The 144,179-nt window shown below is 36.8% G+C and overlaps 1 protein-coding gene across 1 annotated transcript; it reads right to left on the reverse strand.

Moving 5' to 3' along the window:
- Positions 1-5,859: 5,859 nt before the first annotated feature.
- On the reverse strand, positions 5,860-121,065 carry LOC149796135 (F-box DNA helicase 1-like). Its single transcript, XM_089966051.1, has 18 exons — positions 119,588-121,065; positions 118,380-118,507; positions 115,917-116,040; positions 97,126-97,319; positions 93,483-93,700; positions 87,511-87,589; positions 84,703-84,792; positions 83,830-84,055; positions 74,504-74,669; positions 66,958-67,094; positions 65,521-65,620; positions 53,933-54,057; positions 45,570-45,645; positions 41,674-41,862; positions 26,637-26,777; positions 19,339-19,445; positions 14,266-14,391; positions 5,860-7,462 (listed from the first exon to the last, which is right to left on the reverse strand). The coding sequence occupies exons 1-18, from the start codon at positions 120,812-120,814 to the stop codon at positions 7,322-7,324; spliced, it is 3,594 nt and encodes a 1,197-aa protein (XP_089822177.1). The 5' UTR covers positions 120,815-121,065; the 3' UTR covers positions 5,860-7,321.
- Between the last annotated feature and the right edge of the window lie 23,114 nt (positions 121,066-144,179).

Here is a 144,179-nt window from a genome sequence, read left to right on the forward strand (position 1 = left end):
GTTTTGAACTTTTTGAAGTTTCTGGAGTAGATATTGAGATGAACCAGACACAATTGAGTTACAATAGTCCAGTCTTGAAAGTACTAATGAACACACAAGTGTTTTAGTGGCATCAACTGAAAGATATTTGTGAATTGAGCTGATGCGTCTCAGCTCAAGATATGCAGCCTTGCATATGTTCATGACATGTTGGTGCAATGTGAGAGTACTGTCCAGAGTAACACCTACGTTTCGTACTGATTGTGTGAATTTAATGTTGGTGTTGCTGATATTTATTGTTTATGGTAAAGGATGTGAATGAGAAAGTCTTTGTGTTGTGATCAGAATGGCCTCAGTTTTATCATCATTCATCTGCAGCTTGTTACATGTCATCCATGATTTCACATCAGAAATGCACCTCTCTACACCTTGGATGGTAGCATCAACTTCAGTTGGGTGGCTAGATTTGTATATTTGGGTGTCATCAGCATACAATTGGTGAGACACTGGATGATGATCTATGACACTTGAGAGCGACTGAGTGTACAGAATAAAGAGAACAGGTCCAAGAACAGACCCCTGTGGAACACCACAACATAGATCAACTGGGCTGGAGTGTATTCCATTTGCAGATACAATTTGTGTCCTGTTGACCAAGTAGGACTTGAACCACAGTAAGGCTGTATCATGAATGCCAAATACATGCTGGAGACGGTGAAGTAATATATCATGGTCTATTGTGTCAAATGCTGCAGGCAAATCAAGGAGGGTGAGGACTGTAATCTTTCCGCTATCCAACGCAGAGAGAATGTCATTAACTACTTTTAGAAGAGTAGTTTCAGTACTGTGGCAAGGGCGATATGCAGATTGTACACTGCTAAAAAGACTGTTTGAATTTAGATGAGATACAAGCTGGGATAGAACAACCTTTTCTAAGATTTTTGATATGAATGGGAGATTAGAAACTGGGCGGTAGTTCTTTAAATCGTTATGGTCTAGTGTTGGTTTCTTCAGAAGAGGCTTTACAATGGCAGTTTTGAAAAATGATTGGAATTCCCCTGATGAGAGAGAGGTATTAATAACATCAGTTAGTGAAGGCAATACTGGATCTAAGCACTCAAGCAGCAGTGATGTTGGAATTGGATCAAGTTCACATGACTTTGGTGCACTCTTAATCACGATTGTACGTACGAAATCCATAGAGGCAGGTTCAAATGTTGCTAATGGTTGCTGCTCAAATTCTGTATTCCAACTGTATGGTGAAGACGAGTCAACTGAAATTGCGGTGTCAAGCTTATCTCTAATGGTTTGTACTTTGTCACGGAAGAAATTTGCAAACATGTCCGGAAGGTCGACTGGAGAGAAGGTAGTTGGAAGTGGTGTTGATTTGTTCCTTGACATTAGCTTGTTAGTAATCTCGAAGAGCTCTTTGCAGCTGGAACTTTCCATGATCTTAATAGTGTAGTGGGCTGATTTCGCTGCATGGACTATATTTGTGACATTCTTCTTAGCAACTTCATAGATTTGCTTATGAATAGTGAGTCTGGTGGAAAGCCAGAGCCTCTCAGCTTTACGGCAGTCTCTTTTAGCAGTGCGAAGCTGGTCCCTAACACTGCTATACCATGGAGAACACTTTTGAATTGATACTCTGCACTTGGTAGCTGGGGCGTGTTTGTCAAGCAATGAACGCAGATAGTTATCGAGTTGTTCTGCGGTAGGAGGTAAGCAAGTTGTTAGGTTTGCTTGGATGTCGTGCATTAGTTTGGTTCTATTTATCATATGGAGGTTTCTCTTAGTAGCAGATAAAGGTGGAGGGTTTGGGACTGATACATCAAGATGGCATATAATGCAGAGGTGATCTGATGCAAGGCCATGGGATACCAGGGAGGACCGTAGAATGATAGATCAGGTCTATGAAGAATCCAGTCTAAAATGTGACCATGTTTATGGGTGGGTTGGTTAACTGACTGTTTGAGGTTGAAAACATTAATGGAATCTAGGAGTTTTGATGTATTTGAGTTTCCGAGACAGTCAAAGTGAAAGTTGAAACCTCCAAGAATAATCAGGTTGCCACCTACCGAATTTCCATAGTCCAGGAGATTTGGAAACTGCTCCAAAAAGAGAGAGTCAGACAGCTTGTTTTCTCTACTAGGAGGAGGGCGGTATAGGCTGAAAAAATGGACTGACCTTTGCTCCAGTGTGCGTGTGGTTTGGACTAGTTCAAACGATGTGTGGTCGAAATTGATTGTTGTGGTGTAGTTAAGACGTTTTATCATGGAGTTCTTTGTGATGACAGCAATTCCACCTCTGTGAGAATTACGGGGGAACAACTTGATGGTGTAACCAGTGGGTGTTAGATCTGCACACTTGGGCTCATCGCCTGATGTTTTTAGCCATGTTTCTGTCAGGAAAAATATGTCAACATTTTGGTCGTTGATAAAATTAACTATTTCTGTGCACTTTTTCGGTGGTCCTACTGACTGGGCATTGAATAATGCAATGCGTAGAGGTATTTCTTGGATAGTTGACACAAAGGTTGACGAATTAATAGGGATTTGAATTAGGTTATCTAAATTAACGGTCGATTTTTTTTAAATGGTTGTGCCCAAATAAAAGAGATAACGAAAAAAGGGAGATGCAGTCGTGGCATGGCTCCCAAAATTTTGTATATTCTTTCGCACATGAAAAAATATTTTTTGTTCATAGTACGTGAAATAGTGTATAAAAAAGTTATTATTATTTTGTGGAAGAGATCGCCTATGAATTCGAATATAATACGATTGTGGCATGGTTCCTGAAATTTTAAATACATGTAGGTGTATTTTTCTCGTACCGGGAAAACATTTGTTTTTTTAAGTACGAGAAATAGTGTGTAAAATGCTTATTATCATTTTGGGGAAGAGTCTGCATATGAATTTGAATATAATATAATAGTGGTGAAGCTTCTGAAATTAAACAATTTCACCAGGTTTCTTTAAGTATGCCAAAATAAACATTATCAGAAATGTTACTTATTACTGATCCATGAGTAAAGCATGTAAGTTGTCTTTGTGATTGTCTTCAATTAATTCTGTATAACACTGTTGCTCAAACAACAGCCAACATGTGTTTCTTCTCTAACTGCATACACAACCAAGCAGCTGACAATGCGGCGGTTGAAAGATTCTCACAATTTAATAAACATCAAAAAACGAAAGCTGCCAACATGTTTGCTGGGCTTGCTGGTGTTATTAGATGCAATCAGTGGACCAGTAAATAATGTCTGCTTTATTAGCTGGAAATTGAAAGAGTATGAAATTGTACATGCTTTCAGCTTAATTTCTTTTATAAAAGTGACTCATGATCATTGCAGGCCTATTGCACTGAATTCTCAGGTTTTATGGTATTTGCTTATGAAGTCGTTATTAATTTCCTATTTTTTATAAAAAAAGCAAGTTCACAAATGCAAGTCGTTCTCTGCACTTGGCACAATGATTAGTATAGTAGTTTTCACAAGTTTCTTTTGATATTCACAAAGTCTGAAGTAACAGTTATATGCACACTGAAAGCATGTGTTGATTGTTAATTACTGCTGTAGTTGTTCAAACGAATAGACATAGAAGCGTTGATTAGTGGAAATTTACAATGGATAAATGTACACAGAAATGCATGAGAAAATTTTAGCCTGGAACGTAATGAACTGTATATACGTGCTTCGTCTTTCTTAAAACAATTTTGCTGTTAATTTTTCCCATTGAATTCAGACACATAATGATTTGTGAGAAAATTATTGAATAGTTTAAATATGTATGCCATTTTTGCAATGGAATTACATGTACACCACTCCCTCGATAACTCGCACCCTGATAACTCGCAAACCTGCTTATAACGTGGTGTCAGCGTGAATGCCATTTTTTAAACCCTAAAATACCCCCCCAAATTTCCCTATTTGTTGAACTTGAAGAAAATCTTGATCAAAATTGGTAATGGAAACTCTGATGTATCGCTCGTTTTATCATTGAAAACGGTAGATATGACCTGGAAATTGTTGTTGTTGTTGTGGGGTTTAATGCCATATTTCAGCACACGATAGGCTATGCATGGCGGCCAGTATTAATGGTGGAGGAAGAACCCGGGAAAACCCCAGGAAGAACCACCGACCCACAAGAAGCTACTGGCAAGCTTTCTCACATACCCACGTTAGCCGAATCCTAGACTCGAACCCACGCAGACAGAGGTGAGATGGCAGTGATCCGTAATGGATAGCGCTTTAGACCACTCGGGGCCCCCCTGGAAATTGTAATCAACACTATGAAATATCAAATTTAGAAATAACTCATACAATTTTTTTAATTTTCTTTCCAAACGACATTCCTAGTACACCGCAATCAATGATATGTAAGGAAATTTCGATCAATGAAAATGTTACGCTGAGTGGAGGCAGTACTTTAATAAATAAATACAAATTAAATAATTTTTTTATCAATTGAAATTTGGGTTCTAGTTCCATCTTTTAGTTCCTTTTAAGTGTAATCATCATAAGTGCAATGTGTCCTCTTGTAATTAAACGTGAAATAGGTCAATCTACCGTAACAGCCATGTCTGCAAGCATTTCTCTAAGAACCTAAGTGCCGACCGTGTTTTGATAACTGACTTGCGGTAGTATTTGTTGTATTGCTGCACTGAATTAAAAGCTGGCCTCCTTTATATTATCACATTAATTACGTCTTTTGAATGAAAAATAGGAGGTGGAACAAAAGAAAAGTTAAAAGGCACAAAAATTGGACTAACTTAAAATCTAGCAGCCTCAGCCGTATGTCGGGTGAACTCACTTCATTTGATCAATCGAACACTGTAATAAACGTTATTGTGTATGTAACAGAAACTACCTTAAATTAAGCGACTCTTTTATAACTGTGATCAAAGATAACAAGGCAGCAAAGCGAAAAGAATACTTTCGTAAAATAAAGAGCTTGATTTCACAGATACGTACCACTGTGGGCAAGCGAGTTTCAGAGAATTCTTGAACTGGCATTTAGAGATATCCTCAGGGATGATAAGAAATTTCATTATTACTTCCAATGAAATCACGACATTATTATTGTACTAACTGAACAATAAAAAATTGAGTTTCGACGTAGCCGTATCGTGAAACGTCGCGTGTTTTTGAAAAAAAAGAAATCTTGTTTGGTGGTGTATCAACACTTAGTCTAGTTCCCAAATTGTGGACTATTGATTTGGCAAGATACTATTAAATACCACTACGGGAACCACACTCATCAAGAAAACAAAAAGCAGTGACGTCATACACAGATTTTTCGAGTACACGTGATGGTTGTTCAAACCAGTTGGAACAATCTTTCATATGTTGGATATTTTGAGAGAAAAAAAAATGTTATTTAAACAGAATAATGAACAACTTCATTAGAAAAAGTACATTATTAAAAATTATTATCGACATGATTGTAAAAATGAGGATTCAGTCATTAAACAGCACAGTTCGAAATGCCGCCAGATATAACAAGATCATGGTGTGGCTCCCAAAATTTCATACACATGTATTTTTCTCGTACCCCAAAATTTTGTTCTTTCTCAACAGTATGAAAAGCAGCAAGTAAAACATTTATTATCATTCTTGGGAAGAGACCTAATATAAGACGTTTGTGGCATACTGTATTTTTCTCAAACATGAAGAAAGATTTTTCTTCTTAAAATTACAAAAAATAATGTATAAAATGTTTATTCAGGAATCACACAGAGCTTTGCCTATGTCACAAATTGTGATTTATTTTCCTTATTGGCAACAAAATATACCATCTGGTGATTTTTTTTTTATGGGAAATTGTTGGCTGTTTAAACCTGTATATACAATCTTGAGTAAAGAAATTCAGAAGCACCATCAAAGGAAGTCGCAAATTTTATATAAAATGCACTGGAATGTATCTATTGTTACATAAACAAATTGTTTGTCCATATTGACAAACCATCTAAACATTACATTGTTATATTATAATCTGCTTATTCTGACATCTGGCCTGAGTACTGTATGTGGTGAGATCTCCACATTTTTGTTGTTGTTTGGTTTTTGACATTTCTGGTAGTACACGTATGACAGGTAAATTGTAACCAACAGCACGAGTCCCTTTGAACCAGATCAGGCACTATCTCATAATGGATCTTTTGGACTAAAAAGTGTCGGGCTATCAGTGACTTGCTTGTAATTAATATATTTATTTAGACTGATCTTTGTCTGTGGATGGTATATAAAATTCCTCTTCTTTTTACTCAGAATTAAATCCTTGAGAATGTCACATTTTCTGTAGCAATCCCTGTCAGAATTGAACATCTGCATAGTCATCATCTGTTTGCCTTTCTTTAAATTTATGATGGACACATGGAAGGCAGCATCACTCTGTTACCAGAAATGTCACCCCCCAACAAAAAAAACAACAACAGAGAACTACTTGTTGGTCTATCCAACAGTCATGCTACTGGGACTAGCTACAATCGACCAACCTTTCAAGGCAGAAACGATAACTGCTACAATCAACCACATGATGGTTAATTCCTTTTGTTTTTAAAATGTACCCAGAAAAAAAAGTTTACCTGAAACTTCAAAACTGGTTACCTCTGAAGCACCAATCATTCTGTATAAATACTAAGCAAATCAAAATAAATTCAGTTTCATTCAATGTTCTACAACTATTTGATTTTGCTGCCGCAAATAAGAATTGGACATTTGTTTGGTCCTCCAAATCTGTCCTTTAGTGGCAACTTCAATAACACATGCATCCTTCATCAATGAAAGCTGACTACAATTTTAAATAAAAACAAAGACATCAAAGGAAGTCAGCACCAAACTTAAATAAAAGCAATGGAATCTGATGAATTGTTGCATTTTCCAAAGTGACTGGAACACATTTATTGTGCTGTAAAAGTTTCATTTTTGCAGAAAAAAATGTATACTTACGGTTGCTAACAATAGCAGCATAAAACTCAAATTAAATTTCCAATATTTTGAAACCGTAGATATTTGGCCATCAAATTAACTGAAGATGGGTATCTAGCAAAGATGTTAAACTTTTTAATTTATTTACATGTTTTCATTTCCCTATGAATAGCCTTAGTTATAACATGGTTTGTTCTATAACATGGTTGGGTTCTATATTATAGCAGGGTCACACTGTGTGTGTGTCTGTGTGTGTGTGTGTTTGTGTGTGTATTAATTATAAGCCTTATTTATACATATGATCTGTTAACTATTAACTGGGTGTGTCCTTAAGAAGAACACTGCATGACGTCTTACAATTTTTCTCTTAACAACGTATTTTGTTTCATACATGTACTGATACATGCATCTCTGTCATATAGACGGACAAGAATACAGCTCTTTCTTTTCATGATCATGGGTCTGCAGGACACCGAGAAGTTCTGAGAAACTACCACCATCTTCAGACAGGAGCTCAGGGCTAAATACTCCACTTTCCATTTTTGTCAAATCACCCTGAAAGAAAAAAAAAAACATTCATTTTCATATTAAACCAGATTTGTGTCTGTTTAAGATGTATACTCTCACTGCATTCAAATGCAAATGTCCCATGTCCAAAAGGTTATAAAAAAAACTTTACAAAGAGGAAAATAAACTGCTCTGTGACAAGAGAATACAGGGTATATGATCCATCATATTAACAAGGTCCCCAACCCCTGCCAAAAAAAATGTCCACACCAAAACAAAATGATAAAAATGAAAAGATGATTTAGTGGCATGGAAATCTAAACAAATCATCTAAATATGTATGAGAACATGCTTGTCAAATTTCAACTATGTCTAGTTAACTGCTACGTTAAAAATCCTAATCACACACACACAATTGTCTATGTCTAGTTAATTTTGTGCAGTAATGCTACTGTGACATGGATTTCATCAACTAAACAAAGTGCAAATCCAAAGTCCCAATGTCAATTAGTAACTGCTTTAGTGTCATAAAAATCTAATCTGGTTAACTCTAAGTACATATATATAAGACCACCAAAGTTCATGTGTCAACATTAAGTTATTTTTTTTGTGCACTGTGTAAAAGTGGTTGTCAGAATAGAATGACATAAGCATACATGCCAACCATTACAATTTGGCATAAACATTATGACTCTTTCCACCTAATTACATCTTATGCTCACCTGTATATTAAAAAATAAAATGAAATAAAAATAAAGCAATAAAATTTGTGTTTGTCATATTTATTATCCTCATATAAATTTGGGAATATTCTAAAAAGAAAGATAGCTGTGTAAGAATATCATAAGAATCAGTTTGTCCATCCAAGACCTACATGTAATCTCCTAAGTTTATATTTACAGCAACTGTATATAACCCACTTCAAACAAAAGAGTCAGGTTTCTTTCATGGGGAAACTTTGCCTTTGCAGATTCATTATACTGACAATGAAGCTAGTTAACACAAGGCACGAGATGTTAAGCAAAATGGGCCTTTATGGTTTGAATTGTGGATGAAAATTCTTAGAGCAGGTGGGTCTTTTTAAACTTCAAAACATGTCCGATCTGCAAATGGACAAATCAACACCACCTTACAAATCCAAAAAGAATATGAGAATGATGTAATACAGCACTTTGGATGGAGCAAACTGTCATGCTCACGGCAGAATTTGTGGACTTCACAATCATTTGGTTAATGTTAGACATGTTGACTAGTTAAAAATAGTGTTGAAATACACATAATTTATCAGCAAGTTTTGTGTCTATCTTCTGGTTCTAATCCACGTGGATTTTGCCAATTTTTGCCAAGAATTTTGAAGTACATTTTTTATACAGTTTACTGTAATTATAGCATGAAATATATAGATTCCATTTTCATGCTCAAAACAGCACTTTTTTGCCACTTATATTAACAAAATCCTCTGTTGTTGTTGGCACATATGCATATGAATATGGTGGAGGATTGATGGACAGGAAAAAATCAATATGCCTGTGCTGTAAAAAGTGGAACAAAATAAACTACAAACAGAAAAGTAATATACTAACCCAACATGAAACACTGAGCATACAAAATTCTAGACAGAACATACCCAAATCGTAGACTGAGCACATAAAGTCCTTGAATGAACATATAAAATCTTAGATTGAACACACAAAGTCCTTGAATGAACATATAAAATCTTAGACTGAACACAATAATATTTAAAATCTTGTAACAGATTCTTATCAATCGTTTTTTAAATCAACAGTTAGATAAACCATGAGGTCTTAAAGATAGCATAACTTGTTTCTACTAATGCCAATGGATAATATTTGACCAAAATTAAAATTTCTAGAAAATCCATGCATGATACGTGAATATTTGTTTAATTTATTTTCTCTAAAAAGAAAAATGTTTCACATTATAAAAGCATGTTAACAGCACACTTGGCTTGAATGAAGTATTATAAACAAAATACTCATTAATTTAGAATTTACCTGCTTAATGAACAAACACGTACCTATAGAGTATGCATACATGCCAAGTCTCCAGAATTGTTCGGGAGTCTTTTGATTTTCGAATCCATCCTTTGATCTACCAATTTGCTGACAAGATCTCCCAGAAATAAAAAACTGCCAAGCATAGGTATTTCCAGCTACAGTAAAACTACATTCAATACACTGTTCACAACTACCATGATAAGTCAATCAAGTTATTACAATCAGAATGTTCTCTGCCTTTTCCGTCAATTCGAGAAATAAACCTCAGATGTAATTCATGCCCATTGAAAATTATATTCTGAACTACTTTTGTTCACATGGAGCAATATGGGAGAGGAAGGAGACACATCACAATCGGAATATCATCGAACTTTCCTGTTGTACAGTACGTCATGTGCTCTGCCAGAGGTGAATCACCAAACACATCAAAACTGACATATATTCCTACAACTACTTCCAGGGTTATTTAAAATATTCTGGTGCCATGTCGAAACATCCACTAACAGATTCTATGAAAAATATGCCTTCAAAAAAAAAAAAGAAATATGTTTGCAAGTTCAACCGTGCATGGATAGGCACATTTAAATGTGGAAAGCATAGTGAAAAGTGAGAAAGCTTTGCATACTGCACAGCTTGCAACACATACTGAAACATTTCTAGTGGGGGAAAAAATGATCTTACAAGGCACTTGAAAAGTATGCAGCACAATACAAATGAGAAATCGTCACATAATGTGCCTAAAGTAATGCAAATGTTTGCAAAAACATCAGTAGAAAGTGTCACTAAAACAGAGGTTCTGTTTGCTAACTTTGTGGCAGAGCATAATTTACCTGCAAAAGGTAACAAACATTGTTAATAATGAACTGGGTCCAATGTATGACAATCAAGTAACTTTACTATGCAAGGAAAAACCTTTCTCAGTGATGACGGATGAGTCTAATGACAGTGGTGATGAATAGTGTGAAGCAATTATTGTAAGGGTGTTTGACAATGACATTCACAGAGTGACAACCAAATTCCTGGCTCTGCCCATTTGCAATATTAGAACTGGTGAAAACCTTTTCAACTGTCTTCAAGAAGTCTTAGTTGAGAAGAAAAATTCCGTCCTCTCCAGTGTTCATAAACAGCAACCAAATGTAATGGACTTCAGGTGTATCTGCCATTTGGCGAGTACCTGCACACAGTATGGTTTGAAGAAATTGGCTGTCCCAGTTGAAGAACTTCTGGTCAACACTTACTATCACTTCACTTACAGTTCCAAGCATAGAGAGGTGTATAAAGAATGTGTATAAAGAATTTGTAAAGTTTACCAACACTGAGGAGTACAAACAAGACAAGCATTGTAGCACAAGGTGGCTGTCACTCAAGAAATGCATTCCTTCAACAGTGGCCAACTCTTCAGTCATATTTCCAGAGCCATGAAGATGTTGTGAAGACAGGGAGTAGAGTGAACAGATCAGTGGAGAACCTTAAAATCCCCGAGATGAAACTGACATATAACTTTCTTCTATTCATCATGGAACCACTGAATGACTTTAACACCATGTTCCAGGCTGTCACAGTGGGATAGAACAAATTCTACAGAAATTCAGGAGAAATTTTGTGAAGACGAGTGTTATCAGCCAGCAATATGAAGGTCAACTTTATGTCACCAGAAAACCAGCATGACAACTCTTTGTTTGCAGTGGGTATGGAAGCCAGACGTTTCATTCACAACAACCAACATGACATTTCTCCAACCCAGCTGAGCTCCTTCTTTAGGAGTGTGAGGTCCTTCTATTAGGAAGTTAAATCAAAGATGCTAGCCAAGTTTCCATTTAATGACATGACCCTGAGGGCCCTTGTTTACTGGAATCCTGAGAGAAGACTGGAGATTTCAGTAAAAGCTGTGCTTCAGCTGAGTTTCAGACTGGTTACAGCAACTGACACTGTCAACTTGAAGTTGAGTTCAGGGACTTCCAGCTTTCCCCGGTCTCAGACCTGCCCAGTTTCACTCAGGAAGAAATACCATTGGATGTCTTCTGGGTAGACATGAGCAGAGTTTCCACACCCTTGAAGAAACCCATATTCCCAAATCTAGTGAAGCTCTCTATGGCAGCACTCAGCCTGCCACACAGTAATGCAGACCTTGAGCACTCTTTCAGCATGTTGAGGAAGATTCAGACAGACCACTGTGGAAATTTATGTGGAAAACCTGTCATCACTAATATCGTGTAAGATGAATGCAAAGTGTGACTGTTTTGAACTCAGACCTTGAAATAATTTGTGTATCACTGCAAAATTAGCTTCCTGACAAGACTGAAAGACAACCAACACATGTTGAAAAAAACTAAGTTTGTTTGAGTGTCTGAGGTTCCAGTGGGTCATTATTTTTTTAACCACAGTGATTCTTGTGAAGATTCTTAAATTATTTTGTGTGAGATTAAGAAAAAACATAGTTATTTTACTTAGTTGTGGTATGATCTGCACTTTCACACTTAAACTTATGAGAAAAATAGTCATTACTCTAATCTCCCTGATTTGGACCTAATCTCCCTGATTTCGAACACAAATCTCCCTTATTTGGCTCCAAAAAACTCGGCATGTATGAGTATGTAGTGCAAATGATGCACTGATCCCAAACAACCAACTTGGACTTAAGACAATGCCACTTCAAATATTGGTCACAGTGACCTAATGACCTAATTTTTGAATGATAATGCTATACATACCAAAGAGTATTCATATAAAGGTACATTGTAATAAAAAGAACATTGTTTTTAGAAAATGACTTGAATGCATAAATCAACAGTCACTGATGCATGCAATGTAGATCATCATGACCTATTCTTGATTTGTTGATGTAGTACTAAAAATAATGGATCTGCAGGAAAATCCACATGACTGTACACTCAGAATTCATACCCTAACCAATTGTCCAAGGTAAATGAAGTCACTTAGGTGTAAATAAAGGTCAATGTTACCTACTTTTTAGCATTTTGGTTCAGTTCTCTCTATTTGGATTGACACAATATATTACAAGACCCTATAACAAAGAGTGCAGAAAAATAACTAACCTAAAGTAATAGAAAACTGAACCAAGGTATAATGAAAAGATGGACAATGGGTATGCAGAAAAAGTTGAACTACATGAACACAGATAACTAATTCAACTTCCATCAACTACAATGTTATTGTTTTGCAAAATTATCATAACATCACCATAAGCCACCAAATTACTGTCACCTATGCATCATCTATCAAAGAGCAAATTTAGGTTCAAGCCTACTACAAAGCTTCTTCTGAAAAATTATATAACTTTTTTTCAGGTAAATATTTTTTGTGACTTTCATTTTTAACACACACTATTTAATACTGGTTTTATTGCTCATAAAAAAAGTACTTGTCTGTGACCTAAGTCAAATTTTACCTCATAATTATTCATGACCACTCTTTTACCTCATAATTATTCATGACCACTCTTTTACCTCATAATTATTCATGACCACTCTTTTACCTCATAATTATTCATGACCAGCAGCACTCTTCTTTGAAACTACCTGTAAAAGCCTAGTTATCTCACATTAATCACTTTGGAGATAACTATAAAAGAAGTACTTTGCTTCCTATTTGGGCAAGTAGTGTATATCCCAAGCTAAATGAATTATGATACACAGTACAATAACACTATCATTTGTGTAACCCTCTGACAAAGTGAGGCATCAGCTAATCAACATAGAGGTAAAATTTAAATGTACAGTTCCTACCTTAAAGTCATAAACAAATTCCAAAACACAATATCAGGGCTCTTCAATTTAATTATACATGGTACCCAGGGATGGCATTTTACAACAACTATAAGCCAGGGTATTCTGATAACTCAAAGAGTTTATAAGCCAGGGTATTCTGATACTTCAACAAGTTTATAAGCCAGGGTATTCTGATACCTCAAAGAGTTCATAAGCCAGAATATTCTGACAACTCAGAGAGTTCATAAGCCAGGTATTCTGATAACTCAAAGAATTCATAAGCCAGGGTATTCTGATACCTCAAAGAGTTTATAAACCAGAATATTCTGACAACTTAAAGAGTTCATAAGCCAGGGTATTCTGATAACTCAAAGAGTTTATAAGCCAGGGTATTCTGATAACACAAAGAGTTTATAAGCCAGGGTACTCTGATAACTCAAAGAGTTTATAAGCCAAGGTATTCTGATACTTCAACAAGTTTATAAGCCAGGGTACTCTGATACCTCAATGAGTTCATAAGCCAGAATATTCTGACAACTCAAAGAGTTCATAAGCCAGGGTACTCTGACAACTCAAAGAGTTCACATGAAGCTGATTTAAAATTCTAAATTGCATTATTGGGTGATTACTCCACATTATAAGAGCCCTCCTTGGATCCCAATTAATGTCAAATGGAACAGCCTTTGGTGATATTGGGATAAAGGTATTAAACATGGTCAGACAGATGCTATTTAACACAAGGTTGTGAAATTTAAATGCATAATTCCTTCATATGAACCATAATCCAATCCTTTAACACAAACTTCAACCAGTGACCTACAAATATTTAGCCAACACCATCAATGAAAATATCCAAAGTTAAGACATAAGCTGTCCTGTACTTTGCAACTTAATGAAACAATACTGTATATGATAAAATAATAAAACAATAAAGCCAACTGCAAATAAAATTAAACTTTGGAACAGACTGTAAGAAATTAATTCTAATATCATCTACTGAACTTTAGAGACATTTTAATATTTAACATTATGATAATTTTCTACATTTGTGAATGGATTCAAAATTTAAGACAAATGTTTGATTTAAGACTTGTACACATTGTACCATAATAATTTCCTTTCGTTGCAGTGTAAGTGCTGTTGGCTTGAAGTTTGCATCTGTTTCCCTGCATTTAAATGTGATTCCATCCTTCTCAAGCTTCTTACTTAATACTGGGAAGTCAAATCTTTCCTAAATAAATAAATAAATAAATAAATGGAAACATAAGTAAATTACTTATTTACACTAATAGGAAAAGATGATAAATGTAGCAAATGAAACAATATGACCTATGAGCAATTTTACATGAATGGCTAAAATTATTTTTTAAAAATAGTGATCAGAGTGACTTTGGGCAATAATGGCTCCACTTACAAATTTTTTTGCAAGTAAAGTTTTTTCTATTATTGTTACAATACTACTACCAGTCAGTACACACCAGGGCAAGATCAGCAGATAGCATTAACAAAGTACACACCAGGGCAAGATTAGCAGATAGCATTAACAAAGTACACACCAGGGCAAGATCAGCATATAGCATTAACACAGTCAGTACACACCAGGGCAAGATCAGCATATAGCATTAACACAGTCAATACACACCAGGGCAAGATCAGCAGATAGCATTAACACAGTACACACCAGGGCAAGATTAGCAGATAGCATTAACACAGTCAATACACACCAGGGCAAGATCAGCAGATAGCATTAACACAGTCAGTACACACCAGGGCAAGATCAGCAGATAGCATTAACACAGTACACACCAGGGCAAGATCAGCAGATAGCATTAACACAGTCAATACACACCAGGGCAAGATCAGCAGATAACATTAACACAGTACACACCAGGGCAAGATTAGCAGATAGCATTAACAAAGTACACACCAGGGCAAGATCAGCAGATAACATTAACACAGTCAATACACACCAGGGCAAGATCAGCAGATAGCATTAACAAAGTACACACCAGGGCAAGATCAGCAGATAACATTAACACAGTACACACCAGGGCAAGATTAGCAGATAGCATTAACAAAGTACACACCAGGGCAAGATCAGCAGATAGCATTAACAAAGTACACACCAGGGCAAGATCAGCAGATAGCATTAACAAAGTACACACCAGGGCAAGATTAGCAGACAGCATTAACACAGTCAATACACACCAGGGCAAGATCAGCAGATAGCATTAACAAAGTACACACCAGGGCAAGATTAGCAGATAGCATTAACACAGTCAATACACACCAGGGCAAGATCAGCAGATAGCATTAACAAAGTACACACCAGGGCAAGATTAGCAGATAGCATTAACACAGTCAATACACACCAGGGCAAGATCAGCAGATAGCATTAACACAGTCAATACACACCAGGGCAAGATCAGCAGATAGCATTAACAAAGTACAGACCAGGGCAAGATTAGCAGATAGCATTAACAAAGTACACACCAGGGCAAGATCAGCAGATAGCATTAACAAAGTACACACCAGGGCAAGATCAGCAGATAGCATTAACAAAGTACACACCAGGGCAAGATTAGCAGATAGCATTAACACAGTCAATACACACCAGGGCAAGATCAGCAGATAACATTAACACAGTACACACCAGGGCAAGATCAGCAGATAGCATTAACACAGTCAGTACACACAAGGGCAATCAGCAGATAGCATTAACACAGTCAGTACACACCAGGGCAAGATCAGCAGAAAGTATTACCACAGTACACACCAGGGCAAGATCAGCAGATAGCATTAACACAGTACAACCAGGGCAAGATTGGCAGATAGCATTAACACAGTACACACCAGGGCAAGATCAGCATATAGCATTAACACAGTCAGTACACACCAGGCCAAGATCAGCAGATAGCTTTAACACAGTACATACCAGGGCAAGATCAGCAGATAGTATTACCACAGTCAGTATGTACCAGGGTAAGATCAGAAGATGCTAAACAGTCTTGCTTCATATGCCATACAGCTTCTTGAACTTGACAGTTTCAAGAACTAGACGTGACTCTATGCTGATTAGCTTTCAGTCAACCAATTACAGTTTCAAGAAGTAGACTTGACTCTATGCTGATTAGCTTTCAGTCAATCAATTAAAGTTTTCAAGAACTAGACTTGACTCTATGCTGATTAGCTTTCAGTCAATCAATTACAGTTTTAAGAACTAGACTTGACTCTATGCTGATTAGCTTTCAGTCAATCAGTTACAGCTTCAAGAACTAGACTTGACTCTATGCTGATTAGCTTTCAGTCAATCAATTACAGTTTCAAGAACTAGACTTGACTCTATGCTGATTAGCTTTCAGTCAATCAATTACAGTTTCAAGAACTAGACTTGACTCTATGCTGATTAGCTTTCAGTCAATCAATTAGTTTCAAGAACTAGACTTGACTCTATGCTGATTAGCTTTTAGTCAATCAATTACAGCTTCAAGAACTAGACTTGACTCTATGCTGATTAGCTTTCAGTCAATCAATTACAGTTTCAAGAACTAGACTTGACTCTATGCTGATTAGCTTTCAGTCAATAAATTACAGTTTCAAGAACTAGACTTGACTCCATGCTGATTATCTTTCAGTCAATCAATTACAGCTTCTTGAATTAGACTTGAGCCAGTTTATGCTCATTAGCTTTCAGCCAATCATTTCATTTATAATTTGTTTCAAATCTTCAACTCATGCATTTTTTACATGAATGCCTGAGAAAATCTCAGACAGCAAAGGAAAATAGTAAATAATAGGTCAATGAGGTGGATTACATAAATCAAATATTCTTTTTAAGAGCAATGTGAACTGTCAATTGAACACCAACCTAGTGCTTAACATTCCTGTATGCAGACACTGACTTGGCACAGTTCACTCTGCAGATTATTCACCAACAAATTTCAAAGACAGAGATTTGCTTAATATTCTTATCTTATGTGTAGACATTAGTAGGACATAGTACACTCTGAAGATTAATCACCAAAAGATCTCAATGACATTGATATTTGCTCAAAGGTCAAGTAATGCACCCTTAAAAAAAAACTTACTGTGCAAAACCATTATTTATTTTTTAGACTTACCATGGTCTTTATCTTTCGATTCAAAATCTATAGGTTTCTTTCTTAGCCTAAGTGCAAGCCATACACAAAATTTGACCCAGGAACTTACTCTAGAACAAACGTAACTGGAAAATCCATTTTGTTTTAAGTCACAACGACCATGACCTTTTTAACACTAAAATCAATTGACCTTGTCCATATGTTCAAGCCCTCCACAAACTTTGGTTGAGGTAGTATGGTCTGGTGTTATGTATATTTGATTTAACTATATGTGATTTAATTGTTTGTAAGTTTTTAAATCTTTTTATTTATTTTTTAAATTTTATTATATATCAAAATAGTGAAAAGTTCTGTTAGCTAGGAACTCATAATTATTTCCCGAAAATAGTTTGACCTTGACTGTTCATTTTAGTAAAAACATAAGGCTGACCTGGTCTCTGAACTTAATTCAAAATTAGTAGCAGCCACGTAAATAAGTTCTATTTTTATTTTAAAATGATTGGTTGTTGTAAAGGTCATAATGGGACTATGTGATTTAAGATGTAAACAATTTTTTATTTTATTTCTTAGAGTAAAATGATTGGTTTTTGTCAGGGTCATGTTAGGCGTACGTGACATAAACATGATCATTTTTGATTTCGCAACCTGGGAATTTTCAAAACTGCATTTTAGAATCTGATATAACCTTTGTTTTAGAGAAATAATCTCAGCTGGGCTCTTTACATTGGAAAGTGTGTCATTTGAAGTTATTTCAAATTATTTGGATTCAAAAGGAATAAATCTTTTCTCATGGAGATATATGTGTGCTCATACAAAATTCTTGAAAAAAGACAGCTCTTATAAAAATTTATTCGGATTTCCAAAACCAGAGGGATATTTCTTGTTTCTACAATGAACTGCAGACTTCAACACATTACAAATGACAGCATGATGCGTCAACGTCTACTACTCTTGGATTCTTCATCGGGACTCGAACTTGAAATCATGTGAACATTTTATTATTAGGACTTCTAAAATTTTAATTGTGGATTATTCTTTGATTATTTTTGAATTTGATTCTTAAAACTGTAAGTTCTTGTTTTTTTTCATTTTTACAGTATTTTTCCAGGGAAATAAATAATTTGTTATATTTTCCAAAGTTTGTTGTTTTCAATCTTTCTTGTGTTACTATTTATTCGAGCCTAAACATGTAACACTGGAACTAAATTATTAGCAAAAACATTTTTCTGCTCACAGTCACACACACCTAGACCTTTAAGAATAAAAGCAATAGGCTTCTATCTTAACCAAAGTATAAGCTGTCTGTAAACTTTAATGAAGGTACAAGATAAAGAACTTACATGTTTGTCAGAAACAATTTCTAGTCCATGAACTTGACCAATAGCACTACTTTTACCATTTATTTATAAACCTTTTATACATATTTAACATCTCTGCGTTTTATATTCTAACATGTATTTCATCTTTTTATTTACAAAGGTTTATCTTCCTATGATTCATAGTTACATGTTTTCTTTTAGTTGGCACCATATAGCAACTTCCTTGTGACCTTGTTCTTTGCCTTTATTGATAAGTAGGAAATGTCAAGATTTCCAGCTTAACTACAGGGTCTTATTACAGGCCAAGGGTGGAAGCAGAAGTAAACATTCTAAAGAGAATGTACACAATGACACCTCATAATGCAAACATTCTTATAAACATTTGCGAGACACAGAGATGAAATAAGCAGATACAAGTGACAAAGGTAATATCTAAAATTTCAGTTCACTAGTAGTGCTGAAGTTTGTGGCAAATTTTTTATCATGGAACTTTACTGTTTATTATGGACTTTCTGGTAAACCAATGTGTTCTACATATATGCATTCTGTCCTCTGTCTTGGTATAAAAAGATTATTGGTGATTAAACTAAAAACAATGCAAATCCAAATTTAAGTTTCATCATTATTTCTAATCAGGATGGATATCAATTTTCAGTCCTTGTATCAAATACTTTCTGCTATTAAAAAAGAAATATAACTTCCAAATCAAGGACAAAAAAGGAACAACAAATTGCAGTTTATCTAATTTATATAACTTACTCCAGCTAATGCCAGCACTTTGGCCAAGGTAGGGGTCATCTGTAAGGCATGTTTAGCTCTGGTGACAGCCACATAAAGCAGGTTACTCTCATCTGAGTTGGGATCTCCTGAAGAAAAAAAGCAAATTTTAAAACATGTCTTCTCTGGGAGCAAGAAAAGAACACAAACTTCATGTGGACTGATGGTTCATCCACCACCAAATATACTGGCCACCATGTGTAGCCTATCACGTGCTGAAAATGGCATTAAACCCAACCAAACCAATCCAATCATTTCATATCATCATATAGCTTTTTGTTCTGTGAATCGACTAGAAATACATACACCTGGTAAATTCTGTCACATCTGCATTAAAGCTGTGCAAAGTACTGCATTGGTACAGAAGAATTATAATTACTGTACCTGAGAAAGTTCAATATTCAATAATTATTGATCTAATCAATTGTTTCTTTATTTATTTATTTATTTCTTTATTCATGGTTGAATTGAATATAATATTTAGGATTTAAGCAGTGTTAATATTCACATCAGAGTCACACTGTTGGGACATCTTTTTTATGACTTTGGATTGTCTGTAACACTGACATAAAAAATTTAAGTTAATAAATGAATTTCACTTTGGAATAAAAAATTGGTTCTTAGTTTTATTTATCATAATAAATCATAGTATTTTATATTTCTTTGTGGCTATTCTGTGATCAAAGCTTCATTGCCTCAGTGTGGTCCAAGATTCCAAGGTAATCAATACCAGCTAAAGCTTTTCTGTGCTAAACATAATAAAAATTATTTGTTATGGTAAAGTTGCAATATATTACTTTCCTTTTGAAAATAAACTTTGGATCTTTAGTTTTATTTCTCATTTCAATTCGCAGTATTTGCTACTTCATTGTGACAATAAAGTGATCAATGTTTAACTGATCTGACTTGGTGTTTTTAAAGGTAATCAGTGCTGACTAAAGCTTTCATGTACCAAACCTAATTATGATGCACCAACTTGGTAAATTCTAGCTTGTAAACCAAGACACATTTCATGTCTAGCACTCGGGCATCATGCCGTAGACATGTAGGATGATGTCCCACCAAGTCACATTATTCTGACACTAAACCAACCAATCCAAACTCTAAACTCTTAATGCCGAGTGCCTAGTGAGGTAGCTGTTAGTACTATTTTTATAAGTCTTTGGTATGACTCCGCCAGTGTTTGAACCCACGATCTCTCGCATCCAAGGTGGACACTCTAACCACTTGGCCACCAGAGCGGTGACAAGTTAACTATCACTGGCTATGCAGAAACACGTGATCACAGAGTCGCCTTGAGGCAATTCAATTTATAATAGTTGTTAGAGAATGGAGAAGAATGAAAGAAAGACTGAAGAATACGCTCATGATGAAACAAGCTGACTGAGAGAAAGGTAATAAGTATCCAGAAATAGAGTGAAGTCCTTGAAAGGATGATGGATAGAAGTAGACAACAAATCACATTCAGGCATTACTCATTGCAAATCAGAAGAAAACAGATGACTACAAGGAGTCTGTGGCCTGGACATAAGCATTTCTACAAACACACTGTTTACGAATATGGCAACACAAACAAACTGCTTGAAGATTATGAAGACAAGCTGACTGCATTCCAGCGATTCATCATTAAACAGGCATAAATTTTACTGAAGAATGTGATGAAAAACTCTTTGATGTCCAGTGATTCATCATTAAACAGGCACAAAATACAGTGTAACCCCTCTATAACACAATAGCTGGGAGCCAAAGAACCTAACCATGTTATAGACCAAATCATGTTATAAGCAACCAGGTCAGTTAGCTGAAGAAAATGATGCATGTACTCCCAAAAATGTTCGGGAGGGGGGTGTGTAAGTAATAAATGCGGGCTCTAAAATACGTACTTCATAGGCACAGTTACCATCTTAAATTGACGCATATTAAATGAGAAATACACTGTAGTGAAAACAGAGGAGGCATATATAATACATTACTTTATTCAGAGAACCATGCATTGGTACATATACTTTTATACTGTTTATATATACACATCTAATGTATAACATGAATAAAATCAAGACCATGTCCTCACCTGTTAATCTTGTCACATATATTAAATCCACAATACAAGCAATTCCATCAAAAATATGCACACAAACACACATTTAAAATATTCAATAATTTTGTCACAGGTCATATAGGTCTGAATTCAGCTGAAAATAGCATAATCACGTAACGAATGATGAAGCACATTTCCATTTCAGTATGTCTCAAGTTGGTAAAAGTTAGTTCGAGTTTTAAGCTGCCATTGGTAGCATTTGTAAACATAAATTTTTTTCTTGCAAAAATGAAATTTTTATGGCACAGCAAACATGTTCCAATCACATTGGAAAATGAAACTATCCATCCAATTCCATTGCTTTTATTTAAGTTTGGTACTGACTTCCTTTGAAGAAAGGATCTTTGTTTTTACTGAAGATTGTAGTTGGTTTTCTTTGATGCATTATTGAAGTCACTGCTAAAGGACAGCTTTGGTGAACCAAACAAATGCCTGTGCCTTATTGTGGCGGCAACATCAAATAATTGTATTGTGTAATTGAGACTGATTTTCTTTCCATTTGCTTAGTATGTTTTTATAACAATCAGCGCTTCAAAGGTAATCTGTTTTCTTTGAAATTTCAGCAAACTCTTTTATCTGGGTACATTTTTAAAAAAGAAAATGGCCATCATTTAGTCAAATGAAGTTTCCTCCCTGCCTGCTGAAAAGACCAACAAGTAAGAACTTTGGGGGGTTTAAGTTTGTGGTAGCAAAGTGATGTTGCCTTCCATGCATGCATCAGAAATTAAAAAAGGGTCAATGGACAATAGAGACGCATGTGTTCTGGTCTGATGACAGGGATTACTGCAGAAAATGTGAGTGTTCTGAAGGATTTAATTATGAGTGAAAGGAAGCATAATTTTATTTACCATCCAAATACAAATGTCAGTCTATGTAAAAATATTAATTACTAGTGAGTGGATGAAAATGTGATGAAAGACAGATTATGAGATAATGCCTCGTCTGGTTGATCTCCACTACCAGAAATGTAAAAAAAAGGTGGAAATCTCACAACATACAGTACTCATGCTAAGTGTCAACATAAGCAGATTATAATATAACTATTCACTGTTAAGATGGTTTGTCAATATGGACAAAGAATTTGTTTATGTAACAACAGATAAATTTCATTGCATTTTACCCAAAGAGTGAGAATGAAGACAAAGACGATCGCTGCTTGATGACATAAAGAAACAAGGACTTTTCAAGAGGGACAATGATGACAAGGAATATGAGGGATTTGATTAAACAGATTGAGCTGTGTCAACAAGGTGAACAACAAAAATTGCCCTTTTAAAGGCCAACCATAAAGATATATAGAGGATATTTGCTTGAAACAAGTGAATAATGGATATATTTCATTGAGTGGATGATAACTCCACGAGTGAAAATACTAGAGTTTTTCACCCATGAGATGAAATGTATCCATTATTCACTCATTTCAAGCAAATATTCTTTTTATTTTATGCTCACATACGTTGGCTACCTAAAGTTTGTGACACAGTGAATTAGCAGATTTCTTACGGTAATGTCAGCTGTTTACCATACATGTTCTGCTGTGCTATGTGTACCTGCGCACAAAATTAGTTCCACATCAGACTGATAAAAATTAACTGATATTTCCAGAATAACAAACTACAAGTTTCAAGGATAACAGACAGAGATTATTAGTAGGAAAAGAACCACAAGTAATTCATCAATGTATAATACATAAGGAAAAAGTAGTTCACTGACAGAAAATAAAAGGGAGATAAGTATGTTCTGATCCAAAAAAGTAGTTCCTGTAGTGAAAAAATATTGTTATTTTTTCACTACAGTGAAATGTCAATATTATTTTAAATAGAAAATCAAGTAATTCACTGTTTAGCATAAAATAAACTTTAACTATTGCCTCTTTTTTCTTTATTTCATACTGACAGAAAAGACCAGAGAAACAGTGAAGCAGTAGTGTACTGTATACCAACCAAATGTCACATAACAAATGACAAGAACTATCCAAAATGGCAGACTATTGTCAAACAATCAAACAATGAAATCAGAACAAAATTATAAAAAATCTGATATGTATTATGTCACATGCATGCTATATGGCAGAATTAAGTTTTTAGCTCATTCTGGGTCAAAAATGGGAATGTGCATTATATATTAGTGTGTGTTATACACATCAAAATTAGGTAATGATCCTTTTTATCCCCATAACCTTTTAAAATGTGGACTTTGTGGTGATGCTTCTTAATCCTGTACTTTTGGTACTTTTGGGATACAATCAAATCTGGTCAAGCAACCACCTGTATATAACAACTACCTGCTTATGGAGACCACTATTTTCCAGTTCCTCTAAAATTTACAAACAAATCTGTATGCATGAAGTGATCAACACATCTAGCTACTGTTATTATTCAATTCTGTAATCTTCAGGTATAGCAGCTGTTAATCGTGAAAGGTGAATGCCCCTTTATCTAAACTAATCACCTGCACTTTAAATGACATAATCACCTGGTCAAAAGATTTATATTCTGCTCTTTTTCAAATGCAAAATCTTTTTACTAATCTACACTTAACATTCTTTGTATTTTAAAATAAAATGTACAAGTTGTATGAGATGCTGAACGTGAAAGTTGGTTGCATCTAGGATTTAATAAATTTGGGTACTGCCTCCCCCACCCACCCCCATAAAGTTGCAAAAATGGGAGCAGGGGCAATCTGTCAAAAGATGGACCTATCCACAGTGCACCAAAATAATAACTAAAAATGAAAGCATAATGAGAATGAGAGCTATAATGTATCCATTTTTTTCACTAAAATTATAATATAAAATACGAAAATCTATATTCTCTTCTGCAGCTTGTGTTTCAAAGCATTGTTTTTATTTTACACCTGCCAATTCTGAAACAGTATAGAATGTCTGAAATTTAATATCATATGAAAGAACAAGTGAAATGAAGAATCTTCATTAACATATCCAGTACAGACATGTTCTATGAATTTGAAGTATATCTCACATAGTTGAAGTATATCTCACATAGTTGAAGTATATCTCTAACAGCTCTGAGTTTAGTTGCTTTATTCATACTACAAATACATTGATGCTTACTTCCTCATCAAAGTCAAACCTAGCAAAAATCAAAAGCAGTTGTGATTACCAAATTCTGTCACCTCCTATTCAGCTGTTTGAAGAGTTTTGTAGCTGAGAAATGATGAAGATACTTGAACCAGTGGTGCATTTTCTTTAACAAAACAAATATATCCATCACATTTAGCTAAAGAATCTCAACAATTTGTGTAACCAAATTTAGCATTACTTGGCTACCATCACTTTTTTACCAAATGAAATAGCAACAACATACAATAGCAAAATGGGTAATTTCTACATTATTGGAAACAAAGCACACATGATTCAAGAAAATATTTGCAGCAACCTATTTTCAATTTTTTGCATGATTTTCAAAATCAGGTATCCCATTTACATCTCTGAAACAACAACTATTTCTTTCCCTCTAAACATTTTTTGCCAAATTTTTACTGTCAATGCTTATGTTGGGTACAACAACAAAAAATAACCTTCCACAAAGGAAAAGAAGAAAAACCAAATCAATCTATATGACAAAGCCATGGAGAAACATAAATTGTTCTCACATCGTAAAGCCCAAAACCAAAAGTTGAATTCATGGAACACAAATGCCTCATCAGTGTGCCTGAAAACTGACTTTTACCCAAAACTTAACAGACAGAGGGACATTATTTATGGCAAGGCATATATAATCTATGTTGGGGTTTGGACTATGACAAGGAAATCCCAGTCAAGGGGTTACATTATTTGTCTCCCCATGAGGTTTGCCAAGTGGGGAGACATATAATGTAACCCCATGACTGGGATTTCCTTGTCATAATCCAAACACCAACATAGATTATTTTCTCACCCAATATTTTCCTTTAAAGTAAAAAGAACTCTTCACTAGTGTAATATAGTTCATGTCCAGATGTTTACATGTGGCTCATTAATACAAATATGTTAATGAGGGCTGTGGTGTGACCAATGCATCCGAAGTACACAGTTTATACTTGTGAGCAAAGAAAAATAACATAAAACATCACACAGTAATGAGATATTATCACATTTAATATATGGATGTTATATGAAATTAACAATAAATAATTATTATTTATTACAAGAAAATGTTTCATTTTCATAAGTTCCAATTTTGAAAAGTTATATTGTAAATAATGAAATGATACTGGGTACACATCTCTACTGTAGTTATACTTAGTACAAGCTGTAACGAAGAGTAACAGGTTGCATTAGATTATTCATGGTTAATTAGAGATCTGTGTCACTACTGTATATAACTCTCCTTTTCTTTGGAGGAGGTGAAACTGTTTTGTGACATACTTGTGTTGTAACTAATACTGTTTGTAAAATTACACCCATCAATGAAGGACCCTCCAAATATGGGCCCTAGCATATAACAATGTGCTGAACTTTCAAGTTCACAGTTTCTTTGAAAATTACTTCTTCTGTCCTGGAAATATGGCAAGTGCCACTGTGAAATTTGCTAATGAATTAATGTGGGATGGATAAATGAAACTGGCAAAATACCAAATAGTTCAACATCATGTGCATGTGTCTCTCTCAAAATTTTTTGTATGGTGCCTTCTCAAAGATGGATTGACCATATGTTACTATGTTTTTCGTTACATATTTGTTGTTACTGTTGTTGCCTTTTTGGGGAACTACTATGTCAGGCACAGCAAAAGACAACAAGGTTTTCTTTTTTTAAAGTAGTTTTGAGCACATGGACACCTTGACTGAGATGACTGGTCTGAGATGACTAGACTGAGATAAGAAAAGTAAGGTTAGCAAAACAGCTAGATTTCTCTGTCACATGGGTGATAAATACAAATCATAATCCATTGACAAAATCAGAGAAGCATATTTGTGGACAGTGGCAGTACAACTGCTGAAATCTGTGGATAATGCCATAAGGTCTCTTTATCATTATAAAATTCAGGCTGCAGATGAAGAGATACCTTTCAGTAAATTTCGAGGAGATATGATGTACATTGTTTTGTAGTTTTTAACAAGGCATTTAACGAGGTTGATGAGTTTGTCTCCAGTTGGATAGTCTCACATAATCCTTTATCAATAGGTTCATGACCACACTGTTGATTTAACATAATCAAAATGGCTATGCCATAGACTTACTTAACGTAACCATCAAAGGTAGCTGCACCATACCATCTATACTGATGGCAGCTGCATGCTGTCCCAGACTAAAGTCATCCCCAAGTCGAACTGTGCTGAATTCCAGGCCTTTTGCCTTGTGAGCTGTGCTGAAGATGATATCTGCAAATGAATCCAAAATGAAACATTTTAAACATATTGGCAAATGCATACAATGACTTCAAAACATACAGTTATTAGTCAGTTTAATACTAAAATGATGTCCATGACATAAGATGACATGAGAAAGGACAAGATGCAAAGTTAATCACAGAATAGTAGAGAGATCAAGTATAATACAGTCAAACCTGTCCTAATGGCCACGTGAGTTCTACAGTCACCTTATCATAATGGCCATTCCAATTTCCCACCAGCAAATTTCCTATACAAAATGTCATGTAATCAGTAGTCTTCTGTGGTCAGCAGTCATGTGTTTCTTAACCAAGCTGTGATATCATCATGCTTTATGTGGACAGTGGCCATGTGTTTCTTAACCAAGCAGTGATTTCACCCTATGGCCATGTGTTTATTAACCAGGCAGAGGTTTTGCTCTGCCTTTTCTACAGTCTCTGGAGCATATCATCAGTGATTGCTCCAAGAATACATATTAAACTTCTTTTGTTTGATGAGCAAGGCATGGTATATATAAAGGTACAGTGCATGAATCAATCGCTGCAGGAAGCTTCTTTTCATTCCCACAACATCAATGTCCTCATAAAAATTCAGTGTCTTTTGATCTCAGTGAGTTTGAGCAATTACTTAATCCATCAATTGTTTTAAGTGTAGACACCTGTTTTCATGCCTGATTACACCAGCTGGCCTAACAAAAAGTCAATTCTGTGTTTCCCAACCATAGGTAAAGCTTGGATGCAATTAAAGGAAATGCTGAAAACTGATAAAAACTTCAACACATATGACAATGATAGGAGAATCAGTGATGATGCAATGTAAAGGAGGGATTAGAATGAGGATACAATAATCTTGTGTGGAACTCTTGTTATTTTTTTCTTTGCTACAGTAAATAGCTCCACTAAATACATGTATCTTGAAAGCATACTACTACTGCTAATAATACATGCAAATTAATAATAATGATACTACAACTACTAATAATGATAATGCTTTTCAGTGCATAGTTAATACAGCTGTCATGAACCTAGTTTGATAGCTGAATCTGCCTTCAGAGGTCACTTGTCTAAAAAGATCACTTTTATCTTTTCCCATAAGTGGCCACTGTAGGCAGGTTTGACTGTATAATACATTTAGATTTAAACAAATAGTTGCTCTGCACTACAGATTTTAAACATGTGAATTTAATTTTGACCTAACATCAACCCTCTAAATTGAATCTTACATGCATTATGCAAAGCATCTTCTCTTATCTCCCTTATCAGTGATTTTGACCTAACATCAACCTTCTAAATTGAATCTTACATGTATTAAGAATGTGGAATTCTGTCATCACAAAGAACTCCATGATCAAATGTCTTAACCACACCACAACATTCAATTTTGACCACACATCGTTTGAACTAGTCCAAACCACACTCCCACTAGAGCAAAGGTCAGTCAATTTTTTCTGCCTATACTGCCCTCCTCCTAGTAGAAAAAACAAGCTGACTGAATCTCTCTTTTTGGAGCAGATTCCAAATCTCCTGAAGTATGGAAATTCGATAGGTGGCAACCTGATTATTCTTGGAGATTTCAACTTTCACTTTGACTGTCCCGGAAACCCAAACACATCAAAACTCCTTGATTCCATTAATGTTTTCAACCTCAAACAGTTAGTTAACCAACCCACCCATAAACATGGACACATTTTAGACTGGATTCTTCATAGACCTGATGATAACATTCTACGGTCCTCCCTGGTATCCCATGAACTTGCATCAGATCACCTCTGCATTATATGCCATCTTGACGTATCAGTCCCTAACCCTCCACCGATATCTGCTACTTAGAGAAACCTCTGTATGATAAATAGAACCAAACTAATGCATGACATCCAAGCAAACCTAACAACTTGCTTACCTCCTACAGCAGAAAAACTTGATAACTGCCTGCATTCATTGCTCGATTCAAAAGTGTTCTCCATGGTATAGCAGTGTTAGGGACCAGCTTCGCACTGCTAAAAGAGACTGCCGTAAAGCTGAGAGGCTCTGGCTTTCCACCAGACTCGCTATTCATAAGCAAATCTATGAAGCCGCCAAAAAGAATGTCACACATATAGTCAATGCAGCGAAATCAGCCCACTACACTACTAAGACCATGGAAAGTTCCAGCTGCAAAGACCTCTTTGAGATTATTAACAAGCTAATGTCAAGGAACAAGTCTACACCACTTCCAACTAACTTCTCTCCAATCGACCTTCCGGACATCTGTACAAATTTCTTCCATGACAAAGTACAAACCATTAGAGATAAGCTTGACACCACAATTTCAATTGACTCGTCATCATCATACAGTTGGGATACAGAATTTGAGCGGCAACCAATAGCAGCATTGGAACCTGTTTCTATGGATTTCGTACGTACAATCCTGATGAAGAGTGCACCAAAGTCATGTGAACTTGATCCAATTCCAACATCACTGCTGCATGAGTGCTTTGATCCAGTATTGCCTTCACTAACTGATGTTATTAATACCTCTCTCTCATCCAGGGAATTCCCATCATTTTTCAAAACTGCCATTGTAAAGCCTCTGCTGGAGAAACCAACACTAGACCATAACAATTTAAAGCACTACCGCCCAGTTTCTAATCTCCCATTCATATCAAAAGTCTTAGAAAAGGTTGTTCTATCCCAGCTTGTATCTCATCTAAATTCAAACAGTCTTTTTAGCAGTGTACAATCTGCATATCGCCCTTGCCACAGGACTGAAACTACTCTTCTAAAAGTAGTTAATGACATTCTCTCTGCGTTGGATAGCGGAAAGATTACAGTCCTCACCCTCCTTGATTTGCCTGCAGCATTTGACACAATAGACCATGATATATTACTTCACCGTCTCCAGCATGTATTTGGCATTCATGATACAACCTTACTGTGGTTCAAGTCCTACTTGGTCAACAGGACACAAATTGTGTCTGCAAATGGAATACACTCCAGCCCAGTTGATCTATGCTGTGGTGTTCCACAGGGGTTGTGTTCCACAGAGGTCTGTTCTTGGACCTGTTGTCTTCATTCTATACACTCAGCCGCTCTCAAGTGTCATAGATCATCATCCAGTGTCTCACCAAGTGTACACTGATGACACCCAAATCCAGTGTGACCCCGCTATAACACAGTAGTTGGGAGCCATAAAACCCGACCGCGCTATATACTGAACCGTGTTATATGCAACCAACTCAATTAGCTGAAGAAAATGCCCCCCCCCCAAAAAAAAAATTGTGGGGAAAGGTGTGGGTAATAAATGCGGGCAGTAAAATACGTGCTTCGTCAGCACAGTTACCATCTTGAATTGATGCATATTAAATGAGAAATACACCTGTAGCGAAAACAGAGAAGACATACTCTAATAGTTTACTTTATTTAGAGAACCATGAATTGGTACATATACATGAATCCTATTTATATATAAATGTCTAATGTATAGCATGAATAGAGTATCAACACCGTGTACTCACCTGCGCACCTCATCATATACATTGAATCCTTAATACAAGTGATTCCATCAAAAATATGCACACACAGCTTTAAAATATTCATTATATTTGTAACAGGTCATATTGGTCTGAAATCAGTGGAAAAACGTAGCACAATCACGTAACAAATGACGAAGCACATTTACTTTAAAGTATGTTCCAAGTCAGTAAAAGTTAGTTTGCGTTTTAAGCTGCCGTTAAACTTTTTCCCTACAAAAAGGAAACTTTCACAGCACAGTTAACGTGTTCCAGTCATGTTGGAAAATGCAAAAATCCATCAGATTCCATCACTTTTATTTAAGTTTGGTACTGACTTCTTTGAAGAAAAGTTCTTTGCTGTTATTGAAAGATTGTAGTCAGCTTTGTTTGATGAAGGGTGCATGCACTATTGAAGTCACTGCTAATGGACAGCTTTGGAGAACCAAACTAATGCCCATTTCTTATTGTCACGGCAACATCAAATAATTGTACTGCATGATTGAGACTGTTTTTCCATTTGCTGAGTACGTCTTCATAACAGCCGGTGCTTCAAAAGTAATCTGTTTCCTTTGAAATATCAGAAACTATTTTGTCTGGGTACATTTTTAAAATGGAATTGGCCGTCGTTTAGACTATTCTAGTTACTGTCCCTCCACGCCTACTGAATAAACCAATAAGTAAGATGTATTTTTTTAAAAAATTTTTTTTTACATTTGTGGTAGCAGCGTGATGCTGCTTTCCATGCATGCATCTGAAAATTAAAAACAGGGTCAACGGATGATAGAGATGCAGGTGTTCTGATGACAGGGATTATTACAGAAAATGTGAGCATTCTGAAGGATTTAATTCTGAGTGAAATGAAGAGGAATTTTACTTACCATCCACATATGAATGTCAGTCTTTGTAAATATATTAATTACTAGCGAGCAGCTGAAAATCCAATGAAAGATAGATTACGAGACAATGCCTCATCTGATTGATCTCCAATACCAGAAATGTCAAGAACAAAAAGCGGATATTTCACAACATAAAGAACTCATGCTAGATGTCAGGATAAGCAGATTATGATATAAAAATACACTGTTTAGATGGCTTGTCAGTATGGACAAAGAATTTATTTATGTAACAATAGATAAATTTCAGTGTATTTTATATCCAGGTTGCGGCTTCCTTTCATGGGGAATCTGAATTTCTGCACTCCAAACCACTGGTTGTATATAAAAGTTTACACAGCCAACAATGTCGCCAACAAATAAAAAAAGCCACATGGAATGTTTTGTAGCCAATAAGGAAAAATAATCCAAGTTTGCGACATTGGTGAAGACCTACGTGATCCCAGAATAAACTTTTTATGTGCTTTTCTTCTTCTTACTTTTAAGAAGGAAAAAAATACTTTTTCGTGTACGAGAAAAATACATATAAAATTTCAGAAGCCAAGCCACGATCGTCTTGTATTATTCATATGTGATCTCTTCCCCAAAATGATAAGAAACTTGTAACGTTTTTTTCGTACTTTTTAAGAATTTTTTCTTGTGCATGAGAAAAATAAATGTATATGAAATTTCAGGAGCCACACCACGACCACGTTATATCCGAATTCGCGTTATAACGAAGAGCACTAAAGCGGGTTCACAATGTATACAAACCTAGCCACCCAACTGAAGTTGATGCTACCATCCAAGGTGTAGAGAGGCGTATTTCTGATGTAAAATCATGCATGACATGTAACAAGCTGCAGATGAATGACGATAAAACTGAGGACATTCTGATCACAACATAAAGACTTTCTCATTCACATCCTTTACCTCAAACAATAAATATCAGCAACACCAACATTAAATTTACACAATCAGTGCGAAACCTAAGTGTTACTCTGGGCAGTACTGTCACACTGCACCAACATGTCATGAACATATGCAAGGCTGCATATCTTGAGCTGAGACGCATCAGCTCCATTCGCAAATATCTTTCAGTTGATGACACTAAAACACTTGTGTGTTCATTAGTACTTTCAAGACTGACTATTGTACCTCAATTCTGTCTGGTTCATCTCAATATCTACTCCAGAAACTTCAAAAAGTTCAAAACACAGCTGCTCGGATCATACTCAGAGTACCACAATCAGAGCACACCTCAAGCTGTTCTGTACCCTACACTGGCTATCCATTCGATCCAGAATCAAACAAAATTTGTTCTCTGTGCTACGTTTCACTGAGGGGGGCCCCAAGTGGCCGAGTGGTCTAAAGCGCTCTCCGTTACGGATCACTGCCATCTCATCTCTGTCTGCGTGGGTTCAAGTCTTGGATTCAGCCAATGTGGGTACGTGAGAAAGCTTGCCAGTAGCTTCTCGTGGGTCGGTGGTTCTTTCCAGGTTCTTCCTCCACCATTAATACTGGCCGCCATGCATAGCCTATCGTGTGCTGAATAATGGTGTTAAACCCTACAGCAACAACAACAACAACGTTTCACTGACGGACTCTAGTCCAACATACCTATCCGAACTCACCCATGTTACACACCAGCAAGATATTTACGCTCCTCTTCTGACAATCGTATACTCATTATTCCCATTATGAAAACAAAGTCATATGGACAGCATTCTTTTGCATACCAGGGCCCAGCAACGTGGAATGAATTGCCCACTGAACTTAGGCACAAAGACACAGTGATCACATTCAAGAGTGCTCTCAAAACTTACTTATTTCGACTGCAAGAACAAACTTAAAGACCTAATAATGTTTCCTACCTTAAATATTCTCAGCATGCTTTTTATGTTTTATAATTTCATGGTGTTTGTTTTTGTAATCATATCATTATGTTTTTTATCTTAGAGGTGTTGTCTAATGTTGTAAAGTGCTTAAAGCTTCTAAAGATTAGGCGCTATACAAAGTCCTCATTATTATTACTAGTATCATTAAGCAAAGCATCTTCTCTTATCTCCCTTATTAGTGATTCTGACCTAACATCAACCCTCTAAGCTGAATCTTACATGCATTAAGCTCCTCAAAGTGGCTATATGCATTGCAAATATTGATATTTATTACGTCTTCAAGTGTGTTATAAAATGTGTGGAAATGCCAATATACACAGAAGACTGATATATGACTGACTCTATAATTAACAATCTGTTTATATTTTTGGGGCAAGAGAACCAGATTATAATGTATCTCTAAGTTTTAGACCTTAAAGTAGTAAAGATAACTCATTTATCAATTAGGCCATCTTTCAAAAGTAGGAGCATCAGATTTGCACAGGACCAGTTCTAGTTACTGATCTTCTGAATTAAATTGCTCAGCAGCATTGGACATTCAGCGTAGAAAGTGTTAACAATTTTCATATGGTACAATTGTAATCTTTATAGGTACTTTATGGGTTTTACCATCCTCAATCATAATCAAATTTAATTTTATATATTCCACTGAATCCCTCAAATCATGTTTGTAATTGGATTTGACAAAGTTTCTCAAATAAATATAGCTTAAAAGAAATGTAAGACTTGATATCACTGGCCTTCTTAAAGTTAAAACATTAAATGCTATAAACTCATTAAACCTAGCCGGAGGGGGGGGCTCACAAAATATGGTGTAAAAAATCTTCAATATATGCAAAAAGAGCAAAGTCAAGTACAGTGTATAAATGTATTAAATGCACATTATGTGTCCCATATATTACATAATAACACTAAATACATATTATGTGTCCCATATATTACATTATAACACTAAATACATGTGTCCCATTTATTACATTATAACACTAAATACATATTATGTGTCCCATATATTACATTATAACACTAAATATGTGTCCCATATATTACATTATAACACTAAATACATATTATGTGTCCCTTATATTACATTATAATACTAAATGCATATTATGTGTCCCATATATTACATTATAACACTAAATTCATATTATGTGTCCCATATATTACATTATAACACTAAATACATGTTCTGAATATTACAGTATAGCACTTAATGCATAATGTGTTCTATATTTTAAAGTACAGCACTTAATGAATATCACATGTTCTGTATATTACATTATAACACTATATACATATCATGTGTTCTGTATATTACATTATAACACTATATACATATCATGTGTTCTGTATATTACAGTATTGCACATAATGCATATCGTGGGCACATTTTAGATTGGATTCTTCAAAGACCTGATGGTAATATTCTACAGTCTTCATTGGTATCCATAAACTTGCATCATAAAACCTTTGTATCATATGTCATCTCAACACATCAGTTCTTAAAAACTCATCTGTGTTTGCTACTAAGAGAAACTTTTGCATGATAAATAGAACCCAACAAATACATTACATCCAAGCAAACATAACAACTTCATTACCTCCTACAGCAGTACAACTTGACAAATGCTTGAGTTTACTGCTTGACAAATATGCACTAGCTCTTCAAGATTATAAACAAGCTAAAGTCAAGGAATATATGTACACTAATTCCAATTTCCTTCTCTCTGACTGATCTTCCGAAACTGTTTTTAAATTTCTTCCATGAAAAAGTTCAATCCATTAGAGAAAAGCTTGACAACAAAATTTCAACTGACTCATCATCACCATACGGTTGTGATAAAAAATATACACTGCAACCTTTTACAGCATTTGAACCTGTCTCTATGAACAAAGAAAAACTACTGACAACACCAAATTGCCTTCTACAAATTAGCAAACACAAGGTGACTAACTGCTTTGTCTTGAAATCTTCCCCCACCCCACCTATTCTATGCGCATTATTTTATCCTGCCAGCATGCTCAGCCACTGGAAAAATATATCAATAAAACGAGGACATTTCAGATTTGTCACCTGTGTATGATTTAAGTACTTTACCAATTTTGTAATCTGGTAATAAAATGTTACCTTGTACACATATCTGAATTCTTTGAAGAAAGAATTTTAAAGAATTTTATATTGTTGCTATGCACACATAGCAATAAGAGACCTGTAATTTCCCCTTGCTGCCTTAAATAAACATTTTAGACAAGGATAGAGAGAAACAAGAAAACTATTTAGGTGTTCAAACACTAGTAATACTGAAAATGAAAGAAAGAATTATAAAAAAATATTAGTATTTAAAAATTAAATATAACACTTATTCAAAACGATCCTTCATTCGAGTACAACTGTTGCTGAAAAATTTAAATCCTCCTTAAACTACATTTCATTTTATCCATGCATTTTTAATCCAAAAGAACACACCTGTAAAATTCTATAACTAATTTCTTGAATCACTATTACACTATTATTAATGAATATGTATATACACACATACATACATATATATAATCACACACACACTGATTACAGCAGGGTATTAAAGCTCACACTTCAATGATTTTAGGACATAGCCACTGCATCAACGTTATACTAAATTAGGTCTCATGGTACCCACAAATGATCATCAGGTATATAATCCCCAAATTGCTGAATTAAATAACATCCGGCTTCTAAAAGCCACTAATAATTTGGTCTGAATTTTCACTCATTGCATGAGTTGCTACTATCCATTCCAGATGAATTGGCTTGGCTAATGAGGCTGCAAGGTTCACTAATACAGTGCACTGATCATCACCAGTAACATCTTCCTTCTCCATGATGGCCTGATTGACCTATTTAAAATATCAACTGTGAAAGTGTGATTTTAATTCTTATTTGTCCTCTTTATTTATTGTCAAGTCCAGTGGATGAAGTTAGTCTTTACATGAGGCAGACACAAACAATGAAGTGATTACATTATCTTTTAATTTAGTTAGCATCTTTGCACTTTGGTGGCATCAGCTTCCTTTAATGTTCATCACTGCGTATGTGATTGATCTTTATGTGTGTTTTCTTTGTACTCACAGAGGCAATAGTATTGTGTTAGCTGCTTCAGCTTCCACTAATGTTATTCACTTGGACAAAAACATAGTGTCAGGTCTTTGCACTGAGCTTATATGTTTTGCCATATATGTACAGAGGCTAAAAAAAAGACATGACCAAATGTGCAAAAAAACAACTTTCAGAACAATACAATGGCAAGGCATGCTGTGTTGCCAGAACACAAACTGCTGATTGAAGGTCCACAACACCAGGAAGATTTGAATGCAGGTTTACAAAAACATTCTCCCAAACAAGACATATCAGTGAAAGTGCTACTTAAGCGTGTACATTGGCTGAGAGTAGAAGACATCCCTTTTTTAAAATAAAAATCTCTTCTTAATTTAATACATGACTTAACAGCTGAAGAAACTGATGCCATTGGCATTTTGAAGAATTCTGCCAATCAGTATAACTCGGCTACTACCTGTTCAGAGGTACTGGAGAGCCAATCAAACATTGTTGAGGATAGTCTTATATGTCAACTGCAAAATTCGTCATTTGTGACAGCAGTGGCAGATGAAAGCACTGACAGTGAACAATAAATGCCTTTCATATATGCTCAGATTATTTCTGATGACATAAAACCATCAACAAGATTTTTAACAAATACAGAATGCTCAGATGCTTCAGGCAAAGATGTGCTTTATTGGCTTTAGTCACATTATATAACTAATATTTTTTTATTGTGTATATAAACAATATAATTATTTTTAAAAACTACTGAAAAAACTGATCATTGGCTTGAATAAGACTCATAGGTTTGGATTTGGCAAACTTAACTGTTTTTTGCCTTGATGAGTCAAATGACTCACATGAAGCCATTTGTAGATAAGAGTCTGTATATATATTTATTATATGCTCATTTTTTTCCCAGTTAACTTTACATTGTCAGAATTGTTCATTATTACCCGATACTGAACTTGCGCGACAAAACACATATAGCATTCACGTGCATAAAGGAACTACTTTCTATTGTAAACAAACAATGGACGCAGACACCAGCAATTTTGATTTGTATACAAATCATGTACACTCACATAAGAGGCTCTTTACGTTGTGGTTGTTTAAATTTGTTTCTGAATGAACTAAAACAGATGTTTCGTGGACTGCCACATACCAGCTGCTTTGGCACATTCTGCGTTGATACAATGTTACGGATTTAGGCTAGCTACATTATATAACGGACGCAAGATAAGGTCCTTACAAATAAATACAAGTGACAAGTCATACACTCATTTCTTTAGCTGGTGATAAGAATGGCAAAATAAAATATACTTACAGTTTTACATCCTGAATTTCCTCAAAATGTATTTTCTTAATTCTGCAAATCCGAATTACATAAGCCATGTCATAGGTTTTCAATCTAGATTACACATTTCGAAACTGTGCTGTAATTTCAATGATAAGTGCAATTGCATCCTCCTTACTGCACTTAAAATGAAATAAGCATTAAATTCCATAGCGTCTTTTTGATAATGGCAATTGAAAGACTTCATATTTTTCCCACATTATGATTTCAAACATTCAATGACAGAAACAGAAACACATTTGCAGGTGTCAACAGGCTTCTCCCTATCTTATTAAATCTCATGTATTTCATGTGGAATAGTCACATTCAAATCCAGTCCATAATCATGAAATTTCATAGAATCGAGAAAAATACCAAAATCTATTCATTCCAGATCAAATGGAAAAGTTGTTGCAATGCACATTCATTCACAATATGACTCCAAATTTCAATTTTAACTAGACATGCCATTTTCTTTCGAAAGTTATGTTGAGCACGCGACCAAGTTCAAATTTATCTGGGCAGAGTTATGTGCGCAGTAATAATGTTGATTTGTGTAATGATGAATATGCGCTTGTGCATTCAGTTTGGAATGTGGCATACATTCATTTATGTTGTTTCTTGTAGTGTATTGTGTTTATATAATTAAACCTTAGGTAGAATAAAAAAATGAGCATATAATAAAAAGGTTACTGCATTTGTATGGGAAAATATGAACTCGTGTTGTCGGAAGGATATCCTGCACTCCCAAAGTTGTGCAGTATTCCATCCCAAAACTCGTTCATATTTTCCCATACAAATGCAGTAACCTATAAATATAAAGTCTTTAATGATTATGTCATGTTTCCTCCATAATCTTGTTTTACCATCATCAACACACAACAAAATCCAGTGATAGCCAAATTTTAGAAAAATAATATTCTCCTTTGCTAAGTGACAGTCAACTGAGAGAGCACTAGTTCTGTATTTGCCGGCCTATATGCCAAATGCAGAGTATAAATTGAATTTGCAAATTCTGCATCCATCATCTCCATATATAAGTCTATGCTGATTATAAGACGAGGCCTTAAAAATACCTTGGCTTGGTCTTTTTCACTTTTGTTCCACACAGTATCGTGAATTTTATCAGTAAATTATCAGTCAGCATCATTAAATGTAGTTAAGGTATCTAATTCATTTCACACTAAGTATTATAAATCAATTATGTACATTTATCCACATTTATTGATGCTGAACTGAAAACATACTGAGTTACAGATAGGATAAAATTGCTGTGCGGAATGAAACTACATTAACTTAAGTTTCATGAATGTTGATAGTATTACTGTATGCTATTTCTGATTACCAGCCGAAAGGAAATTGCATCACTGATACCAAAATGTTTGTTCCAGTTTGTTTTGGAGAGAGATAGAGAGAGGCATATATATTCCGTTACAATTTGCTTCCTGCACCTTATGATCAATATTAAATATGAGAGAGATTTCAGTCCTTCTTCATGCTGTTTTTTACTGTACTGTCCCAGCTTAGCTTAAGGTTTGTGAAAGAGAGAAACAGTAATAAATTAAATAGTAAATGGAAACAATTAAAATACATGCCTTACTCCTTCAGTTTCAGAGTTTCAATATTCACAGTATTTATATCCACATAGACTCCATTTGGGTTAAATCCCAAAAATGACCATTTATTACCACACTGTGTCATTTTCTTTGCAAGTTAAATGACATCTTCAACAAATGAGATTATTTGTTATCAGTAAGTGCATGTACACTTCCTATAGTAAGGCAGCAATTAGTTATGATCTTTGCATATGCTAGTTGTAACTTTAAATTGCTGACAGTTCTGTTGGCAAATAAAAAAGGTGTGAATGGTTGAGAAACTTACAAGAGAATCACCTGGCATTTCCTTTCATTAAAAGGTACCATATTCACAATACCTATGGGTAGCTTCATTTCCATACTGGCAGCCTCACTAATTTGATCTGGCCTGCTGAATCTTGTCCTTGAATAGGTGTTAGCTTGGATGACCTGACTACGGCTGTACCATATTTAACTAGCATGTAAACAACAATGCAAAGCCATGTGGTTCTTGGGATGACAGATCACAACAAAACAGATTACAGTCATCCTGAAACCTCTCTCTCACATACTGGGGCATATTTTATCTGATCATATAAAGAAAAATGCGATGGAATACCTGCCTTTTTTATTGTTATTCATTTTAATCAATTTCTATTTAGCACATGCTGCCTTAGCGCAATTACATTTGCAAATATGGTAAGTGATTCATATCTCTTGCCAACAGCTGTTATGCATGAACCTTCAAGACTTTTGCTTAGTTTCAAATCCTGAATTGAACTATTGTGTGAGCTGGTAATTCAACATGTCCTTCAAGGGCTGATGTACAGAAATTATGATTTCCATGTCTGAATGAGTTTTCTTTGCAAGCATCTCATTTTTGTAATTTGTTTCCAGCATGGTTGATTTTTTCTAGTCTAAATTGGAAGAGTATTTTTTCATCTTGGTATTGGATGAACCCTCAGTTTGAACACTCCCAACTTTAGGCACATCATCTTGGTATTGGATGAACCCTCAGTTTCAACATTCCCCACTTAGGAACATCATCTTGGTATTGGATGAACCCTCAGTTTCAACACTCAACTTCAGGCACATCATCTTGGTATTGGATGAACCCTCAGTTTCAAAACTCTCAACTTTAGGCACATCATCTTGGTATTGGATGAACCTTCAGTTTCAACACTCCCAACTTTAGGCATATCATCTTGGTATTGGATGAACCCTCAGTTTCAACACTCCCATCTTTTGGCACATCATCTTGGTATTGGATAAACCCTCAGTTTCAACACTCCCAACTTTAGGCACATCATCTTGGTATTGAATGAACCCTCAGTTTCAACACTCCCAACTTTAGGCACATCATCTTGGTATTGGATGAACCCTCAGTTTCAACACTCTCAACTTTAGGCACATCATCTTGGTATTGAATGAACCCTCAGTTTCAACACTCCCAACTTTAGGCACATCATCTTGGTATTGGATGAACCCTCAGTTTCAACATTCCCCACTTAGGAACATCATCTTGGTATTGGATGAACCCTCAGTTTCAACACTCAACTTTAGGCACATCATCTTGGTATTGGATGAACCCTCAGTTTCAACACTCTCAACTTTAGGCACATCATCTTGGTATTGGATGAACCTTCAGTTTCAACACTCCCAACTTTAGGCATATCATCTTGGTATTGGATGAACCCTCAGTTTCAACACTCCCAACTTTTGGCACATCATCTTGGTACTGGATGAACCCTCAGTTTCAACACTCCCAACGTTAGGCACATCATCTTGGTATTGAATGAACCCTCAGTTTCAACACTCCCAACTTTAGGCACATCATCTTGGTATTGGATGAACCCTCAGTTTCAACACTCTCAACTTTAGGCACATCATCTTGGTACTGAATGAACCCTCAGTTTCAACACTCCCAACTTTAGGCACATCATCATGGTATTGAATGAACCCTCAGTTTCAACACTCCCAACTTTAGGCACATCATCTTGGTATTGAATGAACCCTCAGTTTCAACACTCCCAACTTTAGGCACATCTTCTGATACATTATTAGTTTGTTTATTGTCATTTGGGTCAGTTTTCATGATCACGCATCCAAGATGTAATCATATGCATACAGAATGGACACTTGCACTTGCCAAATCATTTTGGAGATAAACATTTCCAGCTGTGAAATTATTTAAATAAAATTAAAAACATATTTAGGGGCTTGTGCTGTTGTCTGATGAATATTTGTTTTAAAGTGACTAACATCAGTGCCATTTATTTTCATGGTTGTATAAATGATGCAATGGACAGAACAAAGGAAGATGCATATATGCATGAATTAGCAATAAATAAAAGTTTTATTAGTCTGAAAAGAATATTTTCAGAAAAATCATAAGAAAATACTATATAATAATAATATACAATGGTTACGGCTCTTTTCTGGTAAGCAAGATAAACATGTTAGCATTGTTATGGACAAATTTGGTGGCTACTTGGGAATTCTCATGCTTACCTGGAGTATATGCCTAGATTTTGTTGCAAACACAAGGAATGTGGCTGATTCTGGACTGTGTTATAAACAGGAACATATGATGTATGAAGTAATAAAAAAGAATTAAACTTGTGAATATGCATACCAGCTTGAGTCAAGTCATCAATGGTTTTGTTGAGAATCTTGTTGGCTACGCTGGGAAAATTCATGTGATAAGTTTTCACTATTTTGATCTTGCCAAGAAGTTCATTGTCAAATGTTTTGTTGGCAAACTGTTCCAATGCAGAAAAAGACTGGAAAGACTTGATAAAACTGTGGGAAATGTATCTTCTTTCTGAAAAATAAAGCATACACACCTTATTACAAGAAGAAGATCACAGAATGCAAAGTTATAACAACCAACTTCTGTGTAACAATTGATTGACAAATGTTGTGTCTAGTTTTATGCATCTATCTACAACGTAGTTGTCGACCTAACCTGCCTACCCACCTATCATCCATGTACTTTAATTCTGTAGTTACTTATTGTCTTGTATGTCATGGCTGCTACAAACAAAGAAGTTAAAGACCCAATGCTATATTAAACATCTTTAAAAATTAAACATCAGTAAATTTATTGTCTTAGCTGCAATAATGTCACTTAAGCATGTGATGTATATTTAATTTAAACTGTACGTTGCCTTTTCTCCATGATTCTATGTCATGAATATTGTGTGATTGACCCTGATTAGGAATAGAGTTCAAGGCCTATCTGTCTCTTTATTTAGTAAACATGACAAAGATAATATTTCTCTATGATTTAGATGATATATTAAAATCATTATTAACTGGAGGTAAACATGCTTTTAGATACTGAGTTCAAGGTCTAGTTTTTTTATATAGAAAATTAAGAATGTCCTACAAGTAAGATGTTTACAAATCTGATGGGAAAATGACTCTCATTCTGGCTCTGTTATTGTGTCTTAGCTTTTTATATGAATGTTGTTTACTTCAAAATTACTCATTCCTATCTTAACATCCAAAGTAGAATCAGCTTTATTGTTGTTTTCAGTTTTTGTTTGAGAGTATTTATTTATTTAAATTATTCAGTGGAATTACAAAGTGCTCAATATTTTTGGACAAATCACTATTATTGGGATTATTGTGAATTAGTTCATGGACATTTTGGTTATATCCTTATGATACATAAAGACTGTTGGCACCTTAGCACATTCAAGACTACTGGCAAATCAGCACATTCAAAATTTGAATTAATACCACTGGAATTCATTTGGAACTATATACATCTGGACTTAAGATAGAGCTTTAGGACTAATTGGATTTAATTCAACTTTTTGGACTATCTAGGATTTAATTCACAACACTGTTAGTTCTTTGTAAATTTTCACTTTGTATTCTAGGAAAAAAATTGTTGGATTTTACAAAATTTGCTGGTTTTCACTCTTTTCTGTTGTTGTTGTTGTTGTTGTTGTTGTTGTGGGGTTTAACGCCATTTTTCAGCACGACAGGCTATACATGGCGGCCAGTATTAATGGTGGAGGAAGAACCCGGAAAACCCCGGAAAGAACCACCGACCCACGAGAAGCTACTGGCAAGCTTTCTCACATGCCCAATTGGCTGAATCTTAGACTCGAACCGCCGCAGACAGAGACTCTTTTCTGTTACTTAGTTTAAAACCATAGAGTCATAATAAGCGCTAGTAACACATGACTGAACAACCCCTAGTACCCTGACCAGTGATCATTTCACATCATCATTCCTCTGCTAATATGTCACAGGAGGTGTAAGGAAACCAAAGTTGACAGTAGAATTTCCAAGTAAATGCCAAAATTTGCCCAGAAAAATACCAACATTTTTAATTATCTCTTGTCCCCAAAAAAGGGCTTACTGTGGAATTATCCACTCTAGATCTGGCTCATGTTTTTTTTTATTCAGGCCTTACCTGCTAGTATCTGTTCACATAATTCCTCTTTTTCTCTGAAATTTTTCTTAGTTTTATTTATTATGCTGATCTGCATGTTTCTTTCTTAACAAGAATACCATGAACAGAATTATATAGGCACTCTATTTTTAATAATCCTTTATGTAGATAATATATTTCTGCATATAAAACATTTTTCTTCTTTCAGTCTCAGTAATCTTGAGATCTGTTCTTTTGATCCAAAAATCAGCTGTGTTCTTAATTAGCCTAAGTGCAAGCCATTCACTAAGATTGGGTCAGGTTTGTGGTTTAGAACTGCTATCATTTTGTGGAGAAACCATTTTTTTCTGACAGTCAGTAGGGGTCCCATGTGCCAGAGTAGTCTAAGGTATTTGCGTTTACTTATCACTCACACACTTCACCTTGTCTCTGGAGGTTTTTGTCTTGGCTCGATCAATGTGGTTATGTTTGAAAATGTGTCAGTAGCTTCTCCTGAGTCAGTGACTCTTCCCCCACCAAAGTCAATAATTTTGGCATTTGATCTTTTGACACCCAAATCAACAGCCAAGTTCAAGCCAATCTGCAAAGTGTATCATGTAGAACTGTTATTGTGCAGAGACCAGTGACCATGACCTTTAACCATCTGACTTCAAAATCAAGCTCCTCTTACAGCAATTTGAAATCATCCACAAAGTCTGTAAACCAAAGATGATGTGGATAATGGCAAACTCCAGTTGTTGTGTGAAAACCATTTTTCTTCAGTCAGCGACCTTGACCTTTGAACTTTCCAACCAGAATTTGATAGGGTTCTTCCTTACACCCATGTGCAAGTGATCCACATAATTTGGTAACTGTAGTTATTATTCTAAAACCATTACTTTCTAACAGTCACAGTGATTATGACCACTGATCTTTTGACCCTGAAATCAATAGGATTCTTCCTTTAACCAAGTGTAAGTTAACCAGCTAGTTTTGGTAATAGTAGACCATGTAGAACTCAAGTTATTATGTGGCACCATTTTCATTATTTCAGTCATAGTGACCATGAGCTTTTGGACTGAAATCAATGGGTTCATTCTTGCACCAAGTGAAAACCATTTTGGTAAATCTAGATGGTGTACAACTGAACTGTGTAGAAAAAACAGACAGATGGTTGGATGAACATACATCATCATAAGATATAAGTCTCCTACTTCCCCAAAACTAACCACTATGACCTTGACCCCTGACCTCTACACTAGTAGAGATCTTAATAACCCATTGCAAACATCTTTACTTTCTTTGATGTCAATTTTGTCATGGTAATAATATATGGTATTGCTCCATGTGACCTTGATCTTCAAGCTCTAGGCCATGAATCTATAGGGGTATTCCCCTCTCTCCCCCCCCACCTGCATTTTTGGGCAAAGTCCAAAGATGATATCCTCATGAAAACAGGAGATACTGCCCTTTAAAAAAAAATTTAACCAAGAGTTCACCAGAAAGACAGACACTGTGATCACCTATATCATTGCAGGAGAGAGGCTCCTTAACCACACATAAATATAAGTACCAATGAAAATAAATTTTGGAGACAAACACCACAAGTGATACCCATGAAAATAAATGCATGCATTGTAATGATCTATACATTTACAGTATATTACTTAAAATGTGTGTTTTCTGTTCTCTGACACGTCATCCACTGGCAGGATAAATTAATCAAAATCATAAAGTTAGCATCAAGGTCCTCCAGACCTCAGTACAGCCAATTGCAAACTCCTTTGCAAGTTAAACCATTGTGCATCAATTTCTTGTCATGAGCTTCGTACCTATTAGATGACTAACTGGTGTTAAACTGGATATCAACAAATGAAAGGTTACGTTGTGCAATGACCACTAAAGTGCTTTACCAAGAGACCTTCTATAGTGGTGAACCTCATCTGGTCTGGGAAGGATTTGAACCCACATATTTCTGTTCAAGAGTTCAGAACACTAACCACTAAGCTAACATTGCTCACAGTTGAATGTTAGCTGTTGTCCAAGTCAAGAAGACATGTCAGCCTATCTAACCTATGTACATATTACAAGAGATTAATTTATATTCCGGTAGAAAGAATTAAATCTAATTCTACTCTTACCTTTCTGTCTCTGCTCAGGTGGTAGAAGAAGTGTGTAGAGGTCTTGCAACATTGGGAAGCCAAAGCCACTTGTTCCCTACATTGAAAATATATGTGAAATCATGATCCAGCACACATGTACTTTATACAACATATATCCGGGGCTGAAAATTCACTTGCCCAACTACAACTGGTAAGTGAAAATTTCATGACTGTCAAGCATTTTCCTTTTAATAGAAAGGATCTTCTGTCAGTAATATTACTGACTTCATTCTCAAAAGTTCATACTTTTGATTGGAAGTTTGTTTTCATTTGTTTTGATCAAGCTCTTGCAACAGCGTTACTCTCACTCTTCAACATTAACAAATGCTTACAAAAGGGAGCGCAGACTGATCTCACTTCATAATTACTTACAACTGATATTAGAAGGGTCAAAGTCTCAGAAAACATCTTTTAAACACAATTCAAGTTAGGTTGCAAGCATCATCAACTATTATATTTACATGGTTAAATAAGAGTTTATTCTAGGCAAGGAAAAATGTGTGGTATCTTGATGAACAAATGGTTTTGTTTCCCATTTTAGATTTTTCAATTATTTACAATTATCATACACTCCAGTGTAGACTGATCTACATTACCTGTAACTCAACAAATATCAAATGGAAACAAAGAACAAAAAAAGCCTTTGTATTCTCTATATATACAGACCAGTAATAATGGTAACAAAAGAAATTTTCACAGAGAAAATACATCCTGTGTTAATGAAAAGATGAAAACTTATGGAAAAGCTATATATTTTGTAATCTATACATTTTAAAATACAAAGAATAAATAAATTTCTCCCTTTGTGAGTAACTTTCAAACCCCAAAAAAGTGAGAAAATATGACAGAAAAGTTTGGAGGGTGAGATGGTGGAGGCATGTGTGTGTGTGTGTGTGTGTGTGTGTGATTTAGATTTTTAATGTAGCTTTAACAATTTTCCAGTCATACTGCTATGATGTCTGCAGTGTGGCAGTTTAAAGTGATGTCTAGCACTGGGGCATCATGCCGCAAACATGTAGCACGAGGTCCCATCCAGTCACATTATCCTGACACAAGGCCAACCAGTCCTAACACTAACCTTTTTAAATGCTGAGCGCCTGGCGAGGCAGCTGTTAATACCATTTTTAGAAGCTTTTGGTTTGACTCGGACGCGATTCGAACCCACGACCTCCTGCATCTGGAGCGGACACTCTAGCCAGTAGGCCACAGGAGCAATGAGATGGTGGAGGCATCTGGGGTTGAATGTATCCACTGCACAAGTCATGACAACCCATGAGCATGTTTGTTTGGGAGGGTTTCAGGATTCCTAAAATCAATATTTTGGAACCTGGCAGAGCATCCAAAATGCATGACACGTCCAGTACAAGACATACTGCATCTATCTAGAAGCCAATACCTACCTGTACAGTGTCAGTATTAATTAAAGTCCATTTAGCATAAATGGTGTAACCATTCCTCCAATTCCTGACCCATGAATCCCTTTAACAGTTTTGGCCAAAATGATAATCATAAGCACTAGTTTTACCTCATTATTTGTGTATTCTCCTTTACCATTCATCACCATTTTTCACCCATCATAATTTAACCAACTGGTCAAGAATCCACTACTTGCCATTAACTGAGAAAGAAAGACGACTAACTAAAAGTGTGACATCTCTACCACTAAGTTATCCGACAAAGTTTTGAGAATCCCCAATAAGTGAGAAACTATGAAAACTAATCATAAATAAAAGATATCCTGTCTACTTTCTAGTCCCTATAATGAAAATTCATAAATAAAAGAGATCCAGTATACTGACATACCCCTACAAAGGCCACCTTCCAGTCCCTATAGTGACAGATCATAAATAAAAGAGATCCAGTCTACTGATGCACCCCTACAAAGGCCACCTTCCAGTCCCAATAATCACTAATCATAAATACAAGAGATCCAGTCTACTGACATACCCCTATAAAGGCCACTTTCCAGTCCCTATAATGACTAATCATAAATAAAAGAGATCCAGCCTACTGATGCACCACTACAAAGGCCACCTTCCAGTCCCTATCATGACTAATCATAAATACAAGAGAATCCAGTCCACTGACTTACCCCTACAAAGGCCACCTTTCAGTCACTATAATGACTAATCATAAATAAAAGAGATCCAATCTACTGACATACCCCTAAAAAGGCCACTTTCTAGTCCCTATAATGACTAATCATAAATAAAAGATATCCAGTCTACTGACATCCCTACAAAGCCCACCTTCCAGTCCCTACGATGTCTAATCATAAATACAATAGATCCAGTCTACTGACATACCCTTACAAAGGTCACCTTCCAGTCCCTATAATGACTAGTCATAAACACAAGCGATCCAGTCTACTGACATACCCCTATAAAGGCCACTTTCCAGTCCTTATAATGACTAATCATAAATACAAGAGATACAGTCTACTGACATACCCCAACAAAGGCCATCCTCCCGTCCCTATAATGACTAATCATAAATACAAGAGGCTGATCCAGTCTACTGAAATACCCCTACAAAGGCCACTTTCAAGTCCTTATGATGACTAATCAAAAATACAAGAGATCCAGTCTACTGACATACCCTTACAAAGGCCATCTTCCAGTCCCTATAATGACTAATCATAAATACAAGAGATCCAGTCGACTGATACACCCCTACAAAGGCCACCTTCCAGTCCTTATAATGACTGGTCATAAATACAAGAGAACCAGTCTACTGACATACCCCTACAAAGGCCACTTTTGAGTCCCTATGATGACTAATCAAAAATACAAGAGATCCAGTCTACTGACATACCCCTACAAGGCCATCTTCCAGTCCCTTTAATGACTAACCATAAATACAAGAGATCCAGTCTACTGACATACCCCTACAAAGGCCACTTTCCCGTCACTATAATGACTAATCATAAATAAATGAGATCCAGTCTAATAACATACCCCTACAAAGCCCATCTTCCAGTCCCTATAATGACAAATCATAAATACAAGAGATCCAGCCTACTGACATAGCCCTACAAAGGCTTCTTTCCAGTCTCTATAATGACTAATCATAAATAAAAGAGATCCAGTCTATTGACATACCCTTACAAAGGCCATCTTCCAGTCCCTATAATGACTAATCATAAATACAAGAGATCCAGTCTACTGACATACCCCTATAAATGCCACTTTCCAGTCCTTATAATGACTAATCATAAATACAAGAGATCCAGTCTACTAATATACCCCTACAAAGGCCATCTTCCAGTCCCTATAATGACTAATCATAAATACAAGAGATCCAGCCTACTGACATACCCCGACAAAGGCCATCTTGCAGTCCCTATAATGACTATTCATAAATACAAGAGATCCAGTCTACTGACATACCCCTATAAAGGCCACTTTCCAGTCCTTATAATGACTTATCATAAATACAAGAGATCCAGTCTACTAATATACCCCTAAAAAGGCCATCTTCCAGTCCCTATAATGACTAATCATAAATACAAGAGATCCAGTCTACTGACATACTCCTACAAAGGCCACTTTTGAGTCCCTATGATGATTAATAAAAAATACAACAGATCCAGTCTACTGACATACCCCTATAAAGGCCATCTTCCAGTCCCTATAATGACTATTCATAAATACAAGAGATCCAGTCTAATGACATACTATTACAAAGGCTTCTTTCCAGTCCCTATAATGACTACTCATAAATACAAGAGATCCAGTCTACTAATATACCCCTACAAAGGCCATCTTCCAGTCCCTATAATGACTAATCATAAATACAAGAGATCCAGCCTACTGACATACCCCGACAAAGGCCATCTTGCAGTCCCTATAATGACTATTCATAAATACAAGAGATCCAGTCTACTGACATACCCCTATAAAGGCCACTTTCCAGTCCTTATAATGACTTATCATAAATACAAGAGATCCAGTCTACTAATATACCCCTAAAAAAGCCATCTTCCAGTCCCTATAATGACTAATCATAAATACAAGAGATCCAGTCTACTGACATACTCCTACAAAGACCACTTTTGAGTCCCTATGATGACTAATAAAAAATACAAGAGATCCTGTCTACTGACATACCCCTATAAAGGCCATCTTCCAGTCCCTATAATGACTAATCATAAATACAAGAGATCCAGTCTAATGACATACTATTACAAAGGCTTCTTTCCAGTCCCTATAATGACTACTCATAAATAAAAGAGATCCAGTCTACTGACATACCCCTACAAAGGCCACCTTACAGTCCCTATAATGACTAATCATAAATAAAAGAGATCCAGTCTACTGACATACCCTTATAAAGGCCATCGTCCAGTCCTTATAATGACTAATCATAAATACAAGAGATCCAGTCTACTGGCATACTCCAACACAGGCAACTTTCCAGTCCTTATAATAATTAATCATAAATACAAGAGATCCAATCTAATGACATACCCTTACAAAGGCTACCTTCCAGTCACTATAATGACTAATCATAAATAAAAGAGACTGATCCAGTCTACTGACATACCCCTATACAGGCCACTTTCCAGTCCTTATAATGACTAATCATAAATACAATAGATCCAGTCTACTGACATACCCCTACAAAGGCCATCTTCCAGTCCCTATAATGACTAATCATAATCTAATGACATACCCCTACAAAGGATTCTTTCCAGACTGTATAATGACTAATCATAAATAAAAGAGATCCAGTCTACTGACATACCCGTACAAAGTCCATCTTCCAGTCCTTATAATTTCTAATTATAAATACAAGAGATCCAGTCTACTGACATACACAGGTCCTACAAAGGCCAACGTCCAGTCCCTATAATGACTAATCATAAACAGAAGAGATCCAGTCTACTGACATACCCTTATAAAGGCCACTTTCTAGTCCTTATAATGACTAATCATAAATAAAAGAGATCCAGTCTACTGACATACCCCTACAAAGGCCACCTTCTAGTCCCTATAATGACTAATCAAAATACAAGAGATCCAGTCTACTGACATACCCCTACAAAGGCCACCTTCCAGTCCCTATAATGACTAATCATAAATAAAAGAGATCCAGTCTACTGACATACCCCTACAAAGGCCACCTTCTAGTCCCTATAATGACTAATCATAAATATAAGAGATCCAGTCTACTGACATACCCCTACAAAGGCCACTTTCCTGTCCCTATAATGATTAATCATAAATACAAGAGATCCAGTCTACTGACATACCCCTACAAAGGCCATCTTCCAGTCCTTATAATCACTAATCATAAATAAAAGAGATCCAGTCTACTGACATACCCCTACAAAGGCCACCTTCTAGTCCCTATAATGACTAATCATAAATATAAGAGATCCAGTCTACTGACATACCCCTACAAAGGCCACTTTCCTGTCCCTATAATGATTAATCATAAATACAAGAGATCCAGTCTACTGACATACCCCTACAAAGGCCATCTTCCAGTCCCTATAATGACTAATCATAATAAAAGAGTCTGATCCAGTCTACTGGCATACTCCAACACAGGCAATTTTCCAGTCCTTATAATGATTAATCATAAATACAAGAGATCCAGTCTACTGACATACCCCTATAAATGCCACTTTCCAGTCCTTATAATGACTAATCATAAATAAAAGTGACTGATCCAGTCTACTGACATACTCCTATACAGGCCACTTTCCAGTCCCAATAACGACTAATCATAAATACAAGAGATCCAGTCTACTGACATACCCTTACAAAGGCCATACCCTTACAAAGGCCACTTTCCAGTCCTTATAATGACTAATCATAAATAAAAGAGATCCAGTCTACGGACATAACCCTACAAAGGCCACTTTATAGTCTCTATAATGACTAATTATAAATACAATAGATCCAGTCTACTGACATACCCCTACAAAGGCCACCTTCCAGTCCCTATAATGACTAATCATAAATACAAGAGATCCAGTCTACTGACATACCCCTATAAAGGCCACTTTCCAGTCCTTATAATAACTAATCATAAATAAAAGAGATCCAGTCTACTGACATACCCCTATAAAGGCCATCTTCCAGTCCCTATAATCACTAATCATAAATACAAGAGGCTGATCCAGCCTACTGACATAGCCCTACAACAGCCACTTTTGAGTCCCTATGATGACTAATCAAAAATACAAGATATCCAGTCAACTGAAATCCCCCTACAAAGGCCATCTTCCAGTCCCTATAATGACTAATCATAAATACAAGAGATCCAGTCTATTGACATACCCCTACAAAGGCCATCTTCCAGTCCCTATAATGACTAATCATAAATACAAGAGATCCAGTCTACTGACATCCCCCTACAAAGGATTCTTTCCAGTCTGTATAATGACTAATCATAAATAAAAGAGATCCAGTCTACTGACATACCCCTACAAAGTCCTTCTTCCAGTCCTTATAATTTCTAATTATAAATACAAGAGATCCAGTCTACTGACATACACAGGCCCTACAAAGGCCATCATCCAGTCCCTATAATGACTAATCATAAACAGAAGAGATCCAGTCTACTGACATACCCCTATAAAGGCCACTTTCTAGTCCTTATAATCACTAATCATAAATAAAAGAGATCCAGTCTACTGACATACCCCTACAAATGCCATCTTCCAGTCCCTATAATGACTAATCATAAATAGGAGAGATCCAGCCTATTGACATACCCCTATAAATGCCACTTTCTAGTCCTTATAATGACTAATCATAAATACAAGAGATCCAGTCTAGTGACAAACCCCTACAAAGGCCACTTTCCCATCTGACTAATCATAAATACAAGAGATCCAGTCTACAGACATACCCCTACAAAGGCCACTTTCCCATCTGACTAATCATAAATACAAGAGATCCAGTCTACTGACATACCCCTACAAAGGCCACCTTCTAGTCCCCATAATGACTAATCATAAATATAAGAGATCCAGTCTACTGACATACCCCTACAAAGGCCACTTTCCAGTCCTTATAATGACTAATCATAAATACAAGAGATCCAGTCTACAGACATACCCCTACAAAGGCCATCTTCCAGTCCCTATAATGACTAATCATAAATAGAAGAGATCCAGTCTATTGACATACCCCTATAAATGCCACTTTCTAGTCCTTATAATGACTAATCATAAATACAAGAGATCCAGTCTAGTGACAAACCCCTACAAAGGCCACTTTCCCATCTGACTAATCATAAATACAAGAGATCCAGTCTACAGACATACCCTTACAAAGGCCACCTTCCAGTCCCTATAAGGACTAATCAGGTCCAGTCTACTGACATACCCCTACAAAGGCCACCTTCTAGTCCCTATAATGACTAATCATAAATACAAGAGATCCAGTCTACTGATGCACCCCTACAAAGGTCACTTTCCAGTCCTAATAGTGACTAATCATAAATACAAGAGATCCAGTCTACAGACATACCCCTACACAGGCCATCTTCCAGTCCCTATAATGACTAATCATAAATACAAGAGATCCAGTCTACTGACATACCCCTATAAATGTCACTTTCTAGTCCTTATAATGACTAATCATAAATACAAGAGATCCAGCCTACTGACATACCCCTACAAAGGCCACATTCCAGTCCCTTTAATGACTTATCATAAATACAAGAGATCCAGTCTATTGACATACCCCTACAAAGGCCACCTTCTAGTCCGTATAATGACTAATCATAAATACAAGAGATCCAGTCTACTGACATACCCCTATAAAGGCCACTTTCCAGTCCCTATAATGACAAATCATAAATACAAGAGATCCAGTCTACAGACATACCCCTACAAAGGCCATCTTCCAGTCGCTATAATGACTAATCATAAATAAAAGAGATCCAGTCTACTGACATACCCCTACAAAGACCATCTTCCAGTCCCATAATGCCTAATCATAAATTAAAGAGATCCAGTCTACTGACATACCCTATAAAGGCCATCTTCCAGTCCCATAATGACTAATCATAAATAAAAGAGATCCAGTCTACTGACATACCCTATAAAGGCCATCTTCCAGTCCCATAATGACTAATCATAAATAAAAGAGATCCAGTCTACTGACATACCCCTATAAAGGCCATCTTCCAGTCCCATAATGACTAATCATAAATAAAAGAGATCCAGTCTACTTACATACCCTATAAAGGCCATCTTCCAGTCCCATAATAACTAATCATAAATAAAAGAGATCCAGTCTATTGACGTACCCCTATAAAGGCCATCTTCCAGTCCCATAATGACTAATCATAAATAAAAGAGATCCAGTCTACTGACATACCCCTACAAAGGCCACCTTCCAGTCCCTATCAGCATAACAGCACTTCTTAACAGCTTCATTAAACAGGGTGTAATTACAACGGGTGATGATTGCCAACTGTCCGACTTGCTCTCCAAGTACTGTGCCTGTCAATGAGAAAGAAAACCAAACATTTTTACTTCCACATAAATGACAGAAAATATAGAGAGATCACTAATTATTACAAACTTCAATTAATCTATACAGCATGTATAATGAACACTCAAATTAGACCCAAAAGCACATTCTTCAAATCATTAATTTTAATGGGGATCTATTTTTCAAATATTTTATCTAGAAAAGAAATTAACATTTTAATGGACATTTATATCCATGGATATGATTTCAACAGAAATGATATTAATGGGCAAGATATTCTGTGTTGTGTACTTCAATGTCAAATATGGAGAAATTTTCAATCAGCAAATTTGTATTTCTTTATGAAGACAAAATGTTCAAGTTAAAAAGCTGCATTACTTCCCTGAATTGGACTTGGTTTGGTGTTTTCATTCAGAAACAAGGTCAACATGCATTATTGCTATAAACATGTACATAACCAAGTATCAATTCCTAGTGAAAATAATGGGGTTCTTTTTGTTTGAATTTGTGATAAAACAAAAAGTTACTTGAAGGAATTGATGAAAAAAATTCTAAGAATCAAAGTCAATACCATATCTTCCTTTAAATTGCAGAGTGTCGAAACCATCACATGGCTATATTTGATTTAAAATTAGCACGATTTCATTAAGGCTCAAGAATACATCATAAGTACATGATATCACAATCCATTCAGGAGTAGTGTTAACAAGATCTGAAGCTGGCAATTATGGTGGCCATGTTGCATTCAAGACCGGCACCATTTCCACTCAGGATCAACTAAATATCTTAAGAACTCTTTTGGTAATAATCTCATGTCAATATAATCATCTATTAAGGAGTAGAAATAATAGTATTCTTAAGATGGCTACAACCATATTGGATGTAAGATTGGTATCACTTTCATTAGCATGGACCAGGCAACACAGTAAGTCTTCTGGTGAATACCTCATGTCAATTAAGAAGGACCTGTTATGAACAACCTTTACTATGAGCGACCACCTGTCATTTCCGACCACAACTGTAATGCATGGATCGATTTTATTATATAAATGCTCTGTCGTGAGCGACCACCTGATGAACACAACCAACAACCACAATGTCTTGGCAAAATATGCAATTCAACACTGCTTTGAACAACTGCATCAAAAAAACGGAGATAAACTCCACCAACCTTTATTTAATTCCTTAACAATGACAGCTTATACCGTTCTATAAAACAAAATAAATAAGCTGGCTACCAATATCTGAAATCGTAAACCAGACTAAACTACATGTAAATTTATTCCAGTGCTTAGCCCGGTTCCCGTCCTTATCAAAGCAACTTGCCATATGCATGAGTAGGACCCAGTATCAAGATCTATAAACAACCGTATCATGAGAACTGAGAAAGACACCACTGACCTTTATGTAATCATTTGTAACAATGATCGCGTGAACTGTAAAGATTGTTTTGATCAAAACAAACATAAAAATAACCAACAAAAGAAATATAAAAAAATAAGTCTGGCTACCGATTTGTATATAGTGACAGATGGTACAGTCCATAAACTAGGCCAATGTACATGTCACAGATTGCCACTGTAGTGCCGAAATTAAGGTAGTGGTCATGTATATTGCTTTGTCATTAGAGTTAATCAATATCGCCTGGAGGTGAATAAGGTCTTTGTTTATTAAACCAGCGAATGAGAATCATTTGAGGGATTCAATTGATAGTGTTAAAGGCTTGTGATGTTGTTTTTTTTCTTCTGTTTGTTTACCTTAATGTTACAGTGATAACATCCTAATCACCAAGCTGTCGTCTATTCAAGCTGGTGTGACTGGGTTACACCCATTGTTTATAGAGTTAAACCCTGTATGTCTTCTTTGAATAAAAACGTTGACATTTGTCTCTGAGTAAATGATTCTGTTTCTGGATGAGATAACTGTTTCTTTTTATTTCACTAAATGTTAGATATGCAATGCACATGTCTAGATTTTTGATATTTTCCCACAGTCCAGTCAAGACCGTCTATACAGTCAATATTAAAAATGAGCACTAATAATGTTAACCCCTGGTATCTTAATAACAATGGAAGAACCTCCAACTAAAAAGAGACAAAATTTAACACTGGAGAAAATAATTATTGTAACTGAAAGAAGTAAAAACGAGAAGACCACTCACAAAATAGCAGTTTAAATGTTGGTAAAACAAATTTTGTGTGTGATAAAGGAAAAGGTGTAAATCTGAAATGATTTCATATGCAAATACATGTACATGTGATTTACAAATGTAAATGTGATTTCATATTTAATGATAGAAGTATATCTTTATTACTATATAATTTTGTTTTCAGATGAATGCATACAATATTTTGGCAATAACTATTAACAAAGAATATAATATATGAACAGTGATTGTGGTTATTTTTCTTTCAATTGTTCTGAAAATGATCTTTTTGTACAAACCTGTTATGAGAGACTATTTTTTGTTGGCAGAAGGGCGGTCCCTCATTACAGGTTTTACTGGTGACCCAACATAAGTGCAGTCAAAAGCATGCAGCAACAAATGCCCACAGACATAAGCGTGCCTAAGAACATGTGAACAAATGTTCTTACAATATAATGCATTAAATAAATAAAAAATAAATTTGCTTTAAAAAATGTTGGTTTATTTACTAAAATGTTTATTACTCTATACATGGCAGGCGCCCTATACACACTTGTTGTAAAATGTTAACAAACCTATTACTGACTTATTAAAATATTGAGAAAAAAAGGAGAATATTGTGCCAAACTAGCCTGATTTATGCATAAATTGTAAGTAGAAATGTTAGATCTTAATGTTATGAGCTATTTCTCGCAAGTAATCTTCTAACGGTACTGTTGAGACAAAAGCCTGGAGACAGCGATTAAGACGAATGTTCTTTGATTTAGATGCTTCTGATTGTCTGATGCCCGAATGAAATCACTCAAATTTCAATTTGTAGTGATCTTTTCTTTATGAAAGTGTTTGATCAGCTTGAATACTGATGGATGATGACAATCTACCATCTGTTGAAATGAATGATATATTCTCAACCTCATCTTTGTAATCATGCGCACTTTTGTCTTGCACGTATTTGTCAGGTTGTTTATCATTGCATGCAGTTGTCAGTATGCTTATGTCGGTGCGATTTTGTCTTGTGCGCTTTTGGTATGGCAAACTTTCTCTTCAGGAGTAGTTTTAACAAGAGTTTCAAGTTGGCTGTAACAAGATAACCAGGTGGGATTTTCAGATTCACAACAGAACACTTTTGACGATGATATAAATACAATGTTTAATAATGGATGACTTGCATGAGCAATTAATTATGAATGTGTGTGTATATATAATCCAAATATTGGATTTAATTAACATAAGAACATACAGACTTAATAATGAAAAATACAAATAAATTAATTTAGCAAATACAAAGACAAGGGGTGAATGGTTCACAACAATTTGACAATGAAACAATGTATATAGTTTACTCAGGTAGTAAACAATGTAAAATTTTACTCATGTGGTAAAATGCAATCATTCAGGTAGCGAGATTATGGTGATAAAAAAAAGAGGGACAGATATACAACTTATGTTTACAGCCTCGAAAGATACACTGGGTTTTACGAACCCAAAAGTTAGCCTATGGCTAACAAATTACATGTATGGAGATACACTTCGTCATCAGTACAATGTTTCAGCTCCACAGCTGCTACAGACTCTGGACACTCGGAACACTTCGAAACACTCCGAACATTAGACCCTCAGGACACTCTGGACATTAGACACTCTAGACACAGGACATTATACCATCCGGACACCCCGGACATTAGACACTCCAGACACTGGACATTAGACAGTTGTAAATATATCCAATACCATGTACTATATATGACACGGGCATAATAACAAAATGACGTTATACACCATAAGTTTTATAGATTCCATTATCAGCATAAAAAACACAAAATGACAGGTTCAAAAATAAACCTAACCCTGCTCAGTAAGAATCCTACTATGTTAAACAGTTCTTAAAAAAATGTAGCTTTACATTACTAATATAAATCCCTTGCTAAATCGCAAACAAGAATAGAAATACATGCATTATACTGCGTAAACCAAAGCTACATAGCAAACATACAAAAATAAACATGGAAATACAGTAGTTATAACTTATATACTAGAAATTAATAAACTTACATACCTATACAGCTGAAGATGTGCAAGTCCTTGAAGCAGACTGCCGGCTGACAAGACTTATCCGTATTGTAAAGAAATGTACATATGGTGAGGTATTTATACACAGTCTGTGCATTGTAGGCATTCAGTTCGTCCCATTGAGAGCACTTCGCACATGCGGCATGGGATGAACTGAACTCACTATTTCGAAATATGACACAATATGCATAAATCACCCTCGGGTATCGTTGTACACAAAATGCAAAACCCGAGTACATGTATTCATTAAATAAAACAGTTTAATTCCATGACATTGACTACCATGATAGAAACACTAGATGTGATAGAGACATTATTTTCATTTATGACCAACTTAACATCATGATTAGTCTTTGGTGAAAACACCATTTATATGTAATCATCCACTGAAGGAAAAGCAAAATTAAATTTTGTAAGATATCAGCAAAACTTTCATTTAGGACCAAATATACATCATAAAAATATGAGTGAAAACCACAAGTCAATATGATCATTATTTCTGGAGGATTAGTAATAACAAGAGTTTCAAAAGAGCAGCCTTGATAGCAATATTGGATGTCAAATCGGCACCATTATCCTTTAGAACCAACACGGCATCATGAGTCTTCTGATGAAAACCCCAAGCAAATATGACCATCTGTTTAAAGTAGCAATAAAAAGAATTTCAGATTACCACCATGGCAACCAAATTGGAAGTGAGATTGGCACATTTTTCATTTAACAACTAAAAGGACATCACAAGTCTTTAATGAAAACCCCATGTGGGCCATAATGGACATCTGAGGAACACCACCTTCATTCAGGACCAACCAGACCTTTTGACAAATGCATCTGTAAACTCAGGAGTAGCAGTGATAACTAACTGTATAAATAGGTGCAGAAACCAGATAGTGGATACCAGACGCTGGATAAAAGTTCATTGCATAAGCTCTACTGGTTGGTGACCAGTAGATTTTTAAAAAATAAAAGAAGACAACTGCTTTCTTTCCTGAAAAATATTTTAGGAAGAAAGGTATGGTCAAATTATGACAGCGAGATTTAGAAAACAATTTTTTCTAGGAAAATATGTCTTCAAGAATACTTACCGAATCATAATGCCTTTGAAGAACTACTATTACCTCTCAAATCCAGCCCTCCCAAATAACATATTAAGCTAAAATAAGCTAAAAGTTAATTGCCAATTTAGGTGGCGGTCGGGCAGAGTGATCTCCCTTCAATAAAGGGATTTTGACCAAATCCCATGAATATCTCAGTTACTACTGGAGTGTAAGGCACACCCTCTACATGGATGTAACTGCTAGCAGGCTGGGAGGGTGTATGTGTATTATGATGGGTAAGTATTCACAAAGAAACATATTTTACCATTAAATATGTTATTCAATCATAATACCTTAGTAGAATAATTGCAGGAGAGAGATACATCCCCTTACCCTAGAGAGATCATCTGCAGTCACCTAAGGTATGTGAGATAATTTCTAGATAAACCAACTGGAAAAGACTCCCATCTTTTAAGAAGCAAATTCAAAAGGGAAAAATTTCCATCCCACAAATCCAACAGAAGTGATGAAGCCATGTCTGTATGAAGATGACAATTGATCTGGAAGGGTAACCTTTGTGCCATGGGTAAAGGTTCCCCCAGATCACCTTTTATGAAGAGAGATCTCTGATAAGAACTGGAGAAGTGAACTTGGATCTTCATGACATAGCATAGATAAAGATAGAGAACAGTTTCACTCAAGCAACGATTGTCTGACTGTCCTAACTTCATAAGCCAATATGTGAAGCAAAGTCATGGTGTGGGTTGAGTCTGATATGCAAGACAGATAGTCCACTTTATTCAGGATAGATCATCCTTCCCTCTTTGAAGGTAAAATGAGGTGTGATCTCCATCTGTGCAATGGCTCAATATTCCTGAAATACCACTTCAGAGCTCACACTGGGTTCTGTCAATGACCTTGAGATGAAGTGTCCAGATTAGAACGAAATTATTAGCAATATCTAAAGCTCATGAATGGAAGCCTGTTCTTGGTAATGAAAGCAGGGGGCTTCATGAGCAATACTGATCATGGCAGAACTGCAAGGAGATGGATCCACCATAAGAAATGCTGATTTTGCCTGCCGACTGCCAAAGAAGCAGAACTAATAAGAAGCTCTTGACAGAATTTCAAATGGTATCTTGTTCCAACAGGTTAATACCCATGATAACTTCCACTTGGGCAGGGGCCCAATGTCACTGGCCAGGTGGAATCCAAAATAGAAAATCAGACAGGTCTTTGGTTTGTCTGAAAGCACACTATGCTAACTGTTTCTCATCAAAGAGCCATTGGAAGTTAGCTATTGATGTACAGATGCCTACATTTGTATAAAGTGTTCTTGTACATTCTGCTCAGATCATATTCCTTCATACACCTCTAAGGTGGATGGCCAGCTCACTTGAGGGATTCTCCACCAGTTGTGAGAACTGTTGGTTCTTAAGAGCATTTTTAATAAGATCCAGATGTTCAGGTTCAGTAATTCTGGGGTAGGGTGAAACACCTGCTATTATGGTTTCCTAATTCTAATGAGGGAATATCCCAATTCTGCTGATTCTTGTGCGATTGATGAAGTTGCTCCAATATTTCCCATTTGAGTTTTGCAATCAGGATGAGGAGACACTCAGATTGCCAATTCCTTTATCTCCTTCTGGATTAGAGGTGTTGAAGGAATGTATACATTCTACCATTCAAATCTACAGGAACAGCATTGATTACTCTGGCCTTTCATGTCCAGGACTGGTGGTGAGAAAAAGGTTAAGGTTTTGGCATTCCACCTTGTCACAAATAGGTCCATCATAAGTCGATGATATAGAGTGTCTATCGAGTGAAAACTGAGGGATGAAGAGACCATTCCATTTGTATTAGTCCCTTCTTGCAGAACCATGAGTCTGCCAATACACTGGCCAGCTAGGTAATGTCCAATTTATGCATGGGTTGTTGATGAGGACACCACTTTAAAACATGTCAAACAAAAATTAAAACGTCTGAGTACTTGTTCCACTTTTTAAGTGAAGATTGTTTATGAGGACACCACTTTAGAACATCCTAAACAAGAATACAAAGGTTGGAGTACTTGTTCTGCTTTGCTGTTTGAGATGAGCCACCATGGAGAAGTGATCAGACAGGAAGAGAACTCCATTTCTATCTAGGTTCTCCAGCCACCATGGAAAAACTCTCAAAATGGTTTCCATCTCAATGATATTTAAATAATTATTCTGAGAGGGCCACACTCCTATGGTGGCTTGAAATGGTAGGATATTTGCTCCCCCAGCCTTCTGTGTTCACACTGAGAGCTATTGTGACTGCTGGAGGTTGTGCTTGCAGAGGTATTGCTGACCCAAATCCAAATTGGTTTTCCTGATGCAACCTCATATTATTGTGGATTGTGAGCACTGGCCCAATGGTCACAGGATAGGCCCCCCTTGAACTATGTGATCATTATTGTGGGAGCCCAACAAGGTGACCAAAGGACAAAGACATCCGCTATCACAATGAGCAAAACTTGCATGAATTCAATTCTTGTTCCTTGTGAACACATTCTTTTTACTTGAACACTGATTCCAGACCTAGTCAACCAAATCCTGAAAGGACATGGGGTCAGAGATGTTCCTGCTGACAAGGAGATTACATAGTCTCTGCAATGAATGGCGTTAGTACCCACTGTTGCATTCCATTACAAACCCAAGAGCTTAACACAACTTATTAAATGCACTTAGATTAAGGACCAACTGACGGGTGCTGCATTGTAGCTGAAGAGCTCTGGCCAAAAGCTTAGCAGGGGCACTGAATGTGATACTGAGACCCCAGGAAACCAGTTGGATCTCCATGATGTCTTTCCCACTCAGCCAAGAAAGATCAGGATCTGTGATAAGGGTGGGAAGTGAGACTGAGATAAGGTGGTCACATTGAATGCTGGTGTTTACAATCAACCTCTTTCTGACTATACCACTTAGCTGTAGGAATGTTTCCCAGTGACATTCATACTAGGGACATCCCTGTGGCCTTGTTGGCTGCCTTGCAATCCCTCCACTATAACACAGACTAAAATGGATGGTGACATGTTGCAAATTCTGTCAACCTGATAATTAAAGAGAATAGATGATGAAGGCTATGAGCAGATCTTGGACCATGAATGGCCTGTAAGGTGGATGATGAGAGTATTGCATCTTTTTTCCACCTGCTTTAAGTTCATAGCTGCTATTATGACTATAGTATGTTGTGTTAGTGGACCACCCTATGAATATGTCCCCACTTATTCTGTTGACTAAACTCGTGGCGTGCCCTGAATTGATACTATGACTTATCTTAATTATATTGTGCTTATGTACCCTATGATCCTTTTTACATGGCATAATCCAGTCAAAATGGAAATTGGTCATCTGTGTGATGTTTGATCCCTGTCACTGGACTGAACATATGTGTGGGAGGATACTTTTGGCTGTTTGCTTAGCCCTTTCACTGACTGTTTATCAATAAATATGGAGGTGAACCTGAGGTGGTAAGGTATATAAGAATCACCAGTTAAGATGAGTTCTATGGTGGTAACCTATAAAGATTATGATTGCTGAAGCAAATGAAAGTAAAATCTTCTGCAGTTTATTTTCACCTGAAGTCAGAACTGTAGACCCAGTAGGTAATGTAGAGAAACGAGGACAGAAGTCTGAAAAGATTGGGAAGGAAACTTCAGTTCAAACCTGCAACACGGAGTTCACTCATCCAAGCAGGATCTAGTAGTGGCAAAGTAATTTGAATGCCAGTATCATCATTTATTGATTAAGGTAGTGAAGTCGACATCTCCTGTGCTACCTGTGAAGTAGTTGGAGAAGAATGTTGATGATGGTGGACCACTACACTTGCAGTACTTACAAGTCAGATCCCATTACTTTTAACATGTCACTAAGTAGAGTCTCTTGGGTGGAGGTTCCAGGGCAAGCAAAGAGACATCTCTTGAAAACTAAGGCATCAAGATGGACATCGTACATTGGAAGTATTTTCGTACTAGATGGGTAAAATAGATCCATGAGGTTGTCTATATAAACTGGGCATCATCTAAAGGAAGTGCCTAGCAGCACTATGCTAGATGGTCTGGTCCATGCATAACTGGTTTCATGATGTGCATTCTTGGGTATTATGGCACTAAAATGGGCATCATGTGTAAGTCATGGAACTGGATAAATTTGTTTTCTGATGACTGAAATTGTATGTTGTATGATCAATTTTATTCATGGCCCATTATGATCAGAGTTATATGGCCAAGTCCAGTTGTGAAGGAACATGGCTATTTTGGCTGGTTTGACATTATCCAGTTCTTGAGGTTGGGATATGGTATTTATCCACATATCTGGTCCATAATTCTGATATGCGAAACTGCAACTGATGCTTGTTGATGCTCTCCATCTTGTTGACCAGAAAAGATATGGTTTGAAGCCTTCCATGCAAACTTATGTCTTGTCCCCCAAGCTATGATTGACTTCTGTCCATAACATTCAAGTCCGACATGTATCCAATGGGTCACAACTATAGAACTATGCATGTTGAGTGGTTGTCAGACTGGTCTCACCCATGGTTTAAATTTTTATGACAAAAAAAAGCAGTTTAGTGTAGTGAGTGTTCTATTTTATGAACTTGTTAGAATCCATGCAGGGTTACCCACTATGATAAATACCTGTAGAGCAGTGCACTTAACCTGTACAGGTAGAGAATTATAGCCTCAGTATTAATATATAGAAAGAGGATGCTAAACAATCCATTCTAGTCACAAATAACCTGTAGGCTTGTGAATTTGGATGCCTGTACAGGTAGAATCACTGAAATGTTACTTATAGGACTTATATATACTAACTGAAGGCAAATAATCAATTCTAGTAACTGTTTTCCTGTAGGAAGGCCAACGGTTGATTGCCTATAACAATAAAAATCACTCAAACATCGCTTCTAGTAACATGCATGAGATGGAAGCCAATGAGTAAACCACATATAATAAACTTACCTGTATGACCAGAGCAGAAGCTATACAGTACTATAAACAAGTTTTCTATATTACACTCAAAAACCTGCACATAAAAAAGAACTGAATCACCATCATGATACTTAGAATATCAGTTATGAGACAATTTTACTTGTGGGAAAAGGCCAAAGGATGTTCTATACAGCTAAAATCAATAATGTGTCACATAAACAACCACAAGAAGATTTCCATGTATTGTATCATTGCACCAGTAATAGTACTTCCCATATTTGCAAGAAAGAAATATTAATTTCCAAGTATAACATGAATCAGAAATTATCTTCATCACTACACTTAGAAGTGTATGGTAGTCTGTACCCAGTATTGTAATGTATTGCACTATTGCCTACCATAGAACATTTTCCAAATTCGAACTAATAAAAGTTAAAAGTTAACCATATAAAAAGATATTTAATTACTTCTTGTTATTTTCATACGACACCCATTGATTAAATCTGATAATACAGTAATAATATCAAATGGTTTTTCTTTCTATTTTCTCATGCATAGAACTTGTTTACTTAGGGTCAACAGGTCGCCCCATTGTCCTCATTAACATATTCACATATATGTGCAGTACTGTATTTTGAACAACAATAGCATGTGGCTCAAGATGCTTGTTGTACAATACTTACAACATCTAAGAATTATTAATTTTTTCCTTAATTTTTTTCCCTGTTTCTAGATTTTACTTAGACAATCAAATTTTCATAAGAGTACAAAACCTGATGACCTTTATACAGAGTGAGAGAAATCATAGTACCTGATGAATAATAATGAATCTGTTAGATAAATGCAAAAGTGCCAGGGCATTTAAATTTAAGTACTGAGACAAGGAAATCCCAGTCAAGTGGTTACATTATTTGTCTCCCCATGAGGCTATATCTCTATATCTTTGTCTGAATACAGTTATATATAAAAAATTCATCAATGATTTCATCAGATATTTTGGGGCAAAATTTGCTGCACTGTTAGATAATCATTTTCAAGGTAAATGAAATAGAAAAGTTTTCAAAGACAACTAGAAGATTTTGTTGGACAACCTGATTTTACAGTCTAGATGTCCTGTAGTCAACCATGTTTTTTGAAAGTTGTTTTCCTCACTCCTGATCTGTCACTGGCTCAGGATTTTATGCAGATTACTATATTGCATTTCTCTATTTTTATGCAATGAGATGGTGCTATCCATATTCTTATTAGAAAGCTCATGTACCTGGTGTGCCGTGTCCAACCAAAGTCTTCTGCTTGACCTGTTTACATATTTCTAGGCAACAGGCTGCAACATGAGCGATTTCTGGCCCAAAACGGAAGGACTACAATAACAGAATACTAAATCATAATATCTTTCACCTAAATATACAAAAATGCACAATACTTAATAAAGTGAAAGCAAAACTGCACTTACTCAAAAGTAACAAGAAACCTAAGATCATATCAAAGATTATAAAAATATAAAATCAAGATTAATAGAAGACAAAGTAAATCTTAAAAATACAAGGGAAAATAATCAGACTCCATTAAGTGTATATTTGCAATTTCAAAAGAGCAAAAAAGGATTAATTTTTTGAAATAATTCGTAATGATTTAATCATTTTAAGAGCTGCACTGCTTGAGTTAAATTATAGTTTGAATGTTTTCTATCCAGCCTTAGGTATTCTTGACATTTTCAATAAATATGGTAAAGAAAACATGAATACATTTTTATAAATGAATTGATAAGACAAGGTTTTTTTGGCAATGGTCAGGAATTTTGAATTATAAGTTTCTTCCTTATCATATTTGGCTCACCAACATCAGAAGATAAAAAAACATTGTCTACAGAAGATGGATGCCTGCACCAACACAATGAAATTGAAGAAACCTTGGCACAATATGCAACGTTAAAGTACTAGCTGCTGGCATATCTCAATTAAATAGATGAAAATCAACTTCAGTCTTATTAATATTAAACCTTAGGCAAAATTTGCTTTCCATAAAAAGAAGTTCTCCAAAAATATTAAACAGAAACCTAGGTCATAACACAATGTAAAAGTATCCAGGCAAACAGGGTCCTGGCCAATATAAAGCAAATAAAGGGTCAAATGCAAAGTCAAACAGGGGCCATAACTCACTACATATACTTAACCTAGGTGTTCTTAATATAAAGCCTCTTATCAAGTTTGGTTTCAATCAGTGAAGTGTTCCAGCTACTCAGTGAAAACTGAAGAACAAAGATCCATGTCAAACAGAAGGCCATAATTCTGTAAACTTTAAAACATAAAAACTTAAGTTGACTCAGAGCTAGAGGGTTCTTCATGTAAAGCCTCGTACCAAATTTAATTTTAATCCATTAAATCCTGCAAAAGTTATTTTGTGGAAATTAAATTTGTGATGGATGCAAAAGGATGGGAAGGTGATGTGAAAAGTGAAACAGACATGGGCAACATGTCCATTAAACAGATATATTGTGGATACATAGGGGTTGACCTAAGTTTTCACATTCAATCTATATATTGAGCAGGAACAAAATCTGTGCTGGGACAGATGAACAGACATGATGGACAGACAGACATGTAATATCTGACTGAATCATGCCAAAGGCATGTATGACCTTTACATAATGCTACCTGATTAAATTAGATAGCTAAACCATGCCAGTGACAAGTCTTACTTGTGTCAGGTAGAAAATGGTATCTGCCTGTACTTTTTCCATAGCATTAACTGCACCACGGAAAGAATAGATCTGCTGGTGAGGATCTCCTACCAAGATTTTACCCTGGGGCTGGGACAAGAGTATGTCAGTGATTGCTGAAATATGACAAAAGTCAAATTCAATTAAAGACTCAGTTATATCCTACATTAAGTAGAGATGTTAATAGAGTGTGAAACGTTTCAAAAATCATGCAAGCCCAGAGGACCAAGAATCTGGAAATGTGGTCCTGTCAATAACAAACTTTTCCTACAGTTCATCATACAAGACAAATGGTAGTCAATGACTCAATGGTAAATGCAAGCAGACATTAACATCGGACCGTAACATTTAGAAAATGAAAGATGGAAAAAAATAAACAAAGATATTTATATCACATAGTCAAATTTATTAAATTAATTCAATTCTGCTAAAACATGGTCATTGTCGACTGATCAGGACAATGATGATTTTTGTCCAGCTGAACCAGATCAATACATAACTCATTCAGAGGCTGGGCATTAGAGTCTACTGCTGCTGTTGACGACTAATCACAATAAGAATTAAGATCATCATCCTTTAACTTATGATCAAAGACAGAACTAGACCCAATCTCCAAAGATAAGGCTCTGGTATTCAAGCTAAAGCTTTCCATGCAATGATGTCTGTGGAAAAATGAGTTCCAGAAGCAGACTGAAGCTGGGTCAAATGCAACCACATCAGCATAATGCGACTGAACAGTTAACATGGCCTTAACATGCATCCTGTTTACATATTCCAAGAAAATTTTGTAACCCAACTAATTTTACAACATTGCTTTCATTTGACAGTATTGCATTCCTTTTCAATAGTTCTGTCTTCATTGACATTAATTGCTTTTAGCTTCTGACGTCATTAAGGCTCTAAATACCTCTGTCAACTCACATTGAGATTGAGTTTTTAACTGAAATTACAGCATATATCAGCAATGCTGCCAGGATTTTATCTTGTTGCCAAACTAAGGAGGCAGTTTTTTTAAAAAAGAGGGTGAGGAGGGAACAGCTAATGTTCAATATTTATCTAACACTTAAATATCAATCTTTCTTTCCTCCTGTTTCACTATTTTAGAATTTGACAGATATCAAAATCCTTACAAAATTCTGGCTCTAGTTGTATAAGCATTCATCTTTTGACTGTTTCTGAGCTTAATCTGTTCCTTCTCTTAATACTGTTCTGTGCTGCGAATCCAATTTCAGTCTGCAGTCTGAAGTGGCATATGCACAGCTAGCTAAGCCAACTGGAACAAGTTGGGAAACTGTTCTTCATAGTTGTATGTACAATTTTCTACAGCTTATAGGTTCTGTCTCTTGGATATCTCTGCTCCAACTAAGAGTTTTCACCAACATATGCCCTGCCAAAGCTTCACCTTCTTGAATCATTATTTTCCTGACCACTATCGTCATGCCAGATTTCTTATCTGATCTGTAATGCTGTATTAGGGTTTTCAGTAAATTAATGTCATAATCTGCTTGTTCAGACAGAGGTATTTTTTTAGATTCTTATTTAGTCAATTTATCTTAATCCTTAGCAGACTATACAGTTTTTTAGCACAAGAGATCCCTCCAAGCTAAATTGTTTGTGAAAGAAAATAAAAATTGCACTCTACTTTTAAACTGCTAGTATTTTAATTAGGCTTGGCATTCTATATTAAATTCTGAAATACTACTACAGTTGCACTACATGCTGTCTGTATTTGTCTAACCAACATATACACTGGATTCATTTTCAAAATCATTTTCAGGTTCAAAATCACTCACTGGTGTTTTGAATAACACTTTTCCAGCTCCAGTACTCTAAAATACTTAAAAACAACAACAATCAGTCACTGTCATCATCGCTATGATCAGCCAATATTTGCCAAACAAAGTTTTCATTTGAATGTGAATCATGTTAAAGTTTGGAAAACTTGATGCAAGGTTTAAATTAAGACAAAATGCTTGTTTGAGGGCCCAAAGTACCAATTAAATTATGTTTAACAACAATTCATGTCATTCTCAAGTATCCATATGTGTAAATACCAGCAGCTTTAATTATGTCACGTTAATCACTTTAAAGGTTAACAGCTAAATAAAAATCTGATACTGCACAGAGCACATTTTATATATCCTACTTTCAACTAATATGTGGAAGTTCATGCACATATTGAATGCAGACTACACACAACCCAAGTTATTTATCCTCTCATCTCACCCAGATCAGAAAGAGACCATCAAAAATAATTCCCATTATTTATTTGTCACTTGATTTCTATTATTTCTTTTAATATCATAAAATATAAAATTGGTCAGATGGACTGGCTACGTATTTTCCATCCCAGTCTTCCATGAAATTAGCTGTCAATGGCCCAGCAGTCTGAAGGCAATTTCACACATGGGATGCTACAACCAATGACCTAAAGTGGCATCTGGATAACAACTTTTACAACATTGCTACAATAATTTCAGAATGTTATCATGAAACTCTTTTATTAAAATCAATAAAAACTGTCAAACAAGCATGCCTTGAATAATTATCAAAATATTGTTTTTTATTTTAGAGGGTATCAGTTATTGTTTTGCAAAGAATGACAGTTTTTTGGGTATAGCTCTCCCTCTTTTTATTTCACTTCATTATAATATGATTCCAGATATAATATGGTACCGCTACTGACCCTTGACCAAAATTTAACCAATGTATGACAATTATAGGATGAAAGAAAGCAAGCTTTTATGTTGTATCTTTATTTCCAGCTAAAAACACCATCATTTGACAACATTTTATCAATCCCATGAAAACTGGTTCAGCAGATTAAGCTTACTGTAATGCAGTTCAAAATAATAACATGGTTGTAATTTATGGACTCCAACTATCATGTTATAACATGGGACAGCTATACTTAAATCACTGACTGGTGGTGGGGTCTATAGTTCCACTGGTTTAGTCACTGATTGGTGGTAGGGTCTAATAGTTCCACTGGTTTAATCATTGTGTGTGGGACATGGTTTCTCTGAATCAACATTGTGTGTTATTTCTTTCAGTCATCATTTCTCTGGATGGGTCATTTTGTTTGGGGTCTTTCAGTCATTGTTTATAACGCACATGAAATCCATACAAAGTTACTCCACAAACAAAAATGAATTTAAAGTATAGTAAACTAACCCTCAAAAATGCAAGAGAATACAGTGGTAATGATTAAATTCAACATCTTTACCCTATATTTGGCACAGTATCTCAAATATATTTCTTCAACTGTGGCACATGTTTTGTGATTTGCTATAGTATGTCCAACTGAAGTAAAATCTGACAGATCAATACAAAGTGAATGGAAGATAAATTTAAAGAAGTATGGTTGAGACTCTGGAGTCAATAAGGGGCGAGACTCTATAGAGTCAGCAGTGAGGCTCTAGAGTCAGTTAGCAATGAGGCTCTAGGTTCAGTTAGCAGTGAGGCTCTAGAGACAGTAGTGAGGCTCTAGAGTCAGTTAGCAGTAAGGCTCTACACTCAATTAGGAGCAAGACTAGAGTCACTTAGCAGTGAGGCTCTAGGGTCAGCAGTGAGGCTCTAGAATCAGTTATTCAGTGAGGCTCTAGAGTCAGTTAGCAGTGAGGCTCTAGAGTGAGTATTATATAGGTGATCTATATTTCTTTACCCACAATTTTATCATCTCTTGAAAACCATTGGCAAAGTGCTATGATGTTAAGAGTGAAACACTTTGCCAGCAAATTAAAAATCTGCCAAAAATTTCTCTAAACATGTCATTATCTTTGGATTTTTTCATTTCATACGGCAACAGCAATCATCTCTTCCAGCATGAGATATCTCAAATCAACAAGACATTGTGTCCAGTAACCGCAAATGTTGTCCTTCCTGCCTTTTTCCTCCAAGAATCTGAATATTCCTACTTGTACTTCTATGCTGATTGTCCAACTTTTCAATAGGCTTATTTTCCCTTTCATTCTCAATGTGCTTTCATTTGTTGGACACCATTTCCAGAAAATGCTGTAAGCAACAGCTTGAACATGGTGGTGGTATGAAAGAAACATATGTGCAGGTTAAAGCATCTGAGGTACTCCTGTAAAGTTAGTCTGATTACCAACTCCACTATGTCTAATGTGAAACATGGATCCAGGTTAAATGTGTCCAAAGTATCTTCATTTGACATCAACAATCAGCCAGTATCCTGATTTAACAACAATAATTGTGTTGTTGTCATGTTTGCTATTACTATTCTATAAGTTCATAATTTAGGGTCATTTCATTAAGACTCAGAGTTAGATTTTAAGGCCTGGAAGATCCAACTAGGATTAAAGTAATCTACTTTCAGAGTAACCAAAGGTTATGTGATAAGAATGAGAATGTGTTATAGATTCACTGTCAATTCATTTATTTTCATCCATATCAACAGTTATGGTTTTCAGATTATATCTGTCCCATAACATTTCTGTATGAGACTGTGATAAATTATCTAAATATATGTACGTGCTAAGGAATTACTATGATGCTGAAAGATAAAACAATCAGTTTGTATTATTATATATTAGGTGGACTGACTTTGAGTTTACCTCAAACATCCAAATTGCTGTTGTATTTTACTTACATTAAGATTCTTTTAAAAGGCATTTAAAATTCTTTCTCTTTATTTAAGCTATGGACATGCTTTGTGTGAAAAGTTAAGTTGGTACTTGTAAATATATCACTTAAATTTTGGCATATAAGAGTATTAGTTGTAACCTGCAGGTTAATTTCTGTAATGTCCAACTTGATGAATAATGCCCAAACATTTTATGTACATTCTTTTGCTGTTAACTATTGTATAAGAAGCATCTAACTTTATAATAGTTCACTCGACATTTTTTAAAAATAAAAAAAATTTAAAGTTCTTAGTGGAGATGCCACTGTTGATCATTGCCTTATTTGCAGGCTAAAGAAATTTTAAATTTCTCAAGCTAATGACCTTGTTTCCTAAATTATATACTTTAAAAAGGTTTAAAATATCAAAATGGATCAAAAACCACACAAGGGCAATATTTGCTCAAAATGAAAGATTTTCATGATTTGAATAAATCTGATTCTCAAGATTGCTTTCAGTATCTGTAGCATCACTTCAAGGATTCACATGTATATATTTCTCTAGCTACAAGGTCATTTGATGCAGAGTGCCTCAGATGTGGCCAAGTGCCTGGATCACTGGATCCATCAATGTTGATGAGGACACAGGATAACTAAAGGAATGGTGAGCAATTTATCATTGGATCCATCAATGTTGATGAGGACACAGGATAACTAAAGGAATGGTGAGCAATTTAATCAGATAAATACACCCCACCTCTTCCCCTTTCCATATGCATACTTGATGATCATGACCATATGTAGTAAGTTTCACAACAATCCACTGAAAATTCAAAAAATTGTATTATATACTGCATGTACATGCAAGTCAAAAAGAGCAATAAATCTTACAAAAATCAAGAAAGCATAATGACTTATCCATATATACATCTTCAGTGCTGACCATAACATGTACCAAATTTTATAGTGATCCATAAAAGTTGCATTTACAAGATTCTCTTTTACACTGTGTTCATTTACAAGAAAAAAAATGACAATAAACCAGGAGTAAAGTACTTTGTTCATATGTGCTTTTTCTAATGATGAATATAATGTATACATGGTTCCAAGGTAATAGGTAATATTCTGAAAACTGAAACCAGCTGCATTCACGATTCCACCATATAAAATGTCAGACTCTAAGTAAAAAGGGCAATAACTATAACAAAAGAAACCCAGTGATATGTCCATGTCTGTATCTTCAAATGATTACTATGACATTGTGCAAGTTTATTGGTGATTCATTAAAACCTAAAAAGGCTAGTGGTGTTCACAATATTCTGTCAAACATTACATCCAGCTTCAAGATAGTAGAGTATAACTCCAATAAAAATAGCAGCAGTGTCTTGTCGCAATCCACATCCGGTGACAACCATAACCAAGATCCACTGTGATCCAAACAAAAAAGTCTTGAGACCAGTTGACTGTCAGATTGACACCAATTTCATTTAGATCATCTAGACATTATAAAAAATCATTTAGTGAAAATCCAATGTAGATGTGACCATCTCTTCAGGTGTAGCAGTAACACAACTTTTTTGACCAGTAGAGCTAAACTTTGTGTGAGCAAAGTGATTTTGTTAATATGTACTTATTCTGGGAAGGAAGCTTTAAAATATAGCACATGGTACTTGGATTACTCAATGAGTTCACATGAAAATAATACATAATTCTAAACTATGGGTGACTAATCCATGTTAAGAACGCACTGGGTCCCATGTATGTTTTAATGGAACTGCCATGATGACCATTTGCCAAGTTGTATAGTGATCCACTTAAAACTGTGAGACAAGTTGCATTTACATGATTCTGTTATATACTGCATCCAGCTGCATGTCAAAAAGAGAAATAACTATTGTAACAAGAGCACCATAAACAGTACATTATATACCTGCCATGCTGTAAATATTAGTATCCTTCTTTCATGTCTTTGGGTGAAATCATAATAATGATATGACCACCCATCTAGGAGATGTTGATGGAACAAAACTTTTAAGATGGCTATTTGACCATACCCCCCCACCACAGATGGTGTCTTTTTGTCTTCCTTCTTTAAGTCCCCATGACCTTGATCTTTCACCTTTTAAGCCTAAAATGAACAGTTTCCTTTCTTGTTTCAAATGAAAATTTATCAAAGTTTAATAATGGTAAGTTTTTGTATTGAAATGAATAGAAAGCAAACAAATGGCTGGACAGACAGACAGACAGACATAATATCAAGGTATGCTTTGCAAGAACATTTGTTGACACATGCATCTTCAGGTGATGACCACAATACTTACCATGTTTACCACAATACTTACCATTTTTCTTGGCAATCAATCAGACTGCAAGACTTATTGCATTCAAAAAATCATGTGACTGAATGAACAGATGGATAGACATGAGGATTCCTATATACCTCACCCCCTTCTATTGCAGGTCTGGAGGCAAAATGTTTTACAAGCATTACAAAGCAGAAACAGTTCTATATAAGTTAATCAAGTAAATAAAAACAGATTTACATATAGGAATTGCTACATTTCACCAGTAAACCCAGATGGTATTTAAAGAACCCCTGACTACATTTCACCAGTAAACCCAGATGGTATTTAAAGGACCCCTGACTACATTTCACCAGTAAACCCAGACGGTGTTTAAAGAACCCCTGACTACATTTCACCAGTAAACCCAGACGGTATTTAAAGAACCCCTGACTACATTTCACCAGTAAACCCAGATGGTATTTAAAGAACCCCTGACTACATTTCACCAGTAAACCCAGACGGCATTTAAAGAACCCCTGACTACATTTCACCAGTAAACCCAGATGGTATTTAAAGAACCCCTGACTACATTTCACCAGTAAACCCAGACGGTATTTAAAGAACCCCTGACTACATTTACACAGAGTTCTAAATACCTGGTGTGAGGTCTTGTGCCTCATCTATCAGGATGCAGTCATAGTGATGGAGCTTGGGTTTTGAGAGCTGGTACAACTTAAGGTAACCATCATGGGACATGCCTACTTGTTTGTTCCGTGGGTCTTTCATCTTTTCCCAAATGTCCTCAGCATCTTCAGCATATCGCTAAAAGAAAAGTTGAACTATCTTGCAATCCTTAAACCCAAAGTAAAATCCAGGGAAAACACATCAATGAAGTATGGAAATTACCTGACACAGTGAAATCACTTCATTTCAAAATACAGTGTATATCAATGAAAGTTTTACAGGTTTGGTATAATTTCTCTGTGATAAAACTTACACAGAACCTTGACTTATCCATTAGTATAATGTCTTTGTGATATGTATACAAATTTTACACAGTATGTTTGTCCCACCTATTGGTATAATGTCTCTGTGTTATGTATAGAAACATTTACACAGTACCTTGGTACCATCCATTTGTATAATGTCTCTGTGTTATGTATAGAAACATTTACACAGTACCTTGGTACCATCCACTGGTATAATGTCTCTGTGTTATGTATAGAAACATTTACACAGTACCTTGGTACCATCCATTTGTATAATGTCTCTGTGTTATGTATAGAAACATTTACACAGTACCTTGGTACCATCCACTGGTATAATGTCTCTGTGTTATGTATAGAAACATTTACACAGTACCTTGGTACCATCCATTTGTATAATGTCTCTGTGTTATGTATAGAAACATTTACACAGTACCTTGGTACCATCCACTGGTATAATGTCTCTGTGTTATGTATAGAAACATTTACACAGTACCTTGGTACCATCCATTTGTATAATGTCTCTGTGTTATGTATAGAAACATTTACACAGTACCTTGGTACCATCCATTTGTATAATGTCTCTGTGTTATGTATAGAAACATTTACACAGTACCTTGGTACCATCCATTTGTATAATGTCTCTGTGTTATGTATAGAAACATTTACACAGTACCTTGGTACCATCCACTGGTATAATGTCTCTGTGTTATGTATAGAAACATTTACTCAGTACCTTGGTACCATCCATTGGTATAATGTCTCCGTGATATGTATACAAAAACTTACACAGAAGCTTGGCACCTTCCATATTACAATGTATATGTGATATGTATAAAAAAAAATTTGCACCAAAGTATGGTACCATCCATCTGGATACATTTGCTGTTATTTTCTTAGCTAGTGCCCATTCCACACAACAATTGCAAACATTTTCATGTTTTCATTCACCACACACATACCCAGAGTTACGGATGGACTTTAATAAAAATAAACAATCAGCATATAAAAATATAAATAAATTCATAGACTCAGCAGGACTTAGGAACAAAATATAATTACTATCCCCACAAAACCAAAAGACCCAGTAACTAGCTAAATAAATTTAGAAGCCACCACATAAAAACCCATAACATATCATTCAATTTTATAAAAACATTAATAAATAATTCACTTATGAAGCACCTATCAAAAACTAAGGAAACCGCAAAATCGGATGTCCTAGATGTCCTTAATGAACCGAGTAATCATCTAGGACTCCGGTCCTAGATGTCCTTTACGAACCGTGTAATTGGCTAGGACTCCGGTCTCTTGCTAAATAAAGTATAAATAACATTCAATCTCTAAAAACATTAATTAATAAATACCCTAAAGAGGCAATATCTAAAAACTTAAAAATAACATAACGTAGGAGGCACATCCTAAACACCTCGACTAGTAATACCATAAAAACCTTGAAAATCTCTCTTCATACATGATTTCTACTAACAACCTCTATAAACAGCATAGAACACCCTCCCCTTTTTAGAACATTTTGAAAAAGAAAAAAAAAATTACAAAAAAATATATAAAAAAATCTCAAGAAACACCAGGCAAATGCAACAAGAAACCAGCCATGTAAAGCAACCAGGACCGTTCCCGAGCTCTCCTTCCCACTAATGACAGCCAACCATTCAACTATAAGGGACCTTTATGGACATACAGATTGAGGCCAAACTATCAGGGTTCCTTGAACCCATAAAAGTCTGAGGGAGTTGGCACCATTCCCTTCCCCCGGAACAACTAGCAGGCTGAGGTGCAGTCAGAAAAAAGTGGCACATGCACAATTGTGCGCACGCCACTATAATTAAACTCAACAACAACAAAAATGTTCATGCCTTTTTAGACAGCAGACTGTGAAAGGGGTTCCTCAAGACAACAACATTCATACTAAAGTAAGGAGCAGATTAAGATCAGAAACAATCAGTAGATTAATGTTGATACAGCTATGAACAACATCTTTTAAAGATTTTGATTTAATTATGCCTCTGTTAAAGTTGAGCAGGAAGAAAGAGAGAAGGATATTAAAGTGCTGGGTTAATGTATAACTATGCTGTTTCTTCCTCCCCTTCCTGTTTGTTCTACTCTCCCCTTATTTTTTCTGACAAGGTGGGAGTTCCCCCTTTAGAAGAAATCATGGCAGCATCTCTGTGGTTATCACTGCTACTGAATGAATTGTCTTATTACTTATAAATGATGCCAGGTCAGTTGTAAATGAAACTAGTGCCGATCTCACTTCCAATATGATTGCACAATATCCAATTTTGTTATAGCTGCGTCCTAGATGGCTTATCATATGAGTATTGTGTTTTCACCCAAAGTCTTTGCATGTGCGTGTGCCACTTTTTTCTGACTGCACTGCAGCTTGCTAGCTGTTCCTGGGGAAGGGAATGGTGCCAACTCCCCCCAGGCTTTTATGGGTTCAAGAAACCCTGATAGTTTGGCCTCAATCTGTGGGTCCATAAAGGTCCCTTATAGTTGAATGGTTGGCTGTCATTAGTGGGAAGGAGAGCTCGGGAACGGTCCTGGTTGCTTTACATGGCTGGTTTCTTGTTGCATTTGCCTGGTGTTTCTTGAGATTTTTTTTATATATTTTTTTGTAATTTTTTTTTTCTTTTTCAAAATGTTCTAAAAAGGGGAGGGTGTTCTATGCTGTTTATAGAGGTTGTTAGTAGAAATCATGTATGAAGAGAGATTTTCAAGGTTTTTATGGTATTACTAGTCGAGGTGTTTAGGGTGTGCTTCCTATGTTATGTTATTTATAAGTTTTTAGATATTGCCTCTTTAAGTTATTTATTTATTAATGTTTTTAGAGACTGAATGTTATTTATACTTTATTTAGCAAGAGACCGGAGTCCTAGCCAATTACATGGTTCGTAAAGGACATCTAGGACCGGAGTCCTAGATGATTACTTGGTTCGTTAAGGACATCTAGGACATCCGATTTTGCGGTTTCCTTAGTTTTTGATAGGTGCTTCGTAAGCGAATTATTTATTAATATTTTTATAAAATTGAATGATATGTTATGCGTTTTTATGTGGTGGCTTCTAAATTTATTTAGCTAGTTACTGGGTCTTTTGGTTTTGTGGGGATAGTAATTATATTTTGTTTCTAAGTCCTGCTGAGTCTATGAATTTATTTATATTTTTATATGCTGATTGTTTATTTTTATTAGAGTCCATAAGTAACTCTGGGTATGTGTGTGGTGATCCAATCTCTTTTTGGTTTTTGATAAATATTTTCCGAGCGGGTTGATATTTTGGACATATATTGAATACGTGGTGTAGATCTTTGGTGGCGTGGCAGTTAAAGCAGTTAATGGTTGCTGGTTTGGGTCCTATAAACCTTCCAAAACTGCTTGCCAGTTTAGTTTTTCCAGTTATTATCCTGTTTATGGTTTTCTGTTCTAAATAGGTACCCTTGGGTAGCTGTATGTTCCTATCTACGGTTTCTTGGGTTTCATGGTGCTTTTTACCTTTTCTAGAGGAGTTCCAAACATCTTGCCATGTTTGGTCTATATATGTTTGTGCGAAGCTTAGTGCTTCTGTAGAGCTATAGTTAAGCTTGATAGAGTTTTGATCTCCTAGTTTGGTTTGTGCAACTTTGTCTGCTGTTTCGTTGCCAGAGATTCCATTGTGCAACGGTATCCACATGAGCTCGACTAATTGATGTGCTGTGGTGATATCGTCGATTAATTGGCATGCTCTGTCGAGGAATTGTTCCCTAGAGTGTGTATTGCAATTTTGGATTGATTTGATAACGCTTAGGGAATCGCTTATAATGACTGTTTTAGGTATTTGGTTGTCTTTGATCCACTGTAGTGATTCAAGTAAAGCCCAGAATTCAGTGGTGTAAATGGAGCAATAGTCAGGTAATCTGGATCCCGTTTGTATATTGAATTCAGGGATGACTATTGCTGCTGCTGTTCTTGGTGGGTTGTTTGTTTTTGATCCATTGGTATATATTTTAACATAATCCGGGTATTATTGGTTGATTTTGTTTACCAGTACAGGTTTTTGTAAGTTTTCTTGTCCTTCTTTATTGTCTAATTTGGTAGCTTCAGTGTTAATCCTTGGTAGTTTTTGTAACCATGGTGATTTGTTCTGGTCTGTATTGTTTGTTACCTGTTTTTTTAGTAGAGGTATCTTTTCTCTTAGTTCAAGGATTAGTTTGCCACTTGGTGTGGTGGGTATGATTTTGGGTTTGAAGACAACTTTACACTTGTTTATAGCTATTTTGGTGGGTTGGTTGTCTGGGTGGGTATCTAATTGAATGGAGTATCGGAGGAGCAGCCGGAACAAGTTTGAAAACTGTTCTTTATGGTTGCTATGTACAGTTTTCCACAGCTCACATGTACTGTACTTTAGATATGTCTGCTCCAAAATAATATTTTTTCCTACTATAAGTTCTGCCAAAGTTTCACATTCTTGAATTAGTACCTTACTCACTACTATGCCAGATTTACTGTTCCATAATGCTGTATTATAATTCAAAGTCCACTAATGCCATACTCTACTTATTCAGACTGAGGTATTACTTCTTAATTTCACTATTAGATTTTTATCTATTAAATTTATCTTAACTGTACGTGAGGGCTATATGGTTTTGTAGCATAAGATCCTGTAGGGCTAAACTGTGATGAGAAAAGAAACAAAAATTGCACTCTACCTTTAAATTGTTTGTAGTTTTATTCACTTGTCACTCTGCCTTTTCTGCATTTTATTTCAAAATACCACTGAAATGGTGGGGGCTGCATGCTGTCTGTTTTTTGTCCATCCAGCTTGTACAATGGACTCATATTTAATATCATTTAGGATTCAAATTCACTCATTGGCATCTCCATTAACATTTTGGATTCAATATCACTCAATGGTTATCTCCATTAACACTTTCCAAGCTTCAATAATTAAAACCACTTCCTAACATTAAAATTAAATTGCCTTCATCACTATCACTAGCGAGCATTTGCAGAATAAATCATCATCTAAAGATGAAACATGCTGGAAATCAGCCATTTTTTTTCTTCTAGCTAGCCTTTATCATAAACATGTCCTTGTACAATTTGCTTGATGCAAGGTTCAAACTATGACAGAATGCTGGTTCCAGGGCCCAGTGTGCCAATCAAATTTAGTTTAACAACCATTCATGTCCATCCATAGTAACCAGATCTGTAAACAGTTACGAAAAAGGACACACCATGATAAGAACTAAGATATTTCTACTGGCATGACTTATGTCATGACAAGCACTTAAAGGTGAATGACTGAATACTGCACTGCACAGAGTACATTTTCATATGCTCAACTTTAAACTAATCAGCAGAAGTTCTCATGCATCACTGGTCTCCAAGTGTGTGAATTCGTACAAATTTTGCACAATTCACACAATCACACACCTTGGTATCATCTCTGTAGCCAGATTCTCAAGATGACCAGTGTGGTGGTCATATAGGATTGCTGAGCAGCACCATTTGCATTTAGGATCAACTACATATCATAAGCAGTCATTTAGCAAAGCTCCATGATGCTATGACCATCCATTCAAAAGAAGTAGCAATAACAAGATTTGCAAGATGGCTGGTGTGTTGGATGTGCACAAAGCACCCTTTTCAATTAGGACCAACCAGACATAATATAAAGTCTTCTTCTGAATACCATATAGCAACATTACTTTTCATTCAGGGTGAGTAGCAATAATAAGATTTTCAGATGGCCATTATCGTAGTCAAATCAGCACCATTTTTGCTTAGTGTGAACTAGAAGTCATAATAAGTCTTTAACTGAAAACCCCATGTTGACATGACCATCCAGTAAGATGGAATAGCAATAACAATATTTTCAAGATGGCCACTATGGTGGCCTTATCAGACTGGCACCATTTTCACTTAGGACCAAACATTTATCAGACATCAGACTGGCACCATTTTCACTTTGGACCAAACATTTATCAGACATCAGACTGGCACCATTTTCACTTAGAAACAAACATTTATCAGACATCAGACTGGCACCATTTTCACTTAGGACCAAACATTTATCAGACATCAGACTGGCACCATTTTCACTAGGGACCAAACAGACATAATCAGTCTTCTGGTGATAACCCAATGTCAATATGAGTAGTGATAAGATTTTCAAGATAGCTGCAGCAGTGGCCATATCAGATGTCAAATAGGCACCATTGTTATATGGTACCAACTAGACATCATAAATTGTGTGTGTGGTTTGGATTCTTAATATAGCTTTAAAAAATGTTCAGTCATATTGCGATGAAGTCTGCAGTGTTACAGTTTATAGTGATGGCTAGCATTAAAGCATCATGCCGCAGACATATGGCAGCATGCCCCACCCAATCAAATTATCCTGACACCAGGATGACCAGTCCTAACACTAACCTCTTAATGCTGAGTGCCTAGCAAGGAAGCTGTTAGTACCATTTTTTAAGTCTTTGGTAAGACTCATCCAGGGTTTGAACCCGCAACCTCCTGCATCTGAGGTGGATGCTCTAACCAATAGGCCAAAAGAGCAGTCACAAGTAGAACTACTGAAATTCATATATATCTGCATGTAACTTATTAGCTTTATTCTGCTTAACTGCATATGTTCAAATGAATAAAGGCTTTAAGAAAAAGGTAGTTTGAAATTTTAAAAGAAACGCCCCAAAAAACTATTTACCTTTATAAAAAAAGGATTGAATTGGTTTTAAAAATCCACTTATGCTTGCCTCATGGAATTTGTTTCTCTTCCACATCCTTGGGACAAAAGAGCTGCAAGAGACACTTATCCATGTTACCATTTTACTCAACACAGTATGTTTATCAAAATACCTCTGAAGTATGCTCTTGCTAAACATTGCTAGTATCCAACTACCAGATACCAGAACAGTTTCAGACCTGCATTCTTCACTTGAAATAGAATATTTGTCTTGATGTTGATCCATTTTAGCATCAAGTTTGTGTCATGTGTCTATGTAAAAAGCAGAATCTACTTCCTTTGCAGCAGGTTATGGACTGACAAACACAAAATAGGCAAAATTAATCATTAATTGATGTATGCTAGATGCTAATCAATGCTGAGCTTTACAGCTTATTATAGGTGTAAAATGCAAACATATTCTCAGGGTGGGAATCTACATCTATTCTGCAATGGGATTAGTAAGTACCACATATGCTTGCTTATAAATCAACCTTTTTTAAATCTGATTCATGCAATATAGTATGTTGCTTCCATTTTCATGCAAGTCCTAACAACCTGTATTTGTACTGTTATATGTGTTTTGTTGTATAACCACTGTGTTTGATGCCATAAAAGCTATGATTTCCATTTGTGTTTTCTTTTCCACCAGTTAGATTTAATTCCAAAGAGACATTTCTGAAGTTTTCTGCCTATGCACATAGCCCACAAATCCCTTGAGTTGTAAAGGCAGCACTCACTTTGTAATGAAGTTAACAATTCTTTTCTTTGAGCTGTAAATTCAGTACATGTACCTTTTCAGTACCAAGGAGAGTTCTACATTTTCCAGTTAATGTGCCAACATAATCCCTTGGCTTGTAGAGGCAGCACCATCTTTCTTTTCTCATGTGACAATCATATAATCAAGCCACAAGTCTGATACTTGCTCAGTGCCATGTAACAGAGGGTGGTTAATGTGACCTTGTTGCACAATTTACAAGTGTTCAGTTGCATCCTTCAACACATTTCACATACTCTATGTACAAAGTGTTATCTACAGAGCCCAAGCTCATTTCCTCATAAGTACCTGCAAAAATGTGGACTTAACTTCATTGTTTATTTTTAAGGTGCATGGAGTTGACAAAATTTTGATATATTATGAATATCATTCTGAATTATTTTTATACTGGTATGTAATTTATAACTGAATTCATGGTTTTATCATATAAATGGATTTAAAATGTAAAATGTAAAACATTGTGTAAAGCATTGTGGATTTTAATGGATTAAATAAGAACAAATTTTAAGTTGTCAATGTTCTTGAGACAGAGTCCACTCAATAATATTTTACATTGCTTTTGTCATAATTTGTCCTATCTGGCCATCTTTTTATCAATCTAACTATCCATCCATCCAGTTGCACTTGTTTATTTATCCAGAGTGAAACTCTGACTCATGTCATCCCTTCAGATGGAGCTCACTCGCAAAATACTCCCAGACTTAAAGAAAGCTTCAAAAGGAAATTGGCTTTTCTTTTCTGTAGCCTGAAAAAGTGGTGGGGTTGTGTTAGTGTCAAGTTCACTTATAAATGAATACATACAGTAGTTAAAGTTTTCCTTGGTACAGCAAATTTGTACATGGTCAGTAAGAGATTCTGAGTGGATTCTGAACTCTGCTTATATCTGGCTGATGTCCTAACATCTAGTTTCAATGCAACCTGACCATGGACTGTATATTTAATGCAGTCATTGTCCACGACACCCGATTAACTTATCCCAAAAGTCAGTAAATTTTTCAGTATTTAGGAAGGTCTAATAGCAAAATTTACCGTAAAAGTAAGTTGGGTTGTTGCAGGTTACTATTGGCGATAATGCTTAACATCATGTTCCCTGTGCAAAAAAAAAAACAAATAAAAAACAAAGATTGGTCACAATACATTTGCAACGATTTACTTACCAAAAGGGAAAGATGGGACTTATTATTATTTTTCATGAACATTTACTAGACTGACACATCAAAGACGCGCAAAAACAGTAATTATTTTGCTGTATTCTCTATACCACATATTGTTCTGTATTCCAAAAGATAAATTCAAAGAAGTCTGGGGAAAAGTTGAAGGAGTTTTCCAAGTCATTCAGAAACTATTCAATGATAAAAAAACTTTTTCAAAATTTAAGGGGTTTTCGAGATGACCCCTTAAGGGATTTTCAATGTTGTAAGAACCATGTTTCTGTATAAAATTGTGATACTCCTTATTTTCAACTTAACATGAATTAAGCAACATACCATCTTAGCTTGATGATCTACTTCCACTAAGCTTCCTGTCTTGTCATCAATCCTTCTGGAGGGTACATGTGCAGTAGTAATGAAAGGATCTGCTGATGCCATAAAATGATGAAGTGTGTCTAGAACAAACTTGGCACGGACAAATAAGTTATCTCCCTTGCGCTTTGGCATGTGTTCTATCAATGTGCTTATCTTTGGTTCCCAAAGTTTCTTAGCTGCTGTATATCTGAAACCATTTAAAACAGAATACAGTGAAACTTTCTAAATCTGCTCTCTGTAATCTGGCTTATTTCTGCAGAATGGCAACATATTTTGCTCACATAATCGGATACTAAAGAAACCTTTCTATTTGACCTCTTTATCAAATGTCAACATTTTTGGTTTCATAAGTGTACGTTTTAGGGAATTTCCTGTATATGATCTGAAAACAATGTGATGTTCAAGAGCATACAATTAAAATAGATAAGTCAATTGTGTATTTCTCCAGATTGTGATATTTTGGGAATAACTTAAATCTTTCAAATACTCCCATAACGATTTTTTAAAAACAACAGTATATTTTCATGACAATCTGAGTGTTTTAAGAAAAAAATGTAAAATGTATGCAATTACATGTATATGTAAGAACTATATCAAATCTTCATCTATCATTGAATAATTTTGATTGTAAATAATGTTACAACAATTTTTGGTATAAGACAATGTGAAAATTTTAAGTAAAAAAATGTATGTGCTTACATGTAATGTTATTGTATACCTAATAACTTAATTAAATCTACACCCCTAAAATAATTTTGACTGAAAATAATGTTATGATAAAAACAACATATATGGACTTCTGAGAACAGTAAAAATTAAATTTATTGAGTGCACCTTCGTCCCACATCTCCGTATGCAAGTGCATGGCCAGTTTTGCATGTAACATTGACAGGAAACTTAGTTTTGGCATAATCACATACTGACCTGCAAAAAGAAAAATAGACAATTATTTTTACATACTTATATATATCTTAGAGACCCTGACATTAGAATAGAATGATTCTCATTTGATATTTTTCCTAGAAAATAAACATGTCAACTATAGATTGGTGGCATTTAAAATAAAAATATTAAAACAGCTATAACAAGGAATGACAAAAAAAACAATATAAATAATTATTAAATGTTTCAGAAAATGTGTCAATTTTGGTTCCAGAGTTGCTGCTGTTTCTGTATTAGTGTTATTCTTCCCTGACTCACTGGTTTCCTCTTAAACTAATTACAGTAAAACCCGGCTATAACACAAAAAGTTGAGGTCCACAATTACAAAGTGCCATTATGATATGTAACATATCATGCAATATCCAAACAAGTCAGTTAACTGAAAAAATAATGCATGTGTATCATCTTGGCTATACAAGACTGGGGGGGGGGGGCACAAAACTACAGACATAAACGATGCAGTTACCAACTTTATGCATATTAAACAAGAATTACTTTTAATAGTTAATAATTAATTATGTATTTCTTACCAGAAAACTATGGCTTGGTACATACATATACATGTACAAGAAAACTGGCAAATGAAATGTAAATAGAGTACACTTACTCACCAGCCAATCTCACATTCAAACAAAAGGTCAAGGTGCTGACCTCGTAATGAGTTCGAGATATAAAATTCAACAGGTATGCGTAACTGCATTGACAAAGTCTAGAAGTCAGTGATTTGACTTCATGTGTAAAGAGTGATCTCAAAATAAATAGATTACTCAGTCTCAAAAGACATAGGAAAAACTAAATAAAACAAAACCTATATTCTTTGAAACTTATCTTGATAACTATGACTATGCACTACTGCTGAGTAAAGGCAGGGATTAGAATGCTTGATTAATTATAACAGCAAATCCCTCCACAATCTAATTTGAAATGGATTCTGTTCCAATCAGTGTTTGGCAACAGGAAAGCTGTACATAACTTTAACATTACAATGATAAGTGACCTGTGTATATATGAGTGATCTACAACTGATGGCTGCATTTCTGATTAGAAAATAAAATGGACTGAGTCAGAATTTGAGCACATGTGTACAGTCATATGATGACTTCACAAATTACCTGAAAGACATAATGCTGGGTTATAGTATAGTTAACATAGTCAAGGGGGATATATGTAGGTGGCATTGACCAAAACTGCTCATGTGATAAACTTGTTCCAGCAATGGCTCTGTCTGGTGCATGGCTATGCAAAATGGTTGACTAAGCAGGCATCTGGTGGCCTACTGCTTACCCTTAAAAAGTATGTGAATTAACTGATCTATGAATTCAGGTGAGAAACTTTTTTTTAGGACTAATGCATAGTTTGGAGCATGGATGTATATTCTAGATAACTGAGCAAATATATGTTGGCTATTTTTTTACCCTGGATTGAGCAACAGTTGTACACAGTATACATTAAAGACTTACAGGCTTTATTGCTAACTATTTAATAATACTAAGATTAACAATTATCAGCTTCTTAATGTGCAAACATCTTTCAACATAAGCAAGAAGTAATATTCTTTTTCTTCAAGAATAAAATACAAACTGCCAAATGATTATAATCAAACTCCTGTTTTGGAATTTTTTTCACAAAAGCTTTGCAGTAGTCAAGAAATTGGAGAAATTATTGTAAAAATTTTGGGAACCACTGCATGATCATTCTATATCAAAGTTCATGTTATAATGAAGCATGTTAAAGTGTGGTTATACTTAAATGAAGTGTGTTATAGTGGGGATATATTACTCCTATTGTGTTAATAGCAGAAAAAGAATGCTTGCTATCCCAATGGTTAGACACGTGCTTAAGTTCCACTATATAACATGTCTAAATTTGATTTATCCCAATGGTTAGACACATAGACAACATTCACTATATAACATGTCTAAATTTGATTTATCCCAATGGTTAGACACAGATAACATTCACTATATAACATGTCAAAATTCAATTTATCCAAAAGGTTAGAAATGTAGATAAGTTTCACTATATAACATGACTAAATTTGATTTATCCCAATGGTTAGACACACAGACAACATTCACTATATAACATGTCTAAATTTGATTTATCCCAATGGTTAGACACATAGATAACATTCACTATATAACATGTCAGAATTCAATTTATCCAAAAGGTTGGAAATGTAGATAAGTTTCACTATATAACATCACTAAATTGACTTATCCCAATTGTTAGACATGTGTGTATTTTCCATAATATAATGTCTAAATTCAACTCATGCCAGTGGTCAGACAGGTGGATAATTTAAGCTATATAACACATCTAAAGTCAACTCATCCCAGAGGTTAGACAGGTGGATAATTTCCACTACATAACACATCTAAATTCAATTTATCCCAATGGTTAGACATGTGGATAAGTTCCACTATATCACATGTCTATATTCGATTCATAATGATTTACTTATTTTTCTTTCGTTTGTTCAAGAATTACACAACAAAGCAAGAGAAAAAACTGCTTTTACAGAAACTGCTAAGCCAAATAGTATAGACATGGTTATCTTACTTTTGCTGATCCATCAATTGCTCACAAATGTACATACTGATATATATCAACACTAAAAGATTATACAACACAGATACAAAAGATTACATGCCCAACTCTTTTCCCCTCTCCTTCTTGGATGTTACAGAGGAAACTTACTTATTGTAAACAACGAGAAGAAACTTCTTGTCTGGTCTAAGCTGAGTATATCTGACCAAAGTGGTAGTTTTTCCAGTTCCTACAAAATATGCAAATAGACCATTATCACTTCCATACAAGAAAAAGAAAAACTAACTTCCAGCTTTTGTTAGTGTCAATCTTTATAAAGTTTATAAAGCATGAGTGGCTGTGATTTTCCACATCAATCTTGTCACTATTTTAACATTCAAAAGTTATTAAAACTTTACACAAACATTCAAGAAAATAAAAAAACATCATATTTCAAAGCATGTCTGATGCTTTTTATTACATATCCCCACCCACCACCCCTGGATCATGACCCAAAATTCATTACATATGCTGTATGGGTATAAACAATCATGTTTATTTTTTCAAAATATATGTCCATCAGTACTGAAATTCAAGGATGAGGAATTGTGTCCTATTTTCTTTGTAGCAACCAAACAATCAACAAAAAAACTTTTACCCTATGAAAAATAATCAACTCACATTATCATATGACATCCCAATCGGCATGAATAGACAGTAATAAAAAGATACACAAAACTGTCACTTTAATTCCAATGGAGGTGTAATGGACCTCTGAAACTGCAATCAGACCTCTGAAGCTGCCAAAGGACCTCAGAAGAGACGATCAAAAACTGTACTCCTTTTGCAAATGGTTACAGCATAGACAACTATTGTACAAATTTTAGTCAATTTCCACCCAGCAGTTTACAAACAGAATTACAGACAGACCAATTGCCATACAACAGCTATCACAATTTCCCCCTTTTAAGTGTGGTGATAACAAAGTTATGAAAAATTTAGCAATGTCAACATATTATTGATATACTATTCTCTCATGGATGTATACCAAGAGTGTTTACTGTTGATATATCTAAAGAATTTTAAGGTGATGATAAATTCTGATGTTACAATGTCAAACAGGTCTTATATAGATAAAACTGCTACAATACAAAAGTAACAAGTCAATTTTCAGTGTTGTTTGAATGACTTGCTCAGTCTGGATCCTTCCATTGTATATGATCTCAACAACTCCTTCCAAATACAGTGTATCCTGACTTTGCCAACACCTGCTCATAATTGATACTTTCAAAAATCTTACAATAAATGTCCTCTACATTACATACATCTGCCTAACAAAAGAATTGACTATTCGGAAGGGGGGAGGGGGGCAACTAAGTTGCATACAATAGGTAATGCATTTTTCATGTAACTTTTCATACCCTTACATTTTTATGTACATTATCTAGTTCTAAAAATAATAATTTTTAAAATGAATCATATTTTTTTCATGCATAGTACTCTGAATTTGTGGGAAAATCCTTTAAATTGTCAAACATAAAATTGCTACAAAGAAGAATTACATTTGCACACAAAAAAATGAAAACATCATATTGACATTTTTTTATACAAAAATGAATGAGAGATTAAAATCATGATCATAAACAATTAGGTGGGGTTATTTTTGCTTTTGAATTTTAAACTGTTTTTAAGCTCATATTGTGATGTGTTAAAATTGGGAAGGTTCCCATTTCAAATGACTTCAAAAATATCCAGAGGTACAATTTGGATAAGTCCAAAGACCAAAATATTGTTTTACTAAGTGTATAATAGAAACGGTGATTAACTCAGGGTAAGTTCTTCAGTGAGGCACCAAATAATGAAACATGAGATTAAGAAATGAAAGAATCACTATTTATCATTGTGCAAATAAAAAGGCCACTCATCACTTCATTACTTTATTCATTCTGAACTACATATTTTGATGTATTTTACTTCAATCAAGAAGAGAGGTTCATGCTTCACATGTCTTTTAAAATATACCGATGTATGACATTGATATGAAAACCTTGAAAATATACCGATGTACAATACAGATATGTCAAATTATGAATGTATTTTTTCTGAATATATGTTTAATTTAATCTCAAATGAATAACAACTATCTGTTGCCTCAATTAAAACCTGCCTATTTGCTAACTTTCTGTAAATTTGTCAATGAGACATTGAATAAAGAAACTGGAGATTAAGAAATCAAAGAAACATCATTTATAATTGTGCAGAAAGGTCACTGATCATTTTATCCCTTTGTTACTTTTAAAGCACATATTCTGATGTTTTTTTATTTCAATCAAGAAGAAAAGTTCACATTTTAAATGACTTTACTTTGAAAATATACCAATGTACAATACAGATACATCAAACTAAGACATGCAGACAGATCATTTCATTTTTTTATTACATTTTTAACCATGTAATTTGATTTTTATTGAATCAAGAGAAGTTTACAGATGCATCATTAACATATGTCAAACTATGAATACACTGTCTGCTGAGTACTTTTCACATAATCCCAAATGAAAACAACCATTTGTTGCCTGAATTAAACTGCTCTGACCTATCTGATAACTTGGAACATCACATCAAAAGTTGAAACAGGTGATCAAAAGATAAAGAAATAATCAAAATTTATAACTGTACATTGAGGTCCTTAATTCTTCTGTTAATTAACAATCTACTTTTATTCAATTATCCACCCTTATTTGCCTTCATTATTGGCAAGAAAATACAATGATTGATGACAAAATCTCTTATTGCCATTACAATATCTACTGCTATGTATTAACAACTGGACAAATGACTTATAGCACATACTTAAATGATTATAGTTAATTAGTACTCTGAATTCAGTCACCTTAACAAAGCATGATTATCTTTAATTAGTACTCTGCATGAATTCAGTCACCTTAACAAAGCATGATTATCAGCCACCTTAACAAAGCATGATTATAGTTAATTAGTACTCTGTATGAATTCAGTCACCTTAAGAAAGCATGATTATCATTAATTAGTACTCTGTATGAATTCAGTCACCTTAACAAAGCAAGATTATCATTAATTAGTACTCTGTATGAATTCAGTCACCTTAACAAAGCATGATTATCATTAATTAGTACTCTATGAATTCAGTCACCTTAACAAAGCATTATTATCATTAATTAGTACTCTGTATGAATTTCAGTCACCTTAACAAAGCATTATTATCGTTAATTAGTACTCTGTATCAATTCAGTCACAGTAACAAAGCATGACTATCATTAATTAGTACTGTGGATGAATTTTCAGTTACAGTAACAAAGCATCACATACATTTTATGATGAGTTCAGATGCCATTTGATGTTTCATTATCCAACAAAAATTAAAATTCAGTACATACTAAAGTGAAGACCACAGACCACTGGTCACGTAATCTTATTGTTTCATATATTAATACAAAAATACAAACCTCGTCTCATTTTCTATCACAAATTTGAAAGTCACTGACTCAGAGAAATTTATGCGTGTGTGTGTGTATATATGTGTTATATTCTTTTAAGTGCTTGTACTGTTTTGACTTGGATATAATTAACATTTTATCGAGATTCTATTCTACGATACCTTTAATGGCAAGTATGAATAGTAAGTGATAATTGTGATCGCTCATCGTTACAACATGTGCAGTTTGGACAATGGCCTTCACACCACATTTACAGATATTCATTTACCTAAAGAAAGCCTCATTTCCCTAATGGTAGCCTCACTAATTTGATCTCTCCTGTCAAATCTTGCCCTCTATTGGGTGTCAAATGGAAAAATAATAATTAAAACAAAGAATTGTTGTTTTAGAGGTGATAATCGAAAATGGAATATCATAGTGTCCCAGTATGTGAGGAAGATCACAACTGTAATGTAACTGAAAATACACATTACAATCAACCCATAAACATTTTTCTCTCTCTCCAAAAGCTACAAATAAAAATTGCCCTGAATAAATATGCATAGCTGCCAACCTTCCAGGCTCACAATTAGTGAAAATAGGGATAAAAAGTCGTGAATTTGGACACGAATTCGTGAATAATACTATGACAATAACTCCATCCACTCTGACTACTCCGACCGTCAATACTACACTATATCAAGTTCGCAAAATAAAAATAAAACACTATATATATATATGCAGAAATATTTATTTATCAAGACATGATACTGTGGCAGACTTGAACTTCCTCAACTGCTTGATCGTAAATTTGTTTTCTAAACAGTTCCGACTTCTTGCCTGCTGGTTGATCTTGGGGACTAAAATTGCTGACAAATTTTCTGCAGCTAAGGAGGCCTTAAAGTCTGTCTTATTTTTCCTCACTAAAGAAAATACTCTTTCGCTGTCACTGTTGCTGTGAGGAATGCACAGGAGCTGCAGCATTTTTGGTTCTTCCATAGGAAAATTTGGAAGCGATTTTCGAGTCCGGGAACATATGTCAGAACAAATGTTTAGCATGGTCTCCAGCTGATAAAGGTAGATTGTGTTCGACACAAGAAAACTCACAAATAATGCTTCAGCGTTGGTAGCCTGCGGGTCTTCCACCAATGGTTTAAAATATTCCAGAGCTGAAATCTGCGAATTCTTAATTTTCCCAACTTCTACGTGTTTTTTGCAACCGACATTCTTCCTCACATCATCTCTGCGATGGCACACTGAGTGCAAAAAGCATAAATGAATATCAATGTTTAATGGCAGAATGCACGGCCAAGTTTTGATATATTCCAAATTAAACTTCACTTTTTGAGTAATACATTTCTTTTTCCTTGGCGGTGAAGACATTTTCAAAATCTTACATGCGATGCTGAACGGTAACTCGAATCAGTGTTTTGACGCATGCGCGGAGCAAATTTCCGGTTAGGCCCCAGTTTCTCTCAAAAGCATTTGTAAAACTACTCTTATACATATAAATTAAAATAGGCTAAAATGCTTGCGACCGGGCCAACTGTACTAATCGGCTGTAGATCTACTAATATCGTGACCAGCGGTACCAGACCGTTTCGGCAACTGCGAATATCATGACTAGCGCTTAACGGGAAATCGGTTATTTTATTAAAGATTTAAAATAACTGAGGATCGGAAAATTCGTGAATTTTTGTCTTACGGCGTGAATTTGTGAATCGCTGAAAAAGTCATGAAATTCACACCAAATTCGTGAGGGTTGGCAGCTATGAATATGGTCTCACACAATGACACAACATTGCTTCATCTCTCTCTCACACAGATGCATTCACAAAAAACAAGTTTATTTTGAGTTCTTTTCTTTTTTATTGCATTTTGATAATGAGGTTACTGTTGTTGCAACAATACATGTTCCATTTAACTTCTTGATAACATGGGGTCATACTGTTGCGTACAATTTACCAATAAATGATACGCATAATACAAGTAGAGACCATGTTAATTATAACACACCTTAACAGCTACAAAGAAGTATGCCATAAATGCAGATGAAATTGCATAATGAGACAATATCATTTCAGCCATCTCTCTTTCTCTCTTGTTCACTAATAACAAGTCTTTCTGAATACTTGAATTGTCAGCTAAAATGTTGAAGCCTCAGTGTGCTTGAAGTCCACAAAGTATGGGTACTAATATTATTACTATTGATTTTTGATTGTAATTGGATTCTTGAGTTGTCAGCAGAATGAGATAAACAATTTATGTTATTTTGTTTCATTAGGTCAGAGAGTAACATGCAATTTGTCAAACTTGCTTGGGTATGATCCCTTTATTTTTCATATACAGCCAGCACATAAAAAAATATATATTTACTTGACATATAATTCTTCATAATATGAAATTAATAACTATTTTTTCATGTATGAAAAATTACATAAAATACAATATATGCAACACTCAGAGTCATAACTGTACAATCTGTAAAGCATATCATGAAAACTGACCACATATATAAATTACACTTTTGTCATGTCCCTTGCCTGTTCTCTATACACAGGTTTCACTCTATTAGGACATGCAGTTTTTAAAGACCTACTGATAAAATATATCCTCAGCATGAAAATTTCATTTTCCTTTGCAGTTAATTAATGTGACAATAGGAAATGTTTATTTCATTTGCAATACCTGCAAAGGCCACAATCTTGATGATTTCCTTTGGCTCAGTTTTATGCTTGACTATCCTCATTTGTTCATGTGTCAGTCTGACACCATCTGAAGATCTACCGTATTTCACAATGGACTGTTGTCCCCCACAGCTTGTCAGAGACTGCTGTAGATCTCCATAACTTGAGGAAGACACATTCTCAAACAAGTACAGCGCGTAAAACAGCCGGTAGTGCATTCTGTAAAATTATATAAATAAAAGCCCTCATATTTGTGCTCACTAAATACAAACTTTAAGAAAGAAATTCAATAATATATAATATAATATATCATGACCCGCCTGCAGTGAACCTGAGTGTTTTATCTTACATTCAAGTTTCATAAATTATAAACCTATGAAGTCAGACTGCATTTACTCCATGATGTTGCTAGGCTACACTGCCACATATCTTTCCACAATATATATGTTATGAACGCTATGACAGCAATAAATGTTAAAGCTATAGGGAAGGTGACTATACGCATGCTATCTTACTGCACATCAAATCAACCTAACCTATAAATTATCCTAATTTTGTTACCATTCAAGCAAGGGCTATTCCAGTAAAATTTACTTGGGACCAAGAGAAGGCAATTTTAATGTGGAGTAGTCACCCATAGATGCAATTTAAAATTTTGTATCATTGTCATATGAACTCTTGAAGTTAAAAGATTACCCTAGCAATATTTTTTAAGTGCCTTCCCTGAGTACCATGTCTGTTTAAATGGAACAGCCCTAAATTTCAACTTCAAATATAACATGTACATCATATCCGCATCAATATCAAAGAACTTGATCCATGAACTACAGACTTGTTTACCCTAATGGATGTCTATCTGTAGTTTTCTAAGGTCCTAATTCATACTTTTAGCCACCTGTCTGTAATTTGCCATACCAACAATAACAGCTGATCTAACATTAACAGTTTTGATGAACTCACAAAGCATGCAAGCAGAGTCCATTCTGAACTCTAGTACCATATATGCCAATCCCCCAACAGGTATAAGCATAATTATTGCTATTTCAAGTGGCAGAAAAGTGTATAAACAATGTAATCTATATATATTACATGCCAGAATTACAGCATGTTTGAAAAAGATACATTTTTACTACTAATATGGTTCTGGTCAAAATTCTTGTAATAAAGTAAATAAATTAGAACCAGAATACAAACACAAAATATTATTATATACTGAAAAATTATTTATATTTAGCACTCAGTTTAACTAGTCTAGTACATGTGTAACTTTCAATCTGCTCAAACAATTTTCTATGATATAATATCCACAACTTGCACCATAAAATAAAATGTTTTGCTTAACATGTGGCACCATTTTTATTAAGGAGGGTCTGGTTTCACCAACTAGCTTATCAATATTACGAATCTGTGAGGCAAAGTTCAAATTTTGAAGAAACCTTCTGTTTTCTTGGAAATGGGTTACATAGTTGCTATAAATAGCATATAAGGAAGGTACTCTTATGCTATTCTCAGGGATCAGTCATCTATTTAAGAATATTCTCAAATTTATATGACTGGAATTAAAGAGATCATAATAAAAATGACAAAAACATTTTACTCCTTTATTTTTTCCTTCATTGCACCAAAAGAGCATAATCCACATAAAGGCAAGCAAAACACACAATTTGGTGAAAAATGCATAATGATTATGCCAAAAGCGTAATGGTTGGCATGTATGTAATACATTGGCAAAATGATTTCTCTGTCCAGTGAGATTGGGATGAAATTGGCAATAACAAGGAGAAAGGAGCTCAGAAAAGTTCAAATTTATAATGTTCAAAATAGTCACTATAAACTTCTGTTAATGCACATTTTTATATCGGATGATTAAAATACTAATATAATACTATAATTACAACTTCATACAAATATTATGGCTTCATTAAATTTACTACCTGTTAAGGCTGGTAACTGTACACAAATTTTTAAACTTTAAACATCTTTTACAATTCTATTTACATGTGATCTCATTTTTGCCTAGTAGTCTGCAATAAAAGGATTTTCTTCAACAAGAAAGACAGTAAGAATCAGTTTCAATGTTGAGTCAATTAGTGTTGAAGCCACATAATAATTTTATATGTTGGAAAAGTATACAAGTATCTTATTAAAAAAAATTTTTAATACGTTTTAAAGATTTACCTGCCAGTCATCAGTGAAATACAGGTCCATTAAAATGGCTTCATTTGATTTCATGCTAGTATTCACTTCAAATCATAAATCTTTGTACCTTAGATAACTGCAGATTACGCAGCTCATCAATACAAAATTTAAGGACTAACTTTCCTTTTAATCCAACTAATAGGTTGGATTTAAACTTCTTTATGCCACTGTGAAATATTTCTTAACATGGATTACTTGTTTTGTTTTTGTCAGCCAATCTGATGTGACCAGAATTTCACTTTTTTAAAGTTATAAATCACATATTGATCAGTTTAAATGGAAAACTGTTGTTGTAAATGTTGATGCTGTAATGTTTATGTTTATAATAAACAAGGACTTTTACATATGCCATCACTAATGTCAATAAACATTTTAAAAAGAGTTAACTTTCAAAATGACCATGCACACTGCTGTCAGTGATGCTGGACCTACCCATTCCAGGGCTGTTTCCTGTTAATTGTTATCTTAAAAAGTACATATGATTTTTATACCGAATCTGGTATCACTAGTAAAAAGCCAAAGTTTACAAGAGTCAGTTTGGAAATGCACAATAGATATCAGGCTGATTTCCTAAGTGACTTACAGGTATTTCTTTCCAAGACATTATTTACCACTGAAACGAGCTCTGAATGGACTTAGACATTTCTTTCAAAGATATTATTTGCCATTGGAACAAGCTCTGAGTGAACTAATAATCATTTGCAGTTTTCCCCACCTACTGGATGCTTTTTCATAATATGACAGTGTCAAATTTGTACTTTTTGTTAATTATTCATAGGTCACAATTTTCATTTACAATCTGGCAATTAGTAATCGGCAGATAAGTCTGAGATCCAATATAAAGTAGAGTGTGGATTCATTTATACTGAAATGTATTCTTTTTGATGGACCTGAAAGTAGAAATATCAGGGGGGATTAAATCTGAGAAGTTCAACGAAGAAATTACTTAGTTTCTTTACAAGTCAATATTTTATTTTGGATCTTTAAATCGTCTGACCACTCCAGTTGTGGCCTAAGTGGTTAAAGTGTCTGCCTCAGATGTGTGAGGTTGCAGATTTGAAACCCGACAAAGTCGCACCAAAGACAGAAAAATGACACTAACAGCTGCCTCACTTGGTGCTCAGCATTAAGTGGTTAGTGCTAGGACTGGTCACCCTGGTGTCATGATCATGTGACTTGGTGGGACATGATGCTACATGTCTGCAGCATGATGCCCCAGTGCTAGACATCACTATAAACTGCAACACTGCAGACATCATCATGATATGACTTAACATTTTTTAAAGCTACGTTAAAAATCTGAATCACACACACTTTAAATTGTTTGTTGCAACAAAAGATCCATTAAAATGAGTACTCCATGAATAAAAATGATACAACTGCATGTTTTTTTTCTCAGTGAAAATCCTTGTATGGTGAAAATTATGTAATATAGCCAAACTAACCCATTCCATACATCTGATGTCTTGACCAGTTTGAAGGCATACAGGAACGTGGCAATACAATACAAGCATTCCACAACTTCTACAGACCGACACTGAGAGGCTGGGCAGGACAGACATCGGATGATATCCTGAATGTCCTGGACACTGTGGGAAATTACTACTAGTGTTGCAATCAAACTCCAGGGATTAGGTTCCTTAGAAATTGAAATGGAAACAATATGACCAACAGTCTTAAATTTGTACAAAACAATTTTTCATACAAGTCTAAATCAAACTTACTATGAACAAACATTCTACACATGCCCTGTATTTAACAGAACTATGTATAGAGACTTAACATATTAAACTGAATCTGCATAAATGATTATTGTCTTATCAGATTTACCATGACAGTGACATGTGACCATTTCATTCTAGAATCTAAAGGTTGTTTATTACTGTAAATGCAAGTCATCCAAAACGTATGATCAAGGAACTCACTCTAGATCAATACTTAGTCTCCACGCTCCATTTTATGCCTCAATGACACTGACACAAAAATCAACAGACTTCCTCCATACCTTATGTGCAAGCCCTCCACAAACTCTGGTCATGGGCTCAAAGTGAAGTTATTACTGAGGTATCATTTATTTTCAAGGGTCTCAGTTTTCATGGCTTTGAAAAAAATATACATCTTCATGCATGCTTGAATTTCAGGACTATTTACTCCCCAAGCATTTGTGGGTTCCAGATGACTTGGTTGACATGATTCAATTCAATGGTTTTGTCAGAAAATCACTTAAGTGTGATCTTCAATACTCTGCTGTAATGAGTGTATATAACAGTGTTTTATTAGTAATTGTGCCCCAAGCAATAGTTTTAGTATTATTCAGTCATACAATTCATTGGGATTAAGCCTGCATGGATAAAATTAGACAAAGCTTTCATGAGGATGTAAATTTTTCATAAGTTTCACCTGAATGAAGAATCAGTCTGAGTAATTATCAAATCTAATTTTCATTTATATCATTTTCTAATCCTTCTTTTCATTTTAAGTAACAACAGTGTTTGAATGCCTTAAGTTTTATTTCAGTTCTCTCTGTCCTTACTTATCTCACAAAATACTGATTTAATGTGGTCAGTAAAAAATATGGTTACTAGATAATGTGTAGATATATGACACTGAAACAATATAAGATGCTTTATACTTCTTTAGATAAAACTGTGATCATAAAACTGATATGTGTAAAAGCTAATATCTTTACCCAAATTTAAAAAAAAAAATTTGATTTATCAAACAGCTTTGTTGATTTTTTAGGTACATTAAAAAAAAAAAAATGTGGGGTTGGTGCTTCTTTATCATATGTGGATAAGATTTCGTTGGGTCTTTACATTTGAGGCTCAGGGCAACAATAAAATCCCCCAAAAACTGGTGACCCAAGAAAATGTTTGATATTACAGTGAGTAAAACTCATTTGTCTTCTTTCAGTGGTCTTGACCACTGACCTTTAGAACCCAAAATTGATAGGTTTGTTCTTTACCCATGTGCAAGCCATGCACAAAGTATGGTTCAAGTATATGATGCAGAATTTATGTTATAGTGCAGAAACCATGTTTTTCTCTTTTAGTCACAGTGCCCTTAACTTTTGATCTTTTGATCCCAAAACTGACAGAGTGCTTCCTTACCTCCAAGTATAAGCTATCTGCAAAGTTTAGAAATTGATGGAGTACTCAAGTCATTTTGCAGAAACCACTTGTCTTTGTGGTAGAAGATGGAAAAATATGGTTACTGTTGAAGACCATATTTGTTCTTCAGTCACAATGACAAAAACCTTTGATCTTTTGTCACTCAAACCAGTCGAGTTCTTCCTTGCTCCAAGTACAAGTTATAAATTTTTTTTAAAAATATAGATGATGGAGAACTAGAATTATTGTGTGGAAACTAGGGATGGACAGATACCTGGACACCAGGATAATAACTGGGTTTTGCACTACCCAGTAAATACCAACCCAGCCTGCAAATTCCCTGCTAGGTACCCAACCCAAAGTTCTCACCCATCCTTCCCTAACGGAAACCATTTTTCTTCTTTCAGTCAAAGTGACCTCGACCTTATACCTCTTGACCCCCTTGACCATTGAGTTTGTGAGCCCAAGATGATAGAGTTCTTCCTTCTCTACCTCAAGTAAACACCATCCACAAAGTTTGGAAACTGTTGAGAGAGGACAACTTGAGTTACTGTGTGGAAACCAAATTGTTCACAGACAAACAGACAGACAGATGGATGGACAGACAACAGCATAACATATTACACTCTGCCAATGGCACAAGTAGAAAGGAATGTTATGAAAGCTAGTATTGTTAAGTTAAATTTGTTAAACTCCAGTTTAATTTTTTCCATGACATCTATTTTATTTCAGCTGTAATTTGCATGAACATGACATAAACAGCCTGACAATCTTAAAGTTGCTCATCGGTAGAAGCTCACAAGATACCACAGTGGCACCTGTCAGTATCTTATAGTTTTCAACTAACTTTACAAAGCAGGTCACAGCAATCTACTTATGTGCCACATACCCTCATCCCAAGATGTACCCAAAATGCAGCTTTTGTAGTAACGAGTTTAAAGATTTTGAAGTTAGGCACCATCTTTAACTACTGTTCAAAATCCTGGAAAAGCGGTCACAGTGCCCCAGCCTGTTTTGGCTGAGAAATAATTTTATTCTAATCTGCAGTTTCTGTGTACCAGTGTTTAGTAGCAATAGGTGAAAATGTAATGGAATCAGAACCCATCACAAATGTAATCAATTTTTATTAATCCCAAAAGTAACAGTGACCTAACTTATAACATGCTGATCCCAAGTTTCACACAATCTGTAAATTTGATGTCAAATGGTAAAGTAGTGGTATATAAGCTGCAGTCTAAACATGGAAAATGGACACCATTTTTTAAGAAATTGTTTAAAAAAAATTGCAAAGTAGGCCTCAGTGATCCAGTTTTAGTGTTATATGTTCATCTCAAGATGAACCCATAGTGCAAGTCTGGTGTTCAGAAGTGAAGTAGTACAGCAGTTACATTACTAGACAAGGAGGACAGATGGACAAAATAAATCCGATATACCACCTGAATCAGAGATGTTAATAAGTCATAGCACTGCAATGCTATAGCTAGGTGAGCTGACTAGATGACATTTGCTGTACTTTCATCTACCGTAATAATTAAAAATTTCAGAATCTAATTTAAAGATCACTGGCATACATGCAACCCCAACCCCACCCCCAAGGTACAAGCGTAATTATTGCCATTATAAGTGGCAAAAAAGCATAATTTGGGTATAAAAAGTGTAATCTTTATATTACATGCCAAAATAACAGCATGTTAAAAAAGATACATTTTTATTGACTAACTTGGTTCTGCTGCATTGTCATAATTCATGTCACAAAGGGAAAAATCTATATGGATTAGAACCAGAATACAAACACAAAATATACTGAAAATTATTTATATTCAGCAGTTTGCAGTGATCATGGTCAGGTACTCAGAGTGCTGTATTACACTACTCTCATAATCTTCTTTTAAACTTTGCAGAGCAGTGTTGATTTGTCCTTTCTTCTGATCTGATATGTGTTGAAGTTTTAAAAGATCCATCTTCTCTAACAATTTTTGTCATAAAACATCCACAACTCACACTGTAAAACATTTCAATTAACATCTGGCCTTTTTTTCTTTAAAAGAGTAGACTAGTTCATTAACTAATTGGCTTATCAATAAAATGAATCTGTTAGGCAAAGTTAACTTTTGAAGAAACCTGTTTTCTTGGAAATGAGTCATATAGTGTTGCTATAAACAGCAAATAAGGAAAGTACTCTTATGATATTCTTAAGCAGCAGTCACCTTTTTAAGAAAATTCTCAAATTTATATGAGCTGAATTAAAGAGATGATAATAAAAATGAAAAATAACTTTTTAGTGCTTCATTTTTCAATGTATTAAAAATGTGTAATCCTTATACAGTCTAGCAGAAAACGTAATTTGGTGAAAAAAAAGCATAACGATTAAGCCAAAAGCATAATGTCTGGCATGTATGCACTGGCAGTCTTAGGTATGTTATTTCTCTATGTCTTAAAATATGCAAGGGAAAGAAAGTGAAACCAATAATTTAAGTCAAATCAACAATTAACAAGCAATAATTTCCCTACAATACAAAACGAATATTCAAAAGACACAATACTGTGAATCAAATTCCAAATAATCATAAATGTCCTAATACAAGTCTGAAAATATAGAATTTTCTGTATGAATTAGTCTTAAACATCCTGATACAAGACAATTATGTAATCCGGAATATCTTGGAATTAATTCACAAAAATCTAAAGTAATATATTAATCCAAAATTCAATGATCACTTTAGTAATTCGAATGAATAATTTAAATAGATAATTCCTCTCAAATTATATCTGATTTCACCAACTGTAAACTTTGATCACAAATGGATTCCCACAGACTGATCTAAAACAGGAATAAGTAATTCATCAAATTCCTACTAAAACACATTTTCACTTGACCTATAACGTAGCAGGATGTAAAACAATCCAAAAGAAAAGCCCATTATAATTGTGAATAAGACTGACCTTGAACTCAAATGCTATGTAAACATTCCATTTATATATGACCATAAGCTGAAGTACAACTTACAATCATGGACAAACGTTAAACACACAACACTGAATAAATATACAGGGATCGTCCTGGGCTTCGTCAATATCGCAAATTTCAATTTTTTTCCTTAATGGCGAAAAAATATACTATCTGGCAATTTTTTTGTGACAACGTGTTTAGCTTTTTAATTTGTACATACAATCATAGATTTGGAGTGGAAACATTCAAAGGGACCACAAAAGGAAGCCTTGAACTTGGGCACACAATGCACTGGAATCTATCTGTTACATAAACAAATCCTTTTGTTTATACTGACAAACCCATATTTACAGTGCATTGTTACATCATAATCCACTTATGTTGACATCTGACCTGATACACTCAATCATGCTATCAGACTACATCTACAATCAACCGAACTCTGAAGATGCGAACAGAGCCAGCTACACTTAATTGAATGATGGCTAATCCTTCTGTTGTTTTATTAAGTGTACCAATAAAATAATTTTCCTGAAACTTAAGAGAAAACTGATTATCTTTGAAGTACCGATATCTGTGTATAAGTACAAAGCAAATGGAAAACATCTCAATCAGAATTATATACTGTCAACAGTACAACTTTATCATGGGTAAACGTAAGTTAGACATTGCGTGTTCATCGTCTCATCCAAAGAGTAAGTTAACAAAATTAAGAGCATTTGGATTTAGTGTAAATTCATCAGACAACACAATCCCTGAACCTGATGTTATACCTGGCAGTCTATCATCATCTACATGTAGTGATGGTAGTAATGCTTCAAGTACAACACCACATCATGATGAACAGGACAAAAGTTCTTGAAAATTTCTTGACAGCTGGAAACTTGGGCATCCATGGATTAGATATGATACAAAGTTAAAGCAGATATTTTGTGATATATTTATCACGGCATAAGTCATCAATTCATTTACAATTGGTCATGATATTTTGAAGGAGTGTGTCACCAAGCAGGAATCTAGGTGGGGTAAGTAATATATAGTGATTCTGCTCATTGATCTTTTACTTTTGCCATCAATACCGTGTTACAACTCCAGGGACTTAATCTACGCAACAAGAAATACCAAAACAAACAAGTTTTGCATAATTGAAAATAATTTCTAAAAATACAAGAGTGAAAGAATTAAATTAACTTATAGCATGGTAAATGAATTCCTATTTCCTAAAAGTACTTTCAATTCCAATAATTCCAAGAAATCTGAATACATTCCAACAAAAAGTGCCCCTTCTGTGTTGAAGTTTCAAATGTACAAAGATTTCCAAAGAATTCAAATAGTCATTGAATAAATTTAGTTAATACCGATCAGTTATTCTAGATTGTCATGCACAAAATAAATCTTTTCAAAAACCAAGTTGGGAGGTTGAATCTGAAAACATGCAGATTGGGACCTACCATCAGGAAGTTATTTGAGGCAAATTTAATCATCGTTTTCACTAAATATGAAAGGATTTTTTGGGTCCAATACATGTGAAATTCTCAAAAGACATGCTTTTTCTCCCCATGGAGTGTTATTCTCCCCTCCACCCAAGGTGCCCCCATTTCATATTCTGGTCAGCTTTGCCCAAACTGCACAATAGCTAAAGGTTTGATTCAAGCCTTCATCATACTTCAAAGAAACCGCCTGTTATACAGTGGGTGAAAGCACTAGCAATTGATTGACAAATAAACAATGCCCTTTTTTGTTATAACTAACAATGCCTAAAACGGGTGTGAATTTTTGATAACAGTTCACATGTGGTCTCAAGCTACCATACATGTGATAACTATTTCCCACAGTTTACATCCCACATTATTTCTTATTGTTAACTCATATATGCAAATAAAACTCTTTACTAAATAACATATTTATTCTGAATTAATTTTTTGGAGGCACATGCTCTGTGATGTTTCTTCATTCCTTCTTTTAGTTTAGTGATGGTAATTAATGCTTATATATATGGTACATTATTGCTAGATGTTGACTCGTGTAAGTTTCATTGGTGGGAACGGCAATTACAGTTTGCTTGTCGAGAAAAGAATCTACAGCATTAAGTGATAATTCTTGGACCAATCAAGGAGTGCAAAACAGTAATGTAATGATTTATTTTGTAGTATTACAGCTGTATTGCTTGTTGTCAATAAAGTAATAACTATCCCAACTCAATTTTCATTGGATATTACATTAATAGACTTGGAAAAATATTCACTACTTGTCCTGGCGACATTTTTGAAAATAGGCGACAAAATACTGAGGTTGGCAATTTTTTTTACAACATTTTAAAAGCCAGGACCATCCCTGAATATACCTACCAGGTAGAAAAATGTAAAACAGGTATACCTATATTTAAACACTGCAACTCGCAGGGCAGGACAAATTCAACTGCCTTGTTCCTGGGACTGATTCAAATTTAAATTAGGCAAGCTCAATTTTGCTTTGTACATACCTACTAAAAAGAGCTAAAAGTTATCTGCCCACTGGGTGTCAGTCAGGCAGAGCGATCTCCCGGTGACAAAGGGACTGATGACAAAATCCATGAATATCTCAGTTACTACTGGAGTGTAAGGCACACCCTCTATATGGATGTCACTGCAGGGATGTTGGGAGGGTTTATATGTAGTATGCACACATGCTGACCCCTGGCGAGGAAAAGGTGTAATCCAAGTGGACAAAAAGAGTAATCCAAGCAGAAAAAGAGTAATCCACATATAACATGACAAAAATTCAATGAGGATATGTGCAAAAATGATTTATTTATCCCTCTAGACATTTAACATCAATTACTGCTTCAAGTTTTTGTGTATACATGTACCACTTTGAGCTTTACTGTGTAAAGAGTCTCTATTTAACTTCATATACTTTCAAAGTGGAGGGCTCTATTGCTTAAACGATTCTATCCATCACTGGTTGCGAGAACTGTTTGTTTCTGAGGTTCTGTTTGATATGATCCAGACATGCACAGGGATCATCCTGGGCTTTGCCAATGTCGCAAATTGCGATTTTTTTCCCTTATTGGCGACAAAAATATCCCATCTGGCGATCTTTTTGGCGACAAACTTTTTGGTTATTTAATTTGTACATACAATCATAGATTTGGACTGGATACATTAAAAGGGAGAACGAAAGGAAGCCACAAACTTGACTAAGCAATGCATTGGAATCTATCTGTTAAACAAATGATCCTTTGTTCGTATTGACGACCCCATCTTTACAGTGCATTGTTACATCATAATCTGCTTATGCTGACATCTGGGCTGAGTACTGTATGCCGTGATACAGTCCATCATGCTACCGAACTATACCTACAACTGACTGACTTCTGAAGACGCGAATAGAACAGATACAATTAACTGAATGGCTAATCCTTGTTTTTTTGTGTTTTTTTTAACATATACCAATAGAATAGTTTTGCTGAACCGTCATAGAAAACTGATAACCTTTGAAGCACCGACTACTGTGTATAAATACAAAAATAATTATTTATTTCTCAAAATACAGGAGTGAAAGAATCCCTAAATTGGGTGTGAAGTTATGCTTATATATACGGTCCAATATTGCCAGGTGTTGACTCGTGTAAGTTTCATTCATGGGAATGGAGATCCTATTTTACAAGGTCGAGAAAATTTATACAGCTTTCAGTGATCATTCTTGGGATTTAAAAAGCAATTACAAGCTTTGTGAAGCTAGCCATAAAGGGGGGGGGGGGCATTTAATTACAGAATGCATGCAATCGACGGTCGCATTATATGTCACTTATCTTACATTGCAATGTATGATCATAGGGTTTTATTATTATTAAAATGTCAACTAAAGTTGATAATGCATTGGTTAGTCAGGAGTTGGCTGGCTTTGTGGCTTATGCTAGGGTTCAAGTTCTCAGGAATGGTAAGGTGTATAGAGGTGTTAAGGACTTGATTCAGTTGGCAGTGAGATCCAGGGCAACGTACCCTTGCGCATCTGCGGCTGCTGAGAGACTACTGGTGTCACCTGTCAGCACTGTAGACTGTGAATGTGGATTCAGTATGATGAACTTCATAAAAACTGACATCAGAAATAAACTCTGCATCTCATCTCTCGAGAATTTAATGAGAAACAGCATGTACAGATGTGAAAAATTAGACTGCATTCAACAAGTGGGCAGCCCTAAAATCATGACGGACCTTCATGTAACACTTTGTAAAATTTTGTTAATGCTTGTTGTAATTAAAGTATTAACTAACTCATCTTTTGTAATTTTCATTGCCTGTTACATTAATAGATTAAATTAACACTTGGAAAAATGTACATTACTTGTTCTGGCGACACTTTTTGAAAATTGGCGACAAAATATTGAGGTTGGCGATTTTTTTGGCGACAGCTTTTTAAAAGCCAGGACCATCCCTGCATGCAGGTTCAGTAGGCCTAGGTTTGGGTGAAACAACTGCTGTCGTGGTTGTTTTAATAGATGAGGAAAATTCCCTATTTTTTGGGGAGTTTCTGTTGCGAGATTTAGTAGGTCATTGATCTAGGATCTTCCAGGGCAAGGAATCTGCTATTCTGTCATTAGATATCCAGGAAAATGACAAATTTGAATGTGGATTTATTGTATACAGCACCACTTTACAAAGTGCCACACAAGTATGCAAGGTCTGTGTACTTGGTTCTGCATTGCTGTTTGAGATATGTCATAACCATATGTTTGTCAGAGAGAATTAGGACTCCAGTTCCAGTTAAAAAAACTCCTGCCAACAATGAAAAGCTTTCAAAATAGCTTTCATCTCAAGAATATTGATATGCAGATGCCAGTCCTTGGAAGACTACACTCCAACGGCTTCCTAGAAAGATTTAGTAGATGTGCCCCCCAGCCATTTATACTTGCATTTGTACAGACTGTCATCTCTGGCAGTTGTACTTGCAGGGACATACCCACTGTGAGCAAAGTTAGGTCACTCCATGTCTGCAGATGGTACATCATATTTTATGCAAATGGGGAGAGATTGGTCCAGTATGCAAACTTGCCTCCATTGGGATAAAATAATCAGTTGTAATAGACACATATACAGGCACCCTAGGATGACAAGGTCCACTGCCACACTGAGCAAGCCAAGAAGGCAAAAGAATTCCCATGTGGAAAGAGAATCACTCAAGAGTAGTAAAGCCATCATTGTCCTGATTTTCAATACCCGTTCTTGAGGGAGACATACTCTGTTTACCTGTGTGTGGAATTCCACACATAGATGAATAAATTGCTGAGATAACACTAGGTTGGATTTGTCTGTTGGTGATAAGGGAACCGAGATTCTAAGCAATATGACAAGGGTAATCATATTGTCTTTTAATATATAATTCACTCGTGTTTTTGTAGGATGCTGTCAAGGTAACATGATGCTGCCACCTTTGAGACTGTCCAGACATGAGCCATAACAAGGTTTGTTAGACAAGTGAAGACAGAGGGACTGATATTGAGTCCAAATGGGAATGTTCGGAATTGATAAACAATGATATTGTAGGTGAAACACAGGAACTTCCTGGAAGCCTAGTGAGTCGGAACATGAAGATATGCATCTCAAACAGTGAAGTCTCCCTACTGAATGGCATTCAAAAATTTGCCATGGTGTTTCCATTGAGAACCAAGGGATGTGAATGAACTGAGAGTGCTTAGGTCCATGACAGGGCACAGAGTGCTGTTTACCTTTGGGACCAAGAAAAGTATGAAATAATATCCTGGGAAACTTTAATTTTGCATGATTTCTACTGCCCTTTTCTGGAAAAGGCTATTTAGTGCTGCAAGGTGGCAGCTTTGAGTGGGTCTGTAGGAATGTTTATAGCTGATGGAACTATGGACAGAGGAGTACATGTTTTGATGAAGCAGAATCCTTCCAAAAGCACTTGTTCAGTCCTGTGATCATCATGGCAAATTTTGTCCAATTCAGCAACAAAGAATAGAAGCCTTCCTCCTACCAGGATCTGTGAAAAGGATGGTATATAGATGATGTCATTTTTTGAGAGATGGAGGTAGTCATGAATCCGATCACTACTTCCTGGTCTTTTGTCCACTCTAGTGAATGACAAACATGGCCTTCAATGTAAAGAACTACAATAGGACAACTATCCTGAGGTCTTTGCTTGAGTTGTGTCCCAGGTTCCTTTGTTGAATTCCCTAAATGTTCCTGTATTGATGCTGCAGTTGAGGGGTGGGAAAATTCATCTCCTTAGTGGCTTGTTTGTGTACTTCGTCAATATGTCCACTAAAGTAGGTTAGAGGATAATGGTTGTGAATGTAGCTTGCCTTATGATGATCTTAAAGGAAGGTGGAGGTAGAGAGCACTGTATCTCATCTGTCATTTGTAAATCTGCAGCTGCTTTGAAGGCATTAGCTAAGGTATGCTGAGCATATAAGCCGAGTAGCTCTGTCCAAAACCCAGTATATTCTGGAGACCAACGCCCATGCATTTACCATGGAATTCAGAATAAGAGATGATGCACCTGTTGGAAGAGAGCCATAGATACCAAGTCCAACATAGAGCCCACAGCTACCACACTGAAGACCAATTGGTGAGTGTCCATGAAAGATGTTCGATCCATATGAACTGAGTATGGTTTTGTCATCCCAAAACTGTGATGTCCAGATCAACTGTTGGGGCTTGCAAATTTAAAAAAAAACAACAGGTTGTGGAGCTGCTGTAGAAAAGCTGAAGTAAACAGTTCCAAAATATCTGTGATTCTGCCAGACTATGGAAGTAACTGAAGTTGGATTCTTCCTTTTTTTTAATGAGATCAACCGATACTGGTGCACTAGACCAGGTGGCTGATAAGGTAGGAAGACGAGGGCAGAACTCCAGAGGTAAAAAGACAGAAAGGGTCTTTAATGAAAACTCTGATGGCTGAGTCTTCCCGTGACATAGTGACATTGAGAACTGAAGAAGGAGCATGACAGCATGCATCGTCATCACAGATTGCATGAGGTGAAGTTGATGTCACTCAAGCTGCCTGAGATGGCGGTGGTGAAGATTATTGTGATTTGCTGCTGACAAAATTCATGGAGCACCCAGAAGTAGAAAAGTAATTTCCAATGGTCAAGGATTAAAGAGTCCCTTCTACTGGCCAAATGTTGAGAGAAATGAGAGGTGGCATCTGTTAGAAGCCGAGGCACTAAGCTTGGCAGCAGTGAGGCCATACATGGGTTAGATTGGTTTTCATAATTGCCTGTATACATCAAGTTCAACAGATGGACAGATTGATTTTGCAGGAACTTAGTGTGTAGAGGTCTTTGTCCCTGAAGATCACTTGTAGCAGGCTAGCTCAGTCACAATGGAAATAAGTCATGTTTGTGTGGAGGACATCATCTGAGTCAACATAATGGGATAGGCCATGGGATACTTGATGCATGCTAACTGATTCATGTATTCGTGGAGTGTGTAGAGTGGAATACTGAAAAGGCAAGGCCTAATGCTATGGCCAGCAAGAGGATTCCTGTGGTGGTAACATAGGTGCTGGGGCTCTTATTAAAGTGTAGATTTCTGGCGTTTTTGTAAATGGATAGTTCTTTGATGAATTATCTCCATTATCCACCAAAAACGTCTGCAATGAGACCATCTCTGCATGAACACTTATAGTGTCTTCATCCTAAGTTATATATTTCTGCACTTTGCCTATGGTCTAATCTGTTACCTAGCAGATGAATTTGCCAAAAGCAAATTTTTTGTAAACTATGTTTCTCCGAGAATACTTGCCCGATCACATTAACGTTAGGGATATAAGCCTGCTACCTCTCGAATCCAGCCCTACTAAAAGACGAAAATTCGTCTTTTCTGTCTATCTCATATAGACCAAAGGGCAATAACTCTTGCCCCTTACCTCCCCTTGCCACCGCCAGGTGTCACTAGTTTTTTAAGCTGAGCGATATATATTATACGAGGATGCTCGCATAGTGGGGTGGTTGGGAGGGTTTTTAAGTAATTTGCTTTCTCCTTCAAATACGTTGCTGTTGCTCTTGACTTGTCTATGGAAGATAGTGAGCGAATGACGATTCTTTGATTGCCAATGGATGGTAACCTATTTTTTGCTACAAAGCCTGGTTGCGTCAGGAGGACCACCGAACCATCTGATCTGAACTGAAGAAAGTTCGGGTCACTGGAAAGGGCATGTAACTCGCTCACCCTGCATGCTGAAGCTAAGGCTATTTTGTATGATAGTAGCTTTAACGAAGTGTGGGCTAAAGGTTCAAATTTGTCCAAATTGAGCCATGTTAAAACCCAGGACAGATTCCATTTTGGAAACAGGGTGAGGGATTTTGGTCGATTGAAATCAAAAATAGCTAAAAGATCTGATAGATCTTTGTTATGCCCAATATCACATCTACCATGATGGTGGAATGTGTCTGATATCATGGAGCGGTAGCCTTTGATAGTAATTGGGGCCAACTGTTTCTCCTTAAAAAGCCAGAGAAAAAAGTCGGCCAGTTGAGGGATTGAGACACTCAAAGGGATGATGTTATTGATATGGCACCAGTCCCTGAAGACATGCCACTTTCCCTCGTAAGCCTTCAGAGTGGAGGGCCTTCTTGCTCTTGAGATTCTCTCCACAATCGAAGGTTTAAATTGTTTGTCTCGCAAGGCTGTCCGGACAAGAGCCAAGCGTGAAGAAGAAGATGGTCCGGGCAGGGGTGCAACACCCATGACCACGGTTGTTTGAGAAGATTTGGGCTGGTTGGAATCTTCCTGGGTAGATCTATCACTAGATCGAGTAGATCGGTGACCCAGGACTTGTTCCATCTGTGAGGGGCAATCAGAATCATCCGACAGTTCTGACCCCTTAACCTCTGGATTATTTTCGGTACCAAAACCGTGGGAGGGTAGGCGAATACCCACAACCCCTCCCAGCTGATTGAAAGAGCATCCACAGCCCAAGCCTCTGGGTCTGGAACAGGAGAGATGAAGATGGGCAACTTGCGATTCCACCTTGTCGCAAACAGATCGATCATCGGACGGCCCCAAAGTGTGCAAATCCGAAGAAAGACTGATTGATGGAGTGACCATTCCGTGTGAATGACTTGACTTTTCCTGGATAGAGTGTTGGCCAAGACATTGAGTCTGCCGGGAATGTGTCTGATTTGTACGTTGATGTGGAGGTTGTCGCACCAACGTAGAAACTGCCAGATCAGAATGCACAGGTCTAGTGATTTGGTGCCCCCTTGTTTGAGGAGGTAAGTCACCACCACAGAGTTGTCTGACATAATGAGGACAGTTTTTCCTGAAAGTTGATTCTTCCAGAAATGAAAGGCATTGATGACAGCCCTCATTTCTAAAAGGTTGATGTGGAGAGGCCTCTCCCCTGGCTCCCACGTGCTGCTGCCTGTAGCGAAGTCCGGCAACAGGTGGGCACCCCAACCGTAGGTACTGGCGTCGGTACATACCGTTATCTCCGCTTGGGGCATCTCCAGAGGAATCCCCGTAGACAGCCAACCGGGGTTGTGCCACTGGTGCAGGAATGATCTTATCTCGGGCATGATCATTATTGTTTGATTGAGGGGACTTGAAAAGGGGCGCCATTGTGCCAGTAACGTCATTTGTAAGGGACGCATAAAAAGACGGCCAAGCAGGATCAAGTCTGCCGCCGCATTGAATAATCCGAGGAGTTGCAAGAATTCTCTCGCTGAAATCCACGTCCTGTTGGAAACGGACTCGACGAGTTCGACGATCTGGATTACGCAAGCGTGAGGAAGCCGTACCAGATTCAGATCAGTGAGAAACTCCATACCCAGATGGACAAAACACTGGGATGGACGGAGATCGGACCTTTTCCAGTTCACGAGAAAGCCTAGATGATCTAAAAGTGCTAAAAGATCATTTCTGCCTTTGAGCAGAATAGAACTTACCATATGTTTCTGGAGGATGTCGTCCAAGTACACTGCCGTCCCTGTAGATGAAGTCGAGCAGAACAGGGTGACAATGCAATCCATAACCTTGGTAAAAGCCCAAGGGCTGATGTTGAGGTCAAAGGGTAGGACCTGGAACTGATAAACCATGTCACAGTAAGCGAATCGGAGAAATTTCCGTGACGCGGGGTTGATAGGGACGTGAAAATATGTGTCGGTCATATCTAGACTGACGGCATACTCATCCCGCCAGATGGAAAGACAGATTGATCTCGCCGTTTCCATCTTGAATTTCGGTGGTAAAATGTATTGGTTGAGGCGACTCAGGTCAATGATCGGCCTCAACTTGCCATTTGCCTTCTGGATAAGAAACAGCCTGGAATAAAACCCCAGTGACTGCGGTTTTTTTCACAATCACCACCGCCCGTTTTTCTATGAGCGACTGTATCTCCAGTTGTAGAAAGGTATCCTTCTCCCGATCGGACGGTACGTCCGTGAAGAGGGGAGATGAGGATGGAGGGGGTTGGATAAATGAAATCCGAAGCCCCTCCGAAATGACCTGGAGCACCCAATCATTCTGAGGGAAAAAGGTGGTCCAGTGGTCCTGAAATTGCAGGAGGCGGCCGCCCACAGGTAGGCTGTCCATGGGTGATGGGGAGGGTATGTCAACTTTTAGAGTTAGGAGGCTTCAAGACAGAGAAACTTTGTTTCTTACTGTCTCTGTATGGTTGCCTCCTAGCTTGATTAGACTGGCATTGGGTTGGGATCTATACTGCACATTTGATTGTAAGGATCCCTTGTCTCTGGTCTGCCAATCATCCCTCCGTTGTGGCAGGGGATTTTTTCTAAACGCCCGCAAGGGTTGGGCGGGGAGTTGGAGGGGCAGTTCCTGAGCTGCCTGCTTCCGAACTTCTTCAATTTTTTCCTCCAAAGAGTAAAGGCGACCCAAACGGAGTCATCCGTAAAGCCAGTGTATGATGGGGCTTGAGCGACGTGGATTGCAGACATGCGTCACGTCGTATCAGGTCTAAGTTGGCAGAAGCAGTCAATGCATTAGCCATGGAATGGTGAGCTGCCCTGTTAATAACTCTAGCAATCTGAGCCGTCGCTTCCCAAGCGTGGTCATTGTCAGATTTTTCTGCGAGTCGGAAAATGGTTAATGAAGCCAAGTCTAACATTGAAGACGTAGCGACTACGTTAAGGACTAGCTTTGACGTGGCATGGAACACATTTTTGTCCACTATGTAAAACAGTGGAGCAGACATGTGAACTGCTGCCATATTTTTGTCCAGGGCCGGAAGATCCGTACTGAAGGCGTCTGAATGAGTTTTGTACCAGCGACGCAATAACGTCGCTGGTACTTGGCTTTCTGAAAAGAACGCCTTAGCATTCCCCGGATCACCTATTCGTCCTGACAGACGATCATTGATCTCCTTAAGTTTTGCCACCTGGGGAAGAAGCCGGAAGGACGGCGTCTCTTCCTCCCCGTCAAGATCTACAGACGCCTTAACTTTGTAGTCTTGAGTGGCAGTAGGAGGTGGAGGGCATTCTGAAGTTGCCAACACCCTATATATTTCTTCCACTGCCGCCTTTAAGCCAAACTCAGTCCATTCCATGGTTGGATTTGTGTATGGCTGATTTGCAGGAGTTTCGTCACCCTCACTGTGTGCTGAGTCGTGTTCTGGAATAGCTTGCATTTCTGGATAGAGCATACCAGGTGGCATAGATGATGCGATTCCATCATCCTTGACACTGTCACTAACTCTCCCTTGTGGATAAGCCGTGAACATATGGACAGACGGCCCTGCCGGTTGATTTGTCTGGCTTGTGGTCGGCCTGAATGTTGGCGACGGTCCTGCTATCACCGGTACCGGCTGCTCCAATGGCCTGGCTGGATGGACAGATTTCTCACTAAAATCTCTGCCATAGTATTGGTATGTTGCCGGCGGTACAGCTTGACGGATAGATTTATCACTAAGATCCCCGTAAATCATATTTGGTCGGACCGTTTTAGCAATAGGGTCCCCATGCTGGGACAGCTGGACGGCCGGTGGCATTGAGGTTGTATAATGAAATGGATCCGATGAATCCGGTAAAAACCCCATGCGTCCTGACTTACAGGCCCCAAGGCCATGCTCAGACATGCAGGGGGACTTACGCCCACTGGGCAGCCTAAAATTGGGGGAACATTCCCCCAAAAAGTCAGAAAAAGCTGATGGTTGCAAATGATGAACTTTAGGTGGAGGGGGGATGTCCCCCACAAGACTCACAATGGAGGCTGTCTTCAGATGTATACTGAGGACATCAATGCTATCTTTCTTCGACTTATTCCGTCTATCCCTCCCTTTTGCTGCCTTCTGGACTACATCAGCCCACATTTGCTCTGTCCAAGTATTACACACGCTGCATGGTATAGATGATGCACACTTGGTACATACAATACAAGAGCATGGTTGTCTTCTTTTGCTTTGAACTTTTTGCATTTCATGAATTTGGTTGACATTTCTACTGAAACGACACAAGAAAAGAAAACAAAGCACAAATTAGCAATTCAGCATGTTATTAATTCACTAATACCACAACCGTTACTAACGGAGTAAGCGAAATTAGTCAGTGTCGTATTAACTCTTAATTGACAACACGAGTTCAGCGATAGCGTGTGTAACATGGTCTTCAGTAGACGAAATCCGTAAGGGTGACAAAGTCACTCAATTTTGAAAAAATTGTTAAAATAATGTATACAACCTGTAGAAGAATGATTGTCCAACGCAATAAATCCAACTCTAACTTCGGATGGTCCAATTTAACACTAAGATGGCTTGGATTGTTTGGAGGTATAATGTACATGTTATCAGTACAAGCGAAGCTTAAAAACTAGTGACACCTGGCGGTGGCAAGGGGAGGTAAGGGGCAAGAGTTATTGCCCTTTGGTCTATATGAGATAGACAGAAAAGACGAATTTTCGTCTTTTAGTAGGGCTAGATTCAAGAGGTAGCAGGCTTATATCCCTAATGTTAATGTGATCGGGGAACGTATTTGAAGGAGAAATAGTTCACTATACTACATGTAAGAGGTTCAAGGACGACCTGTACAGGTAAATGGAGTGAGGTGTGGCATTCCAGATACTACATGTATCAACAAAGAAAACTCACCTGTATGTAGCCAGTCATTGTGGAATTATACATACATTATAATATACATATATTAAGAGTTTTCTATAGGTTTCAGGGACTTGCATGTTAACATAATAAAACTACACACCAAATTTAGTTATGAAGCTGCAAAGGTTACCTGTGCAAGCACATAAGCAGAACCAAATATGTAAAGATGACAAAGTGTGGCTAAAATTGTAAAGGCAGAACTTTGCTGAGATAGAAAGGCATACATGTTGAAAATACAGATGGAGCATATATTTGTCAAAATAATGTGAGAACTCCTCCAACATGTATCAATGTTGATTCTGGTTTTCACATGGTCTCTCATGCTGACAGCATGCTTCTCAGCACAAGTGGAAGTAGTAACGGGGATATTCATGGATTTTTACCGACAATCAAATTGTCAAGGGGAGATCACTTGATCTGACCACCACCTAGGCAGGCAGATAAGTTTTAGCTTTTTTAGCTAAAAGGATGTATCTGGAAGTGCTAGATTTAAGAGGTAGTAGCACTACTCATAAGGTATTATAGTCTGGTAATGTATTTAAAGAAGAATAGAAGGCTTCTGCAATGTTTTCACTTTTAATTGTTTAAACCAGATACAATTATTGAAAATGAGCTAGATCAATGGTAGGTCAGTATAAAGATGACATCAGTGTAGAACCTTGAACATGGGATCACATATTTCTAATAGGTTTTTGACTTACATCTCCCAAATCATGACCCTTGTGCATTTATTTTTCATCTGGAGAAAATAAAAAAATTCCCCAGCTATTTTTCTTCACAGCACATTTGTTCTTTTCTATGCTATCTCTAGCAATGCCTAAAGTTACAAAAAAGAACATAAACTTTACAACAGCTAATTTCCACTTTAAAACAACATTTTCTGACAATCAAATTATTTAAGGCTTATGGTAGTCTGCCAAGTTGCAATGCAAAGTCACTGACAGAATACAGTGTACCACATTTTTTAGGTCAAGTTATTGACACAGTAGACTAAATTTCCATGACAAAAAACTTCCATAAATGCTTGATTTAAATCTCGTCAGTTATGAAATGGATTATAAACCCACTCAGACAATTAAATCTTAAGTTAATCTGGCATTATCTGAAGGTTGAAGTGTACTACCTCATGTGTGAAGCAATCTCTTAGCCTTTCGTCCATCAGAGCTACAACCCACTCATATTTGTTGTGCTTCTGCAGACCTTGCAACATGTTGTGAGCTGTCACTGGTTTAAATGTCATCATAAACCTGAAAATTTAAAGACAATCATAAAATGGGTATCATGCTTAGGAACGCAGCTAAAAGAATGTACTAACTGGTTTGATTCTTTTAGCCAATGAACCTTTAGGAAAATATTGATAACATTTTGTTAAAAAAGGGCCAGAAACAACTAAAAGATTCCGCAATAACAACACCACCACCACCACTTCTTCATCAAGGATTTCTATTTCAGTATCAACTCAACATCAACTTCATACACAAAACAGGGGTAGAAACAATTTTCAAAACACTTATGTGTTCACATAAAAAAGTCTTACAAATCTCACTACCCAGCAAAACATCTGTTGTGACAGTCTGAAAAAATACAACAACAATTAAAAGCTTTTCAAAATTAATTGCAATAAATAAAAAGGTATTGACTCAATTATTCCAAATTTAGCACTGAAAAATGAAGACCAAAGTTCACGCTTCCTAATCATTTTATGTAGATGGTCCATTATATTATTAACAAATATATGTGTAGCATTTAGGATTTGCTGGAGCTAACATCCTTCCACACTTTTATTGTCACAATCTTTGCCATAGCTACACTACTTAAACCCATATATATATATATATATATATATATATATATATATATATATATATATATATATATATAGTTATAAATAGTTATGACTCTATGGTCTTAAGATAAGTAACAATAGTGAGCAAAATCAACAAGATTTGTATAATTGAAAATATAATCTATTTCCCTAAAATACAAAGTGAAAATATTACAAATAGCTTAAAGTGTGGTGAATGGATTCCTAAAGTCCTATTGATTCAAAAAAATTTGAGTAATCCAACATAATTCCAAACGATTGTATTGTAGTGATACATCAACAATACATAAGAATCACAATTTTATAATCTCCAAAATGTCTTAAATGAATTAACAGTAATCCTGTACAGCTATTATAAATCCAAATAGTCTTTAAATGAAAGTTAGAGCACTATAATTCCAACAAATGATTAAATTAAATAAAAGAATGAATCCTCTTCCAATACTTAGAGTACTGTTAGGAATGCTTAATTCTATGAAATAATTCTACAATAAAACACACACACACACATTCACACATAGATGCTCATTTCAAATCTGTAATATGCTTTTTTGAATTTAAATATTTACTATGGTAGGTATAAATTAGATTGTCCAATTTTCTACATAACACTACAGACCTATTGTGGTTGCAAAAATCATAGGTTCAACAAAAATATGTACAAACATTGCCATGGAATCTGTATCACTCCTTTGACCAATAAGCTGCATTAATGTGATCTTAAAATGCAATTAGTTTATTAAAATGTTACATGTTTAGGCTCTTACAAAATGTAACAGAAAAGAGTGAAGACAACAAACTTTGTAAAATTTAACAAATAATTTATTTCCCTAGAAAAACAAGGTAAAAATGAGAAACAGAACTTACGGTTTTGCAAATCAAATCCAAAATTAATCAAAGACTTAAAAAAATAGAAGTCCTATTATTAAAAAGTCCTAAATGAATCTGAGTTCAAGTCCTGATGAAATCCATAATAGAATGTGATAACTTCTGCAGCCTTCAAGTGTTGTTGTGTCAACAGTTCCTTGTTGAATCACATAAAAAATTAATCCAGTTTTGAATTCCAAATAAATTTCAATGAATTTCTTTGTCCAAGAATTCTGTATGAGCACTTATATATTTCCAGGGAAAAGAATCACTTGTATTCCATAAAATAAAATTTCATCTCAAACTGGTCACAACAAAACACCTTTAAGTATCAATGGTTTAGAGCCCGAATGCCCAAATTCTATCCAGAAAGCATTTATGCACTAAGACACAAAACAGATTCCCGTATGAGAGTCACGTGGTCACCCATCCAGAACAAAATATAAGCTTTTTACATGCCTAACATCATATACTCCCAGTATGGTCTTAACTGAAATCAATGGTTCTTACTCTGGGAAAGAATAATCAAAAAAAAAAAGAAGATCTGACAGTGGCATCTTAGGGGTCATGTTCTGATGACCTACGTTATTATCATAATCACTAATTCGATCAGCCAATCAGATGAAGTCCAATATCTTCACATTTGAGAGGCTGAGCAGTATGGCTGAAGAACATCAATGTGTGCCGAACAACCTGATTCACTTTCTGATTTTTGTGAAGTTACATTTCCATTGGCTAATGCAAGGGTTACCAGAACATGACCCTTAAACAGTTGCTGTCAGATCTTCACATAGGACAGTGAAGATCTGATTTTAATCAGATTACTCTGTTGCTTTTTAATCATCTAAGTATATTTTTTTTTTTAATTAACAAATGAAATCTTAAAACATTAACCTGATCAGGCTGGCTAGATATGTTGATGGACTCGTCATGCCATTTTTCTGCATCAACTCTTGAATTTCCTGTTTACTGTTACCAATACCTTTCTTCAATTTATGGTACAATTTCTTCCAAGGTACAAACTGAGGAATAAATACAGGTCTGAACTAATAATAATGTTATAATGAGAAGAAAAGGTAAATATCTAGATAGCAAAATTAATTATCTTCAAAAGAAAAGATAATAGTACACCTGCAACATATATATTTCTTTTTTTTTAAAGCAGAAGGAATATATGTAATAATTTTATCTGACATCAAACAAAATGTTTTGTGGGTGACTTAAGAAAGTCATTCCTTCTCTTCTATATCTACAGAAAAACTGAAAATCCTTAGAAATACACATACTTTTCTGAAAATTATTATAATTTAATTTTTTCATAAAGCCTAACAGTATTCCACTTTACATCAGGAAGAAATAGTTTCGACTTTAGCTACAGATTCATAAAATTAATATTTATACAGTTACATATACTGTCATTCCAAGAGTATCATGGCTTATTATGTTTCTCAAACACTTAACCAACTGCTAGTCGACAATTTAAATAAGAAGTCATAATACTGCCATTGTTTAAAAACAATTTCCTGAATTGACATGATAACTGGAAATGACAGAAGCTGTAATATCCAATCAGACAACATCAAGAAAATACGCTTGGATAATTCATGGCAAATTTCCTTTCCAAATGCTGAAATTCAGATTTAAATTATTTCATAAAATATCTATTTCATCATATTAAAGCAACAATCTCTATTTACATCAGTTAATTAGTCTTATAAGCCATGTTTTTTTGTATCAACATGTAGGTCTCTGAAATTGGTTGTGGAATTAGTCAAGCATTGCAAAGCATATACATGCAGAATTTGTTCCCTTGATAGTTCCAAGTGTAGGCAAAGAAGAAACTTTCTAATCACCACAGATAATAAAATCTGTAGACATCGGATAGACTGAAGTAAGTTTTGTTCCACCTAGGCAGGTCATATGTGGTAAATGTACATTATGACAGGAAACCATTGATAATTTTTGTATTGGGGTTGATATGCCATTTACTGGAAGAGGCATATTTGACAGCTCAACTGCAGTTAGAATGGACTACACTAAGATTTTGTGTTAGATTTATTGGTCTCAAAGTTACTCAGTAGTTCTTAAACATGATGATTTACCTTTGAATCAGATATTATTTGATTCCACGCAAGACATACTCTGTTGCTATTCAAGCACAGATCCAACATAGGAAGTTGACACAAGATGTTTTCAATCACCTCAAATGGCAAATACTCAAAGTAATTCACCTTTTGTTTGTTATTCTTTTCATCTGTAGACACATGCCCTGTGCCTAGCAAGCCATACTTATCACTGCACTTATGATCACTTGTGTCATCCATATCAGAATCAAACATGGCATTCATATCAAAACTATAATCTTTTTCCAATTTTCTTTGCTTAGTATCTTTTGTAAAAGCAGGACTTATATGGACATGGTTGTTTTCTGTCTTACTTTTGCTGATTCTGCCCTTCTTCCTATTTGAACTTGAATACAGTGATTTTTGAGCATTAAACAACTGTTTTACAACTAGATTGTCCCTTATGCTTGATTTCTGTGAGGTATGCAGATGATCAGATGAGGGACTAGAACTTGGGCTGTCACTGACAAATATACTCTCACTCTTTGGCATTTTTTTTATCGGTGAAAACATTTTTGATGGATAACTAGTCTCATGACTGGATTGATTACTTGTTGATTGTGGCAATAAACTTTGTGACTTTAAGGTCATAAAGTCAAGAATACTTTTTTGACCTCCAGTTAACGGATCTGAATTTTGTTTTTGAACCTGTTTTCTCTCTGTATGTCCAATCGTACTAGATGATTTTCTTGCTATATCATACATCTCTGATGCCTTTGTAAAACCTTGTGATGCAAATACATCTTCTAAATATACTGATCTTAATCCCTCTCTCTGACTATTGTCATGCTTTTCTTCTTTCGACTGTTTTCCTCTGTGTATTGGAAGAAGTTGCTTTTGTTTTCCTTTTTGAACAGACATAGGATTGGTCAATGAGGATGAGCCTACAGCTGTTCCTGCGAAAGAAAAGCAATCTGAAGTAGTCATACGAATCCTTCTCCTTTTTGCTGCTAGTGCAGTAATTTCTGCTTTATGTCCTTGTGAATTTTCATTAATCTGACTAAATGTGCCTTCAGTATAGATCTGACTACTCGGTACAAACCCTAGTCGCGGTCCTGGTAAATTTGTTGTCTGGCTTAAAGGTATTGTTTGTATCGATTCTTCACATTCAAAATGGTCACGACTGTTTTCATCTGAATCTGTAAGACAGATAGCGTGCTGTGTATATTCTTTGAAGAACGCATCGTCGTCAGATGGATCATTCATGGTTATTACCCTTACCTAGCTTTCGTTTTGTATTTTTGAACAACCTTCCAAAATGTTGCCGCTTACGATCTCAACAAAATATGTATCAAACTTTAAAATCTTAAATGTTTCTCTTACAGAATATTAATTTCTGGTTTAAAGCACCAAACCCACTACAGGTTTTTAAAGAAATTAAGTGAAAACAAGCAGATTATGATATTTAAGAATGCATGTCCATATAAACGGTGTCTTCTTCCTAGTAAAAGTTACGTAATCCCTACAAACTGCGTTTAGTTCCGGTGTTTGCGTTTTTGTCAGAATCTTGGCCGATCCGGACCATGGCTGATTCGGTCCGTGGCTGATTGGGCCAAAATGCCAGGATGATTCGGACCATGTGAAATATTATAAGGAAAACGTTGGAACACGCATATCTGATCTATTTTTATGGCTAATAATGTTTTCGCCAGCATAAAAAGATAATGTAAATAGGTTGATTTTCAGCTTTTAAATAAAAACCAGAACAAAATAAATATGAGCTACAGCAATTTTCTTAAAACCAAAATAATATACCCATTTTTCAATTATTACGACTATGTGGTCTTAAAATAAGTCATAGAAAAGAGCGAGAAGCAACAAACTTTGTAAAATTCAACACAAAAAAGATGTATTCCCCAAGAATACAAAGTGAACATGTAAAATAAATAAATAAATAAATAAATAACATACGGTATTGCGAATTAAATCCCAAATAATCCTAGAATTTCTAACCCAAGTCCTACTGATTAAAGTTCTGAATAAACTTTAGTAGTACTCCAATATAAATCCAACGCTGGGCATGTTGACATGCCTTTGATGGATGGCCTGTGTGGTGGCGATGTGCCATTGGATCACAATAATACAATCCTAGAATGTATCTTCTTCTTTTTGTTGAATTTCACTATAAATCTAAGTATATATAATCAAGATTATCAACGCTGTCAAAAGTAATCCATATAAATTGACCCAATGTATTAACTGATTTCTTATGCAAATCGTGCAAACAACAACAAAAAAAAAATGTGTAAAGAGTTACTGATGAGTAAAACGATAGTTTACCGTACTTCGTTGTTATTAAATTTTCATCTACTGGTATCGGTGAATTGTTGCCTTGTAAAATCTCGAACGAATAAAACAACTCGTTTTCATTTTAACCATTGAAACATTCGGAAGTATTTCATTTAAAGCACATATTAAATGTATTGGATATTGATTTCTGAATATGTATTTTTGTATATTAGTACATGAATAACCTAATAACACTACCGCGAAATTGACGATCGTAAAACTATTTCAAGTCGGCATTATATGTGTTAAAAATTGGTATTAAATTCAGAAAAATAGCAAATGACATCAAAGTACCTTAATTAGACTGCTGTTGATCAAACAGAATTCTCCAAGTCGTGGTCAGATGATCCCACTATGAGGAACTGCAGTCAAATTAATTTATAACGCAATGATCAAACAAAGTAATAAACAAATGGTGATAATTTAAGTTACTCAGGAGATACCTACGTAAACAGACGACGAAGTGTCAGGTACGATTGGTGGCACTGTGCAAGTCCTACTTAAATTACGTGCCGGCATCAATGGACTATGTTAGTTTCTCCACTGATATATTAAATAAATAAAATTATTTTAAATAATAATATGCTATGTTTATCCCATGAAACAATAGTAGTAAATGGGGTGAGATTAGCGTCAATGGGAATTAGCATTACAGAGACCCCTGGGTCAGATTAGCGTCAAGGGAAATTTAACATGGAGAAAAATCGTGGGTCAGATTAGCGTCAAGGGAAATTAACATGGAGAAAAATCGTGGGACGGTTTAGCGTCAAAGGAATTTAAACAGGGTGGGACTTTATAGCGTCAAGGGAAATTGAACATGGGATTTTTTTTTTTTTAAATTTTTTTAAAAAAGGGGTAGGCAATGGAAAGGCTATCTCTTTTCGAGAAATATGGCTGGCCCTGAAAAGGGCCTTTGGGTTTATGTTAATATTAATATTAACATAGATGGCATCTGTCACATCTTCTTCTTCTTAAACTCCTTCTAACTGCCGGTCCATACACAAGTACCCTCTTGAGACATCCTTGTCTTTCTATGTAGACTCTCCTCATCCATTGACTAGTATCTGTCCTATCAACAACAGTCCACTTGGACCTGACATACATGAGCATGTCCGTCCTAAACATCATGGAAGACACAAGGGTGGATGACTCAACTGTGGTCCACATCTTGAAGCGACGAGAATAGGTGAATCAATGCAGTGAACTGCGCTTATTCATAGGTACAGGAAGGATTGAAACGGATTGAATTCATTCACCAATCCGAACACGCGTTACAAAATTCAGTCAGCTCGCATCCAATCCGAAGAGAGCAGTCTGTGACGTCACGTGGTCTATATAGATTCGTTAGCGCTTGTGTGCAGTCAATCTATGCGACAGTGATTCAACATGACGGAAACTCAGAAAACGATCCATTGGGGTGCACCAGCAGGGGAGACTGCCCAAGGGAACCCGGACTTACTTTCAGAAGAGGTACATTGGGATTTTGTGGATTTTCTTACCTCGCAAGAATTTGTTCCGGAACCTTCGTTACCTTCTTCATTACCGCAAGTGGAGAATTTTAGACAGAGACAGAAAGAAGAATTGGAGAAATTTATGCAACGACAAAAGGAAGCGGAACAAGCTTTTCTCCTACAGCAACAGCAACAGCAACAAGAAGAGGTAAGAAAAAAACAACAGCAACAACAGCAAGAAGAAGTAGCAGCAAAGAAACAAGAGGGTGAAAATCAAACGGCTACGGTACTGTTGGACATTTTAGCGGAGTTAAGAAGTCTGAAACAAATGTATCAGACTTCTTTATCACGACCGAAGAGAATACGACCTTCCCGAGCTAAACACGCCAACCCTGTGACTAAGCCTGTCCTACCACCCTTAGTGATTTCAACCCAATCATCAGAAGTAGGCCTTGGCCGTGGCAAAGGCTTAAGGCAGTTAAAGTTGATTGGTTAAACTCACTCCTACACCATAAAGAAAAAAGGCCCTTTTCAGGGCCACCCACATTTCTCGAAAAGAAATACAATTTCAATTTGCCAATAACTCAAAAATAAACCCCACCCATTTTACCCTTATAGTACGTGTCTGTGTATGAGTGCTTGAGTTTAGCTTCTTATTTTAAAATCAAAACTCAAAGACACTTACCTTATATAATTCATGTATTATTTTATCCATTTTTTACAATCCAATTCACAATTCACCACAGAACACTTTAAAAAGTTCGTACACTTCTTCTTTCTCATTATTTAGTCTCTCTGTTTTTTGAATTTCTTCACCGTTTTTTCCTCATTTTCTTCCCTTCTTCTTTTCTTCTCCTGTTTCTTTGCCTCTTTTAAATAGAATTGTCTTCTTTCTTCCTCTTCTTCCTCTGAAGAATCCCTCTCTTCTTTCGAAGAATCCCTCTCTTCTTTCGAAGAATCCCTCTCTTCTTCTGAAGAATCCTTCTTTTCTTCTGACTCCTCTTGTTTCTTTTTTGGGCAATCTGGAGATCAATGTCCTTTTTCTTTACAATAATAACAGGTATCTTGACTTTTGTCTTTTTTAGCCCCTGTTTTTTTTTCTTTTTTGACGGTCTGGACACTCTGAAGACCAATGCCCTTTCTTCTGACAGATATAGCAAGTATCTTGACTTTTATCTCGAAAGGAAGGAGAGTAGTCCGTCGGCTGGTCTGAAGAGAATTTTCTAATGACCCCTCGCAAAGCTCTGACGAAACGTTCCATCTGGGTAGTCTCTTCCATCGTTGTGCTCGGCTTGAGAGTGAAATGAATAGTGAAAGGACAAGACACACACCCTTTTTATATACGCTGGTTTGCCAAGACTATAAATTAGTCTATGGTGTTTAAACTTGAGTCATTTGACGTTTTGCACTCAAGATGAAACGATCCCATTCATTCGAGAAGAAAGAAGAAGAAGAAGAAAGTAAGAGGCAGAAACGTGATCTATCGCCTCGTACCAGGGCTGAAATCTTGGCACAAATTCATGCCAGTGATTTTGAAGAGGACATGAGTGAACCAGAATCCGAACCCTCTAAACCAAGTTCACCACCCTTAGTCAACCCTGAAAAGTACTATTCCATTCGAGAGGCGGAAAAGCGCTCCTCTAGAAAATTTAGAACCACGGCTTACACCTACACGGTGAAGTTTAAAGATTTCAAGGCCGACGTACCCTTGGAGAAAGCAGAAGGGTTTATCACCGAGATGTGGGATTCTTTGCTCACCGCACTCAAGCGACAATGTCAAGCCAAAGAAGACGATCGCGTGACACTATCCATAGATCACGACGGTTTGAAATCCCCTGTTTGGATCGAGTTTAGCAGACCCGCAGAACTGACCCCTTCCAAAGTCATGGACAAGATACAACAGGTGCAACAATCTAATGACCAGTTTGACATCACCGATGGTAAAGCCACACTGAAAATGGCCCACGTCTCTCCTCCTCAAGGAACTGGATGCAAAAAGATGTTATTGGTGGACGACCTTCGCAACACCAAAAAGAATCTCGTCCGAATTAACAACCCTTAAGACCAGATGTGTTTAGCCCGTGCCATCGTGGTCGGACGAACCTATGCCAACAAGAACGACACGGTAGAATGGAAAAGAACCTGGAAAACTATTCAACAATCCGACCGAGCCAAACAACGAAATGAAGCAGAACTCCTGTTGCAACAAGCCGGACTGTCCAAAGACACACCCTGTGGCATTCCTGAGATGCAAAAATTGCAAGATGCCCTAGCTCCACGCTACACCTTGAAAGTGCACCCTCAAGAAATGCGTGGAACTCTGTTGTTTCGAGGCCAAGATTTTAAGGACGGAAAATACATTCATGTCTATCATCACGATGACCATTTCGATACCATTACCAGTATCACTGGATTCCTGGGATACAGTTATTATTGTGAGAAATGTGACTATGGTTATAACAATCGAGAGCAACACAAGCATTGTGGAATGAAATGCCCAGGATGTTTGGCCTCTCCACCCTGTCTGAGCGAAGGACCAGTGCCTTGTTCGACTTGTTTGCGCACGTTTGTCAGTCCTACCTGTTACCAACAACATCTGAAGACGCAAGGTTCACAGCAGAAATGTGCTTGTCAACTCTTGAGATTGTGCCCTACGTGTAGACAAGGCATACGTACCAATAGTACCAAGGCACACGTATGTTCAGGAAAAAAAAAATGTCACATTTGTCACCCCATCGTGGACTTGGAACACCAATGCTACGTGCAAAAATACCAACCCCCACCAGAGAAAGAGGACGGTCACAAGAAGAAAGGCAATTTCATCTTTTTCGATTTCGAATGCATGCAAGAGAGCGGCATTCACATTCCTAATTTCTGCGTGGCTCATCGAGCGTGCGAGAAGTGCATTCAAGAACCTATCTTCAGTCATTGCCCTCACTGCAGCAAGATTCCCGGAGGGCGTGAAAAAATCTTTCGGGGACCAAACACGTTAGCCGATTTTGCCTGATGGGTCTTAGACCCCATCGACAAGACGTGGAGCCAAGAGGACATCGAACGTTACGGAGATTGTCATCGTCATGCCACGGTGATGGCTCACAATTTCTCCGGATACGATGGACAGTTTCTTCTCAGATACTATACGGAACAAGGCACCGAACGTCCTAAAGTCACTTTGAACGGAGCCAAAATCATTTTCATGCAAGTGGGACAAGTACAGTTTAAAGATTCGATGAGTTACTTGGCCATGCCTTTGAGTCGAATGCCTAAAACGTTTGGAATGACAGAAATGGCTAAAGGGTACTTTCCACACTTTTTCAATACGGAAGCCAATCAACATGCCGTTCTACCCCATTTACCTGAGGCTCACTATTACGACCCCGACAACATGCGTACCGAACAACGAGAAGCTTTCTACGCTTGGTACCAGGCTCATGCCTCTGACCCCTTCGACTTTCAGGAAGAAATGTTAAAGTATTGTCGTTCCGACGTGGACATTTTACGACGTTGCTGTGAAAAATTTCGAGAACTGTTCATGGAACACGGAGGGGTCGATCCTTTGAAAGAAGCTTGCACCATTGCCAAAGCGTGTTCCTTAGTGTACCGCCAACGATTCATGCCTGAAAACACCGTGGCTGTCATCAGTCCTCAAACGACCCACTATGTCAAGCGTCAATACTCGGTCAAAGCCCTACGTTGGTTACATTACTTGTGCGACAAGGAAGACAAATGGATTCAGCATGCCCGCAACGGAGGAGGCGAAAAGACCATCGGTACGTATTCGGTAGATGGCTGGGACTTGGAAAACCCCAAGATAGTGTACGAGTTTAACGGTTGCTTATTTCACGGATGTCCCGTCTGTTACCCTGACCGTGACACTAAAAATAAGTTTTTGCAACGAACCATGGAAGACTTGTACCAGGACACTTGTCAGCGACGCCTAAAGTTAGAACAGCAAGGATACCAAGTGGTGGAAATGTGGGAACACGAGTACGATCAACTTTTGAAAACCGATCCCGAGTTTAAACGCCTCGTGGAAAGTTACCAGTTCATGGACCCGCTGAACCCGAGGGATAGTTTGTACGGAGGAAGGACCAATGCCACCTGTTTGCTGTACCAAGCCGACGAAGAGAAAGGAGAAGAAATCAAATACTTGGACGTGTGTTCGCTGTATCCCTACGTGTGCAAATATTGTCGCTTTCCCGTAGGGCACTCGCAATTGTTGACGGAACACATCGACCTGAAAAACATTCGACAATACGAAGGCTTGATCAAGTGTAAAGTTTTGCCTCCCACGAACCTATACCATCCCGTCTTACCTCACCATTGTCAAGGCAAACTGATGTTTCCCTTGTGCCGTACTTGTGCCGAAACGTACAACCAGGACCAACCTTGCCATCACAGCCAGGAAGAACGTGCCTTGACGGGAACCTGGGTCAACGTGGAAATGTTCAAAGCTCTGGACATGGGATACCAACTGTTAGAAGTGTAAGAAATTTGCCACTTTCCCAAGACACAACAGTACCACAAGGGTGACCCTACTCAGAAAGGCATTTTCGCCGACTACGTGGATGCCTTTTTGAAACTGAAACAAGAAGCCAGCGGCTATCCTTCCTGGTGTCACACTCCCGAAGACCAAATACAATTCAAAGAGAAATACTATGCACAAGAAGGCATTTCTTTAGACCACATCGAAAATTGCTTGTGGGGTAAAATGGCACAACGACCGTGTTTACCCAAGACGGAATATTTGACAGAACCTTCCCGCTACTTCCAGATGATTCACGACAAAACCAAATACATGAAACACGTGGACGTCGTTCGAGAGGATTTGATCTTGGTCAATTACGAAGAAGATCTGGACTTTGTACAAGACGACCCTTTTGGAAATGTCATCATTGCGGCTTACGTGACAGCTCATGCTCGCTTAAAATTGTACGAAGCTTTAGAACTGTTAGAAGAACGCGTCCTGAACTTTGACACGGACAGTTGCATTTACATCCATCACCCGATTCAACAGCACCCTGACATCGAAGGAGACCGTTTAGGAGCCTGGACAGACGAGCATCCCGACGACAAGATTCTAAGTTTCGTCAGTGGTGGTCCCAAAAATTACGGCTACGAATACCGGGACAAACAAGGAGAAGTGCACACGACGTGCAAAGTGAAAGGACTGACTCTGAATCATCGTACCAGTCGAGTGGTCAACTTTGGGGTATTGAAAGAAGCCTTGCAATCGGGAGAGGATGGAAACTTTAAAGTGACCACCTATCAACCGAACAAGATTGTACGTTTACCCACTCACCACATCGTCAGTCGACCCTTGGAAAAAGTCTATCAAATTGTATACCAGAAGCGAGTGCGACTTCCCAATCACTTCACCTTACCGTACGGTCACGTCGGTATTGGTCTGTATATAAAAAGGAACCCTAGGCAAGATCGATAGTTCATTGTTCATTGAAGTAACTTACCATGTCGTTGACGAAGAAGAAACCAGATTGGTTAGGAGTCAAATGTTGGACATCACCGAGACCAGGGTTTTGAGGCTTGGACACAAGAGGTGGCCCAGTATGCACGAGAGTTATTCAAGGAAAAAAGTTACTTTTCAACCTGTGTTAGTGACGGTGCCAGAAGAACCCGTCACCCAGGACAGGACTGTCGTGGACAGGTCTGAAAGACCCTTTCGGGAGGACACTTGTGTGACCTTACCCCCTACTATAGAACTGGTTAGAACTTTACCCAAAACATGTTGTACAGACACTTGTGTTTATTCCACGTTCATGGTTATCATGTGCCTTTTATTCTTGTACTTAAGCCTTTGGCTTTTATGTATTTTTGTCTTTCGTATTCATGTTTGAAACATTCAATAAACGTGTTCTGAAAAAGTATATAAACTCTTGTCTTGTTTGTTTTTCGTGTCACAAGTGACATTTCTCACACCATGGCTACCTCTGCTGTCTCTGCTCCCTCTTCCTCTACTGTCAAAGTCATCGACGAACACTTAGATCGTGCCAGTTGGGAGGCTTTGTATCTTCGCCATCCCTTTAACATGCTCATTGCTGGACCTAGCGGTTCAGGCAAAACCGAATTCGTCAAACGTTTGATCGAACATAAACATCATTTGATCGATCGACCCCCTCAACGAATCGTGTGGTGTTAAAAAGAGTGGCAATCGGCGTACAGCCTCTTGCGAGAAAGTCAAGGCGATTCCATCGTGTTTATGGAAGGCATTCCTAAAGAAGACGATGGCATCGTCTCTGACTCCCGTCTAACCCATTTGGTCATTTTCGACGACATGTTAGGAGAAGACGAAGAAGAAATTAAACTGTGGTTCACGCGCAAAGGGCATCACCGTAATGCCAGTGTCGTTTACATCACCCAAAATTTGTTTCAACAAAGTAAAGCCCATCGCACCATCAGTCTCAATGCGCATTACGTGGTCTTGTTTAAAAGCCCTCGAGATAAATCGCAAGTGCAAGTCTTAGCCAAACAGTTAGGAACGCCTTGGCTGACTCAGGTGTACGACGATGCCACTCAAACTCCACACGCCTATTTACTCGTCGATTTGAAACCTACGACCCCCGAGGATTTGCGATTTCGTACCCACTTGTTTCACCACTGGTGCCAAGACGGAGGGCCTGTCCTGTACACGTCTCCGTCCTCGACTTCATTTCACTCCCCATAAAAAATTCTATAAAAACCTCAGACCCTTTTTCGTCTGTCTCACTCTCAGTGCGAACATGACGTCCCTTCAGTCGCATCTTCCCGTCAAATTGATTCGTGCCTTGTATGGCATCAGTCGAGAAAAAGATCCACAAACACGAACTCGTGTCTTAGAAGCTAGTCTCAAAGAAGTCTTACGATAGTTCACGGTGACGGCACGTCAATTACTCCAAGGAATCATTCAGATTCCTCATCAAACCAAACGCTTTTTCGATCGAAACAAAGTCGCTTTGGTCCAACTGACAGATCCCCGCATCGACACTCAAACCAAAAAACAAATCATTTTGAAACCTGGAGGGAGCGGTACTCTAGGAGGGGTCATCATTCGCTCACTCTTAAGATGGGATCCTAATGCCCCCAAAGTTATACCCAAGACAAAAGTCCAACGAAGCCCCAAGAAGAAAAAGACCAGGTCCCCAAGGAGAACTTCTCCAGTGGCAGGACCCTCCTCTGACCAGACACCACCACCACCCCGGAAAAAGAAAAGAAGCCCCCAGAAAAAGAAAAGTCCACAGAAAACTAGTCGCAAGAGAGGCACTTCGGCCAGGACGCAACCTTACACTCGCAAACCACGACCTGCCACGGCGGTGACAGCTTCACGTTTGTCCACTTCTCCGTTAATGACACCCAGAACTGAAGAGTACTTGGAGACGTTGATCACACCAAGAACTTCTCCGTTGATGACCCCCAAAAGAACTTCCCCAGTGGCAGGACCTTCCAATTTAGTGGCAGTGGCTGCTGCTCACAAAGTACCTTCTCCCAAAATCAAAGTTCAAGAAAGATCGTGCATGTTACAAAGTTTACTGGATTTGTCCAAGCAAGAACTGGCTCGATTTAGTCCGTTACGTACCCCTGCACGACGTGTCATGCCTGTCCTCAAACTAATACGACGTAAAGACAATCAGTGGCGACGCGTTCCAGTATAAAAAAGGCCTGTGACCAAGTCGGGGTATCAGTGTTTTTTGGTGCTCCTGAAGACTCAAAGATGTCACCCTCCAGAAAACCCCAAGGAAAGAAAAGGAAAGGACTGCCACCACGTTTAGCCAAACATGGGGACATGTTATCTGTCCTGTCCAACGCTTCTCCACCCCTACGAAAAAAACTCATTCAAACAGCCTCCAAAGAGGTCATCGATACCGTGTGCGAATGTTGTTTGAACGTTTTGAAAGGCACGATCCCTTTGTCCAAACACCAGAAACAATGCTTAGGCAAACATCGTCACGTTCTTCGCCAAATGGTTCAAAAGAAAATTCCCATTCGTCAAAAAAAGAAGATGTTAGTGCAACGTGGAGGTATTTTACCTCTCTTGTTAGGCCCCATACTGAAAGGAGTCTTGGGAACCATGTTGGGAGGACTGGTGGGAGCAAGATAAAAAGGCCTCGGAAGTTCCAAGATCTCAGAATCGACCCCTGACAACCCCATGGAAGGACGAAAACTAGCTTTAGTGCCTTACAAACGATGGATGGAATACCATCGGTGGCAAGAACAACACACCCCGCATTTACCTACCAATCCCAATTTGAGCGAGATGTCCCAGTTACAACACGAATTGCAGTTCTTGATGGATCGCCAACATTTGTCCGAAACAGAAAAATCGCAAAAGTACGGTCAACTCTTGCAACGACTGCAACTCTTTCACCAGAAAGCTTTAGACGAAACAGCTCTACCCACTCTGAAAGATTTTAAGACCTTGATGAAAAGTCCAGCACCATCACCAGTACCAGTACCAGTACCAGTACCACCAGTACCCGTGACCAAGACAGAAAAAGGAGAAGGAGAGGAAGGGTTTCAAACTCCACCAGAAAAAGTACGCAAGTTAACAACACCACCTACCTCCAGAATTGGATGGATTAAAAAGATGATGGCCACCCCTTCTTCCTCACAAGAGAAAAAGAAAGTGAAGACAGAAGTGAAGACAGAAGTGAAACAAGAACCGATATCCCCCGCTCAGACATCCTTCTCCTCTTCGACACCTATTGCTGGCTGCACACACAAAGCATTGCAATCCAAGAAAATACCCCAAGAGAAAAAGAGTAGCATCCTCCAAGAGTGGGTGTCTTATCAACACACCAACCAACACAAAAAAATGGAAAAAGTCTTAGCCAGCATTTACTACGATCCCTCCCATCCTGCAGGTTACGCAGGAGTTCAAAAATTGTATCGTGCTACCAAAACGCGACTGAAAAGTCTCCGTTTACCTCAAGTGCAACGATGGTTACAAGAACAAGCTACCTACACTTTACACAAACCCATTCGACGCAAGTTTGCCAGAAGTCGCACCCGAGTGGAAGGCATCGATCATCAATGGCAAGCCGATTTAGCCGATGTCTCTCATTTGGCCAGCTACAATCGTGGCTACAAATATTTGTTTTGTGTCATCGACGTCTTTCCCAAATTTGCCTGGGTCGTGCCCTTGACTTCCAAATCGAGCAGCGAGTTAGTGCGAGCCCTGCAACGGGTGTTGAAACAAAGCGGTCGTCACCCTCTTCGATGGCAAACGGACAAAGGCACCGAATTTCTGAACCAAGCTTTCCAAAAAGAATTAAAGAAACGTGACATTCATTTTTTTACCACCGAGAATCCCGAAACCAAAGCCAGCATCGTGGAACGTTTTCAACGCACTTTGAAAGAACGCATGTGGAAATATTTTACGCATCACCACACTCTGAAGTACATCGACATCTTACCGCACCTGGTGCAAGCGTACAACCAATCTTACCATCGAAGCATCGGACGTGCCCCGCAAGACGTGACTCCCGACAACGAAGTGTTGGTGTTTGAGCGTCTGTTTGGTACGTCCCCGACGAGGGCTGTCCCCGAGAAAAGTGGAATGTTGGCCGTAGGAGATTGGGTGCGCATTGGCAAAACCAAACGCACTTTCGACAAAGGTTACTTACCTAACTGGACGACCGAATTGTTTCGCGTCACTGGACGAGTGCATGGCCGTCATCCTGCCGTCTATAAATTGGAAGACATGAACGGAGAAGTGCTCAAAGGAACGTTTTATTTGCCCGAGTTACAACGTGTCACCAAAAAAGAAGACGACGTGTACGACATCGAAAGCATTCTCGAACGCAGAACCCGTAAAGTGGGCAAACGACGTGTCAAAGAAGTCAAAGTACGTTGGAAAGGATATCCACCCAGTTTTGATTCTTGGATCGACGCTTCGCAAGTCATCGACTATAAAAAGAAGTGACCATCATGCCCTTTCACACAGCAGACGCAGCTACGTCGACCACTCCTCCTTCACCTAGTTCTTCTGTGAAAGATTTACAAAAACAACCCTTGTGGGTGTGGTGTGGAGAACGTGTGCCTAAAACGCAAATCGTCTTTTTCTGCCAAATCTTCGTGGTGTATTGTGTCATCGGGGCAGCCATTGCCAATTTGAGTTTGCAACAAGGAGACAAACAATTGTGGACCATTTTATTGAGCAGTTGCATCGGTTACCTGCTTCCTAATCCCTCCCTGAAATTCTCCTCGAACGGGAACCCCGGGAACCTTGTGTCCAGTGCCAGTGCCAGTCACCACTTCAACCACAATCAGAACCCCATTTTAGACGGAGACACGCCTCTGACGTCCAGTAATATCCCCTCGGACAGCCACAGAACTCTGGAATTATGAGTCACCAAAACCAATTTTACTTAACTTTACCCAGTGACAGTTCCATGGAGGTGTTTCCCAAGAACACGTTGTGCTGTTACACGACCAAATTACCTCAAGCCATCCAGTTAGATCACGAAGCCCATTGGGAAGTGGCTTTAGTAGAAATGATTCACCCGACCCAAGTCCTCAATGTCCTTCCCAATCAAAATTTTTTTGATGTGGAAGTTCATGACAAGCAAATGCAACAGTGGATGGATAGCAATGTCAAATATGACAAGAAAACCCGTACACAAAAGTACACCACCTATCACTTGTTCATTTCCCCAGGCTATTATTTTAGTGGTCAACATTTGGTCAGCACCATAGCCTCCAGGTTTAATGTCGTGTTTCTGAAAGCTTTGGAGCATGTCAACAAAAGTGTCACCATGGAGTACCACAAAGCAGCTCGTCGCTTCTTGATGAAATTTGAACGAAGTAAAATCCTGTCCATTTTATTTTGTCCTGAATTGTTTGACATGTTGGGCGGAGACATGGACATGAGAAAGGCCATGCTCAAGAAAAACGAATTACCCATCGTTTACGACAACGAGTCTTTTAGCAAGTTATTTCGTGCCCCGGTAGAACTGAACCAAGGACTGAATTTGATGTTCGTGTATTCCGATGTGGTGGAGTACAACGTGGTGGGACACACCTCCGTACCGTTACTGCGTGTCATTCCTTTCAAAGTAGATTCTGCCACGAACGCTGACGAGGAAGGTGGAAACACTTACCACGTCCACCGCGAATTTGTACATCCTCACTATTTGCCTGTCAGTAAGTCGTATTTGGACACGGTCAACATTTCTATAAAAGGAGATCTGGGACAAAATATTCCATTCACCAAAGGAAAAGTCACGGTGAAACTCCATTTTCGAAAACGGTTCTCTCACGACTCGTAAGTAAGTCATGTGTCCAGTGTACCGAGGGGTTGCTCGACAGCGAGGACACGGCTTAGGAGATATGTTAAAATCGGCCTTTCGTTCGGTGGCCCCGGTGTTGAAACCGATGGTGACACGCGGATTGCACGCCTTGAAAGATGCGGCACTGACGCAAGGCAAAGAATTTCTCCAAAATGTCATCATCGACAAACAAAACCCTAAAGAAGCCTTCATGAGGGCAGGCAAAAATGTCTTGCTGCAAACGGGCAAAGACATTTTAGGCCAACGAGAAACACCTATAAATGCCCTGCACGCTACCGAGTCAGGCATTCAGCAAGGACAAGGCAGAAAGAGACGACGAAGAAAACACCCTTTCACCAGACTTCAAGCGAGAAAGGCCAAGAAAAGAAGAACCGTTCGAGACTTAGACGTTTTTGATTATTGAGAAAAGAGACAACAAAAAAAAATGATGCACCGAGAATCTTGCGCTTGTTCCAAGACGGAACTGGATCTGTTTGCCATGCCCCCCACGATGATGACGATGCAAGAATCCCAGTGGGTGGAATTTCACCCCGTCTCCTCACTGACCGATTCCGATCCCATCGAGTTTGAAATCAAAGGACAGCCCGAAGATTACATCGATCTGAATAGCAGTTACTTGTACCTGAAAGTCAAAATTCTAGATAAGACTGGAGGTCCTATAGACGATGAAGCAGTAGCTCCCGTCAACAATTTCATGCATTCCTTGTTCAGTGGAGTGGACTTGTACTTGAATAACAAACTGGTCAGTAGCAGCATGGATACTTACCCTTATCGTGCCTACCTGGAAAATCTCTTGACGTACGGAATAGATGCCAAGAACACTCATCTCAATGCCTGTGTGGTATGGGAAGCTGACGAACCTACCAAGTTTGAAATATTGGAAACTGATGAAAAGAAAGACAACAATGATGGATTTGTAGAACGAAGAAAGAGAATCACGGGAGCCGACACAAGTTTAGAACTGATGGATCGTTTGCATTTGGACATGTGGTTGCAAGAAAAGTATTTGCTGAACGGGGTGGATGTCCGCCTGAGACTGAATCGTAGCAGTGCCGCTTTCCATTTGATGGCTGATAGTGACGGTTACAAAACCAAAATCCTAGAAGCCAGACTCTACGTACGCCGTGTGGAAGTGTTACCTAAAGTGGGAAACGACATCAGTCAGACGTTGAGCAGAACGACCGCCGAGTATCCCATACGACGCGTGGAAGTGAAAACCTTCACCATTCCCAAGGGACAGCGATCCATGATCGAAGATCATCTGTTCCAAGGACAGTTACCCAAACGTTTGATCGTTGGTATCGTCGAGAATACAGCCTTCAACGGAGCTGCCGAAAAAAATCCTTTCTACTTTCAACACTTTGGCGTGTCCAAAATCGAAGTCAGTCGCGATGGCAAGACCTTGTGTACCCGACCTTTCGAACCTGACTTTAAAAAGAAGAATTACTTGAGATCGTACTTGTCCTTGTACGAAGCCACCGGACAGTTAGGAACCAATACCAGTCACGGTATTACGTACGAGGATTATGCAGGAGGCTACGCTTTGTGGGCTTTCGATTTCACTCCATACCAAGGCAGCGACGATGGACATTTCCACCCTATAAAATCCGGCCAGATTCGTGTGGAAATTCAGTTTAAAGACCGAGACACTGATGAAACGGTGAACGTCATCCTGTATGCAGAATTCGATAATACGATAGAAATCAACAGTTTGAGAGAAGTCATCCTAGATTACTAGAAACCATGGAAGACTGTTATCCCTCTTTACCTAGTGGAGAAACTTTTAGTGTTGGATTATTGTTAAAAAATGTTAGAGTTGTTATTGTTTAGTGTTAAGTGATTTTTGAATAAAAAAATGTTGTGTTTTGAAAAAATTGTTTGATGTTATGCTGTTGGATTATTGTTAAAAATGTTAGAGTTGTTGTTTAGTGTTAAGTGATTTTTGAATAAAAAATGTTGTGTTTTGAAAAAAATGCCTTTGTCTTTTGTTTAGCTATAAGAATGTTGGATTGATGCTCTTTCATTTCTTACTATCCCTCTCATGACACTCACTAAACGTTGCGACTCAAAAACCGTGTGGGGGATGTTTTCCTTCACGTCCGCGCTTTGACTTTAAGAACCGGGGTTGTTTACAGTCTAACCATCCATTGTCGACTCATCCTCCTAAGAAGATGTGCTCCAAACTAGCTAAACTCAACGAAGCCTACGTGAATTTGCATAGGGTCAGACACAGTCTGATACCGAAGCCAGAAGAAATAGAGAATGTGAGAATGTTAAAAATCACTGAAGACCTGATAGAAGAGCTCTTCAGAGAAGAAATGAACAGGGAAAAAGAAGAATGGACAGAGAAGTACAGACTTCAGAGACAGCAGCAACAGCAGCAACAACAACAACAGCAGCAGCAACCTGAAGCTGACAGAGGCTTTGTCGATTGTCGTATCGACACCAAAGAGTTCTTCTTCTCTTTTCGAAGAAGCAGACCTATCGCCAGAAAGTCTATCCTCAGAGGACATCGGATTCTTAGAAACTAAAAAAGAATGCCATAGCAAACAAAAAAAACAGCCCTTTTCAGGGCTACCCAAATACTCTAGAAAAGAAATAACGATCGATTTGCCAATATGTGTAGGTAGAGTAGTGTGAAAATAAACACTAACTCTTTTTAAAAATGTGAGGGTATGTGTTTGTGAGTTTGTGTGTTTGTAAGTGATCAAGTATTTTGGTGTGGATAGTAGATTAAAATGATGTCTTTATTTGGTGTTTGAGGTGTAGATTTAGAGGTTAGATTGGATTGCTTTGAGTATGTGGATAGTCAATTGAAGTGATTTATAAAAAATTTTAAAATAGTGATGGATAGAATAAAAAAGTGAGTGAGTGTTTCTTTTAGGTCCGCGCGTTGTTGTTATTTTTTTTGGTCATGATCTAGGTAAGATCAATTTTATGTTTTTAGGGGGATGTTTTCCTTCACGTACGCGCTTTCACTATAAATTGAAACTCGTTCGGTAGTCCAACTACCCTTGTTGATTGATCAACACCAAAAATGAACACGAGACTGGAGAAACTGTTGGAACTTCATGTGCATCTGGAATATGCCAGGCGCATATTAAATGAACTGGCCGCGGAAGCCATTGTGGAGGAGGGAAGGATAAGAGAGGAGGAGGAAAGAAGAAACAAAGAAGAGGAGGAGAGAAGATATAAAGAAGAAGAGGAAAGAAGATACAAAGAGGAGGAGAGAAGATACAAAGAAGAGGAGGAGGAGGAAAAGGAGAGAAGAAGAAGAAATTTCAGAATCCCAGAGAGCGAAAATTGGGATTCTGAAGCGACATATCCTGCCTCTGCTCTCTCCCCCCAAAAGGTAAAAAGTAACTGGGGGATAAGATGTGTATGCGGCGCCAGGCCTGGAAGGTGCCACCATTAACCAGGTGTCCATGAAGTTCCAAACAAAAAAAACAGCCCTTTTCAGGGCTACCCAATACTCTAGAAAAGAAATAACCATCAATTTACCAATGTGTAGGTAGAGTAGTGTGAATATAAACACTAACTCTTTTTTAAGATAGTGTGAGGGTATGTGTTTGTGTGTTGGTGCTTGTAAGAGCTAAGGTATGTGAATAGTAGATTATGGGTTTCTTTATTGTTTCTTAGCGTAGGTGAAGAGTATAGTTAGGGTTTTGTAAGCGCTCACGTACGATTGTGTGGATAGTAGATTATGGATTTTGTTTATTGTTTCTTAGCGTATGTGGAGAGTATAGTTTGGGTTTTGTAAGCGCTCACGTACGATTGTGTGGATAGTAGATTATGGATTTTGTTAATTGTTTCTTAGCGTATGTGGAGAGTATAGTTAGGGTTTTATTATATGAAATTAAAAAGTAGGGGGATGTTTTCCTTCACGTCCGCGCTTTTCGTATAAGAACCCACAGTATTCGTCGTTCAAACCATTCTGCAAAGAATAAAAAAAGAAGATGGCTTCTAACCAAATGGACAAAATGGAAAAATTGCAAAACGTCCTCGACAATTTAGGAATGATAGAGCAAATGTTGGTTAACCTAAACGAGGATCACTATTCTTATAGTCCCCATCGAGTGAAGATGGAGATAAACAATTTACGAAAAATGAAGGTAATCATCAGTGATCTGTTGAAAGAAATAAAGGAGGAGAAGGAGGATGAAGAGGAAAGGATAAGGATGGGAGCATGGAATGAAAAAATTGAAAAAGAAGAAGAAAATGAAAAGAGGAAGAAAGAAGAGGAGGAAGAGAAGAAGAAAGAAGAGCAGGAGAAAAAAAAGAAAGAAAAGAAGAGAAAGAGTGTTGGAGACAAAATAAGAACTTGGTGGAGAAAAAGAAGAAACTAGAAGCAGAAGAAGAAGAAAACCCAAAGGCCCTTTTCAGGGCCAGCCATATTTCTCGAAAAGAGATAGCCTTTCCATTGCCTACCCCTTTTTTAAAAAAATTTAAAAAAAAAAAAAAATCCCATGTTCAATTTCCCTTGACGCTATAAAGTCCCACCCTGTTTAAATTCCTTTGACGCTAAACCGTCCCACGATTTTTCTCCATGTTAATTTCCCTTGACGCTAATCTGACCCACGATTTTTCTCCATGTTAAATTTCCCTTGACGCTAATCTGACCCAGGGGTCTCTGTAATGCTAATTCCCATTGACGCTAATCTCACCCCATTTACTACTAACAATATATTTCTATATACGTGAAAGTGCGTATGTTATTAAATTGTCTTTTCCCTTGATGTGCCTGATGTCAATATGATATTACTGCAACAACAAACTCGACCTTAAGAACCTTTAATTTAGTTTTTCATCTTGCCGATCAAAGGAAGGGGGTTGTGATCACAAAACACATTAATCGGAGGAGCTGAACTAATGTAAACTTTAAAGTGTTGTAATGTGTGAAGTGTCGAATTTTTAATTACGAAAATTTTAAAGTTGAATGCATTTAGCAATTAAAGTTATCGCAGTTAAGCCAGGAAACTCTTTGTGAAGGGTCACTTAGACCAGCAAGTTGTTCTCCACCTTTTTTTTGTTTGACTGGCGCCGCCAGTCAAACAAAAAAAAAGGTGGAGAACAACTTGGTGGTCTAAATGGTCACTCTGAACTTTAGTCGTTCATCTCGCCCCATGTCAGTGTAAACTTCAAAAGGAACAATATTTCCGACCCAGTGAAATTGACCGGGTATCTTATAACGGTTCTTAGACGTAAACATTTGAGGTACCGACCCTAACCGCTTGGTAGGAACCAATGTCCATTTATCATATTTTCAAAGGGAAAATTGTCACGCGCTGTCGTACACAGATTCTGAGCTGTCTAAATCTGATGAAAGAAATTATTTATTTGGGAAAGATTAGGGACCCTTGCTTACGATTGGGTAGAATAAATTAGGGCGTACTCTTTAGAGCAATCTGACTTTAAAGTGACGTCCCTAGTGTAAATTCTTTAGTCTGGAAAATTCCTAGAAGATGAAACTTTGTCCCGACTCCCTGGAAGCCTAAAGATTAGTGCTTTCCTCGTGAAACAAGAAAGGGACCAGTGGGTCATCGTGTAAAAAGAAAGGCATGTTTAGTGCTAGGACGCACAAGTCCTGAAGGAAAGAAAAAAGAAAGAAAGAAAAGCAGCGACGAGGAACAGCTTTCGGAGAGAAGGACGAGACAGTCCGAAGACAGGAGTACGGGGAAAAGAAAGAAAGAAGGACGAGGTCAGAATAAAGGGGACCAGGAAGTCCATGAAGGGACAGAACCTGGAGTTTTGGAAGGATGAACTAGGAGACGTTGATATACGGTCAAAGTGAATGACGGTGATGCAATCAATCGTGGATATTGCGCTCTTTCACCTCTCGTTGTGATGATGTAATAAATCTGAATTGGACACACCTGTTAAATTCTACTTATATAATCTAACTTGAATTTGAATTACCGTTTTAATTTGTTCTGATTAAATTTGTTACTTTCCTGTCAAAGGGGGCTCGTATTGTTTCTGCCCAGTATTCTCGCTCAGTTCTCTGTTTAAATTCCATTCTTCTTTCACTCCCGTCGGGCTATAATATCAAAGGAGGTCATCCTCTGGATAACGCAGCCAAACCCAATTAACCACCCCTTCTTATAAGAGGGCTACGTTACATAATGCCAATATCAAAGCCAAACCTTTCTTCTCGATTGTGGAATAATTTCTCTGGTGCTTATTTAACTTATTAGAAAAATAGCATACTGGACGATCTACACCATTTTCATCTTCTTGAATCAATACTGCTCCAACCCCAACATCACTTGCATCAACAGACAGTTTAAATGATTGACTGATATTTTGGAGCTGTAAGAACTGGTGCACTCTTAATTATGGCCTTTAACTTATCAAACGCCTCCTGAGAGTTTTCAGGCCAAAGAAACATGGTTTTCGTGCTCAATAAATTTGTCAGGGGTTCAGCAATTATGGAAAAATTGAAACAAGATGTCCGATAGTATCAAGCCATACCCAAAAATCTCATAAGTTGCTTTTTACTGATAGGCACAGGGAATTCAGAGATAGCCTTGACCTTAGCATCTATAGGTATAACTTGTACATGTCCCACGATATGTCCTACAAATGTTATACAAGCATGATAAAACTCACTTGTGTACAAATTAATTGTCAAATTTACATCTGTGAGTCTGTCAAAGAATTTCCGAATCGTCGCTAAATGATCTTTCCGGGTGTAGTTGTAAATGATGACATCATCGATGCAAGCATCACAGTTATCTAAACCAGATGTAATCATCTTCATTAAACGTTCAAATGTTCTAGGAGAACCTTTCATTCCAAACGCGATCACTTTATATTGATAAAGTCCATATAGAGTCACGAAAGCCAAAATTTCCTTTGCCCTTTCCGTCAGTGGAATTTGCCAAAATACTTTCAGAAGGTCAAATTTGGTGATATATTTGGCATTTCCAATTTTTTCAATGCAGCCATCCATTTTTTGTGCTGAAAATGAATCTGTTTTAATAAAACTGTTCACCTTCCTATGTCATGTTTACCCCGACCCAAAGTAGCCCAGTTGAAACATGTATAAACAAGGTAATTCTGACAGGCCATTGTTTGATGTCGAACATTGCCGAAGGCTAGCACTAATCCGTTACGTAAGATTGTTGTGGCTAGAATAGAAGAACCGGACATCGGAGTTGCAAAGTCACAGACAGCCAATTATCACCTGGGTGTCGAAATGTTTCCAAGATCAAAAGAAATTGCCTGAAGAAGTGGGAGTGTCCTAACTTCTTTCCCCTGCAAACAGACAGACAGGTTGAACTGGCCGCTAAGACGATTGGACAGGGGCACAGCGCCACCCAATCAGAATCGAGATAGGGTGGAGACCTTGATTTGGGTAGAATGATATCCCCGCGTTTTCCGGCAAGAGTTAGTTCGCTGAGAGAAATTACCCAGAGTGGAGGTTAGCGTAACTCCGAATAGCCATTCGTTATTGGCGGGAAAATCTTAGAGCGGGAAATTCTAAGTACAGAAAGCTTCAAAAGGTCAGTAGATATTTGTTCGGTCTTTGTGGAATCCGACTGCATTTTAATTGTAGGTCGTATGTATACTTTATTATTACTAGAATCGTAGTAAGAAGAATTACTTTGTTTTGTTAATATGTTTGCATATTTTGAAGAAATGAGTTGATATTTGTAAAGAATTATATAGCTTGCAGCCGTCGTAAGAGTTAATATTGTACTTTGCTATGTGGGTATTTTATAGTAGACTAACACATATGTTCATATGATTATAGATTTTGCCATTGTTGAATATTTGTAATGTACAGACATGCGTCTGATTGTTGTCAGATTGTAGTACGATGAGATTAAATATATATGTGTATATACTGACGTGACGCAATGTATTGATGTCTGTATAACAATTCGCCGATACTGTGTTATTACGCCATTGTTTACCCTGCAAGAAGTGTGTGGGAATTTCGATGTGCATGCATGCGTGACCGAAACAGTGATAGCTATCTGATGATTAATTGTCGCTATAGTGTGAGGTGAGATTCGATAAAACATATGTTAACGTCTTGTGGTTTTTCACAGGAAGCTTTGAGGGACAGACCAGTTATAGTTTGGTCCCGTAGTCTCGGATAGAGAGACGGAGGAAAGGAGAAGAAAGGAGAAGAAGGTGAAGTTGAAGTCTGGGAGCGAAATTGGAGGAGGAGATAATAGCGAGGGAAAGGAGAAGAAAGGAGAAGTTGAAGTCTGGGAGCGAAGTTGGAGGAGGAGATAGTAGAGAGGGAAACAGAGACAAAGGAGGAGTTAGAGGAACGGAAAGAAGGAAGAATCAGCGGGAAGAAATAGATGAGTAGATGCAAGGACAGGGGGAAAATCGAACTCACACTGTAAATCACGGGATGAATTAGGCTGTCACTTGGTCGAGGGAAAGACGAGTGATTGGAAGTTATCGTTTTAAATTATCAAATTTATTAAATTGTTATTGATTGAATTTCATCTTCGTGTTCTCTATAATTTAACCGTCGGCATTGCTGACTGGGGGCTCAGAGCTGTAAATCTACATCATCACTAATTTAACTTTCTAACCTAACGAGCCAGGGTGGAACTTTCATCATAATTTAATTAAATTATATTGGAAGAACCCCACCCCAATACGTGCAAACGCCACATCCTATAAAAAGTGCACATGAGGAAAGTATTATCTGGTTTCGGAACAAATATACATGGTGAACTCCAGTCACGTTTTCTCGGCTCTATGAAATCATTCTCCAGCAAATACCGAATTTCTTTTTTCAAGTATTCCTGTTTGAGAGGGTTCATCCTGTACGGGTGTTGTTTCACAGGTGTGAAATTTACAATTTCAATGTTATGGTAGATTTTATTTGTTCTTGTAGGAACAGCTAGAAATAAGTGCTCATATTCAAGTAATAACTGTTTTAACTGGTTTAGTTCATTCTTTTCATGTTTTTGCAAATGTGAAAGTTTCTGGTCCAGATTATTCGTAATTTCTCAATTCCGATCATGTGTTGCTCCAAAATCAATAGTCCGATTGCATTCCATTGCTTAAATCCTAAGTGTGTGGGACATGTACAACTAAATTAATTGCATGATTAACCTGGCTATCTCTCAACATTTTGGAACTCCTTTAAATTATTTACATCCCAGGGGTACTATTATTATAACTAATCTCATCCATTTCTTCATAACTTTGAAAAGGCCGTGATACCTAATCTGAAGAATATCTTGAAGAATGAGCAAGAGAGACAGAACTATATCTGCAGACTCAAAAGTTCTCTTCATTGTGGTTTTGTTGAACCATAATTTCACGTTTGATTTGAATTGCTGGATGACAAATTCAAACATAATTGGCTGGAAAATTCCAGACATAATATTTGACCCTTCATACAATTGGATAGATTTGAGAAGGCCAAATTGAGTTTAAAAAATTTATCAAAGCTTTTACTTTTGTTTTCAGTATTAACATTACTCAAAGGAATTGCCTCTGGGAATCTTGTTGACGCATACATTATGGCCAACAAGTATTGGAAGGTTGCAGATGTGCCTTATGTATTTTCTG

Source organism: Sinohyriopsis cumingii, chromosome 7 (assembly GCF_028554795.1).
Source record: "Sinohyriopsis cumingii isolate HCF-2022 chromosome 7, ASM2855479v2, whole genome shotgun sequence".
In the NCBI taxonomy this organism is placed as follows: domain Eukaryota; kingdom Metazoa; phylum Mollusca; class Bivalvia; order Unionida; family Unionidae; genus Sinohyriopsis; species Sinohyriopsis cumingii.

Excerpts from the sequence above, each read along its gene's own strand:
- LOC149796135 (XM_089966051.1), bottom strand. The coding sequence starts at position 120,814 with ATGAATGATCCATCTGACGACGATGCGTTCTTCAAAGAATATACACAG. Across the intron at positions 14,392-19,338 it reads AAGTGCTGGCATTAGCTGGA|GAAAGATTTGACTTCCCAGT; the intron begins GTAAGTTATATA and ends TTATTTATTTAG. Across the intron at positions 7,463-14,265 it reads AACGAAAGGAAATTATTATG|GGTGATTTGACAAAAATGGA; the intron begins GTACAATGTGTA and ends TTTTTCTTTCAG.